The sequence below is a fragment of the Anomalospiza imberbis genome, chromosome 3 (genome assembly GCF_031753505.1).
Source record: "Anomalospiza imberbis isolate Cuckoo-Finch-1a 21T00152 chromosome 3, ASM3175350v1, whole genome shotgun sequence".
NCBI lineage: Eukaryota > Metazoa > Chordata > Aves > Passeriformes > Viduidae > Anomalospiza > Anomalospiza imberbis.
The window spans coordinates 44,292,926-44,415,330 of record NC_089683.1 but is presented as its reverse complement, the minus strand read 5'-3'; the positions used below and the strand labels follow the sequence as shown (position 1 = coordinate 44,415,330).

General features: G+C 41.9%; 1 protein-coding gene and 1 long non-coding RNA gene across 9 annotated transcripts; one reads left to right on the top strand and one right to left on the bottom strand.

Annotated features, from left to right (window-relative positions):
- The first annotated feature begins 7,454 nt into the window (after nt 1-7,454).
- LOC137470618 (uncharacterized) lies at nt 7,455-30,418 on the top strand. Its single transcript, XR_010997161.1, has 3 exons — nt 7,455-7,601; nt 10,897-11,022; nt 25,229-30,418. It is a non-coding gene; the product is annotated as an uncharacterized lncRNA (long non-coding RNA).
- PRDM1 (PR/SET domain 1) lies at nt 22,568-85,087 on the bottom strand. 8 transcript variants are annotated; one of them, XM_068184174.1, is made up of 7 exons: nt 85,009-85,087; nt 45,502-45,750; nt 38,830-38,949; nt 35,503-35,755; nt 26,603-27,711; nt 26,172-26,300; nt 22,568-25,760 (listed from the first exon to the last, which is right to left on the bottom strand). In XM_068184174.1, the coding sequence occupies exons 2-7, from the start codon at nt 45,682-45,684 to the stop codon at nt 25,185-25,187; spliced, it is 2,370 nt and encodes a 789-aa protein (XP_068040275.1). In that variant the 5' UTR covers nt 45,685-45,750; nt 85,009-85,087; the 3' UTR covers nt 22,568-25,184. The 8 variants fall into 8 exon arrangements, with proteins under 8 accessions (XP_068040275.1, XP_068040273.1, XP_068040276.1 ...); XM_068184172.1 differs by lacking the exon at nt 85,009-85,087 and adding an exon at nt 55,705-55,921; XM_068184175.1 differs by lacking the exon at nt 85,009-85,087 and adding an exon at nt 48,418-48,574.
- Nucleotides 85,088-122,405: the final 37,318 nt, after the last annotated feature.

Genomic DNA, 122,405 nt, shown 5'->3' with positions numbered 1-122,405 from the left:
AAATTCCATTATATGGGGTTTAGTTGTAGAACAAGATGTCAATATTTGTAATGAGTCTGTGTAGGCAGTAGAAAGAGTATGTGTCCATTGTAATCATCAGCATTTCTGCACTGCACATCTCAACACCTTTTAATATGAAGATACATGAGGACTTCTGTTGAGGCATGGTTTTGCTGAGCCACCCAGACAGTTTCTCTGCCAGTTTGGGAGGTCTGCTCCCCCTGTGGAAACTCTCCAGTTTTGGTTTATTGTATATAAATTTATACTTGATGGCTGTTGAGAAAATGACTGGAAGAATAGTAATAATGGCAATGGAAAAAAAAAAAAAAAAAAAAAAAGCAAAGCTTAATTTATTGCTCAAATGGAATGTCTTTCAGTTAGAAATCATGATGTCAGTTCATTTTCAATACCATTAGTGATGTCCTACTTCTGGTTGTGTATTCAGTTATTTCAGTGGTGAGAAGGAGCAATCCTAATGGGTCAGCTTACAATTGGCCTGAAATATATATAGTGTGTTTTTAATTAATATGCCAGTAACAGGAATTACTTGTATTTTATTATTTCTCTTACTGAAACTTGAATGCATTCAAGGGTTCTGCTGCACTTGGCTTCCTCAGGGAAGTGCAGCAGAAATTGTGTCCCTTCTGGCCTCCATAGATCACACTGGGATCAGTGTCTTTTGGAGGTACAGGGGAAAACAGTTCTCTGCAGCTTACCTACTTGCACTCTTCCCTCCCTCCTTCCCCAAACTAGATGCCGCAGTTTTCCATTTTGCAACCCTTTTTTTTTGTTGTTATTGTTGTTGTTGTTGCATGCATTGGACAACAAACCAGATGAACTGTAGCTACTGAGCATAATGGTAATGGTCTTCAGCTGTCATTTTGGGGTCTCTGAAGTTTAGGTCTTTCAAGTTTCTAAGTCACACCTCTAAGAGACTTGTTCTGGGGTAGCCACACAAGGTTCCAACAAGATAATACAAGGTGTAAATTAAATTTTCTTTAAAAATTTGCACTCATGAGGAAGTATCCCCAGCCTTCATTCAGGCTGGTTTTGTTGTTTCTGTGTAATCAGCTTTCTGGATACTTCCAGAAAGGAAACCTCACTGCGGTGGTGTGGAGGGAACGGACGATACCTGTTGCACGACTCCCTTGCCCGCGCCCAGCTCAGCCCTTGCTTGTGTCACTGCAGGCAATTAACAGTGCTCAGAACCACAGCAGCTCCTCTTCCAAAATGCCGTTTGATGGTATTGGGACACTTGAGCATTCAGGAAAAAAATTTGCTTATATTTTAAAGGGAGTTTATTCTTCAGCATTAGAAAATGTAAGTAATAAAAGGCATTGAGTGTGTAGCATCATCAAGAAGGATCTTTGCTGCAAGTTATGGTCTGGATGGGATAAAAATGCTTCTTCGGTATAACATATGCTTGAAATGAACTGTAATATATTTATGTGTTCTGCTTTGATCCTAATGTGTTGTGGGGTGCTATGCTGGAATGAATGTGGATACCATCAATAAAGGAGAAGATCCTTAACACCTTAATATGTGGGCATGTGCTGCACTTGCCACATCATAAACAAGGGCGTAAGCTTTGCAGAGCTGCCCCAAGATAGGGAACTTCTTACCTCCTCTTGTCCCAGGGTAAACAGGTCGCTACTGTCTCTGAGAACCGTGGAGTGCTTTCCCTGGCACTGGCCAGGGAGGGATGAATAATTGCTGTGGATTTCTCAGATGTGCTGTAGGCACAAGTGTGCATCTTGAGCTGATAGGAATGAAACTTAGTGCTCATCTTTACCTGCAGGATTTATGTTCAGTGATTTTGTTATTTATGTCAAAGAGGGCTTCAGGGATTTGAAGTAACCTTAGGCATGAAATAATTTTGTTGACTAGCCTTGGTGCTAGTTATTTGAAGCAAATCAGACACTAACAGTTTTATGAAGTTTCACTGTGGAGTGAGATAAGATTAAGTGTAAATGGTGTGGCTGGAAACTTTTTGAGAAATACTTAGGTTTATTTTACAGTGTCACAGAGGATCACAGGAAGAAGAGAACACTCCTGCCTGTGCTGTCTCTGCTGAGGGTTTTGGTGGGTGTCACTGTTTGCCTGTAGTGGTGAAGTATCCCTCTGCCATTCAGATCATGTAGTAAGGGTGTTGTTCTGGTGGAAAAATCTTGCCCAAGATAAGGGCTGAACTAAACCTGAGTCTGGTTCTTCTAATTCTGACAATAATAATTTCACTCAACACAAACCATGTTGTTGCTGCTCAGCAAGTCTGTAGGTTTTTTTCTGGATTTATTGCCTTGCAGAGATAAAGCCTGCTGTTTGTTCTGAAAAACTCCTACCTTAAAAACTGAAGAACACCTTAAAATTTTTCAAAATAGAGGGAGAAGCTAGAGCTAGGAGGAGCTAGCAGCAACCTCCCATGATGTACCAGAAAGAGAGAAAACTCAAATTCTGTACTTTTCATCACTTTGTAAGCTTCTTGATACAGCTTAAGTGAAAGGTTTCTCAATAAGTTGTCTGGGTTTCATGTAGAGAAGAGAACTGGGGGTCTCACTGCTGCTTATGTTGATGTCAGTACTTTTGACTTTGCAAGCAGAGCTTATCAGTCTCTGCCGTGAATCTGCTGTCCTTCCTCTCCATGGATGTGGAAATTCAGCTTCCAGGAGAACTGCCATTTCAGTTTTACTGGGGGGATTGATTGGTAGAAGCTTGGGAATAAAAGACAGTGTCTAGAAGGTTCCTTTTGGCAGAGGATCCTTCTCAGAGCTGTGTTTAATCCTGCTGTGGATCAGGTGCTGGTCAGAACTGGGGTTGTGTTGAACCACCCACTGATGGTGTGGAACAAGTCTGTCAGTAACACCTGTGTGATGGCTTGCGCCTCAGAAGGGTCAGATGCTATCACGGTTTGCAGTGCAAACTTTCAAGCGTGTGTGATCCTGAATTTGCAAGATGGCAGGGTTTGGTAGACGATGCACAGCCTGTATGGTTTTGTTACAGAATGATTCTTTCATGGCATGGTACACCATTAACATGAGGAGCATTGTTTTGTTTATCTCAGCTGATGTTCCTATGAAACTGCTTGGTGGTAATTTTAATGGATGCATGTCACAGTTTAGGAATGGTATTCCACAATCTAGTGTTCCCACTGAAACCATTCCAAACCATGCTCTGCTTGCTCACTTCCCCTGCCCCCTGATGGAGGGGAGAATGGGAGGCACAAAAGGTAAAGATCACGGATTGAGGTGGGAACAGTTCACTGGAAACAGCAGTGAGATGAGAAAATGAACAATAAGAGCAGCAATATTAATGGCAGAGGGTACAAGAAAGAGGCAAATGATTCACACCCTGACAACAGCCAGCTCCTCCCTCCACCACACTACAGCTGATCCAGACAACTGTGAGGGGGTACAGAATAGCCTCCAGGTCCTGCCATCCCCCATCCCGGGCAAAAATTAACCCTGTCCTGGCCAGAACCAGGCCGATGTGGAATGGAAGTCACTGCACTTGCAGGTACAATAGTCGCTCACCTTATTTGCTTACAAATGCCCCAGGCAATAACGTGTGACACCTTCCTGCAAATGAGGCAAATCCCGCTTGGAGCTCAAGCCGCTGAGGAAGAAAACTTTTATATTGTAACATTAAAGGCAGACACTTTGTTTTAATCACTTGCCAAAACAGCTGAAAACAATTATTAATTAATAGGAAACATTAACTTTTAACTTTGCAAGCTCTCCAAAGAAGTGTCTGTGACAACTTGCATCTGGATTTATGGATAATTTGGATACAGTGAAAATGGGCATCGTATTGCAAAGGTCGACTGCTTTAAATTCATTTTAAGTGTACACATAGTGCTCTTAAAATTAATATGTTTATAAACCTAAATTGGTTCAGTTGAATGCCTTTTGTTCTCTTCGTGGCTTCATTTGAAGCAACAACAAAAAGCTGTGCTTGTTTGTGTGTTTAACCAAAATGTTAAATGCAATTAATCCACCAAAAGCATGCAAATATTTTTTGAATAATGGAGGCGCCCCTTTCACAGTGTCTTAGGTATTTAGCACTATGGTTTGGCAAGTAGAAAGCAACTTCTTCACATCTCATAAATAAAATTTTAAATATCTTTTGCTTGGCTTGTTTAATTTGAACCAACAGAGTGCAGCACCCTTAGTTTTTCTTGTCTGCTTTGATAAGGCTGAGGTTAGTATGTATGGTTGGCAGGAGGTAGCATTCCTAGTATTTTAGATTCTGGATCCTACTTTCTCTTCTGGAAAATACTGTGTCTGACAAATACAGCTCCCAGGAAATAAGAAAGGGGGGGATGAATATTGCAGTCTGAGACAGAGGTCCTGTTCAATCTGACTGGGGTGTGACTGTTTGGGGATTCATCATGCAGATCTATTGCTTTTGCCTCTTTTGTCAACAAAAAATTCCTTGGACTGGCAGAAATGCAATATCCAAAACATTTCAGCAAGATCAGACCACAAGAGTTAGTTTGTTATCTTAACTGAGGATCTTTAGACATCCCAATTATTTTAACAATGAGAGAGTGGCTCCTTAGCCTGTTTGCTTCTAGCCAGTCCACTTCCCAGTTACTAAGCAATTCATGGGGGATCATAGGATGGCTTTAGGAACTGCAGATTCTTCATCAATTAAAATATCATTTCTAGCAAATGTGAGAACTTTGCTTTTTGCATTTGCTCCTAAGACTTTTCTCTTTAAAAAGGTGTGTTTTCATCCTTTATTTAAAATTCTGCCAGTCCTGCTAAACCAGCAACTCTCTCTTTGGCAGGTAACTCAATCTGAGCTCATCTTCTGTGCATGGGACTGAGTCTTAATGCCAAGAGTTGTCTGGTCTCAGTCATGTATAATGACTGGGAATCATCTTAGTTGTCCTTGTTTTGATCAAGGCACAACACGTGTGGCCACTCACCAACCTGTGGAAGGTGGATGAGCCTATGTAGTCCTATATTTATGGTTAAGAAGAAAATTGTTACGCAGTTCAAAGGTTAAGTTGTGCCTTCAGATAATAATGCTTTGCTTTTCCTGGAATATTTTGCACAAGTCTCATAAAGAAATAGGACTTGTCCTCATTTTATCAAATAGTTCAGACTTTAATGGCTACTGAAATTATGCCTGCAGCTCATTTCCCTTTTCCTTCTCCTCCCCACCCAGCACAGTGCTCTTGTTAGAAAGGAGGGGTTGCAATGGTGCAGACATATGGATGCAGCAGCTTGAGTCAGAGGTATAGGAATGAAAGGCAGTGCTGCTGCATCAACAGAGTGACATCTCTGCTCTAGTTGATAGTGGTCAATAATCTCAAAAATAGCGATAGTGTAAATACCTGAAGATTTTATGGGCTGACCTGTGGCAACTGCTCTGCTTCAATTTATGTTTGTACCTGCTGAAATCTTGCACATTTACCCTGAAATTACTTTTTATTACAAACAGTTGGCTGTTTGCTCAAAGAACTTCATAATCTCAAAGCAATTATCTTTCTTAAAATAGATAATTGGGTCATTACCAGCTTTTTCTCAAAAGAAGGGGGAAATTGACTAGTCTAATACTTCTCAAAGGAAAAAAAGTGTTTTCTGCAGTGGGTTGGGTATTTTCTATACTTCTCTCCCGGCTGTTGCTGGACACACTGCTCTGTCTGGAGACTTGCACTGAACATTCACCCTATCAAGCATAGGCTAACAGTCAACTGCACTTGTGGCATCTCCACAGCATCGTGACCAATCACAAATGAAAGCAGTAGGTTGCTTCTGGTTACTCACTGGTGTATTAGATTTCTAGTAGCAGTACCATTTTCAGGTTTGTAGGTTGTGTGTGGCAGATGGAAATAATTACTTTCAGTGTGCTCTGGGGTATTGCTAACTGAGCAAGAAAGACAGCATGGCTTCCTTCTCCCACCACCCAGCATTTAGGATATGCCTAGTTGGAGTGCTATAAAGATCTGGATTGATTCCTGAGTTTCATTTTGGTGGTTTTCATTATTTCACGGAAGCAGTTGAGGGATAAATGTAAATTCCAAGTGTCAGCTTCCAGGGAAGGTAGGAATCTGATCTGTGATGGCTTTTATTGAGAATTAATTTAGAGCAGTTTTGCTTTTAATGCTTGATTTTTGCATGGGCTGTGGTGATTCAGGATTTGTTGAGGCCTGTGAGGTTCCTTTATGCCAGTATTGGTTTGTGCCTTTTAAGCAACATCCTTTCCAAAGCCCTCAGTGCCGAATCTCAGGTACAACTCCTGTGCAGCAGAAACTTCCCCCAGCTCTTGAGTTTCCTAAACACAGTCTGGGACTGCAGCATCCTCTGATGCTTCTGCATGTAAGATGTTGTTTTGATTTGGTCTGTTCCTCTCCAGCTCTTTGGATCTGCCAGCTCTGTGAAAATAATGGGATGTTAAAGTTCTAAAATTAAAAAATAAAACGTGATTTGATATGTCAGCTTCAGAGGACAACTGCTGATTCCAGTACACCTCTCTGTGCTGTCCTGGTTTTGACTGCTCTTTCCTGTTACTGTGGTAGAATGAAATTTGTGTTATCCTCAGTGTTATCCTATGCTTACAGGACGTGGGAACCAGCAGGTTTCCATGCATAGAAATCCAGCATTAAACAAGTGATGTGGTAATCTTTTGCAATTGTCCAGAAGATAAAATGCATTGTGCTGCCACAGAGCAGTCCTCAGAGTGCCCTTTATATAGACAAGCTGTTTCTTTTTGCTTGGCCATCTTGCTTAAGATACAAAAATACCCCCCAAGTCTCTTTCATGGCTTTCATCTGTATCTGTAGAGCATTTTGCAAATGAAAGTTGGGAGGTTTGCCATCCTTGTAAACAATCTTGCAAAGCCCAATTCCAAAACAGGAGAATGCCTCCCTGTCCACACAGATGAAATTCAACAGATGCTGAATTTTGCAGGTTTTTGATGTCTCACGGCATAAAAGCTGTTATATGAACATTGAGGAGAGGCCTTTTTCCCACCACAACTCTCAAGCAATCTTACAAGTGAAGCAAAGCTGCTTCCTCTGTCCTGAAGAGAACATCAGGGAGAGGCAGGGACATGCAGAAATGAATGAGAAGGTTTGGTCTAACTGGTCTTTTTTCTCACATAAGACTAGCAGAATGCTATTTGTTGCAGTCTGTTGTTGAAGTACCAATATTTGTTCTATTTTTAAAACAAAGAAATGTTGATTTAATGAAAATCAACAGAAAAGAGTGCAGGAAGCTACTGATGTGAAAAATTTTCCCATCATGCCATGACAACATTTTTTATCAAGTTTTTTCCTTTAAGGTGTCACTTTGCAAGCTTGCATGCTGATGGTAATGTTTTGCTGGTACAACAGGATGAAATGAGACTGATGAAAATTTTCTGTGTGAAAACCTGTAGAAAAGAGAGAGATGTCCATGAAACATGAATGCAGCGGAGATGGGATATTTCAGGGATCAGGAATATCCACAGGGATATTTCAGCTATCAGGAATATGAACTGTTGTGAGCTTCTCCCTTCTCGGATTTGCATGGATGGAGATGCATTGACTCAAAACAAAAAGATTTTGATAAGCAGATACTAGATTCAGTCAGAGCTGAGTAAAGAGGGAAAAAAAGGTAGGTCATATTCAAAACAGTGAACACTCACCAGCTTAATTATACACTACGAATGGTCCTACTCTTCAGTCAGTGAAGATGGAAAAGTCCTTTATTAAAATTGTATTGGTACCCATGAATCTGCAGTCTTCAAGCCTACGCCAGCTGCTTCTGAAATCACAACAGAGGATGCTGCAAGCTGCATGGCCATGTCTTTTCCTGAATTCATGTGGTTTAGCCTACAAGTAAACTTAATTGGCTCAAATGAAAAGGTTTGGATTTGATCAATGAGTTGGTATATGGTTTGTCAGCTTCTGTTGCTGTTCTGTCTTGTCAGTTGAGAAATGTTAAAAACTTTGGGCAAGATGAATTAGTGAAAGTAATGCAACAGCTTTGATAATGTGACTTTCATGATGGCTAAAGGATAGCTCAATACCAATTATACATGATAAGTAATAAGAGTAAGCTAAAATTATAGCCTGACAGTGCTTAGGAGGGGACTTGGAGGATGTGTGTAATACATTTGCTTCCTTTCAAAACTTGTTGGACTAGCAGCTTGACTACAGGAAAATCACTGTAATTTAGCTTTTGCTGGCAGTATCAGCAGTGGAATCTAGGGCATAAATACATTGCTTTATGTATATCTTAGCCCAGATCTAACATGGGAGCAAGTGAATATGACAAAGCTTGCACTGTTGTTGCTTCTCCTTTTTTTAAAACAGGAACAGGGACAGCTCGGGCTTGGTTGTGCTGCAAAATAGACATGCACTTAAAAACATTACCTTTATTTCATCCCAAACATCTTATTGAAGGGAGATATGAGCTCAGGTTTTACCCAGTCCAAAACAGAGACCCTTAGCCAGACAGCAGAGCTGCTCTCATGCAGCCACAAAGGAGGCAGATGAGGAAACTCATTGTTCAGGTCTTCAGGCTTGGCACAAGAAGGCAGCTCCCATTGCACCCAGCCCCTGTCCGGGATGAAAGCAGTGATCACAGCAAACCTGAACTGTCCACATGCCTCACATGTGACAGGAACATTTGTATTTCCTTCAGCGTGGTCCCTGGGAAGCATCTGGCACACCTCATGAGCTTTGATTTGTGTGTCTGGGGCACAGTTTGTTTCTTATGGAAGTCAGACACTACAGACAAGAAGAACTGTGGGTCTTGGTTTTAAATTTTGGAAGAGTAGGGTAGCCATGCTTTATACTTGCATTGGATGCATTCAGTTCCAGCTCCTGTGAGCTAAGAAAGCACTTGTGGTGACATGTTTTGCCAAATGAATTAGCAGAAGCAGACTCAGCCAGCCCCAAGTACGTCACTGGCCACTTTGGTGGCCCTTTTTGCCACACTTGTAAGAAACCCGGGAACTGCTGCAATCTAGAGAGATTTGAGATTTGAACTTTTGAGCTTGTGCCAGCGTGCACCTGTTAGCAGGGCTTTGCTGAGGTCTCTGACCTCCAAACAGAGATAAGCTGCTCTTGAGGGTTAGGAGATTTGAAGCTGCTGGGCTGAAATCCAGCACGTTCCAACCCAAGCTCTTTACCTTTTCCTTGGTTAAGAGGTGCTTGAACTATTTGGCAGGGAGCCAGTGAGGTCTGCTGGGTCTGCTGTGGGGCAAGGAGTTACGTTAAAAGCCCCAGTTTCCAATTAATCCAGGCCTTTGTAACTCTCTAAGTAGCTTGGCCAAAGTCACGTTGGTGCAGGGTCACCCTTGTCTTCCGAGTGTGAGACGGGGCAGATGAGGCCTCTGGTTCTGCTGACCACTGAACTTCAGTGCAGATCATTAACATTTCGACTTTATCAGGAGAAATGTTCTGGAAATTATGCATGTGATTGCATCTTGAGGAGCAGAAGGCAGAGCAGAGCTGACTGATGTTTCTCTTTTGGGCTGGAGTTCAGCATTGCCCCATAATCTCTGCTGAGGCTGTTTTTGAATAAAATAGAATTCTGCATGGGGCTGTTCTTGGTGTGGCTTCTGTGTTCTGAATTCTGAGGCAGAATTCATAACCAAAATTAACCTAATTTTTTCCTTCCTTCTGCACTTATGATGGTAGGTACAGGATTTGGGGAAATTGCTTTGCTGCACCAGTGTGAAAGTGTTACTATAGCTGTGACCAAGGTTGCAGGATATGGTCCTTGCTGCCTGATGTGCCCTGGCTTTACTCACCTGTGTGATTATTTTTGATATGCTTTTGGTTCATGGCAAGTATCTCTCAGAGGTAATCTGTGCTCTCCTGCACTGAAGTACGTCATATGTAGAAAAGTGATGATATGGTAGGTCTGTGACAGAGATTTTTGGTGTAGCAGGGCCATGGTGAACACCCTTTTCAGTAACTGGGATGGGTTTGCTAGGAAAAGGCCTGATTGACATGTTACTTCTATGGTCAACTGATGAAAGCTGTGAGGAGCAGCACAGCACTGGCAGTGCCAACTCCTCTGCTGCTGGTTTTGACTGAAATGCTGATTATCTGCAATAAATGGTGAAGCAGTGCAAACCCTGGATATGCCTGCCCATTGCTTTAACAATTCACCCTCACAAGGGCTTTCAGATCCCTCAGACTTTACTTGCTCAAAGAAAATTCATTTTAAAAAACAGGCTTATAACAGGAAGTTTATTCTTTTAATTAATACAGTCTCTCTAAATACAATGTGTTTGTTAATATGGTATAAATTGAACTGAGATAAAAGATCTGAGAAACAGAACTCCTGCCTGAGTCCTGTGTGGTGTATATTTAATGAATTTTCACTTAATTATCCATTAATATGTATTAATGTGTATTAATAAAATAAACATTGAACATGGCAATTGAACAGTACAGAACTAAAATACTGTTCTGAAAGAAAACCACATTGAGTAAACGAAAACAACTGCATTTCTTACTAATCTACACAATGCATTTAATTTAAAAGGAGAATTTATAGTATTTGAAATATCCTACCACATACTGAAACTTTTAGTGTAAACTGCCACTTTCTGACTATCACATATTGAAATACTTGTGGTGCGTAGTGAAATTTATGTTACATTGTGTAAAATATATAGTGAAACCGAACTGATGTATAATGAGACACACATGTGCCTGCAATGACTTATCAATTCCATTATTTTCTAACTAACATTATTTTCATGATCAAGTTTTTCTGGGTCAGAGGAAGAAAATGGTGAAGACTGGGACTGATACTACAATGGAGAGTATAGACCCAAACTTGTACAAAAAACCTAATCAAGCTGAGTTATCCTTTGTCCTTTTCTCTGATAAATTCTAAATGTAAAGTCTCCTAATGGTTACAACATGTCTCTCTTTCTCTGCCAAAGCTTCATTACGAACATCAACATCACCCCAGCAAGGGAAATACCACCAGCCACAAGCAGAGGGGCTGGGTGCAGAATTCTCAGCAGTTTTTACCAGAACGGGGCTGCTGCACAAGAGACCCTGGTGAGGTATGTGGGGTCTTGCAGGACCACCATAGCACAGGTTGGGTCACTCAGGTTTTGTGGGAGGGGGTAAGAAGATATCCCAGACCTGATCTCCTTCGTCCACCAGTGCTCCAGACCTCCTGTGAAGGCTCAGGGCGGATGGGCAGCATTGCTGTGACCTGCAAAACATCTCTCCATGCTGCTTAGATTTGTTTATTCTTTCTTAAGTTAGGTCCGGACGACACAGCCAAGCATCCCTGCCGGGCGGGGCAGGCAGGCAGGCAGGCTGGCCGCTGGGTGTGCCCTGCTGCCGGCAGAGGAGGGCTGTGGCAGCCGGTCCAGCAGCTGCTGGCCTCTTGCTGACCTGGGGTGCTCCTCTGCAGCGCTGTTGTTTGCAATCCGCAGTTGCTCTCCAGCTTCAGCAGTGGCTTGGACTGAGGATGGCGGCTGCTGGGCTGGCTGGCTGGCTTGGGAGGTGCTTTTAACCTGGTTGACTGCGATCTTTGCAGGTCCCAGCCGGGGCAAGGCGGCAAGATCTCTCCAGCTCTGCTCACTCTTGCCCAGAACGTGCTGCTTGGACCACAAACAGACTGCTGTTTCTGAGAACTTGCAAAAAAACCCCTAAGGTCCTAATGCTGCTCAACCAAAGGAGTAGGAAATAAACCACAAGTCTCACACCTCCTTGACAGTCCTATTCCAAGCTCCATCAGAGAGTTTGCTTTTATGGGTTATCTTTTACCTGGTTTTGCAACTGTGCCAGGATTACCAAAGCATTTAACACCCAGAAAGCGATAACCGCCGTGAAGTTCCCTCTTTCTGATCTGCCTCCTTAACACTCAAGTCAAGGTGTGTTTATCCCATCCTTGCATTGGCCTTTTGCTAAACCAAAACAAGCTGGGCCATACTGAAAGACCTTCCTACTTCATGGCTGTTGTGCAATCGAGGCTCATCAAGGATGGTTAAAGGCACAAGACAAAACACACCCTGCATTTGAGGGTAAGGTGTACTAACCTTTCCACTTGGAATGCCTAATTGCTCAAATATTGCCAACATTGTTCAAACTGCCAGATATGTTAGGGAACAGGCCAAACTGGAGGGACAACTCTATATGAGGGGTATGACAAATTTATTGGGTAAATTGTATGGGAGTGCTTAACCCTTCTCTCTGTTCTGTTTTTTGTAAGGACAGTTGCCAAGTAGAGTTGGTCATGACTAATTCATGTGAGGAAACAGCACAGAGAAGTTAAACAGCAACAACCAGTTTAATTTCACTTGTTACCATTAAGGCCTAACTTAAGTTTCAAAAGGAGATGAAAGGTAAATTTGCCATTTGCTCTCTATGTTTTAAAAGCTGCATGAGAGCTTGAAGAGTGACATGCTCTGTATTACTAATGCTACCACTGTCCTTAGAGCAGAGGGAGGAGACAAACACAATTTAATTTCTGTGTATACTAGGACAAAAATTCTCCAGAGCATAGATTTTGTGTTTTGTTCTACCCCATTCCTAGCTTTTAAAAATCATTCTAGAGGTACATTAGTTATTCCTGAAGCAGGGCAGAGTACACATATGTGTCCATGCCAAAACTGACCAAGATGATACAGGGACATTTTCATGAGTGAGAAGAAGGAAACATATCCTAAGTATCTGAGCATCAACTCTAGCAAACAATGCATCAGGTATGAATATTTCACAGGCAGTACAACCACCCAGCAGCTACCTCTCTTTTGGTTTATCTTCTTATCTCCCCTGAATCACAGGGTACAACAATGGCGACAGTAAGTGGATGAGGTACTATGTATTTAGACAACATTGTAGAAGATGATTTGTCAATAGGGAGACAGAAACCTTTCATAATGCTTGGAGGGAAATTCATAGGATAATCCCAGGATAATAGATTTTTAATCCTTGGTTTTTTTCCTTGTATGATACAAGCTAATGAGTGCCACCCACTCCTTTGAACCTTTCTGTAATTTCCTTGAGAAGTTCCATTTCCTTCCTTCCATTTCCTTTTGAAAGATGTTCAGTCCAAACTGAACAATTTGGACTGAATTCCTTCAATTCCTTCATCCCTGTGGCTAGATTGTTACTTTGCTAAAACAGAATACAGCAAAACAAGAATCTTTTCAAAGGCAGTATATGGAATTGTTATCCCTTTAAGCTAACTATGGGAAGGCAAGCACATGGCTGGGCTTTGGTAAAATCATGTTGAAACACAATTCTCTTCATTTAAAGTGCTTCTGAAGAAGACAGTCTTGATTTAAATGTCCATTACATGGGTTGTAGTTGAAGACTATCCAAAATGAGGCTTCAAATGGGCAGATTTGCCCCCTGCTGAGCCAGGTGAATCTCTGTGAAGAGGCTGAAGGCAAATGGCTCTTGCATACATTAGCAGCTTAGCAATTTTCTCAGCATCCACAAAAAAGCTGGGGGTGATCACTTGCCAGTAAAAGGGACATTTTGCTAGCATGGGCCCAGTTATTTTCTTCCCTGGCTGCCTGTATCCAGTCGTGGAGATGTCAGCGTCCTGACAAGAGCACCAGCTCCATATCATTGGATTTTCAGCTGCAGGGAAAAATATTAGCAAAGGAAGATGTGTCAAAACAAGGGAAACCCTAAAAAAAGAGTTATTTGGTAATATCAACCCAGCAAAATACTGAAGGGGAGCTTTTGCAGGGTGGCAACAGGCTTCCAAGGAGACAAGAAAGCATTGTGGATGTTACAGTTTGTCAAGCCATTGAAATTTCATGCCTGAGAGTAAAGTCGGAGATGAGAAACTCTGGACCTTTCAATGTGGGAGAGCTGAATCTATCAAAATAGTTTCACTTTGCATCTGCAGACTGTGAAAAGATGTTCTTCCTTTTTTTTTTTTTTTCTTTCTCTTAGTATTTTATCTCACCCTTGTCCCTAGTTGTGTGGGTCCCCTCACTTACTAGGCACCATGTTTTCCAAAGAAAGGTAGTGTTTCACTGCTTCACTTCACCAGAAATTCTCCTTCTGGGAATACTGAAGAAGCTGGTGGCCACTAACTTGCAGCACTGGCAGGGATCCAGAAGCCCCAGGGATGCTCACCTAGAAGGCAAGAGGACAGGGATGGGCACAGGGAAGGGGAGAATGAGAAAGGTAACAGAGATGGAGAGGAAGAGTGGAAGGTTCACCACCCTCTTGTGCCAGTCTGCATCATGGGTGACACACTTCTCCTGGCAGCAGTGCCATGGCTAGCAGAGCTGGTGGATTGATACATGGAAAGTGCCAATCCTGCTGTGTTGTGCAGCCGTACCATGGGACAGTCACAGAATGGACAAATCTTACCAGTGCATATGCTTTCCAAAGCCTCAGAGTTTGCCCAGGCAGCTGGTGAGAACAGCACTGAGGCAGCAATCTCAGGCAATCAGAGGATGAGAAAAACTGGAATTAAGGTTCAATTGGTCCTTCATGGATGTGCATAATGATGTGGTCTTTACAAGATTTGTGTTACCTTTGCCCTTGTCCTTTGGAATTGGGAACCAAATGAGGCTCTAATGTGTAAACCCCACACCTTGGAGGTGGCCTCTTGAAAGAGGAGGGATAGATGGAGGGGCTGTCATGGTCAGAGACTGGAATGCTGCCTAGGGAGAATGTTTTCCACTGACTGTTACCCAAGGAGTTGTGCATTGCATGGAGCAAGTCACTCAACCTGAATTTTCACAGGTCATGTAGAATATAGTTATCCCTGGTTTGTGCTTGGTTTGCAGGCGTTCAGGATTCCCAGTTGACCCCTGAGGTCAAGATAAGCTGAAGTCAAATAATATGTGGGATAAACTGCCCTGAAATTCTGGGCACCCAAAGAGATTTTTTTACTTTAAACTCCTGTATTTTATTTCTTTTTCAGTCCTGCCTAGGGATACCACCTCCCTCTCCCATATGGATGCTGACTGACACAGGTGAAGCCTTCAGCCATCTTTCCAATGGGTCCACTGAAAGCACTCTGGAGCAAATGGCCCTAGCTGGAGAGTGGCAGGAGCACAAAGGCAGGAGCACAAAGGCCAGAGCCCTGTAGCCAGAAAGGAAGATGGGGTGAGAGGGGTGGCATCCCTCCCCTGTCCCCTGCAGGATGAGCATTTCCTGCCTTGTGCACTGAGCAAGGTACAGGTCCTGTGGGAAAACCAGTGTGTGATCCTGCAAGCAAGGGCAGCTCCTGAAGCTATGTGTGGACAAGCTTAATTAATTCTGTCTCTTCAGAACTCTTTTTGGTGCTTGACATTTGAACCTTGCTTGCAGTGCGGTAATGCAGGGAGAGAGGTGAGTGTGTGTGAGCGAGTGAAAGTGGTGTCAGCATTTTGATTAGAACAAGGTTTCCATTTGATGCAGACACATGTCCAACCTGGTACCTGTTTGTTTCCAAGCGATGCAAAGGCCCACTCAGTTCAGCACACTTCTGGGGGCCCAGGTTTTTAATAGCATGTAATATTAATTTCTGGCAACAGATGAGAGTTAATACATTATGTTTAAATCTGGGATGAGTTGTTGACCAGCTGTGCAGAGATACCAAATGCTTTTCTTTGGGTAATGTCTGTTCCAGCCTGCAAAGCACATGTGGGTCAGAGGCAGGAATGAAGACCAGCAAAAATAGCCCATTTAATCTTGTGGAGCCATGTGTCTCCTGCAGAGCATTTGGTGCAGTTGTCCTCTAATGATTTAAGAAATTCAGAAAGTTCTGGGTGAGATGGCTCTTTTTTCAGTGCAGCATGTCAGTCAGTGCTGGTGGGAGGTTTCTGCCCTTCTGTCTGCACCAGAGAGGTAAATTAGGTAAGCAGAGGCATGAATTATTTGCATGAAGCTGAGGTGGAGAATGTGTTATCTCAACAGCAGAAAAGGAAATGGTTCTCTATAGATTATTAATTACTGAAAAAGCAAAGGCATGTCTTTTGTTGCCACCACACCACTGGTCTGACTGTTGAGTAGATATGGATCAATATATCCCCTTCCTCCTCAACCCCCTTGCTCTTTACATTTTCACTTAGGCTGAGGTGAAGAGGTTTCACTTTAATTTATGTCATTCTTGTATTGCCAAATGGCATGCCAGCGCAACCGATTCGGGTGTGATCTGACTCTCTGTTGTGTGCTCTCACATGCAATCCCCTCGTGGGAAAATGCTGAGAGAAAATGGAAATTTAAGCTGTGCACCTAGCCACTGTGGTTTTTTGGGTTTTTAATAGTGCTTCATTTGTAAGGTCCTTCAGGCAGAGAGAGTTTGTGTTGAGTTCAGGGTAGTCATAGCCCATAAGTGAGGATTTCTAAATATTATGATATTGCAGATAGTAATGTAAGCAACTTGTTCCCTCTATGAACAACAAACTACTTGCAGTTACACATCAGAGGATCTCAGAACAAGGTACAAATATTAGTCCTACACCACAGCCTGAACAAGTCTTGTACCTATTCTACAAATGAGTTGGGCGCTCTATGGGAAGGTCAACTGACTTATTCCAGACCTCACTACTAGTTAGTGGAGGTAACAAAACCAGAACACAGCCATCTTATCTCCAGGGTCCTTGTTTTTATTGTTTAGCTCTAGCCTTGAAGCACTGAAATTTTTAGATTAACAATAAAAAGTTTGTCTTTAAACCTCCATTGTTAGGTAAGCTTGATCTTGGATATATTCCCCTGTGTAGATACTCATCGCTGTCTTAGTGTTTAGATTGATCTAAATAATTACACTGAAAATTATTTTTTAAAAAATGTAGTAAGAATGGCATCAACTGGTATTCCCACATTTAAACACCCTGAATCTGGGGTAAATGAGACCTGTAACTAAACTCTGTGTTGGGGTCCATCTCTTGATATATTTTTGAAGTCAGACTCACATGGGGTGAGGCATTTCCTTGAGGCTAATGGATGCAGAGGGAGATAATGGGCAAGAGACCAGTGGCAAAGAACTGAGATTTAGCTTGTTCGAGTCTAACAAGGCACTTAGAGTGTTTTGCAGGGGTGTGTGCTACTTCAGGAAATGGGTTTAATGGTCAGGGAGGGCCCTTGTTTTCCAGCCTTCTCATTTTGGATGAGTAGCTAAGATTTTGAAGGAAACTGGAGAGCACTCTGCCTCCACTAAAGTTTGTCCCCTCCACTCCTCAGTCTGCCTCTCTGTTGGGTGCTCCCTAGCAGGATAAGGATAATCCTGCCCTACACAGCAGAAGGGCCGGGGCCATGTTGCCTGTGCTCAGCAGCTCTTGAAACACTTGCACCTGCAGCCACTGTTCCACCTCATCTCCTGGGCTGCTTTTTGAGGTCAAGCAAGACCAACGACAGTGCAGCAAACAACACAGTCATTCCTAAATATTGTATCTGGAGGGGATTACAAACTCAAGCAGATGTGAGGGAGGAAGGAAATCTACATATAGCTGCTATGTAGGTCGTAACTTCATCTTAGAAATACTCAGGTGTTTTGTGAACAAGTCTCCCAGTGATTTGTGGCATGTGGCTCCCAAGGAAGGCAATAAGAACTAGGGTATCCCCCTGGATATGCTGAATTCCTGAATGGCTCCTCTCAGTCACAGCCCACGTAAGGACAGAGGGACAGCCAGTATGGACATTGGTGTGTAGTGTAAAAGCTGGGTGTTTATAGCAAACACATGTAAAGATAGCAATGCTCATTTGGAAATCGACTGCACAGCTGGGCACAGGGGTTACTGTTGAGACCACAAGCCTTTGGAGCAAAACTAGAGCTGCTTCCCAAGGGCCATGGATGTACCTGCCCTGCCCTTCCCTTGCTGCCATCTCTAATCATTGGCACAAATTTGGTCAGTGGCTTGTGGCCAGTGTTGCTCAGGGCCAGCTCAGGGAAGAATGGGGATGGGCAAGCACCTCCTGCACCTGCCCAGTTTGTAGCTGCCAGGCTGGGCTCCCAGTACTGGGACATCAGTGCAAGGGAACAGGGCTGAAGCAGGATTTTAGGGCAAAGGGGATGTAGGAAAAGAGCCCCAGCCCTGAGATCCTGGCTCTGTTAGCTGGGGTCCTGTCTAGGGCCCCTCAGGGTGGCACCGAGCTTGCGGTTCTCGAGGTAGCTTATTGCTCCACTGATTGGGTTGTGAGGGTTTTGGCAGACTGGGATGCTCTGCTGAGAAAAAGCCTTCTGGTTGTCACCTCTCTTGTTTCTCTGTGCTTAAAGTGTATTTTTTCAATTTGCAATGTCAGGGGCTGGGTGTACTGTGAAGCAATTTGGATTCTGCATTGATAAGGCAAGTGCAAACTGTCCCCGCAGCTCTCGAGAGCAGAATCAAACTGAAACTTACCACTCAGAGTAGAAAGCACATAACACCCACAGCTACAGACATGCACAAATTGCTCTAATATAGGTTAGAAAAGGAGCCCTGTTCTGCACCCTCTGGTCTCATTAAAAACATGCACACAACACCAAATCTTCACTGAATGACTACAAGCACCAGCACATGTTCCCTCCTAAACACCCAACTTACTTGTAACGGCTTATTAAAAAGGCAAATTTTCACTTTTCATGTATTCTTGCTCCCCTTAACACCTGGTTGCAGTTTCTACAACATTTTTAACTTCTGTTTTTTTCATGACTGGTTGTGAGTAAAGTGAGACCTCTCTGGGACACCACCCAGCCTGGTTAACTGGGTCCCTACCTAGGGACATGGCTCCAGCGTGGCTGGAAGAAACCAAACTTCCCCCTCTTAGTAAAGCATTTCTGCAAGGGGCTTCAAGGCCGACAAGAAGAGCAGATCTGGTCTGTAAAGATGTACAGAATCTGTCCTGTAAAAACAAAAGGTCATCAGAATACACAAGGTAGACTAAGAAGGTAAAGGTGGGAAAAAAATTTTCCTGGGGTTCACAGAGGGACAGTTCTCATGCAGAAAATTTTGCCATAGGAAAGTTGTTGGGAGACTGGGAATGATAATAGCCAAGAAGTCACATTCAAAATGCTGCCTGCCACACTATTCTTCCTGCCCAAAAGCTGACCACTGCTTTTAAGTTAGGATTTAGTGTGTAAGACTTAATGGTAAAGGCAGGAGCATTGGGTCTCCCTAACCTCAAGACTGGTGACAGCTGTCCTCAGCACAAGTGAACTAGGAAAGAAGTTTTTAGCCTCTGATTTTGCTGTGTGTGGTTTCAATATTGCAGGAATTGTTTCTCTTCCCAGTGCAGTATGGCCACTTTGGGGCAGGAATGCTGTAAGGAATCTCACTCGGTCCTTGGATAAGGAAATGATCAAGGACTTGCTTATTCACAATTAATGGAGAAAAAGAGCTGAAAGCCTTTATTAAACATTGCACAATAAGGAAGTCATACTGGTTTTGCTCCCTTCAATATGGCTATTTGGTCACACCTACCTAAGTGGTTTGGCATCCCAACCATCTCTCTGCGTGCAGCTGAGGAGGAGGAGGAGGAGGAAGGAAGGGCCTGGCTTCAGCACCACCAAGGTGCCTGGCTGACAGCTCACAGGGAAGAGAGAGCTCTGAGTGTCGTCTCCCTTTCCTGAAGGGCCAGGCATCTCTTTTTGGAGATCTCTGCTCAGAGCACACACCAGTGCTGCCTGACCCCATGCTTTAGGCACAGGTTTCTGCCTCAAGCCCTGGTGTCAAAAAGGAGCAGAAATGAATGCATGCCCTGTGCCAGAGTTCCCCCCGCTGCCAGCTGCAAGGGTCCCTGCCAGGGAGAGTCAGTTCTTGGGGGTGTTTGCCACCCACCCAGTCACTGCAGATCCTTGCCCCACTACTGGGCTTCTGCTCCCTTGTTTACCTATTGTGGCAGCCAGTCTGTGTAACCCCCAGCTCCAGAAAGTAGTTTGTGGCTAGATGTGGTGGCTGGCAGGTGCCTCTGAAGTGCCAGGAGACAGATGCTCAGGCTCCAGGCTTTGGCTGGCACAGGGAGCTGTATTGCCCTAGAAAAGGGTGCTGAGGTGATGTCTCAGGGGCCTTTCCTAGGTGAGCTTGTGCAGGCTGAAGTTTGTAGAGCTGAACAGCCTGAGCCAGCAGAGCCTGTGCTGCGTGGAGGTGGAAAGCATCATCCCAGGAAAACCTGGGCTGGGTTTTCCTGTGTAGAGCACCACTGAAGCAGTGCCAAGCTGCAAGCTCTCATGGTGGAACTAAGGATACTTTGGTTTTGAAGCAGAAGGCAATGTCTGCTTGTACACACCCCCAAGCAGACACCTGACCCCTCTGTCATGGGATGAGAATACAACTTTGCATCAGAAGTCAGCACTCGGGCAGCAGGGTCTTGGTGAGGCTTAGTGGCCCCTCTCCCATTTGGCTGCCACAGTGAATTGTTGGGAAATGTTCCCCAATCTCTTAAAAATGAGTGAAAGCAGAGTCATGCAGCATGTTGGAAACTCTATCATTGATGGCAGTTGGTACAAAGGTGGCCTCGACTGGTGTGCAGATGTGCTCTTTGCCAGCTCTTCCATGTGCTTCTTGGGAGAATGGGAAGGGCAGCAGACATGCTGTTTTCAGGATGGGTCTGTTTCAGCATCTCATGAAAAATTAAACACCTGTGATTTTGGGAAGTGCCACATCTTTGACAAAAGCTCTTGTTTTTCTGCTGTTCAGGTGAGATTGTGCTGAAGTTACCAAAATGTCAACCTGTGCTCCCCACATCCCGGGCCAGGCAGCTGCCTTTTCCCTGCCAGCCTACCCCAAACTTGCGCAGAGGAGGGAAACCTCCCTCCCTCTCAATGCCAGGGCGGCTGCTTTGATGCTGTCAGTGAGTTTTTCTTTAGCCACTGTGACAGCCTGTGTTTTGCAGATACCTGCCCCATGATGGGCACATTCCTCAGCCGCACCGCATCCACTCAGCTCTGGCTCATGCAGTAATTAGGCAAGTGTTTCCTGGGTGCCTTTAATTACAGCCACAACTATTTCCCTCACTCTAATGTAACACCTCTGAATGACAGCAAAGGTTTTGGGCCGCATCCCACACGGTCCCAGCACGTGTTGAAATGCGGCCATGCACTGGCAGACACTGATTTGAACCCAAAGGGCTCATACCCCCTCAGTGAGTCACATTTTTCATTTTCGACCTCAAGGCCATAATTGCCCACACTGGGAATTAGCGGTGTCTCCTCAGTACCCAGCCAAGAAGCACTGGGCTTTATAAACCAGCCAGAAGGGCAGCATCCTCCCTAAATCTGTGCTTGAGTCTATCTCAGCTGTAATTCACCCTGTCCTGTGGCAAAGAAGCTCAGCTGGCAAGGCCGCATTGCCCAACGCTTTCAGCCCCTCAACATTTTCACGCTGACGGCAGCAAGATGGGCATCGGGCACGCCTGCCCACAGGCAGCCGGCAGCTCTGTGCCGGGCACGCGGTCTCACGGGGCTGCGTTTTGTGGCAGCTCCCAAATTGATGAGCTTTCCCCCTCCAGCCCCTTGCTAAGGCTGTTATGGTTATCTGACCTGGTGGTGGTGGTGTTGCCATGGCTGAATCCCGCTGTATTGCTGCTCGGAGCCCCCAAGCCGTCAGCGGCTCCCAACCGGCTTGGGGGCTGCCAGAACCCAAGGCAGCAGCTGCCGCGCTCGGCCTCGCGAGGCTGTGATCTATAACGTGCATTGTCTTTTTATGTAATGTGTTTTATTAAACATCTTCTAAAGCTTACAAGTGTCCCCAGGACATAACTCTCCAGCACAACGTAACGCTTTGCCAAGTAATGAAGTATGATTTATGGCGGTAATGGTTATCCTATGTTTTTTTAAAAAATTATTACAGCAATAGCTCTGTCGAATATAGGAATATAACATGCTGCATTTGGCACGTTTATGACAACAGTGCTCTGGTTTTCTTAACTCCACAGTTCAGTGTTGGCAGTATTTCAAATTCTTGAGACAGATGTTTAAATGAATTTTTTTAAGAGGACAGTGAAATACTTTTAAAACATCATACGGCACTGAGTGTCTCAATATGTGCAGGAACGTTATTTCTTTAACATTCAGGTAGGGCAGGGCAGCACATGGCCTCTCTGGTTTAGATCTCACGGTAAATGATGGAAGTAGCAAATGTTGAATTAGCTTTTCTGGGGCATCCTGGCCCGCTGTTAACTCTTGGGCTGAGGTGGAGAGGGAGGGGTGGACACTTGACCTTCCCCTGGATTTAGTGCAGTGTTCACATCTCCTTTGTGAGCACTTACAACAGATGGACGTTTGTTTTGAATGCAGTTCCCACCATGATGAGACAGGACTAAGTGGTCTCACACTGACATTTTGAGTGTGTCATTGTGGTCCCGGTGGTTAGGGTTTCAGGCCAGAAATGACAATAATTTGGAAAAATGTAAATGAGAACCCTGGTAACGTATCTCTGAGGCAGACAGCATTCAAGTATTTCCATTGAAACACTGAAAATTCTTGGCTTTTTTTTCTAAAAATAGGTATTGGCTGAAACTGAGGAAACCTCTGTACAAAATTAAGCCAGGGTATTCAGCTCTGGCATTGCTGTTTGCACCTTTCAATGAGGGAAAATCAGAACCCACAAAGGCAGGAGTCAGCATTGCTGAAGACACCATCGCCCTCAGTGTACCAGCGTTGGGGCCACAACCAGGCTGTGCATCCAGCTGGTGCAGAGAGATTGAAGACAAGGGAAGCGTCAGTAAAGCAATGAACACTTATATTTAATTTACATTTGACAATTTGCACATAAATAATGATGTAAACCAATACGTAAACATATAATAGTTTGTTGTTCTAGCAAAGTAAAAAGCCTGTTAACTTTGGTCAGAGTCTTTCTTAAGAGAGACAAAAAAACCCCAAAAACACTGTTGATTGTTGCTACATTCACATGTAAAACGCCTAAGGGGAGGGGGAAACAGTAAAGAGAAGTAACAATTCTTAAAGCTGATGCATATAAATTCTTGTAAATTTTGTATCAAATACAAGAAAGCACTACAGGCAATAATAAGAAAAGTGTGTGTCCAGTGACAGAGTAGTGATACTTTGGTTTATCCTACAATTAAGTACTATATTTATGAACTATTGCTACATTTAAAAGATGTCAGCCTCACAATTTGCAGGAGTGGAAATGTAATGAACTGGAGTCCTTCAAAAGCTGTGTTTAGAGACTTGTATTTCAGGATTGTCTGTTTTTTTAAGAGAAGGCATTAAAATGAAGTTTGCTGAAAAAAAGACCACTGAATCCTGAATTGTTGAGGTGGACTTCCAAAATTTTTTTTAAGAACATAACAAGACAAAAAGGGACACATGGAGGGGAGGTGTGTAATAATGCTACTTATGTTCATGTGAGTTGATTGTGCAACTCCTTAGTGGCAGGGCACAATGAGACAAGGGCCTTGTCCCACCTGACTTCCATCCTGCCCTTACTGTGATTTGTGACCACGTCACACATGGGTCATATTTGGCTTCTTTTCAAGTTCTTTCAGTTATATTTTCTGGTTGTCTGTTGACTGACCACCAGCCTCCTTCCTCCCCCGTGCAGACTGCCAGGAGAGCGGGGGACTGACTGAAGGAGCCCTGGCCTGCAAACAGGGTCATTCCCACCAAATTCACTGAGATGCCACACGTGGATGCAGGACGATGTCATTCACGTGTTTGCAAGTTCCAGCTTCGCCTTCAGCTGCGCCTGTGTATTTGCAAGTGATAAATGCCTTGGTACAACCTTCTGGTTTTGAGGTCATTGGTTATTTGCAAAACTGGGATAACATTGGATTTTCACACTTAGATGAAAAATAGGTTTTATTACATGGTTTGGCTCACAACTTAAGTGGTATAAATATATATACATATACATATATCGTATAGTGGTATAAATATATCTATAAATATACATGTATTCTTTGCTACACCTCAAACATCACCATATCATCTTTGGGCTTAGCAAAACAAAAAGATAAAAGGATGTGCATTCTATCTTTCCCTGTGCACATTTTGGTTTCTTCTCTAAAGTAGCAAAGCATTTAGGTAAAACAGCATTGTCTGCACCACTGGACACAAGCACTGAGGTAATTGTTGTTCAACAACTTTGCAATGCCCTTTTCTTCTTTAATTAAATTAACCACAAAATGTACAAACACAAATACTGAGAAAAATCTGAGTCGTACAGGAAGGAAGAAAAAATATTTATGTGCCAGGAAAGGACTTTGTTCCCCACTTCTACCCAGGCGAAGTGGGAGAGAAAAATACAAGTAAAACTGAACCCCTTCTTACTCAGGGAATCTGACCATCTTTTTTTTTTTTTTTTTTTTATCCCTGGAAGGCTCTGGCCAAAAAAAAAAAAAACCCAAAACAAAACAAAAATACGAAGAAAGAAATCTGCCCAAACCCCCCTTTTAGGCAGAATAATATTTGTGTCTTTGCTTTTAAACTGCTTTTGGAAACAAAAAAATGTAAGTTAGATTTTATTTTGGAAAAGCCACTTTAAGTTCATGTGTTCCTTTGGTCTTAAAGTTACATGACAATGTGTGGGGCTGGAGCTGTGCTCTAAAAACCTGTGGTATTGTCCATGGCAGGTCAGTGTTTGCTGTGCCTCATCTGTTCCAGGGAGAGCTGCAGGTAGAAGAATCTTTCTCCTCTCCTCAGAGAGGCAGGAGAAAAAGTTTCTTCCCTGCTTGCTGCTACTCTGGGTTGTTGGTTTGCTATTTTTTTTTCTCCTTTTCAATTCCCAGTGGGGTGATTTGCTCATGAAAGTACACAGCATTTTTTTTCAAACCAACAGCATCTAGGATTCCGTATGTCACATGTCTAACTTTGGCAATATGAAAAACCATATTTGTTTAAAAGACATTGGTACATAAAACACATTTACTGAAACCCTAATCTTAGGTTCTTAAAACAGATGTGCAGAAAAAAAAATATCTACAAAGAATGGCCGTAAAACAAAACAAAACAAAAAAAACCCAAAAAACATTTAAAGTAAAAATTACAATGAATTTTTCCAGTCATTGTAAACATTTTCCTAATTATTGCTTTTAGAATGATTAATTGCATAATAAATTATGAAGTACTATAATTGAAAAAATAATTATGAATAGATGATTGTCTCTTAGTAACTGGCGAGGCAATGCAGAGTCCTTTGCCCCTTTTTATGCCCTGAGAAAACAGTAACTTTGGAGTTCCTTCTTTAAGCTGAAGAGCGTAGGGAAACTACTGTAAGCCAAGATTGCTTTGCAGCATTGAAACTATGTACAAGCAACTGCTACAGGCACCCTGACTTGCCAAGTCATAAATAAAAAAAAATCACTTTGCCAAAAAGTCTTAAGGGTCCATTGGTTCAATTGTTTCTTGCTTGACCTTTACAGGTAACAGAGGTAGTGGGTGACCGTGAGGCAACTTCATAACTGACATATCTGACGACTCGTAAAGGTTGCATCCAGAGGAGATAAGCCCATTTCCCAGGTTCCTCTGTAGAGAGACTTTCAGGTTAGCTCCTTCCATTTCCCTCCTGAGCATGGTCAGTATATCCTTCTCCACGATCGATGTTAAGTCGATACTGTCCTCCACTTCTTCCAGCTTGTCAGCATTGTCACTGATGTCGAACTTCTCGATCTCCTCATTGATTCGGTTCAGGTCCTCCATGGAGAGGCCAGAGGCCGGGGCGACGGGGCAGTTGCCCTTCAGGTGGACCTGGAGGCTGCAGAGGTGAATGTAGCTCTTGTGGCAGTGGATGCATTTATGGGGGCGTTCCCGGGTGTGGAGACGCTTGTGCAGCTTCAGGTGCACAAACTGGGTGAATTTGGCTGGGCAGAGCTTGCACTGGTAAGGCTTCTCTCCAGAGTGGAGCCGCAGGTGGGTTTTGAGATTGCTGGTGCTGCTGAACCGCTTGTGACAAACCTAATGTGGGGGGTGGCAGAGAAACAGCAAATGAGTGGGAGGCGATTTTATAGTTTAAATCAGACACCTAGGAGGAGACAGCAGGATGAAGCAGCAGCTTTCTGTATCTTCACACTTTCTCACAATGGGAAAAAAATCCCCACCTTTTTTATTTAAATATTGCTGAATGTCATTTTGAATGTGGCTGATGGCAAAACTGTATCAGGCAGGTGTTGCTCTAGCAGGCTGCAGGCAATCGTGCTGTCTCACAGATACTGCTGCACCAGGGCTGGGCCTGGCTGTGGTGCAGATTCTGGCTCTGAGCAGCCAAGGGTTTGTCCCTCAGCCCTCCCTGCACACTGTAGGGGGTGTGCAAAACCGTGCTGTCCCTTCGGCCTCCGAAGGAATCACCTCTCTCTCTGCGTTACATACCTGACACTCGTGGGGTTTTTCTCCCGTGTGTACCAGATAGTGCTTCTGGAGGTGAGCCAGCTGCGTGAAGCCCTTATTGCAAGTCTGGCATTTAAATGGTCTCTCTCCACTGTGTACTCGGAGGTGCACCTAGGGAGAGACAAAGCAATTAACAATTTGCAGTTTCCAGTACTACAACAAAAGTGCTTTCAGATGTTTCCTAAAGTCAGCGGAAGAGTCCCATTGCCAAAATACAATGTTATCTAGTTAATTAGGTGGCGTCAGTATTAAAGCACACAACCACGCTTTCTTGCAGGGGGATGCTGTATTAAAGCCCAGACGCATAAACAGCCTAACAAGCAAGGGAGGCCTGACCCTGCTTTTCCTTGAAAACCTACAGGGAGAAATCTGAGCCTTCAAAGAAGGCTCCTGTCTTATTCTCCACTGCCTACCTTCAGATTGGAGAGCTGGCCAAAGGTCTTGGAGCAAACATTGCATTCGTACTTGATCTTCCCATTCTGCTTTTTCAGTGGGTATGGGAGGGTTTTGTAACCGGTCACATTCCTCTTACTTTTAATGAGATTCATGGCTTCTTCACCACCGGTGGCAGCCAACACCACTGAGGTAGGTTTAGGTTGCATTATGTGTTCCGAACTGGCTGCTGTACCAGCGGTGGGGGACCCACTGGTTGGGCTGCATGGCTTGTCCTTCATGCTGGCAGCAGCGCCCGTGACAGAGAAGGCACTGTTGGGTGCTGGTATGAGGAAATCTCTTGGATGATCAGGCTGCAGCAGTCGACGGCCTCCTTCACTGGGCAATGAGCTAGGGAGCGTGGTGGGGTTGAGCATGTGGTGAGAAAGGCTACCTCCGCTGAGCAGGTTGCCATAAAGAGGGTACATCCTTGGGAAGAGATTGAAATTGTTGATGCCATTGATATTGTTCAAAGCGCTCAGGTTATTACAGCTCATATTGAACGGAGGTAACAGGAATTTGGGGTAATGGGGATTATAGGATGGTAGAAAGGCAGGTGAGAGGTGGCCAGGGGGTGCATATCCAGGATAAGACCCCAATCCTTCTGAGCCATATGATCCGTTCAAGTAAGAGTATGGCTCTCTGTGCTCTTGGGAAGTAGGTGCCAGAGGTGAAACTGTGACCCCCGGACTACTGTGAGGGCTTGAACTTTTTAAACTTTGGTCTGGGCTGCTCCTCCCGGAAGGACTTGGCGTAGTAGATGCCTGGATGGGTGAGTGAGTAATGTAGCTGGGTCTGTCCATGCCATATGCTAAGGAAGCTTTCAGATAGTCTTCTGGAATGTGAGGTCGGATCGGGTAGACAACTCGAGGGAAGAAACACCTCTCCGGGCTATAGTTCTTATGTAAATCATCCAAGTCTTTTTCTGGAGTAACTGGTGAAATGTTGGTCTGAAAGAAGTCTTTTCCTTTAGGAGGATTGGATTCCATTTTCAGGATTTCTTTCACACTGTGCTCCTTCTTTGGGACGCTTTTCTGATAAAGCTCATCTTTATCAGCACTGTGCTGCTTTGGATTAATGTGGGTTTGTGCTGAAATACAAAAACAAGATAATGATTATTTAGATATGTCACTGGTGTTATCTCTTTTCAAAACAGAATCTAACCCCTACAAGTTTAGTGGGAAGGAAGGGCTACTCTCAGAGATGAGCAATCATTCAACTTGCCACAAAACTAATGGCTGTGTGAAGAAATGCCTGCTGGTATTAAGTGTTAATAAAAAGCATTGTTAATTTAAGGGATACTGACCAGTACATAAGATCTGTATGATGATACGTTTGCAGAGTGCCAGCCTCCACTCCGCAAACTGATTTCACCTTCCTTCCCCCTTAAATTTGCCTAGCTTTACTGTTGAATGCCTCTTTAAGCAGTATTTCTAATAAATGTGGTAATGAGCATTTGTTCACAAAACAGGTTTAACTGAAGGACTTTGCAGAACACAAGCTCCCAGAAATGTTCCTCAGTAAAATAACAAGGCATGACAAATCGGGTTTTGCCAAACCACAGCAGTCACTTCACCAGCCAGTTCAATTACTTACAGTACCAAAAAAACCATGGCTGGCTAGGATGAAAGCCTTCTTCAAAGAGAAGGTATTCTCCATCAGTAAACAGATCATTACTCATTAAATATACTGCTTAGGAACATCTACAACAAAGCAGACTATTTACTGCAGATTTCTGTGGCATTCAGTCTATGCAAAACTCCTCTGCTTACAGCTGTATTTTATAAAAAAAATGCTGAAGCAAAGCAAAAGAAAGCAAGACTGGTTGGCTCCAGCTTAAGTTGAAATGTGCTTTAAAAAAAAAGGGAAAAGAAATATGTATTTAGAAGGAAATAGAAGCTAGCATACATTAATCTTAGTTCAGCACATACTCTATTTATCTGTATTCAAAGACCTTGCTGTCTGGACATTATACAATCTTAACAGCACACTGAAAGATGACTTCAGTAGAAAAACAAATCTGCCTTTATCTTTCTTACATAATCTTGATTACACGTAAGATATTTTATTATAGGGGGAAAACTACAAGAAGGTTTCATAATCATAGTTAGTGCAAGGCTTTCCATCAGGAGATAGAAGCCAACACCAGTAGGTAAGTGACTCAACAACACTGCAGTCCTTTAGACACGTTTCTGCTTCCATGACTGACTGTTCTTAATTCACTATCTGAGGTGAGAAACAGTTATTTCTGATTTTTGGAGGATCATCTGAACCAAGTGAGGAACGTGACAACACGCAATGACCACGCCACTTTCAACACAGATTCTTTGCTTCACTATTCACTACCCTGATGGAATCTATCGTTTGGCAACATTACCCTATAAGGCAAAGAAACAGCCATTTATTGAACATATCCAAGAAAACAGCTGCTTGCAAAGCATACTCCTACTTACAGCAACTCACTTTACAGTAGCATTCTTTTTGAAATGGCATTAGACTAGCAACAAGAAAATTTAGTTTGAGATTTTTGAGTAGTTTGTATATTTTTAAGCTCCAGTGAAATGCAATTAAACACAGTTAAGTTGAATTAAAATATTTATGACAGAACTTAAAAGTGTTGTACAGCAAGCGTATGCATACATAAGCTCACAGATAGCTTTCCAATTACTTCTTTTGGTGTCCAAAGTTTAATGCAGTGCTGTATCAAACATAAAGTAATAACATGTTGTGTTTTCTGGCTTTAAAAAACATCTACTTTCTTTGGTAATTTTGTCTGTACTCCTGGACTGGTAACTCATTTCCTAAATGTCAGCCAGATTTTTGGGCATAGCACAGAGGTCCTACTAGGTTCAAGAAACTCTACAATGGCACTGTGAATAATATTATCTGTATCTTCTTATCAGCTGCCTTTCACCACAGCAGTGTCTCAGAGCAAACATTCTTGGTGACACTATCAGCATCAGGAAGTATCAAGACCAGGCAGTATTGAAAACTGGACACGGAGGTAGGAGGCAGGACTTGTGAAGCCTTGCAGCAGGAAAAATAAATAAATACCACCTTATCAGGCCCGTATCAGTTTCTCAGTGGGGTCTGTCAAGCAGGAAGTTCAAATTAACACTTTTCTCTTCTAAAGAAAAAAACCCAGGGGGAGGGGAAGAGGAAGGAGAAATGCTGGTGGTGCTGGAAAAGTGATAGAGAAACTGGGGCCTCTTCAGCTGGAGAAAGAGCTCCCACTGTCACAAGGCTAAACACGAGGATGAGGATGTACGTGCCTTATGTGCAGGAGCAAGGCCAGGAGTGACAGAAAGGGAAGCTCGTGCAGAGATCGTAACTTTCTTTGTGCAACAATCCCATGCTCACTCTTGACTGACTAAAGATAATTGCTCTTTTCTTCCCTTCTGAATTTTCCCAGTAAAGCTGTCCTTCTTACTAATTTCCATGTGTAGACAGAAGTTGTGATATTTAAAGATAATTTTCCAAGTCTAACTGTGACAGCTCTCTTTAGTTTGCAAGCTATCTTTAGTCCATAAATCCCCTCCTGGCCTTTTCCCTTATTACTTGATCACAAAGGACACTTGGGAACACCAGAGAGATCAAAACATAAACAAGTGTGTCAGCACTGTGTAAAATAAGAGAAGGTAATGTCCAGGGCCAAGGAGAGGTTCTTGAGTTTTATACTGAAGGTGAATTTAAACCAGGGCTGAAATTGATTGAGAGGTTTACAACCTTTCTTGTTGCTCTTAAAGGAGCCATACTTCAGAGTTAAAGAGATATATTTCTTATAAATGGATTTTTTTTGAACTTGTGATCTTAGATTTAAGGTTTTTCCAATCAGAATGTCTCCCATTCACTCTTGAAATGCATTTTTCCCCTCGACCCCCATACACACACACATACATACATACATGTATACATATATATATACACATATATGTGTATATATATATATACACAATAAATAGAGGCACATACTCTTCCAAGATCTGTTTAGTTTCTGTGGTCAGAGGGACACACAGAAAAGAGAATAATGACAAAACAAGAATAGTGCAGCTGCATTTTTAAGTCACTGATCTGGGGGGAGGGGGGGGTAGAAAGGAAAAAAACCCCAAACGTGCCTATTGAGGAGCCTGATCCACTTCTAACTGAGGTCAACAGATTATTTGCTCAGATCTGAGATTAGTAAATGCATGCAAGAGGAAAAGGGACAAAACTTCTGTTACTTTTAAGTATTAATAAAACTTGGGTGAAGGAGCTGCCTGAAGTCACTCCCGCGTGGGTGTTCCAGCTACAGACTACTGCAGAGCTATAGACTTTGCTCTCGGTTCTTGTGCTCTGAACTGTAGCCTGAGAAACATTTCATAAAAACAATGATCTGCTCTTTTCTAAAAACTTGAAAAACGGTTGTAGGCAGACAGTAATTGCAATAGTAATTTCAGGAGTGAGATGGTACTGAACACTTCGAGTGGTAGAGCTTAATTATGCCGATTCACATTTTCGATCTAAATTAAGCACCTCTTTTCCTAGTAGAAAGAGAACCTCGAAGTTGTGAAGCGGGCAAAACAAAGACTGTTTCCATTCAAAATGAGAACAGAGACCAACATTTAGAAGTACAAAATTTGATCATCTGTTTTCTAAATGTGTCTGTGGCAGTGTGACATGCCTTTGAAAACTTTTTGCTCAGAGAAGGTCTTTCTGGGAGCCTTCAAATAATTCTCAATATTAAGACAACTTCAGCCCCCAAATTCTGATTTTGTGAAGACAACTTCTCATATCATTTAAAAATCATTTTCCTGAGCCCTTTTGAACATTCCAGGAGGCATTTTTTTAAGCAAGTGCAGATGTTTCCTCTCAACCCAAACAGAAAAGCTTCAAAACCAGAAAGTGAAACTGCCCATAAACAAAAGGGAAAGCGAGTGACAGGGCTGAGCTAACGGCCAGCATGTCAGGGCCAGCAGGAAGAAGAGAAAAATAAATTGTATTTAAGAAAAAAGCATGAAAGAGTTAATCTTCATAGAACTGGAAACATTTTAAATAATGTCTCGCTAAACCTGTTAATGAAACAAAAAGATTGCCAAATATTTTGTAAATATGCAAATTATCTTCCCCCAGCTTGAACTTTTTTTCTGAAGCTTGACCAAAAGATGTCACCTGCCTGTACTTGACTGAGGAGACAAACATGACATGAGCAGCAGGAAGTTGCATCATATGATTGCAATATATGAACATTATTATCAAATAGTCATGTCCTGAGTCAATGCAATTGTTTGGATTTTGTTGGGTTTTTGTTGTTTGGGTTTTTTTTGGTTTTTTTTTTGTTTTTTTAACCGTTACCCTCTCCAACCCTCCATCCTAAAATAATCCTCCCATGTTGAGGTAAGAATGAAATTCTAAACCATTTGGAACTGCCAAAGCAAATTTCCTCAGTGTTTGCTAAATAAAATATCACAGACAAAAAAAAACAATCTGAAGGAGCAGTTGAATGAGGTTAAGCACATTTAACTAATTACTGGAAATTTATTTTTAGCAGAATACAGAAATCTTGTGCCACCATACTTAAAACTATTTACTGAACAACGGCACCATCTGAAGGTGACATCTCAAATCTTGACAGAAAACATTAGAGGCCTCAAAACAGGCAGGAAGGGAATGACACTTGAGTTTCCAGCACTGGGATAATGTGGAGTCTTGCCTCTACCACTATTGTGCAACTCCTTGCAGGCACTTCAACATCCATTTGAAGTTACGTAGCTCCACTTGGAGCTAATCATGGCCACGAAGGTAGGTGTGTGCTCCAGCGTCTGAAGGACTGGGTCAAAGGCCCCAGTTCAGGAAAACACAGAGGACAGGGTTAAACCCACAACTAAGTATATGCCTAATTGCTGTCTTGCATCTGGATGCTTTCCTTCTGCGGCACAAATGAGCTAATGCTGGGGAAGTTACCTTTAATTTGAAAGTTTGCTGTTACAGAGGCAAGTAGATGTTACATGTGGGTGTGTAAATACATTTATGCTCTAAAGTGGTAGTTCTCTCATTTTTGAGGCCACTAATTACAGGAAATAAAGCCAGAGAAATTCTCTGATACATTTTTCCCCAGAGGCCCATCCTGCTCTGGTGCTTAAAGAGGAACTAAGGTGCTGAACTCTAAGGCTGTGATCCCCAAACCCTTGAGGCACTTAAAGCAGCTGCCTATATTTTAAGTTGGCAAGACTGGAAGGTCTCTGTAGGTGTGTGTCCCAGGTGGCCTCTCCTGTGCTGGGCAGCCAGCCAAGGTACGACTCTTCCAAAGCCTCCCACGGGCACCAGTGCGCACTGCACACCCAAGACACAGCGAAGGGAGCGATCTGGGTGCAACACACCACAGCCACTGGCTGCCTCCCACCCACACCAGCATGTATCCCACAGGAGGAGGCCCTGACTTCAACTTGCCTCTTGGGACCTGGACCCCAACTTTCCCTCCCTTCTCCTCAGCAGGTGCCAAACCCAGCAGCCACAGGCTGGGAGAGCTGGTGATGCACCCCTGCTCTTCTGAGGAAAGCCATACCACTTTAAACACCAAATTATTAGCAATCCATTTGGCTGGAGAGGACTTTCATGACTTCCTAACAGGCTGTGGGGGGAGGAGGGGGTCCCCTCCAGCAAGGCTGTGTTCAGATGTCTTGCTGGGCCAAAGCCCCATATCTCTAGCAGGTACAGGGTGCCAGTGAACTGGGGACAAACTCCTGCACTTTACTCATGGATGAATGCAGTGCCAGGGTACCTTGGCCAGCCTTTGTGACAGAGAGGCTGGAGAGACAGTATGATGCTCTCTAATTCTAGATTTAAATAGTGGCCTGGGAGAAAGAGCAGAAGAAAGCTAAACAGTGCTGGCATTCACAGTAAACTCATCTGATTCCAGTACTAATGCTGGAAAAACCACCCCTGCTTGCACCATTGCTACAGGGAATTTGGCAAATAAGGGTCTTTGGGAGAGTTTTGGATTTTTCTTCCACACTTTTCAAAAAGCTAACTTCAGAAAACCTCAACCCTTATGGTACCTGTAGGGTTTTGGCCCATCTGCAGGCTTTAGACCTGAATGTGCTGCTCACAAGAATGAGGGGGAAAGAAAAAAAAAGTGAAAAGTTTTTCTCATTTTCTGAACTGTTATTTTCTTTAGGTGGAAGGAGCTAACATAAAATTTCTAAATGGCTTAAATGCAATTATCTTAAAGAAAATAATGTCTACTTCAAACTCAGCATCTGGAAATACTGCAAATATTAAGGCTGAACTACAAAATTGTGGCTCAGTTTCCCATTTCATTAAATCCTTATACTGAGCCTACTACTTTTACTAAAATCAGTTCTTCTGCCATGTCCAGACACCCCTAGTTTTGACCTGATTAAGAGTAACCGGACAGAGTAAGAAACACTTTACAAATACATTAATTGCTATTTCTGCAAGGAAGCCTAAGGTGCCAGCAGATGCAGCAAACTGATCCTGTGTTTGTGTATCCTCCTAGCTAGTGACCAAATGTGCCTGACTAGATTTTAGCAAACTCCTCATCCACCAGAGCCCTACATGCTGTTGTCTCATCTCACCTCCAGGTCCTACTGAAAAGCCAACAGTTCATTACATCAGGAAATAAAACTGCACAGAGAGTGGTGAAATGACATATGTGCAAAGATGACAGAATCAGTGACATAGTTTTTGAATAGAAAATATAGCTGCATGAGACATTCCCTCCCTCTCTTCCCTCTGTCAATAGGAGACAACAAATTTTCTTCTATTAGTTTGTAGGGAAAGACAAGAAGCTACTGAAAGGATGACACCAACAGAGTATAGATGTACTTTTGATTAATCTGAATATGTGATCTAAGTTTTATAATATGGGATTCCAATGATTCCCAAAGTAAAACTGATATTTTATAATCCATCCCTTGTTGCCAAATAACTGTAAAGAGTTCTTTTTATTAAAAAAAAAACCAAAAAAACAAAACAACAACAACAAAAAAAAACCCCACCAAAAACCTGCTTGCAGTTTTTCCTTCAAGTTTCAGTATAGTCGCTGGCAGAAGGACAAAAGAATACTCTGCTCTATCTTAGAGCAGCAGCAGGGGAAGTAGGCTAAGAGTCCACTGAGAAGTCAGCAAGAATCTTTTCTTCTCTAGAAGGGGCTTTGGGTAAGGCATCAGGCAGTGATGTGATTAAGCAAAAAGTAAAGCACCAAGGCTGGAAATAATCAGAAACCACAGAGGAACACAAACTCCTGGAAACACCTCTTCCCTCTGCTACCAGTGCTATTATTTTTGAACAGAAAATGAAAGCTGCAATAAAAAGTCAAGAAATGGGGACAAAGTGCACTGAGCTTAAGACACAAGTAACCAGAATGAGAAGACCACAGGAGGTTTGCTCCCATAAGATAAGTAAGGGTAAGATGCAAGGCTCAAAGTGCATTATGCAGTAAACACGTATTTTGTCAGACACCAAGACAGAGTCATGGCATATTGCCACTTCCTGGTACAGTGAGGGCAGCCCTTTGGGAGCATGAGTGGACAGCTTTTAGTATATGCTACCAAAGCAGACTTTTGCTCAACACACTGTGAGATCTGAAATTGCAAAGTCTGAGAGTGAACCAACAGCTATGGTTAGGAAGACAGAGGTCAGGTTGTCTGTCCAGAATTTCACCATATAAGACTCAGATTCAGATTTTATAATCTCTTTCCATTTGAACAGGCACAGGGAACTCATTCTCTTGTGTTGGGTTTTTTAATTCCCGTTTTCCACTCCAAGCTACCCCCTGTGACACAACAGATGATGCAGCTGTGTAATTATACAACTTATTATTAGATTGTATAGGCAGAAGAGACATTACTAGCATTCCTTGTTTATACTGTAATCCACTTACTGAGGTTCATCATTGTCAGCTCTCTGGAGGGGGGATAGTGCAGCCTCTCTGCAAAATCTCGGCAATACCACACAAGCAGCTCTTGGTTGGCAGGGATGGGCTTGATGGTATAGAAGTAGATGTTCATTCCATTCTGACAAGCAGCCAAGTTCTGCTCCTGAACAGAGTAGCCAGGGTTTACATAACGCATCCAGTTGCTCTTGTCCTCGTTAAATCCATCAATGAAGTGGTGAAGTTCACCACTTGAATAGATCTGGAATAGAGAGGAAGTGCTTATGAATATATATACATATACATAGGCACAATATGCAACATGTACGCACAGAGTCCAGAGGGGAAAAGTGATAAGAAGCTCCCTTTCTTTCTTTTTTTTTTTTTTTTAAGATGAGCATAAGATGAGCTTGAAGTAAGAGTTCAAGCTGTGTTCCTGCCTTTCCAACAATGACAGCCTCTGAATTAAGAAGGTATTTAAAGGCAAGTCCACAGTCACCTTTTCCATTTAATCTTAGCCTGTGTCTCTGCTAGCTTTGGAAAACAAGACCCAAAATCTGAAATGCAGAGTACTCTCTCTGTGTGAACCGTCTACCTTAGAGTCCTTTTCCTGGTACTCTGATCAACAAGTGGGTGATGCTGATGACTGCAGGTCTGAGTGCATGCTTGCATTAATGCTTTGAGTCACCTGTGTATAAGACTGGCTGTGCTATGTCAGAGTTCTTCTCGCCTCTTTCTATGGCCTCTGTACTTGCAGTTTCCTACCACCTCCACCCAAAGGTTTAAACTATGCAAACATTCTCCACCCCCCAGAGTCCTAAAGCAATACTTGCTCATAGTTGAACTGTAACCCTTTTGTAGGTAGGCTGGGCGAGGCAAAGATGAAATTCACCTGCCATAACTGAAGGAAGACCTGGTGAGGGGTTAGCCCATGAGATGTCACTTTTCCTACTAAGGGACATGTTCTGACTTGTCCACAGAGGGGCAAGAAAACATGAATCTGAAAACTGCTTAGCGGTTTCGGAGGAAGGAAGTTCCCATCACTGACAGAAGCTACTGCTTCTTGAAATTGTAAGAATAAGAGAATTATTAAAAAAAAAAAAAAAAATCAAGAGAAATCCAGGAAACCCACTTGTAAAAACACCCTGCTAACTCTCAAGGGGAATTAGCTCCATGCTGGATGAAATGGGGTTCCTGGCTTTCGGAAAACAGATGACCAGGCAAAAGCCAGACCTTGAAGTGGGAGCAGCTTGCACCAGCAACGCACCTCGCTGAGCAGGAAATGCCTTTCCAAAGGTGAGACAGGGCTTATCTCGGGGAAAAAACACTCCACAGGGTGTTCCTGCCCGTGTGCCCTCAGCACGGCCTCCCGCACCTCCCTGGCCGGGCAGCGCCCTCCGGCCGGCCGGGAGCCTCCTGTGCTCCCCGAAGTCCGGCGGGCAGAGAGGGGAGGCGGCCTGGCCCTTTAACGCGGGCCGTAAACACCAGAATCACTTTCTTTAAGAGTAACTTCCTGTAAACTGAGAAGGGGGAAATACATGTGGCCTCATCAAAGCAGCTTGCGAGAGATTTTGCGGTGTGTTTGTTATGAGAAAATGGAAGGGAGCCGGGCGAGTTGTGTTGCATCAAGAGGAGCCATCGGGTTTCTCTGCTCACCCCGGCTCGCAAACTTCCAGGAACGCGGGGCTCTGGCGCTTGACGCCTGCCACCACTTCCCAAACCAGCCCTCCACCGCTCCCACGTCAGGGCCACAGCTCCGACTCCCCGGCAGAGGCAGCCCCCAGCTCCCACCTATTCTGGGGAAGGCGCGCCCAGATGTGCTGAGTCACGGCGCGGTTCCCAGAAATGACGCGGGCCCGGCGGCCCCGCTCCCCTGGCGCGGGCAGCGTCCCCGGGCGCCCAGCAGATGTTCCCGCTCCTGCCAGCGAGCCCAGGATGCCTTTAATAACATGTGGGAAGTTATCTCCCACAATTTCCTTTGCATATGCAAGCCCGTGTCAGACCCCTAGGAAGGAATTAATTTTCAGTGCAGCAGTCTGTCTTGAACAAATCAAGAGATTATAACAGGGAATTTAATGATGCTTAGATGGCTCCTAGGATATTATTTCTGAGGATCCCTCTGCATTGAGGCTTAAAATCACATCATAAGAATTATGTCATCTTTCTCACTGCAATGTAGGAATGAAGTCCTGCAAGACGGTTATCAGCCCTTCTTCCCTGTGTCAGCCTCCGGGTCTCTTTCTAGACTGGACACAAGGTCCCAAAAAGTTCAGCAAAAAGAAACATTTTGTGGCCTTATTAATGCGAAAACAGTTGCCTGCTCTGTAAAAACACTCATGCAAATAACTGCCTGTGCAATGCTGTATAACATTGTACAAAGATGATCTGAGAAAACCAAAATGATTCAATTATGTAGGAAGAAAGGGTGTGGGGAATGCTGGTGCATGCCCTGGGTTTCACCTGGATATGAGGTTGGGATATTACTAAGGCAGGCAGGCACCTGAGCGCAGAGGCTTGGACACAGTCCCAAATCCACGGATTTAGACACAACCTACATGGCTAGAAGGCAGCAAAACAAATCCATGGAATGAGATGGGGCTGAAGTAATGTTCTCTAACAATTAATAACGTGTCTGTAAGGAAAATGAGGATTATGTCAACTGATAAACTGGAAGCGTATTCCACAGCACAGACTGCCCACACCAAAAGGTATTGGCTGCTGCTTTCTTCCAGCTTATACTATGGAGTGCAAATTAGGCACCACCTCTGGTGTTTGTCTCTTTGCTAAGGTCCATGAGCTGCTCTTTTAACAATTCTGAGGAGAAAAATCTATAAATTGAATGATACATGCTGAAGATTACCACCACTGTGTTATAGCAGCTCTATACAAGAAGCAGGAAAAATGTCAGAAAATGTATCATAATTCTAGAGTGAAAGTTTATGCAGTACTTTAACAGCTTCTTCATGGTGGAAAAAATCAAGGACATGATACTTGCATAAATCAAAATTACATAAAGCAGAATGACTTTCCGTTGTGAAGAAATGCAAAATAACCTGTCCTTACAGCAAGAAGCAGAACTGTTTCTTTACAGAATCAGCACCAATACATTTTGGAAGAGCAAGCCATGAAGGGCTGTGCATCTCCACCCACACAGTCCCTACATCCAAGACAGCCAGGCTTTTACTCGGCTTAATTCACCCACTGGCCCTGTTTGTGTCTGGCCACATACAGAGGCTGTCCCCTGCCTCACACAGCAGGAAGTGACCCAGCTTCTCAGCCATAATCATTTAGTGATCTGCTCACTGCAACAATGTGGTGCTGTTTTTTCCTACTTACCCGCCAAAAGTATTTTCTGTTTGCATTCTTGGGAACCGTATCACTGGTATAGATCTCTCCTACCAGGGGTCCAAAGCGTGTTCCTTTTGGGATGTACTCTTTGCTTATCACTCCAGTGACCTACAAGAAGAGCAGCACAGCATCAGTCCACTGCCAGTAGAAAATGAGAAGTCTCCCTCTTCTCCCTGTCCCCCAAACATAACAAGGTAAAGCAAACAATGCGAGACATTTTTTGTGACAGGTCAGCAAAAGAGAAATGAATAAATGAACAATCGTGTTGGTTACTATATGAACAGTTTTGTTAGGTACTAGCATTTTCCTAAGACGTGGAAGCTAATGATGAATACCACCTTAAAAATGTGCTTTTTGGAAATACATTTACAAGAAGAAACAGTAAGCAAAATGTACAGAGACTGTCAAGTATCTTCAGAAGTTATTTTTCCTATCAAAGGCAACCCTTAAAAGTCTAGCTCCAGCAAACAAAAATATGCAATATCTATCAATCACTTCACTGCTACAGAGCTTGCTTTTCTAATAAGTTAGGAACTGGAATGACTGCTCTTCCAGATCAAAATGAAACCACCCTCCACCCCCCTCCATTCTTTGGTCTATACCCGCCCTGATAGCTGAAAGGAGAACACCAAAAAAGACAACCTTCTGTTCTCCTACCAGCATACAGTGGCATGTAAAACAGAATATGAAATGGCTCTAGGACATATACTCACAGGTCACTTTCTTGTACAAAAAGGAATCATCAGTTCCGGTAACATATATTAAAAGTGGGTTTGGTCGAAAAAGGTGTAAGGATTTTGAAGAAAATGCTCCACTACGCTAAGTCTAAGAAATGTACTCTGGTTGTTCAGCTTCCTTCTTGACAGTAATTATACCAAAAAAAGTCACTGACCACAAATCAGGAAGCAATTCATCATTATTCAGAAGAACGTGCCTTGGAGTAACCCTTTGCAAAACACTGCTGAGTTATTGGTTTTGTCTCTCTGTTTCTTACCAATCTTCTTAAATTTAATGTATCTAAACAATGTTAGAAAACCAACAATTTTGTAAATCAAAAACCCCAGGCCTTTGCAAGATTGATCTTGCTGCTCAGATAGTAGGAAAAAAAAAGGTAAAAAGCCCATTAATTTGGTATTAAAACCAAATATATTATAAACTCTCATAGCAAAATGTATTAAACATCTTGCCACTTGTCTTGCCACACATCTTGGCACTTGTCTTTTTGGTCTCCAGGATCATCAGAAGTAGTTGAGGAAGACTGAGAACTGGGATTACTACTGTCTGTATCCCACAAGGAATCAGTGTCCTTACCAAAGCAGATTAGCACTCGCCAGACCCTACAGATAGCTCACTTCAGTGAGCTTTTCTATTTATTTTAACAGTCCTTCTCAGCAAAGGGTGTTAAAAACTCTGGACTGTATGTAGACAGGGCTTCACAAATTAGCTAAGCCTTCTGATTTTCTCATGCTACATTTTCTTATATTGTGTGATCCTTAATGTATAAGTGAGCGGCAGACAGAAATCCTTGCCTGTGTACTGGTCAAGATTAATAATCTGAGTAAAAAAATGAACACCTAGCATAATTTCGTGTTAAATGTCAAAACAAATGGGCCAAATAACAGCCATGGATACAAGGAATCACCTGGAAACAGATTGCTGGGTGTATGTGGCGGCTGTTTGTACTCGTTTGCATTTTAACATGTGTTTTCAGCACACTACAAAGAAAAAAAAAATTAAAACATCAACAGCAGAAGTAGTTAAATGCTCCATTGATCTGCTCATCTGGACTGAAGAGAGAGAAGAGGGACTTCCAGAAATTTTCTTACACCTACCATATGGTGAAACATGCTCAGTAGCTCAGTTTTATTTTTATCTTGCTTGTACATGTCTCATAGAGAGCTGAAAAAGGCAGATGTTCTTCTCATTTTCCCTATATATCTTAATTTACATCCATTTGTCCTCTCAAGAAAAGTTCACAACCAACTACAAGCACACCCTACCAGTTTTACTGCATGATAGCTTGAGATTTTTCATGGTTTTAAAAATATCTTGGCCTTAATTAAAATGACTTTAATGAAATTCTCAGAATCTCTAGAAATCATTCCTTGAACTAGTCAACTTGAAACACTCTCTGACACAGCAGATACTTTTTGATATCCACCTTATAGACAGCGTTTATGTTCAGCTGTGCCAGGGGAGAAGCAAAGATGATTTCTCAGCCTGTACCCATCAGAACTTAGCAGAAGAGGTTCTGCACATCTGTGTGTGCCAACACTGAAGTTTTGCTAAACCAGACTACAAAGCTGTCCAGATGACTTTAGCTGGCAGTGGCTCTCAGGTCAGCAATTCTCGGCCTCCATGGTTCCCTCACAAGCTCAGCTGTTAGGATCGATGAGGGGCACCCTCCAGGAGGCGGCCGCCAGCAGTGCCAAGGCAGCCTGGCTCCAGCCTGCCAGCAGCCCCCCTGCAGCAGCCAAGAGGGGCTCTTGCCCCGTCGCAGCTCAGCTGGTGCGGCTTAAGAAGAGGCCAGGAAGCAGGGAGCTGCCGAGAGCTGGCAGGCAGGACAGCGGCGCAGCTCCGGGTCCGGAGCCGGGGGTGAGCCCCCCCCCGGGCTGCCGGAGGGCTGTGCCAGAGCGGCACTTCGGAGCTGCGTCCGCCAGGTGTCCTCCAGCGCGCCGCTCCGCCCGGCGGGGAGCCCTTCCCGGGAGCCGCGGGGAGCCCTTCCCGGGAGCCGCGGGGAGCCGGGCGCGGGCGCTCCCCAGAAGCGGAGCCCTTCTGCTGCCGCCGCCGCCCGGGCGCTCCCTGCGGGGCCCGCACCTCGCCGCTCGGCAGCCACGGGCTGCTTCCCCCCCATAGTTCCTCTCCACAGGCGCTTACCCCTTCTCCCTTCAAAGCTCCCAGCACTCCGCCGCGTCCCTCCTCTCAGTACAACAGCATTTCCAGCAGGGAGGCGCAGCCCGGCGTCAGCCGGAGCCCGCTGCCCGAGCGGTCCGGCTGCGAGCGGCGCCCGGGCGCGCCGGCGGGGACAGCGCGGCTGCCGGCGGGGCTGCCCGGCGGGGGGAGCCCGGGGCCGGCGGCAGCCCGGGACCGCGGCCCTGGAACTGACCAGGGTCCTAATGCGGCGCCGGGGGCCGGGCACGCCGGGGGCCCGCCTGGCCCGCTCAGCACATCCCGGCCTGCCCGCGGCCCCCGGGCATGAGGCGGCTGGGCTCCGGTCCCAAATCTCATCCGAGATGGCGCTTTGGAAGATCAGCGCTCCTACATCTTTGTCTGGGGAGAGGGCACTGAAATAAAACGACTCCTGCTAATTCTGCAAGGGAACGGTATTTTTCAATGGGACCACTAACCTGCTTTTAAAAAAACCACAACACCAAACAAACTCTTATTGGCTTCATTAAAACGGCAGTGTTCTCCACACGCAAACAGGGCAGGCTGTCATGTGTCCTGAATTAACACTGATTTCAATTTCTTTTTAGCTACTAGTTCTATAGTTATGTATTTTTTTACCCCTTTGTTCAGTGACCAGTTTTCTAAGTTATGCTACAAAATAGAATGCTTTCAGATGGCTTCCTTGGCAACCAAATAAAAAATAAATAAAAGCAATAGAGGAGAGCAAGTGTCTGAGGTCAGTGAGGCACAGTTCGTAACAGCTCAAAATCACTGCTTTCACCAAAATCACTGATTCAGGGTCTGTCTCTAAGAAATGGCCTTATCAGAGATATGCAACAGTAATGGGTGGTTTGCCCAGATGTTTTCCTCAGTCAAAGCTCACACACCAGGATGAGATACTAGTAATATTCAAGACAGCAGAGTAACTGTCATTTATATCAAGAAGGGCTGTTTGGGCTTTAAGCACCGAGACCAACGAGAAGATTATTGAAAAAAAAATATTTTTAAATGTCTGCATGAAAAGATCATTCACATATGGCCTTCCATAAGCTCAACACCACATTTCATCATTTTTTGACAATTGCCAAAATTGGGGGAAAGGATAAATAATTCACGCATAGAAATAAATAAATGACTTCATGTAAATCTAACAGCCTAAAATGTTATGAGCAGTAGTAATTCGTTTTTTAAAATGCTGACACATTCTGTGAACTCACAGCAAAAAATGTGTTCTTCAGAAAAGTCCCTGATCAAGATCCAAGAATAAACAAGAGTATGATGACGTGTCATGGGCTCCCTTGCAAATTGCATAAACCTTTAAAGAGGAGCTCCACAAAGCATGCAAGGAGAAGACATAGAAAAAGCAGCCCTCCCCAAACAGCAGCGGCCGTACTTCCTCCCTCCTAAGCAGGCACGCAGTACTTTTCCTGCTCCAGCCAGAGATACGATACTAATCGTGACAGAGCTAGAATTTAATGATCTAATCATGACAGTATCAGCATTTCACAAGCGATATATAATATATGTTTTTTTGACAATAAACTGACTCAGCATTTTAAACTCTCAACCAGATGAAGCCATAGCTCTCTCCAAAGTTAACAATGAAGACAGCTCACATCTGAAACCCACTGGCAAACACGCACGTATGCATCCTTCAAAGTCTTACCTCATCCTTTTGCAAGTGAAAAAAACCCACTCTCCTGAGCTGTCAGGACTCCAGTGGTTTTCCATGAGGTCAAAACCAGAATCAGGCTCCCTCACTGACCCAGAAACACCAACATGCAAAAGCAACACATGTACCCAGTCCTGACCCCACTAAACAAAATCGAACTTGGAAGGCAGACAGAAAAAAAATACAGTGTTTCACATCAGAAGTTCCGAGCACACAAGTGGATTATGCCATTTACAACTACTTCATCCTGTGGATGAGTAGCAAATGAGACCTGTCTGTACATTCACCAGAATGTAGCCTTCACAGAAGGTGGGCAAAAGAGCACATCATATCAGCCTTTCCTTTCAGAGCTACCTTAAAGACAGGGTTTAAAACCTCCTATTGCTCCTTAGGGTAGGTGCAATTCAACACAAATGAAAGAGCAGGGGGAGCTTTGGAGAACAAAAGGAGGATGTCCTATATTCAGACTCCCACTAGCAGGGAGCTGCACGGGTCACATTTTACAAGAACGAACCAGCAATCTTTCAACAACTTCTCTCTCCCCCCACCTCTTATACAGAGATGGCAGCAATCCTCCTGATTCACTGACCTGAGCCAGGGGATAAGGAAATTACACCTTGGTGTTTCCAAACACAGTGTTGGGAATTTTGAAAGCTCTCTGGATGTCTCCAGCCACAGCAGCAGTACTCTACAGGGGCAGAGAGAGCAAGCAGCCTCAGCAGCCAATCAGTCATCAGCCAGCAGCCAAGGACCGACCTGAGCTGTCACACTGCAAGCTCATCCTTCAATCAAGAAATCCTCCTGTATCCCACGGCAGAGTCTCAGTTTTATTTCCCTCTTCACACCAAACTAAGATTTACCTAGCAATGCAATAACACAAAACCAGGTTTCACACTTTTCTTCTGGAGCATGACCTTTCTCTGCCAAAGTTCTGCAGGACAGGGCAGGGCAGATGGGAAGAGAAGAGTGATTTTAAGGAGAATTTAGCTTTAACCTCTTACCAAATGTACTTGGCACTCTATTAGGCGCTGCCAAGCTAAATTCCATGGTGTCAACACCCTTCAGCTGGGGGTCTGGCCCTATTTCTGTACAGAGGATTAAACAAGTACCTGCTCTGGAAGGAAATATTTGATAGGCATGGACGAGTGTACCTCTTCTTTTCAGCTCTGTGGTCAGTATGTTTAGCCCAAGCAGAAGCACAGGTAATAGTTGCTATACCACAAGTCTCAGCACAGGGAGAAATGAAGGGTTGTCCCCTGGGTTGTTACGCTACTGAACATCACACCTAGCTATAATAGCTACTCTATACGAAGGAGTAAACACAAAACCAAATTGCTCATCCAGGCTTGTTTCTTTCCAGCCCTTCTGAAACAACAACAAAGAATGTACCCACTCCGGGGACAAGGATGGAACAGACTCGCACGGCTAGCTACCGGTGAAGATACTGTCCCAGATAAACAAAAGTTAATTTAAGCTACGACCACACTTGTCAAACTTGCTACAGTTCTGCCATTTACTTCCTTAACTGACATGCCAGAGTTTTTAAGAATTTAGGAAGTTGGGAATACAACAAGCTCACGAAAAGAATAAAGCAATTTCATAATCAAAGGGAAAACAAAAAGAAATAATTAAACACATTTCCAGGAATTTGTTTTTTTTTTTTTTTCCCTTTACTTTTTTAAAAGTATTTATTGGACAACTGAGGCACTTTAATCTCTGAGCCAGAGGCAATGAATGGTCCTGGCAAACAGCAGCCTAGAAATTGGCACAAAGAACTACCCCACAGTTTAAATATGCTTATTCAGATGCTGTTCAAATTGTGTGAAAATTTAACTGTTTGCGAATTGGTACAGAATCAGTTTCAGGGATAGGTTGGCTACAACTTTCAGTGAAAATATTACACAACAGATGACCAGCACACAGTTTCTTAAAAGAGTTATTAGGGTCGCATATTAAAGGCCAGCGGGGCAGCATTTGTTGTTGTTGGTAGGGTGTGTGTGTGTATGCTAAAGAATCAAAGACAGGGCGAGCACATGCTTTCCAAAGCGCTGTGATTTGGCTTGTCTGACTCCAACCTCCCCCAGAGCACTGCCGCTTACCTCTTTGCAGTTAGATGCGTATTTGAAAGTCAAGTTCCTTGGCAAGGAAGCCTCTGCCTGAGTTAGGGTGCCTCCATCGGCACTGGGATCCAGCGGATGATCATTTACAATATATGTGCACTTCTCTTCAAAATCAGCCTCTGTCCACAGAGTCATGTCAGCATCCTCCATGTCCATTTTCATTGTCCACTCTCTCCCTTTCACCAGATTCTTGAAACTCACAGCGTCCAAGCTACACTGTGTAGCAGCCTGGAAAAAAAGAAAACAGCCTTTAATCCTCATTGTCCTTCAGTGTTGTGGTTTCCGTTGATACAGTGTGACTAATACAGTAGTCTGTGACACTTTAAAAGCGTATGCAGGGTAGTTGGTACAGTTGAGTAATAGCCAAAAAGCAGTGTAAACGAAGCTGCTCTGACTGAAGCAGCACTTTAAAATGCCTGCCTCGGTAGTAATGAGGGAACAAAAACAAAGAGGAGAAAATCCCTAGGCTGTGACAACCACTTTACCTTTTTCAGACCCTTTCCTTAATGCTTCAGAGAGAAAATAATATTCTGTGCTGAAGAAAATGTGGGGTCATGGCCGTGAGACCACTTAGTCGCCTGTGGAAAAGCTGCCTCAGAAAAGTGTCACACAAACAAGGAGAGGAAGAGGAAAGGAACTGCTGTCTGCGTCTGAATGAAGCTAAAAATGGAAAGCGCATGTTGGAAGAGCGGAACCCAGCCTTGCCTCTTCCAAATGGGGAAGCCTGAACTTTCCCACCGGCGTTCAACACACAAACAACTTTCAAAACAACCTGGCCCCCCCGCCTCCTCCTGACGTCCCCTTATCCTTTGGCATGGAAGGCTGAGAAAGCCGACATCCTGCCAGCATCACTGTAGCAGGAGCAGCCCTGCACAAAGCACTGCAACATGTTCCTGGGGGGGTCAGACCAGAAAAGGAGCACGGGAAATAAATAAAATCAATAATTGTTTAAAAAGTTATTCTATCCCTTTTGATTTTGATGGTACCTCCTAGAATTAGTAAGCCAAAGCAGTGGATATGAGCCTAGCAGAATAGTTTCAGCAAGTCCTTCAGCCCCTCTGTCTGTTCAGGACAGAAGCACTGTTATCCAACCTATCCCCGAACATGTATTAGGGCCGGGCTCTTTCCGTAAGGTTCACGAGGAACCAAAATCTGTGCCTACGCCGGTAGCTGAGAATAACGTTCAATCCGGCGTAAATTCCCTTCATTTTTCCTTTTTGGATGCGCAGCTACTATGAAATTCACACCCCTCCTCCGGGAAAAACGAAACACGAAGACTGAAAGCTCACGATCTTCCGAGAAAGAGGTTAAGGGGCTGACTGACTGTGGGTTCGGGGGGCCCCGGCGCCCCCCGGGACCGGCCCTCCCGGGAGGCACAGCCGAGCCGCCCGAAGAGGCTGAGGCAGGGGTCGCGGGAATATACAGCCCTCCCGCGGCCGCGGCCGTCTCCGGACCAGCCCCGTGCCCCGTCCTGACCGCGGTCGAGGCGAGCAGTGCGACAGTACCGGACCCTCGGCGTTGAAGGGGAAGAGGGGATGAACAGCGAAAGTCAGGCCGGGGGCGTGACAGCTGCGCGGCGGAGCGAAAGGGTTAATGCCGATCAGAGAAGCGCTCCCGATCCGGGAGAGGCGACGAGGAAACTTTTGCTCCGTCCCGCGGGCGCCGGGACGGGCAAGAAGCGAGAGCCGTGGAGGTGGAGACGGGGGTGAAAGAGGGGACGGCATCGCGCTCCTTACCGGGGCAGAGTCCGCGCGCGTTTCCACACCGAAGCCCACCGGCGGCGGCAAACCTGGCTCATTTCTACAGAGTAAACATTTCTCCTTCCTTCCAGCGGCCGGGTCCCCGGGAGACTGACTCACACCTCCAGCCGCCGCTCCCCTCCCGCTCCTCCCTCCCCCGGCTGTCACAGGTGCTGCTGCTCTTGCCGTTGGGGAACGCTGGGGGGCCGCCTGCCACAGCCGCGCGCTCCGCTCGCCCCGGCCCGCCCGCCGCTCGCCCGCCCGCCCGCGCTCACGTACCGGCCCCTCCCTCCCTCCGCCGGCCCCTCTCACAGCGCGGGAGGTGGGGCCCTACCTGCGGACCCTGCCCCGCCCAGCCCACCCGCGTTGGTTTTTTTACATCACTGTTATTATTTTCTTTTTTTCCCCTTCCTTTCAGCCCCGTGCGTCAGCTGGGAGAGCCGCGGCGCTGCCCCGCCGCCTGGATCTGCCGGGTGGGCGGGCACCTCGGCGTTTCGCGGAGAGCGCACCTGAGGCAGCTTTTACTAGAAATCTGTTTTCCGTGCTATTTTTAAGCTCCGGAGTTTAATACGTGCCCGCTTTCGTTCTTGCGCAGTTTGACTTGATAGAACTTTATAAAAAATACCAACTAAAATTAATTTACTAGTTTACTGATTAAAACTCGATTCAAAGTACTTGCTCCCAAACCTCAACAATTATAATACTTTACTTGAGATGACAAATTAGGGAGTTTCAGAGTTTTGATTTTATCCCTTTCCAGTGTCTCTAATCAGTGTCTGTAAGAAGAACTGGGGAAAACATTTCTGTTTCTGCCCTTAAACAAAACCTCCCGCCTTTCCCTTGGTAACAGCAGGGAAGCTCACAGCAGCAGGACATGGCACACAGCGTTTCGGAACCCATGCCCCTTTCTCAGCGCGGTAAGAAAACGAGCACGGGTCTTGTACGGGGCAATATGCGAGCGGCCATCCAGAGCCTGCTGAGGGAAGGAGGGTTGGTAGAGCAATCAGCAGATCCCGGCACCCAATTTTTTTTCCTCTGAACCAAGTCAGCATGCTGGCTGAAGGAAGGACATCCTGTGATGATGGCATACAATGTCCTGTTTGTTTATTATTAAGAGCATTCCTGCTTCTCATTACAAAACAACCAGATGCCTTACTTCCTTCAGTGGTCCTGTCTCTTCAGCAAGGCGTCCTCGGGCTCAGAGGAACAGTGATGCACAATTCCATTTATAGCCATCCACAGCCCAGTGCAAATGCTAGCTGCTTCATTGTGAGGCAACTCTACTACTTTTCCTCAAGCATATTTCTTGTCACTTGCCTGGCACTTTACGTGGCAGCTAGTTTCACATTCTTCTTCTAAACATACATTCTTCTAAACATACACGGATCATATTCTAGGATGATCTTGGTGTATTTCTTCACAGGAGAAAGGGAGAAGCGGGGAGGAGGGAAGTAGGTTTATGCAGTCGGGTGCCTGTCTGTCTCTCAAGGCGTACACAAACCCCTTTCCCTTAACCTGCTCCTCCTCCCACTGATAAAAAGACGTGTGGAAAGGATTACTTGCCATTTTGGGCCTGCGATGCTGAGAATAGCATATCTGTGTAAAGACCTTCCGTGTGTGCGCGCTAAGGTGGCAGGGCTCGTGGCAGCAGACCTAAGTAGGGCAACTGCTCGCAAGTGAGTGTCCTGGCTGAACTGCCACCACAGCGTAATTCCACAGCAGAGATGGCCCGAGCACTGGGGCTGAAGGATATAAATGTAATTGGATATACCCTGTAAAACCGAGGCACATCCAAAATGAGGTCTAGGAAGGCTCTGAAGTAGGAAGAACCATTCATTAAAGGAGAGAAATCCGGCCTACTTGATTGGGTTAATTAACTGATGCTGAGTCACACTGCATAGAACAGAAAAACAATGTAGTCATACTGAAGGTGATTATTTTACCGAAAAATAGTCTCACTCCGAGAAGCAGCTGTTTCAGAGCTTTTCACTTCCCTGTTAGCTTGCAAGAAAAACAAAAAAAGGCGGGGGGGGGGGGGGGGCAGGGGGGAAACAAGAATAAAGGGTTGATGTGTTTCCTTCAGGGACTGATCTTCTTAATGTGAAGGAGAGCAGGGGAAAAAAGCAAATCTGCTTTTCAAGGAACTGAGAATGCTTTTGGGCTGGAAAACGAGGAAGAAGAGATTAGATTAGATTAGATCACATCAGATGACGTGAAATATTCATCAGGAGGATGCCAATATCCCAGGTCAATGCTGCTCTATCCCTGGAGCCTGGGGAGGTAAGTACGGCCTGTGAAGCCTATGGACATCAAATAACTCTGTGGCACACTCTGAGGCTATCCCGAAATTAGCTCCAGGTGTCTCAGTGAAGCTCAGCCCAGAGCTACCCTAGTGCAGGAGAAGAGGTTTTGCTGATGTGCAGATCCAACCTAGCAGTGTCTGATCTGGAATAAAACTAAGTTTATCAAGAAAAAGACAGAAACAAATTGTTAAGAATATGTACTAAAGTAAGAATCGCAGAGGAAACTCTGCCATTAAAGAAATATATAGACTGACCTTCTGACCTTCCTCCTTAAGAGAGAAACATAAAAAGACGCCGTGTTCAACCAGAAGTTTTCTGCTCTTTTACAGAAATCATTTGCACCAGTAGCTGCTATTGTCTGGAATGTGCAATCTCAAAATGTTGCTCATTTCAAAAAGAACATTTTTTGTAATATTTTAATTTTTTCCTTCTCACTCATAGAAAACCTCAATTACTGTATTAATCAGCATTTCTCAGGCAGCTCTCTCTGCAGCAGCTTTCAGCCTGGCAACAAATCATGAATGGCCCTAACAGCTCTGATCTCAGAAATCCCCATCCATTTCCTTTGATGCTATCACCACTTCAGCTCAACAACAAGCCTGTGCAACTCAGCCTCAGCTGCCACTGCTGCTGTTCTCCCTGTGCCTGCTGTAATTGTAAGGGGAAGAAGGAGGGAAGGGAGCTGACTCTAATAGATGAAATTTCTTTAAAATTTGGAGGGGAGATAAAATGCACACAAGAGATTAAAGGAGAGTCTCATTTTCACATCCTCCCCTTCCTCAAACAAGGTCAGTGGCAGATTGACCACATCAAGAGTAACTACCAGACCCACCCCCATTTCCCACTTCCTGCATGTAGGCATCCTTGTGCTGGTAAACATTTGGGGACCAGTTGTGGTCATTATTGTAGAAGGTACACGATGTAGTTGCATGACTGCACATCTTTTAAAAGCCAACTGAGAAATCAAACTCTAAGAAGAACTTGCTTTCAAGTTCTGATATGCACTCATGTTTTGGGGCCACATTTTTGAAAACATGGTTGCTGTCAGATTGAAGGCAAAGAGAGAGACCCAGCACACTTTATTGACTGTGCAACAAGAAAAGCTGTACTTTATTGTAAAAGAGAAACTGTCTTCTCTTCAGAGTGGCCTGACCTTTGGAAAACCTGCCTATGGGCTTCAGATATGATCTCAGAGGCTTTGTATGCCCTAGACAACTTCAGCTGGTATTGTCTACAAGGAGAGAAATTAAAATTGCACTTGAATCTACAAGAAGCTTTTTGCAAGGGCATTTGGGGTGGTGTGTGCTATAGCCAGGAGGCTTTTGAATTAACACATGCAGCTTTCAGGGACTGCCTTTAATTACAGAGCACCCTGGTCATTGCCTCGTAGCACTTCCAAATGCCAAACGTTTATTTTTATTTTTGTCTGGGCTGTGCAATACCAAGAGCAGATCTTTTGGCTGCACTCTCAGCTACTGCCTAGTGCAAGCCTTAACATCACTTTTGGTTTCTGTTGTTTTATCCTCTCAAGAAATTTTCCTTAAAAAGAGAAAAAAGGAGTCAAACTAAAATACCATATTCCTTTTTGTTTCCCACCAGGCCTTATTAAAATACTGCTCAGATGACGTATGAATAAGCCAATGGAATAAAAAAGTTCTCACAGCACACAGAGGCAAGAATTAAGCTTCAGCCTTTTCCTGTTGTTGAGGCTTGAGTTTGAGAAGAAGGAGCTGAAGCTGTCTGGGCCTGCTATTACGAAGGCAAGAAGGCTTGTGAGAGGGTGGACCACAGATGTTCCCTTCTTGGTTACCATCAGCCTTCCCATCACACTTCTAAGCAATGGTGATCTTGGGAAAGGTAGGGATGATAGTCAAGAGCCCATATAAGAAGACTTTTACTGTCTTTGCATGTTTCTACCAACACAAGTTTATGCTGGACAAGAAAATCTGAGTACAAGTTCTACCTTTCATGTCCCAACCTTGGAGTTTTGAATATTTTGTCTATTGTAACTGAATCTGAGGAAAAATGAGTAACAACTGGCCAAACTGTTCCAACTGCTTTAACTACTTTCCAACCTTACTGGTGACAAGAGGACTGATAAAAGAGTGTGCTTTGGAAAATTTTCATTTAAAATAGGCTGACTTCCAGATTGTCATGGAGGAGGGATGAGATGATATGCATATATTAGAAGGCTCACTCTTGTGAATACTTCAGACATCAGCCCCATAACAAGCTCACAACAAGCTGAAATAATGAAGTCACCTCAGAATTAACTGTATTGTTTCAACTTTCATGTCTCTTCCCAACTTGTCAGTCATGACACTTTTTGGGGTATTCTTTCTTCAACCTGCCTGGTAAGACACAGTGATATGAACAATGGTGAAACTTCAGAATGTGCTCCTGCACAGTTCAGTTTTCATGTCAGACACTCGCCGGGCTGCCCAATCTGCTGGAGCTGATGAACACAGCAGAAGGAGGGCAAGATCCATGGGTGGAACTACGCCACTTTTCTGACAAAGAGCTGGCCACAGAGCGCATTTCAAAACAGATTAACAAAAACAACAGCTACACACCATGACAAAGTGCATGTGGTGGAAATGAAAATATTTACCCACAGATTATCACACATCCAGCAGTGTGACTACCATGCACTGAGCACTAAAAGATTCAAAATAGTGACTGTATGTTTAGAGATGATTAGGGAATCTGGAAGGGTTGGTCTGTAATACCAACTTTTTAAGCTTCTGAGAGTACAGTTGTCATTTCTCCACCTCTCCTACCCCAGGGTGGTGAAATAACAGTCTTTTCATACCTGTGAGTTGGCTGGGGGAGGGAAGAATTCCTCTGCTATTAAACACAACTTCTCATTAAATAGTTGACACCTTATCCTTCTTTAAATGTTGTAATGTTTACTTTGCAAAACCCAGGAAAGCTTTTAAAATAAAGATAGCAGAGAGATTCTTAAGCCGGGTGTCCTTGCTTATCTGCTCTTTATCAACCAGCTATTGTTTCTGGAGGAGCTCGTTGGGGAAGGTGGAGCAAACGGGGTTAATGTTCAATAGGTATCTATCAGTTCCCCTGAAGGAATAGTGCTGCTGACAGAAGAGCAACACTGGGCTCTCAGCTACTTCCTGCAAATGTGACAAACCAGAGAGGGGAAAAAAACCCAAAACAACTGAGGGCTGCAGCCACTTCTTTTCTTTTTTTCTTCTTTTTTTTTTTTTCCTCCCTCTCCCAAAACAACTAGTTTAAGAAATACATTGTCCTTAGGAGAGATAATCCCACAATAGAGAGTCCATTAGAGGTATTAAAGCATTGGCAGTGCCTGATCTACAAGAAGGGCTCTGTCCTGACAATAGACAATTAAAGCTGATAAATCTGCACTACTTGTTGCCGTTCTAATTCCTCGTAATTGTATGCTACTCGTCCCTGCCTCCTGCGTCCAGGGATGAAGCATGCTTCTTTAATCTCCAGAGTACCTGACCTAGTTCCTATGTGGTCTTTTCAGGACCTGTTTTCTTCCCATCTGGACTTCTTCCCTCCTACTCTCCTTTCCTGCTTCTCTGCCCTAAGCATTAAGAAGAGGTTATGATAGAGGGCATAGAAAACACCAGAGCACAGCACCCGGATCAATAATTCTGGAGCCCCAGACAATGCACTAATCTGCAATAACAGCTAATCATGGTCAATTTGGCACACCAGTGATTAAACTGTACTTTTCATTAGGCTCAACAAGTAGAGCAGACGCACACTGACAATTCAAATTGCCCTATCAGTAAGAGCTGCCAAACTCATGTGCACTTCTGCATTTGTAGCTGCTGCATCACTAGACTTGCCAGACTGGGTGCTTTGTGGGGGCTTACCTGTTTTCTTTTGATATTTTATGAACTGGAACTCTTAGCTGTGTTTTCCATAAAAAGCAAGCCCCTGCCTTAATCCACTGCCACAAGTTCTCTTACTTAAAGGGCTCAGTGGGTGAAATTGTGATATGCAGGATGCTGAAAAATGATCATCGCAATTACATATTTCCTCCTGATCCTAATGAAATTCTTGGGCTTATTTTATGTCTCAAAGATATTTGGTGGTTTTGTGAAACTTTTGTTTTTCATTGAATAAATCTTGGAAGCCTGCTGGCAACAGAGCAGAAGCATGAAAATGCATCACAAGACTTAGAAGATTGAAAGCAAGTAAAAATTACTTTGGATCTATTTATTTTTCACACCAAATTGTTCAGCCAACCTCACAGAATATTTGGAGACTCAAGATTTTTTTTTCACCCCTGAACTTACGAACTAGCCACTACTGTGCCCACCTTGGAAATCTACACAGTTATCCTTTACATGTCATATTGAAAGTGACCTTCCTGTCACCTTCATAGAACAATTTCTTGTGACAACAGTTTATTCTGGTTGCAATCACACCTAACGGACCCATTTTCAAACTGCCCTCACTCGAGAGTTTACCACAATCTTTCTCTAAAGCACAGCACCAAATTCCAGAACTCCTAGAGACCAACCCCACACACTCAGAGGTCTCCTTCTGTTTAACTTTAGCTTATCATCCTTGTAGTAACTTGAATAAGTGTTAAAACTGCACTTCAAGTTGCTCTTAAAAAAAAAAAAAACTAGCTTGGAAGTTGTCAAATGAAAGCAGGAAATGTCTATTCTACTATTAATATTAATGAATCCCTAATGCATTTGCAACCCACTTGAGGTTAAGTCAGTAGAGTTCTTCTTCTGACAGCTATTCCTCATCAAACTACCACTGCTGAAGACGTTGATGCTTTCCCTTTTGCTCTGTAATCTCCAAAACAAGTTTAAATCACACCAGAGCCTACCACAAAATAATGTATTTTATCCTAAGTGAACACAAAGCCCTGGAGACAGCGGTTTAAAACAGCACACATGTCCACTCAATTTATCATTTTAAGATAGGAAGCTGCCGCAACAAACAAAACACCTCCTTGAAAGTGGGACAGCAGCAGATTGCGGTGCAGAAAGCTCCAGATCTTTTGTTTTCCTGGAGAGCAACAACACGGCTTTGCAAAGAAAGACAACAGCCTCCCCTTGCTGAAATCTAAATCAGTTCATATAGAAAAGCCTGCCAACTGCTAGTTAGATGGTAGCAAAATATTGCAGATAATTCACTTTTCACGATAAAGCAGGAACAAGCAGGCATGCAGCACCCAGCAGGGGCTCAACTGATAAAACGGTGTCAAACTCAAACCATTTGTCAATTGGGAGGGAAGAGAGCAAGCTGAAAGATGGATTCAGGAAGTAGATTTATCTAGTGCGACACATTAACTAGTATAAATACTAAGGAAAAAGTAAACACATTTACCCAGCAGTATCTCTAGCCAGCAAAGAAAAGGCTTCTGAGCCTCAGACTCATGCTGGCCATCTAACCACTCAGCTGTCAGCTACAACAGCAGTAGCATTTTTCTTCTTGTGCAGGATTGCAGTGACATTTAATTCACGGCACTAAAAGGTTTTAATATAAGTGTACATTATAATTAAGCAAAACAAAAGCGTGACTCGTGTGCTGTTCTAGTCTCCTCCCTCCACCCAGTAGCCAAACCAATAAAACCACCTTGGCAGCAAACAAGTCAGGTAACATACCCCGGAGAAGAGCACAGATTTGTTATAGAATCATTCACTTGGTGTCTGGCTTGTTCAAAACTGCCTTATCAGAAACTTCTGTGCCGGAGGCTCCTGAGGCAATGGAGGGGGCTGGCAATGCAGGTCAGGCATAGTAATTCACCAACTGCGTAATGTGGGGCACATAAACAAACTGGAATAATGCAGGGCAGAAGGGCTCTTTGGATGTATGCTTTCCATTGGAAAGTATAAACAAATAACAGTGTGCACGGCACATCTTGCTACAATCACTGGGATGAAGGAAAACATTTCAAAGGGCTTTAGGATACCAACCTACACCTACTTGGCAACCTGTAATATCAAAGAATAGTGCAGCATATCAGCACACCATTTTTACACTCAATCTAATGCAAACCTCAAAGATTAAAGATTAAGAGCAAAGTAAGTAATCTGCATCTCCCCCCCACCATTCCCCTCCAAAAAAAAAAAAAAAAAAGTTAATTCATAAAGAAAACTACAGCACAGTTCTTTGTTCAGCTGTACCTTTATGTGTCCACACAGCACAGGTTCCCCACCTCCAGCTTATGCATCTCAGGATTTTAGTCCATATGGAAAGTCTGTCACTCACTCTCACACTCTTACACACACACGCATGCTCAAGCACTCCACACCACACCCGCACTCTTGCTCCCCAACACACACTGCCTGGAACTGCTCCGAGGATTTTAGAATTTCCTCTTGCTAGCAGATTCCTCCCTCCCCTCGCATCCACTCCACCCCGTTCTGTAATTAGGCTTAACAAGAACAATTAACAAAACAAACTCCTCTCCGCCTGGTGGCCTGATAATTCTGATTGTCATAATGTATTAAGATGTGTAAGCCAGTTTAAAATAAAGGTAAATTACAGCATTGCACAAGGGTCATTTTGCACCTATTTCTACTGCTTTTATCATAGGGATAATGAACATTCAGACACGCCTTTAATTTAAAACATAAAACACCAAAACTCACATCTGAACAGCAGAACTCAAAATGATGCTTTTGAACCAACAAGACTATTTTGATTTTTTTCCTAGTTTGCTAGAGGGCAGCTCCCTTCTCCTTTGCACAGCAAACTCCTTAGAAAGATTTTTCTTCAGGGAGCTACTTTGTGATCCTAAACATTCGAGGTGTAAAATCAAGTTTTAAAGCATCTTTTGGCTTTACAGCTGTCTGTGAATAAACAGATTGCAATTGTTCCTTTCGCCCTGCCTGGTGTCTAATGGCATGGGACAGGAGACCAAAACCTCAACATTTTTCTCATGGTTTCTCTGTCCACTTTAAAGTCACTTTCCTTCAGCAAGCAAATCACATAACTTTATTGTCAGAATCATAAAAAGACCCAACTGAATTAAGTTGGAAAACATATCTAGTTCTTGTTCTGCTTATACACTTTGTGAGTTTGTAATTAAAACTACCAACATGAAATGAGTAAACATATTAAAATCATAAGCACACAGAAGACATGAAAATAAAACCAGTTTGATATGTGACAGGGATTTGGGTTCATGCGAACTGAAAAAATCATTCTGTTCCCTCAGTTATGTACAGTCTGATTCACAATACCATCTGCCAACTAACCACAAACATTTTTTAAAAAAAGACAAAGAAGGAAAAAAGAAGGCTGGTGTTGCTAGTATATTGTTGGGATCGTGCAGTTTCTGATAAGCTAGTTGTGTTTTCCCAAGTCAATGATTTCATCTCTGCTGGGTGTCAACATTTACACAAGAATAATTTGGGGGGTCAGAAAGACATCAGCAAATGAGATTTCAAAAGGTTTCATAACAGCACAGATTGCTCAAACCCAAGGAAAGGAGGGTTTCAGAAGTTCACTCTTCTGCTTCTTCATTCCTCCTTCCCTGAAGCTGAGTCAAAGTTCTGTAAAAACCTACAGCCAACCATCAGATTTGCAAGACAACAGACTCACATAAAAAACCCCAAGCTTTGCAGTGAGACAAACACTCCAAAATGTCAGTAAATGGGAGACCTATTATGGTGCAAACTCAAGCATTCTTTCAATTGGTAGGAGATGCCAGGAGATCTAAGATTGTGTACAGAAACTCAGTTCTGCAGTCTTGGCATAGGAAGCACCATCTTTTTCTCCACCTTATTCAGTGTTTAGAAAGAAGAGTGCTGACTAGAAGAGCCATTTTTCCAGATTTTTTTCTCTCTCCTTTCTCCTATAAAGGCCCAGTGCATTACTTTAACCACAGCCTGTTCAAATGAAGACAACCAATTTTGTCTTGTATTTTTCCACTTTGCTCATCAGAACAGCAGCACTTGAACGCTTCACAAACATCAAATAATGACTAATCTGATTTTCACAATACCTCCCCCATATGTTGATGAAGGTATTATTGCTATTCTTGCTCTGCAGAAGGGGTATGGTGATACAATGACATTAACATCAAAAACATACATTACTTTTGGGATGCAGAGCAGCCGATTTACTCAGCACAGTGCATTATTTTTTATGTTCAAAGCATTTCTCTTCCTGGCATCTGTGATGGCTCTGTGCTTTGCAGGGCTTCACATCAGGCACCCAGGAAAGATGTCAAAATTATTGCCCACCTGCAAAAGGCTTTGCTGAGGTGAATTGGCCCAAATCTTATTCCGAATCACAGGTAGGAATAATACATAGTACCAGAGCAGATCTTACCTGCTCTGAGGAGAGCAGTACTTCTTGCCATGGCCATCTTACTTCCTTATGCAGCAGCAAATGAGATGGCGGGAAGAGGTGTCTTAAAGATAACATTTTATTACACCACCCCAATTCATCTCCCCTAGCAAGCTTGTCTTATGCCTGAATGAGGCATGTAGCCAGCTAACAGTAATTAAATGAGTAATTAAAGACTGTATCATAATGCATAAGAGGATCAAATTGGAGTTAGGCAAACCTTAAATTCTGGAGAACTTGAATTTGCAATTTTAGTAAGGTTTTTCTGCAGTTTTTATGCTGATTTTTGAAACTGCGAATAGAAAAAGCAGAGATCTCATGACCTGGCACTACTCTGATGCCTACACAGATCAAGAACAAAGCTGAGGTATTGTGATCTGCCACAGGCAGACCTCTGCAGGGACACTAGCAGACCTGGCTCAGAGAAACCATATGGTTGTTTTTGGCAAGGTCGGCACAAGCATTGTAAGGGATAGGACACTTCTTGTTGATGTGTTTCATCAGGTGATAGGCTGGCAGCGAAGGAATGACTGCTTTCAGACATCTTGATTTCATGCCAGGTGTGGTGTGGAGTTTGTTCTTCCTCTGCTAGTGCTCGACTCAGACTTCTGATTGGTTCCTTGCCCAGCAAGTCCTCAGCTTGTTCCTCCTGACCCCTCTTGTAGTTTCCCTTTCCAGTCACTTACATCTACCACTCCCACACCCAGGCTTGTGCGCCAAGTCTTCTCATCACGCCAGTTTCAGTCCCTCCTGGTTCCTCATCTGCACTGCGCTACTTTCCTGTCCCACTTTAGGCAAACATGACATGCTCTCCATCCCCATGTGCCTCTACTGCCCTGCTGACCAGCAGGCCTGGCCTCCACAGCCTCCTCATCAGTGTGGTAAAGTCAAGTCTGCAGCATCTCCTGGTGCTTCTGTGCAGGCACGTAGCCCTGAGCTCAGTTCACACGTTGAGCAGACATGGTGTCAGGCCAACTGGAACTCCTGTGACTATGTTAGTATGGCACTGAGCCCGAGCTAATAAGCCCTGGTGAGAAGCCGGATATATTAGCTTGGGTTTAGCACTGTGCTAATGCAGCCAGGCAGCTTTTGGATCAGAGCTGGCTTACATCCCACCCGCTTTTAACACCGAGCTTGCTCGTCTTCGTCTACAATAACCCATAAAGATAAATCCTCTAGTCTTGTACTAACCTTACTCTCAGTTTCCCTCTTCCCTGACACTACTGATCTCCAAGCATAGTCTCTCCTCCATAATCCCCTCCAGGTTCAGCTCTTGTCCATAGGCTTTTAGAAACAGTTCCTTCTGATCACTCTCTGGCCTCAGGATGGTTTGCAATGAGCATGTTCTGAACACGCACTCCTCTGCTCTCAGCTCCAGTGTTCCGTTCTAGACCCAAGAGTGTTTGCCCATTGAAGGGAGCCGTGATGCCCTTCTGCAGCTCCTGGGAGGGCTGCTCTGCCAATCCTCTAGGCTGGCTTCTAGCTCAAAAGCAATTCTCCTGCGTGTGGGAGTCAAAAATAGAGATGGGGACATTACCAGAGTGTGTTCTGGTCTTGCTCTGACAGAGACCCAATGCAAATTAAGCACATGTGGAGATCCAAGAACTGGGAAGTGCTCCTGACAGAGGGGATGGCATTTGAGCATCACAGACAATGACAGTCACCACCATCCCCTGCCACATATGCTGCCCTTCCCCAAGCCACTGAACCTGTCACTCAAACTTTGCTCCAAAAAATGGAGGCTGTCATGGTGGAGAATACTTTTCAACAGAAAAATCATCACACTCCTAATGTTAGCAATACAATTTTTATCATAGCCAAATTCTTGGAAATGACAGAACAGATTTTGGAGGGGAAATGCATCCATAGGAAAATAAAATGCAAGAAACTCCTGGGGCACACGTTAAGAGTTTGGTAGATTTATGTGAACCTTATAGTGAGATCTCCTAATGCATATTGTCTGTCTGTCTTGGCAATAGGTGATGCTAGCAGGGTACTAGATGGAGTTCCCTGAGATTTATTTTAAGGGCATGTTATTGAAAACTCCTTTGTATGAGAATAAGAATATTTCCATCAGACACCAGCCACATACAAAGCACGTGCATAGATTTAAATCCATTTTCCTTGGTCTGCTGTTCCTCTTTCATTGATCCAGGCCAATGCACTAGAATTTTATTACTTATACAACATGGCAAGGTTTGATAGAGACAGAAAGGATGCTCCTATTCCAGTAAGTTTATACAATTTTCTCCTTTTCTTATACTAAATCTTAATGGGAAATGCAAACAATGGAATGCTGAAACTCCTAATTTTCATCACTGTTAAGATTAGAAAAGTAAACAAGTGACTATGTAATCACAGTAGCTAGCTGTAATAAAACCAGATCCTTAAATGACTAATCTCATCACTGAATAATAACAATAACAGAAAATCTTTTTGAAAGAATAAATTTGCGCCAGTCTGTCTCAGCATATCCCTCTCATTTAAACCTATTAGCACTACGTGCATACAAATCAGGCAATGGGGAGTAAGGGAAGCTTGCAATCAGACCTAATGTCTTCCCTTCCTCTCAGCCCCCAGTACAGGACAGCCACTTCCTTTCTACAAACGCTTTGCTCAGATCTGTACGCAAGACAGGCCACATCTTCCGGGGAGGCTCAAAGTCTTTGCAGACACACAGTTGCCTTCAAAGCATCACTGGAAATCTGTGTGGGAAGACTCTAAAATATTAAAACCATCCTATTCTCTTTTCTTCTAAGCCAACAACAAACCGCCTCTAAACTTATCTATCATTTCTCTGCTCAGTTTATTCTGGACTGCAGAATAAACTTTCTGACTACTGAAAAAGATACACAAATGCATAAGCTGCACCACATGTGCAAAGGAAAACAAATAGAGAAAATGTGTATGTCCCTTCCAGGAAGACAGTTTTTTTCCAGAACATTAAAATTATGCACAAGCATTTCCCCTATTACAAGAAGCAGGCAAAAAGAAAGCTGGTGTGAAAAAAATGCATTTCCAAATGTAGTTTATCTATCCTAAATCCAAACTGACTTACCTCTTAGATCAATACTTCATTGTCATCTTGCCTGATTTTCTTCTTCCACAAGTGAACACTTGCCCTCTAGCAGATTTATAAGTCATTTAAGCCATTGTCTTCAGTTTTAAGAAATCCCCATCTGAAACTTTGCTACGGCACTTGTAACCACAGCCCGACAGCAACAGGACGCGATGCTGCTCCTCCTCGCGCAGTGCTCAGGCAGCCAGCCCGTGCTTACTGACTACAGACCAGAGATTGTCATGTTTTCTGTTTCCCCATTTCTACCCTGAGAGCCAGCCTGTGCAGCAGGATGACTTTCAGAGACGCATCCTTCATACCCTCTCCTTGCTGCCAGATGTCCTCTGCAGCCAGCTCATTGCTTTCATTTTGTATTTCACAATAGCTTAGAAATTTTAATAAAAATTCCCACCTACTACTCCTGAAAAAAGTTATTATTCTTAAAGAAGGTGGAGAGGCCAAAAGAGCTGATGTCAGTTAAATTTTCTGAACTTCTCTAAGCTGACATTTCTTTCTGACTGTCAAATCCAGGCTGCTGACAGTCCTTTATATATTTATCCTTTTGAAATATGTCAAGCTGACAAGGTGTGAGGCAGTACAATGGTGATGCTGTTCCCTGAAATACCTGGCACATTTTGCACTGTGCTATCACAACTCGGTGTGCAGAGAGAAGAGGGCACTAACAGACCTTCAGAGGCTCCTGATCAGTTTCTGTGGGTGGATGCTCTGACCCCACAGATAACAATGAGGATGAATCAATTGGTTTAAGTCTGGCAAGGAAATAAAGACAAACAGGTACCAGAAATTAAGTGTACATACTGGTTACTGAAAACAGGCAAGGCACAGGGAAATATTTTTTTGGATTAATTTACATAAAAATAAATTTGACTTTTGTAGAGTTGATGTGATTTTGCAAATCACCACATCGAAGACATCTAAACAAAGTCCATCTGCATGTTTATAAACACGTACAAGTGTTTAAGGGATGCAATATGTTTTTAAAAGTCAACAATAATGGTTAGTCTATGCTTCCAATTATATTCTTTCTTCAATTAGTCTTGAAGAAACTAACACCTCTATTAATCATTTCAATTAACTCCACGCACCACATGACATCCGCACCAGCAGCCCATATGTTGCGTTCCAATCACCCAAATATTAAAGCCTTTTTAATTGATTGATCTAAAGAACATTCAACAGGCTCAAGGTGGCAGCCAGCCAGGAAATCCCAAAAGAAGATGACAAAAAGGTGGGGGTGCTAAACCAGCTTCCCAATTTGTTTTTCCTCTTCCTCCAGGGTTCACTAAGTTAATCCAATCACAGCCCATAAAGCCCCTTTTTAATAAAATAAATAAATAGATAAGAGAACACACATGTTGGCTTTCCCCCAGAGAAGCCCCCTCTGCTAAAGCTGGAGAGCCATCCTGTTAAGAAAGTGCCGCATAGGAGGGTGAATTTTTTATCCAGCAGAAATATTTAGCTTGGCTGCCCGCCAGGGAATGCTGAAAGAATAGACTGAATTAGGGGATTTACCTTCCACGTGTTTGGCACGCGTCATTAGAGGCTCTGAAGAGCTTGACTCTTTCGCTCTCTCACTCTCTGTTTTTACTCCCCCCCACCAGAGCTTTGATGCAGAGAATAAAGTATGAGCTATAAGAGTGGTTGATGTGTTGCAGTTCCAAATGTTGGCATGGTGGCTTTTGTGCTGTCGAAGAAAACTGATGCCCAGTTTCTGAAGGGTTTTTTTTTTTTTTTTAATTCCAGTCAGGTATGGGGTGATACATTTAAAAAGCATTTACTTTAACACAGAAAAAAAGAGCTTGCTGTTTTTCTTTCTCTCTTTTCCTAAAAACAACAACAACAAAAATTTCTGAAGTTTTCTGTAGACAGATTTAAACTTGGAGAAAGTGGCTTAAAAGTAAATTCCATAAGTGAAACTCCAACCACAGAGCATTTTAGGAACTCATTTGAAAGGTTAGTTTTCTAACAATAATCCATTAATTGCTCTGTCATTTGACTTTTATATGCTGTCACGTGGACTTAGGTTATTTTAAAAAACACTTCTTTACCTAAGTACTTTGGTCTTGCAAAAACCTATTAAAATCTATAAACAGAACATGTTAGTAGAGGTGGTTGGTCTATACCTCAAGTAACTTGAGCACCTTCTCAGAATTTCTGATTTGTGAAAGGAAAGGCTATGTTTTAAGTTAGCCTCTGCCACCTTAACTTAGGGCAAGGAAAAAAAAAAAAAAGAAAAGGAAAAAACCCACAGTTTCCAGATTAATAAAAGCATAGAGGTCCTTAAACCAACAGTAAATGCAAATGTTTGTGTCTGGTACATGTGCCAACCCTGTTTACAGGGCAGAGTCTTGCAGATCGACTCCTAGTGCCACTAACACTCATTCACTGAGCTGGTGTGAGCACTGGAAGGGCGCTGCTGCAGCTGCCTCTGCTGTACTGTCTCACCACAGTATCAGATGAATACAGACCCTATTCACTCACAGTTTTTATTGCTATCGATTAAAGCAAATCAGTTTAGAAGCTACTTGATGACATGCTTACTCAAAGCAAGACTCAAGCAGAGTTTCTGAACTACAGTACTGGCTGTATCTTTATCCCATCTTCACTTGCAAAAAATCTGAGTCTGACTTCAACTAATTCATGCCACCAGATGACAGATTACATGTGAATTTTCACCTCTCTTTCAGTAAAACTAGTTCATTGTGCTTTGCGTATCAGGAGATCCTGTGGGCTGCGGAAAAGACACTTGAGGGATGGATACTAGCCCTCGGATGAAATGAAAATACAAGATATTAACTCCAACATCAGAAGGGTACTGAGGGCCATCTCCTTGCTGAACCTAAAACACCTCAGCTGTAGGGACCTCCTCTTAGCTTAAGGGCAGACTTATCACTTCTTAAGTAAATCATTCATAATTCATAGCTAGGTTGAAAACCACACAAATAATGAGCTCTCAGTATTACTCAGCGGAAAGTAAGAACTGGAGTTTTCCACCTAAACCCGTAAAGGCTGACAAGTTCAGACATGGTTTTGTGAGCTCCTTCCTGGACCCCACATTTTTAATTCAATTTAAAGAAAGCTAGGCAGCCACTTCCCCCCTGTCTTTGAAGTAAAGATGTTAACATCCGTGCTAATAATACAAACTACCCCTTCTTTTATCAAAGGCTCCAGCAATTGCAAAGGCTTTCTTTTCATCACAAAGAAAAACTGCAAAGTAAAGCTGCCTGGTTCTGCTACTAACAGGGCAGATTTGGCTCTGTACATTGCACAGATGCCAGCCAGTGCCCAAAACACTACTTTATAAATTCATAGAATTGTTTCAGTTACAAAAGACCCTTAAGATGATATAGACCTTAAAGATCATTCCAACCATGAGTCCACCACTGCCAAGTCCACTGCTAAGCCATGTTTCTAAGCCCACAGCTATATGGCTTTTAAATACCTCCTCCTAGGATGGCCGCTCCACCACTTCTCTGAGCAGCCTGTTTCATTGCTTGAGGCTGTTTCCTTTTGTCATAGAGAACAACAAAGTCCTCACTGAGCCTCCTTTTCTCCTGGCTAAACCATTCTTACTCCCTCAGCTGCTCCTCATAAGACTTTTTCTGCAGATACTTCACTAGGTTTGCTGCCTTTCTCTAGACTTACTCTGGCACCTCAATGTCTTTCTTGTAGTGAGGGGCCCAGAGCTGGACACAGTGTTTGAGGTACAACCTCACCAGTGCTTAGTACAGGGTCCTGGTCACTGGCTAGGTCCTGCTGACCACACTGTTGCTGATCCAAGCCAGGATGCCACTGGGTTTCTTGGCCACCTGGGCACAGGCTGGCTCATGTTCAGCCACTGTCAACTGGCAGCCTCAGGTCCTTTTCTACTGGGCAGCTTCCCAGACATTCTTCCCCCAGCCTGTAGTGCTACATGAGGTTCTTGTGAACCAACTGCAGGAGCCAGCACTTCACCTTGTTGGACCTCAAACAGTTTGCCTTGGCCCATTGATCCAGCCTATCCTGTCCAGATCTCCCTGTAGAGCCTTCCTACCCTCCCGCAGATCAGCACTCCTGCCCAACTTCGTGTTATCTGTGAACTGACTGAGGTAGTTGATAAAGATATTAAACAAATCTGGCCCCAGTACTGAGCCCCGTACTGGGCTCACCAGTACCACTGGTGACCAACTGGATGTCACCCATCATTTTTACCCAGTGAGGAGTGCCCCTGTCCAAGCCATATCAGCCAGGAGATTGCTGTGGGAGACAGTATCAAAGGCTTTACTGAAGTTCAGGTAGACAACATCCACAGCCTTTCCCTCATGCCCTAAGCGGGTCATCTGGTATAAGGAGACCAAGTTAGTCAAACAGCACCTGCCATTCATAGATCCACACTGGCTGAGCCTGATCCCCTGGTTCTCTTTTATGTGTCAAGATGATCTATTCCAAAACCTTTATGTTTCCAGTGGTGTGTCTTTGCTGCTAACTGAATCTCCAGATGACTGGCCATGAAGAATTTGAGTACTGTATATTAGTACCATTAGGAGCGGCAACAGATAATTCCCCACCAATTGTTTCCATCTTATCAGAAAACAGAGCATGGACTCTGGACTGACAGTCCCAAATGGGAAAATTCCTTTCTGTAAAGACTGCAAGTTTAATAAAAGGTGAATGAGTGAATGAACCATTGAGAGTAGCTCCGTTTGTTAGAGCAGGGCGCTAACAATGCCAAGTATATGGGTTTGATCCCTATATAGGCCATTCACTGAAGAGATGATCCTTGTGGGTCCCTTCCAATTCAGATTATTCTGTGAATTGAGAAGCGTATGCTTCAGACTTGCATTCCATGACAAAGTGCCACAGGGCAGCATGTGCTTCTCAGTAAGGGAAGGCTTCCCTGTAAGGGAAGGCAGGCAGTATTCCCCACACTGCTAGCACAGAGCTGTTTTCCTGTAAAACACCCACTGACACAAAAGGTGCATTTCTGCAGCTCTGGCTCCCATCATGTATGATCCCAGGGACATGTGCATTTCTGTGACTATGACTGGAAAATGTCTGCCTGCTTTACTTCTTTAGTTGATACAGTGAGGCCAAGTGCATTTCAGTATTGTGATTGATAATTTGAAACCTGGGTCAAATAACAGAGAACATTGGCCTGACAATGTCACTTCCGTGGCAAATTGCTTGATGTATGTGTCACCCTTAAAACAAACTTGTATTTAAAAACAGTCTGCTTATCATATTTACAGAATAAAAATATGACCTTTAAAGTGAAATAAAAGAGCTCCTTTTTCCTCCCTACATCTCCTCCCTCTGTGTTTTTAATTAAAACCATGAACCAACACATGTATCCATCCTTCCTTCTGTAATAGCTTGGGATTCCACTCTCAAATACTCTACAGATAAAACGAACATATATGTGTTAGTGATTCGCAGTGCAGTAAATTCTCCTTTCCAAACCTGCCGTCTTCATTAAAATCTTATTTGCTTTGTAATCTCCTTTGATCGCTAAAGTTATAAGAAGCCCCCTCCTCTTCTTTTGATACTATCAGTGTAGCTTTTGACCAGAGAGCGTGATGAATTAAATGTATGACAGATATGACAGGTGAGGAGTGCTTGGAGAGGGCTTAAACAGCAGGGATAAGACAAAGCCTCCATTTAAGAACAAAACCCCTACCCGATGGCTGGCCCGTTAATGACCAACCACTCTATTTGTCCTGGTGGATGAGGAGCAAGCTGATACTACAGACAAAGCTTTGTTAGTCATGGGGCTGTTCTTCAATCAGGCCACACAACCAACTAATTGAAATGCCCAGTTTTCCCCCCCCCTCAGGATTTGATATACAAGCCAGGGAGTTTGTAGGTATACTCTTTTTCTTTTTTTTTTCCCCTTGTAATGTATTAATTCAGCCATCACAAGTTTACAGCTGGACTAAGTGGAATTACACCATATAAACCTAAAAATCTATCTGCAGGGATCCAGCTAAGCCCTGGAGAGAGACTAGTCCAGCAATACAAATCCAAGGAAATTTGGAAGTCAATCCATTAGGATTACCAAGCCTTTGATTTTGGAAGTCACAGGCTCAAAATATGGAAGTGATGAACTCTATCTTCCTTCATTTTAGCCTCTTTTCAGAGGACTTATTGACCCAATTTTTTTTCTGTTAAAACACATTGATAAATGTGAATGGAATTATATTGGGTTTCCACTATATTTTAAATGAAGAAAGACATGAAAATATCTGCCTTCCTGAACTTGTGGGTAACATATCCTTTAAAATTTCATACGTATTTTCTACATATTTAAAACTGCCACAAGCAAAGTCCTAGCTCTTCTCATCAGCTAAAGGCCCCTGTTCCCCTCTTTAAAGTTCATGTTAATTTCCAGTGTGGAGTGCTGCACCTAAACACGAAGCTTCAGGCACTGGAAACTGTAAACCACTGGCTGCTTCCCAGAGGTGAAGAAATCTCTGTGCCCCCTGCAGACCAGGATTATATTCTCAATGGGTAGTCTCTCATTTTAGCCCACCAATCTGAGGTTAGCAGAAGGCCAGGAGTTTCCAGGGGTAGGTGTCAATGCAATATTTACTGTTAAACACAAATGGTAAAGAAAATTTAGATTACAGGGACGTAGAAATGATCTGGGTATAATGGGAAACACTACCTGAAACAAGAATTTTCACTTTCAGAAGAAATTAATTTTTTATCTCTTTGCTCCTTCCTGTCCTGCTCTCACAGTGTACTGTGACTGAATCATTTGTACTGGTATCAGGAAACCTGGGTTCTGTTCTTAGCTCTTCCACAGGCCTAGTATGTGGCTTCTGGCAAACCTCAGACCCTTACTGTGCCTCAGTTTCCCTATACAAAAAAGCAAATATTCCTACCTATTTCAGAAAAAAGTGTGGTCCAGTGGTTTAAACCATAGAATCAAGATGTCTGAATTCTCAAACTGAATATGGTATCAATTTCTGCAGTCTTTGAAGCAACTACTCTTACTGACCCAAGGGGTCAGCTTCCCCTGGGAAATGCTGAATGGCCAGAACCCAGGCTTCCCAGTAGAACACATGTGCTACTTTCTGGGTAAGTGGTGTTTCTGTCTGGATAAGAGCTCAGCCTCACCTCACAGTGAGACCACTTACGTGAAATGCAAAAGAAAAGACAGTCCAAGCTACAGCCAGCAAAGTTTTTGGGAGCTGCTCTCACTAGAAGGCCACAGTGACCTTCTCTCTGAGTGCTTGTCTGCAGACCACCCAGCAGAGCTGGCCTGACTCTGGCTCAGCCATTACACTCCTAATTCAGCATGTGGAGGCGTAAGGCCAAAGTTCCAAAGCTTAACCATGCAGGACAAAGGGCTGAAATGACAGCTTTCCCCTTCCCCAGGGAGCACTCTGGAACTTTTGGTCATTTTGCAGCAAACAAATGTGGCTCTCACGCCCTCTCGTCCTCCACTTCTCTTCCATGAAAACTCCTCCAAAGTTTTGAGTCCATTCAACTCAGAATAAGTAGCAATTTGAAAACTTTTGGAGGGCAGAAAAAGCCTTCCTGTCTGGTTCTATCTCATTGTTCTCTGACTCACTGGACAATTTCAAAGGTTAGTTAAATAATGTTTAGATGTTCATGATACATAAAGCCCCAAACAAATGGTGTTAACATTATGATGCATAAAACTGTTATTCAAAGAGAACAGCCTTATAGAAATAAAGAGGAGAATATTGTTAACCTCGCAGAAATACACACTTTTTTTAATATGGACTCCAATAAAGATAGGCAAAGTTGTTACCACGGTTGTCACTAACCTTGTACTGAAAAAAACTGGACTGATTTTTAGGAAAAGGGCCAGGGATTCAGATCAGTAAATCTAGGGGAAGGGGGGGGGTGCAGGAAACAAAAAAACCTCATTAATCTGGTGTATTTTGTTTTTGAATGTGCAGATCTGAACGGAAGCTGCATTTTTTTTCAGACAGCTTTCCAATCTCCCTATTAGATATAATGTTGTAGTCTTATTACACATGTTGCCTACTAGATGTGCTCTGACTTTTATAGATGTCAACTCCATTTCTTAATTCAAGACATTTGTCTCTTGTGATCTCTGTGCCTCTGGGTTAGAGTTCCAGCCAAAGAGGTGAGCCAGCTTTGTATTTGCAAAGCAGCCATAAAATCCTCTGGTGCTACATCCCTGAAAACTGCTGCTGCCCTGCAAAAAGGCCTGGATTTTGTCTGTCTGCAGCTCAGCACCCAGAAAGGACATTTTGCAGAAGGGCTCAGTGGACATTCAGGAAAACTGCTTTCAGGACCTTATCTGAAGGACAATACTTAACTTTCACCACCTGGGCCTGGCCCCTGAAAGGAAACAGTCACACTCAATAATTGTCTTTTTCTAGACAATTACTATTTAATAAAACCTCCAGCTGATATTAACTGGTGGAAAAAAGGCTATTTTTAGTCAGGACAGTGATTCTCCCTCACTCCTTTCATCTATGAGTAATGTATTTCCTTTTGCTCTCAGTACCACAAACCAGTCCACACCAGATGCTCAGTATTAGGTAAAATTAAAAATGTGGGCATCATACCCTTTGAAAGATGCTTTGAACTCAAATTAATATACCTAAACCCACTATTTAAATTAAAGATATCCTGTCTCTTTGCTGTGTAGTTTTCCCTTTTATCAGAAGGGGAATTTTAGTCCATTTAAAGGTTTTTTGGTTCAGCTCCACAGACCACGCTTTGACTTAACAACACATTGTAATTTCCTTTTAGCCACAAGAATAAAGGAAATGTATAGAAGCAACACCATAATCTTGTCAAGCACTCTCTTTCGTTTCCCTGAACAAGCCTGTTTGAGAAAATGTGAAGCCTAAGATTTTTAAGATGTTATCTGGAAGATGTTTAGATCATGGAACACTTTTATTGAAAACAGACGTATGTATTTTTATGCATCTACTGATGTACCCATACACATAAAATATATGCCTACTAAATTCTTTTATGGACAAGAACAGAACAATCTGAAACCTGAAGAGGTTTTTCAGACTTCAATCCTCTTGCCTCAGCATTTTACCTTTTCCAGACTTTTGCCCTGAATCTGCACGGATACTTGAGAAAGCCCCACCAGGGAAGTAACAACCAGGGAGCGCCTGCACCCAGATTCACCTGCGAGCAGGGCTCTGTAACTGCTGTCACAAGGAAAAAACGTGGGAGCAATGTAAAATGCATTGATTTCTCAAGTATCTCTATGCATATATGTAAAACGGGCTCCTGCATGACTTGTGCCATTTATTTGCATCTTTGATCTTTTTCAGAACACAATTATTTAAATGTGACGGCTCTGCTTCTGGAGCTACAGGACTTGAGCAGTTTGCTGAACGTAATCAGACTTTACATTTCATAAGCAAACACCACCCACCTTCACATTTAGTCCATCCCCTCCTGATGCTGCCCTTGATGTCATCGCTGACAACGTTCAAACTACAGGCAGAGGTGTAAGAGCTGCGTCTTCCCTTTGGCACTGAACCATGGAGCTGTGAGTGCCCTGCTTTGGGTTCTGTGGGACCAGGAGCCACATCCTGTCACACACAGCAAGCCTGGAAGGCACCCCCACGTGCTCTGGGGCATCCAAGTGTGCATGGGATGCTGCTCCCTCTGCAGACCCCAAGGTCTCTCTTGGTCCTTGGTAGCTTCGCCAAGGTGCTGGTGAGGCACTGGAGGGCAGCTGAGCCCTGGCCACAGCACAGCATAGGGAGGTGGACCTGCGAGGAGAAAACCCAACCACCAGGCTGTAGAAACTGGTGCTGCTGAACCTGCTGTACTGGACAAGTGGAGAGGTAATAGTTGGCAGTGCTAATGATGCCATGAAAACTACTTCAGGACAAGGCAAAAGAGCAAGTTAAGCATCTGCAAGTTCTCTCAGTGCTGGTTAGACAGTGATAGTAAGAAAGTTTATCCCCAAGAGCTTTCTCCTCACTGAGGGTGTTGAGTTAACTGGAGGTGACCTCTCACTGACCCACAGGCAGCATCTGCAAGTGGTGTGTGGCGGTGGCGGCCAGGAAGCACTTCGGCCAGGAAGCACTTCTCCCAAACAGCGCCTTTCAAAATACCACTCTGAAAAGCAACAGCTGAGGTGAGCCAGGAGTCAGCCACTCAGCCCTGTCCAGCATGGAGGACTCCCTGCAATCTCCCTTCACCCTCCTGGGATTTCATCCATCTTTATTCACTTTTTCTTGCTACCATTTCCTCTGGTTTTTCAAATTTGGGACACTGGTAGCTATTATTCATTCTCTTGTTTCTTACCAACCATGCAGCTAAGAGCTGCAACTTTTCATCAATAAATACCACATCAGTTGTTATTTAGGCATTCTTTTAATCACTGCATTTTTTTTTCTCAGGTACTTCTTGAGCAAAAGCAGGCTTTACTGCATTATTACAGTTAAGAAATCTAAGAAAGAAATATCTCAATGCAGTTACCAAGTGCCACTCTGGGTAACCACAAAATAACTTGCTAATGAAAACTCTGAATAGGAATGAAAATATAACTGAGGTGTAAAGAAAGTAACTGTCCAAACCATTTGATTTTAAGCAAGTATGAACAAACCTCTTCATTGTGTACCCTTTTTGTCTATGAAAAGGGTGAAGACATGAACCAGCAGGACTTAATGCTTCCACAACAAACAATGGTGCAGACACCAAGAGATTTACCAATTTCCAGCTATAACAAACCATTTAGCTGTGGGTAATTCCAATAATTTTAGTCATCAACTTGCAAAACTGCATAACTCATATTCAGTTGACATGAATTTGAGTAATCTTGTCGCCATGTCTGGTTAAGAGAAGACAGATAATAATATATTTTGGTTTCACTGTAGGGAGGGGGAAAGCTATCTCTTCTCTTCCTTTCCACTTCTCAGTGGTTCAGGAAGAACAGGGGAGAAATGGTGCTGTTGTGAGAGGAGAGATGGAGCTGTTGTGAGGGGAGAGAATTAGCATGGGAGATGAAAAGGAAAGCAGGAGTCCTGGTAGCAGATTTGGGCATAGGATCATGTTCACCATTCTAAGAACAGCCCCCAAAACACTAATACCTCAACTTTCCTCCCCAAATATGAGAAGGCAGGCTCTCTAGCTTGCATTAGTGGATAACGATGGTGAGGAATGCATGCAAATATGCAGCTGGTGACAAAAACCTCTCAGCTCAATGGAAAAGACAGAAGGAGTCTGGGATTTTGTGTAAGAGGAAGAGATCTAATGACTTCCCCAAGGTTTAACTGAAAGCAGACAGCAGAGATAGGAGCTGTACCCACGAGTCCTGAATCACAGCCCTTTGTCTCAATCACAAGACCATCCTTCCCCTTGGATGTTTTGCACTATTTAGGGTAATCAAGAAAAAGATTGCCTTGCCCTCCTAAACCAGGAAGAAGGGCAATGGGTTCCAAAGGAATGACAGACCTTGCTATTGCTCCAGAAGCAGAGTATTATTTCCTATGCTGGTCATCTGTGTTGAATCAAGATCAATTTTGATTGCATTAGGTTAGAAAATGCAGAGCCTTCCTTAGATGCAAGAGAGCACATCTAACCATGCAGCGTGTTCTATTGCAAAGCCTGCAGAGCCAGCTCCAAGACCCACTGGCTGTGGAAAATCTGTAGTATCCTGAGGGGTATCAGGGCATGAAGAGAGCAACGCAGATACAGTAACAACTAAGTTAATAAGCTTTACATCTCAGAAAGGCTCACAAATTCGGGTCCAGGGACATACACAGTTTCTAAGGCTACCTCAATCACTACTCATACTCCTGAAGTCTGCTGAACCTTGTTTTGTTATGCAAGCATGATCTTTCTTGCTTTCTGTTTTTGCCGAGGTTGGGAAAGGATGTGGTTGTGCTCAGAGTGTCATGAAATAAACAGTAAGGATCTATTTTTTGAGATTTTTCATCTAAGAATTTTCCTGAAGAACAAAACTCTCCCAAGCAAATTCAGACAAGAAGTTATTTAGTCTAAGAGGGGTTTTTTCATCACAGCAGTGAGGCAAAAAAAAAATGCCAGCCTTGGTAAGATGGGCCTCATATGTTAGTAGAACAAATTTTTTTATGAAGTTGCCTTTTCTATCATAAGACTGTGCTGAGTGGCTGAGAAAGACCTAGACTCATCTTTTCTAACAAGTTTTCTAAGGTACTTCTAAGAAATATCACAGTAGTCTAGACATTCAGATACTTTCAGAAGAGTGAATTAGTAAAGCATTATGCAGATTTTTTTTTTCAGGGCAGACCATACATAATAAATTTTCCATCTTTGGAAAAAATTCTAGCTGACTGAGCAGTATACATGCATGTGCATGCCCATGAACTCACACTATTTTCAGTATCAAGACCATCTTCAAGCAATTTCTCACTCTTATAACACATTTATCTTATGTAAAACAGATGCATGTCTTTGGGATAGGCTTTTGTCATTTAGTCTTAAATTGTGAATCCCCTTTTAATTAAAACGGGAAATACAAATTTCCTCATTTAGTTCCAAGCCTGAAGCCCACTAGCATAAGCAGCCATCTGCAGATTCAGCTGGAACCCTTTCAGCATCCCACAATAAGTCTGCTGGTTAAAATAAGGATCTTTGGACATGTATAGACCATTGCAGCTCCACTGAGCTGTGCCCTTGTATACTAGCTGTAGCAAAGCTGAACTAGTAGTGCTGTATCCATCCCTGAGTTGGAGTCCTGAAACTCCATCTCCAATTGGAGTTAAACAGTTACATTATCACTACTTAAAAGCTGCAGATCTGATGATAATGCCACCCTTGTTGGCAATGCCTTTTAATGTCTCTGCTCTATGCTGTGCCTATTGGGATGAAGAACAAAAATGAGAAAAGCAGCAAGCATTGCAAGTGGAGATTATCCAACTGCACAAGAGGCAAACTGAGGGAGGACACCTAATTATCCCTAATGAAAAATAATTCAGACCTAAGTTTCTCATTAAAATACGTATTTTTAAAAAGTCTTCCCTTTTCTTCACATACCCAAATGAAGAGGAAAGTAGTCATTTCCTTTCCCGATGATGGAAGTCTTACCAACTATTATGTCAGTAGTACGTGAACTTCCTCCCATCCATTTCTGTCGAGTTAATGTCATCTGACTCAAATGAGATTATTAAAAGTCGGCTGTTCGGTTCCAACAAACTAAAAGCTTGCAAGTTTATAGGTACAATTGCTTCAGACCCCTCCTACGGGTCATCAGAGAGGGTGTCTATTGAATGGACTCAAAGAAACACATTTTCACACCTGTCAGGCCTAGATTAATATCCCTGCTAATTGCACTTTAAGAACGGCCAATTAGTTCTAGTTATAGAAGCTTTCATGGGTAAGGGGGCGAAGCAGCCTGTTATCACCATCAGGACCCATTGTTCCGCTGAATAGATTTGTGTCCCAAACTGCGCGTGCCTCAGCGGTTTGACTGGAAGCCCTGCTGCACGCCACTGTAATGACGCCTTTATCCCAGCCCCAAACCCTCTTTAATGATGATAGAGACGGCAGAGGTGACCATAAACATAAAGGGAAAATAAACTAGTGCTATGCTGAGATTACAAAGCCAGAAACTGTTTTCAAGCCAGAAGTGGTTTGCTGAAATTTCTTAATAATCCAGACTTATTTTTCATCTAAGATAAAATCTTGGTTTTGGTCTAAAGCGACAGTACTTTGTAATAAAACACTTGCTCCAGCAAGAAAAAAAAATCCAGTAATGTGGCTGAATTTGCAAAAGGCCGATAAGTTAAGTTGTGGCCTTGAAGTGGCAGCCTGAAGAGTGACACTGCAGCGCCAACACCACCGGTGGGACACTCGAAAACAAATCAGGGACCAAGGGTTAGTCCAGCCATTGGAACGTGACAGGAAGGCTAGTTAATAAACACCAGCTAACCCCTTCAATTACAGCAATAAATTGTTCAATTGGTTAAATGTCCACAGGTTCTGCCCCAAACACCTCTGTGAACTGTTTAATTAGCAAACTCTTGCATCACTGGACAATCAGATCCCGGTGAGCATGGGGGACGCTGGGCTCCTGGGGAGTGAAGGGCGCTGGTGCCCCACGCAGCTCAGCTCTGCAGGGTTTGCCTTTGAACCACGCAACCTGCTACGTTTTAACAGCCCTGGAAATTATTCATTCAGTTACACCTATTTTTAAAAAAAACAAAATTAATACTGTGAGGGCAAAATACAGCTTGGTTGCCATTCTTTCCACATCAGTTTTCTGCATTTCGATAAGAAGCCCCACAAATTACAGCTTCTCACCCGCCGCAAGATTAGATAGCCATGCACGCGAGACGGGTTACGTAGCACAAGAGATACAGAGTACCTGGAAACTGCATGTCGTACAAAACAGACCTGCAGATTAAAAGTCAGCAAGCCTATTGCTTGAAAATATTTAGCACACTGAATTTGGAATTATCTCAACAAGAGTTAAGAACATTTGAAACATTGCAAAATGATTTATCATTAAGATTATTGCTGACTGTGAGGAGTATTTAGAGAATATTCATTAGGCATATACCACAAAAGCATTTAAAAAATCATGATACAAACCCAAGTTTTTGGTAAAAGCTATTTTACATAAAACAAACAAACAAAGAAAAACCCAATAATTTTTTTCCTGCAAAAACACCCAAATTTAATTTGATCACTGAAGATCCATTCATAGTTAAAGACTCATGTGAATTGCCTTCACTGGGCTTTTAATCACCCTGTTGAACCATTGATAGTATATATTGTGTTACCAACTAAAAACCACACACTGATGCAGTGGAAAAGAATGTGTGGCTTTTAAAAATGTTTGTATTAATAAGATCCATTTAACAGGAATTTCATGTCTGAAAAACAACTAGACAAAGGACATAAGTACTATTTGTTATGTTTAGACAGTGAGGAGAAATTGCATTTCCCTGATGAAGTTTTCTTAATGAACTAAGCCCAAGGTAAATTTATCACAGTTGGGAGTAAAAATACGTGCAGTGTTTGCCTGTGGAAAGCTCTAAGTGATTGCTCTCCGTCTCTCTAGCAAAAGTATTTCTTTGGAAAATGGCTCTAGGCAGAAATGTTCATTTAGAACAAGTTTTTTAATAACATTGAAGAAATCTACTATTTTACACTTTTGCCTGAGAGGTTGAGCCTGTATCCTCAGAGGATATCCAAAGAGCAGACAGGGCAATTCTGTTTACGGGGGAAGGATGTGGTTGGACTATGTCCTGTCCTCCACTTGGCAAAAATGCACAAGTCATTGAACTAAAATCAGGATGCTCCTGGCTGAACTTGTTGGCTCCTGGGATTTTTCTCCTGAATACTGTGTTCTCCCACTGAGCCATCCAGAGAGCCTCAGCAGTAACTCAAGCTCTTCGATTCTCCTCCAGGTACGTACCTGACGGGTCCACATCCACTCTGGGAAAGCTGTAGGTTCAGCGTTGTTACTGTCTCAGGTTTAAGGACATAAATGGTCTTATTTGGATGAACATGCACAACTTGCACAGCTAAGCAAAACAAACTCTTTAAATTTGAGTTCACAGGAAGATTTCTGTTGACGTTTAGCAACTGGGTAAATCTTGTACAGAGCAATTTGAATGCTTAATATTAAAGAAATAGTTCTGTTAAACTGGTGTGTATTAAAAACTGTCCTATTAAATGTTGTGTACTGACTAATGGAGAATCCAAGGGTTTAATGTCTGTGCCGCTAGAGCAGACAATGAAGAGCTACTCTGGTGGTTTTTTGTTTTCTTCTTTTTCTCTTTTTCGACCCCCCCCCCCGCCCCTTTTTAGTTTTGTAATACTAAGCGAATTAACATCTCTGAAGTCTCGGGGTCTCAGGACAGGCTTTCAGGCGACACCGATTAGCACAGCCTCGCTGAATTAAACAGACTGAAACAATTCAGGCCATTGACAATCCACGGGGGCAGGGTGGGGAGAAACTGCAAATTAGGAAAAGAATAGAGGACACAATACCAGCACTGATGTCCTGGCACACAGGCTTTTATTCTGGAGATAGTTTACAAGCAGTTCGTAACCTTTGGACTCCAGACAGTCTGTAGAACCAACAAGAGGAGGTTCAAGATTTGGTCTGAACTTTCCATCCAGCCCCAGCAGTGTCAATATTTGGAGGATGGACAGGAACTCATAAAGTCTCCATAAAATGGATGTTAGTGAAACAAAACAACAACAGCAACAAAACCCTAAACTTGTATTCATAAAGTCTTTTTAGACTTTGTCATTTTAAGCCAAGAAGGTATTAAGGAGATAAAAATTTAGAACTTCGCGTGCTTAAAAGAGGAGTTTCCCAGCAAAAAATCAAATGCATTTTTGTTTAACAAACCTGGAGTTCAAAAGCTGCCTCTTGTTCCAGGTTCCTAATTTCTGATTTGTTTAAAAAAATTTGAATTATAAGTTTAAACTTTTTACCATTAACAGAATAACTCCTAGAAATGGTGCAAGTGTGACTTTTCTGCCAAAGAAGAGTGACTGGAGAATTCACAAATCAAAATCATTTATGTTCCAAGCCTGTCAACATTTCATTGATCTGTCCAAAATATGTTAATCTCTCTTTCATTCTGTATTATAAATCAATTCAGTTATCACATCAAACTATACTCTGTCAACAGAAGATTACTTAAACAAGATAACAAATTAATATTTTGTACTTCGATAGTAATTTTAAAAGACTAATTAAAAAAAATTACAGGTACATATTTTATTCTGTGAATGCAAGATGCTTAAAATAATCATTAAGTATGCTAAAAACTTTCATGTCAACTAGGAAGTGGCATTTACTATTAACTTAGTTGACAGAGCTTTTGTGCAACCAAAGTCAAATGAAGTATACTGTTAATAAATAACACAAAACTAGAAAAAAAAGAGTTGTCTTTTAAGTCCCTCATAATTTTGTTTCGTGTCACTTGTTTAATGCTCTAATTCACAGGGAGCTCAATTGAATTAAATGTACTTACACCAATGCAAGCGTAACCTAATGAAGAGGGAACTGAGTGACCAACAATATCTTAATAAAGAATTTTTATATGGTCAAAAAATACTTTAAATGCATCAAATCATAAACTTCTGTTCTGAACAGAGGTTTCTACTGTTTTCACTGTACAGATGCTATACAGTTAAAAATCCATACTTTATACAAAGCTAGCTGGTTTTTAGATGTGGGTTACTTCATTCCTCAAGGAAGGAAAAGTTCGTCTCAAAAAATAACCACAAAGAGACAATTTCTGATGTAATTAATGTATCTCCTACTAGTCAGGATCAAAAAATGAAAAACCACTTACTCTGCCCATAACTGAAAAAGTGAAACCCACTAGTTTTCGCTCTAGATATGCTTTTAAAGCCGTCAATGCTGAGTTCTGGATTTCTACCTGTAGGAATAAGTAGGATGTTTATTCTCAAAAAAGCCCCTAGTTTTCATATTTCAAATGCATAGAGGGGAATTTGTATTTGCCATTAAAAAAACAAAAATTAAACCCCAAACAAACCCACACTACTGCAAGTCATCCAGAACTAGTGTTTTTTCAACAGTTCAGATTTAAGATAATAACCCATTTTATAAGCCAAGATGATTAATCGAGGTGATCATACGATGCTATCATTGCAAGAACTGTACTCGGTTAAGAGGTCTCTCATGTACACAAAATGTTCATTTATGCCCCTATGGAATTTCAGAAAACAAGATCGTTATCCCTAATAACAAGCAGATTCCACAAAGTTCAAAGCCCCCAGCATAAAAGATCCACAGTTTTGACTCACCTTTTCTATTAATTTTCTGCCTTGTACAGAAAGCTCAAAGTTTCAGCACTATCTTGCCCCTTCATTCTCCATATGGAGTATCTCCACACAGTAACCTCCTGTGTAAAGCATCATCTTGCATGTTTCTCTGCCCTTTCTCAAAGCCTTGGCACAAAGTTACGCCAGCTATCCTGAGAAGCTTCACACTGTGTCAAGCACCTGTTCGGCCCACAGTCAGTTAAAAAATCAAAATAACAGCTGAGTTGAGGTCAGCCACCCTACACACTTCAGAACGTACTCAGTAACCCTACTAGCCTCATCCCTCCTGTTTCGAGTGGAAAACAGCAGCTCTAGTAAAGCGATGCCTTCCTTCCCTTCCCTGTTTGACCAGGCAGTGAAAGCCCTCCTGCTGTCTTCTACTCCTAAGAGTAAAGCTTTAGTTTCCAACCTGAAGTAGGTTGTCTGCAGAAATAAGACAACCCATAGCTGATAGCGTTTGTTTAAGGAACACAGATTCAGCAGAGCCAGTTAACCATTAGCTAGCACCCATGCAGATCATATTACACTCACTGCGCCTAGTCGCTGAGCTACCCTTACATGAAGTTTAGTTGAAGAGGAGCACTTGGGTCAATCAATCTTCTCTGAGCATCTCTACAGGGTAACAGCAACACAGAACATCATGATGAACACTGACCCAGCTCCAGGCACCAATTCCATGTTTGTAGAAACGATGGTTTTAAAATACCTCACTTAAACCACTCAAATGTTTATTGCCAATACCAAAAACTTCTCAGAAGGAATTCACAGGCACTGAAAACTCTAGATGTTTGCAGATTTAACAGATGTCCCTAAAACCGGTCCATGAAAACATTCCCCTACATTCATCCATAACCTGCTCAACTCTACAGGCTGAAAGCAGCAGCTATCTTCCCAAAAAATAGTGTAAAGTTACTGCAGTTCTTCAAATATTTTTCCTAGAATTGCACAAGTTAATTATGCTAGTCAGAAAACTACTTAATGCTGCCATTAGTTTGTATCAACCTAAATCTTGACAAAAACTTCAGCTGCAACAATACTCTATCATGTCACACGAATAATTTTGTCATGCCCAAAGCACAGGATTTTTTATTATGGGCTTGTACTACAAAACCTTCTAGAAGGCACAGGCAAGAGTACTGTGCCAGGCATCATGGCAACGTACAGAAAGAAACCTCACCAGCTCAAAGAGTTTGAAAGAAGGGAAGTGGCATCACCTTCCCTTCACAGGACAAATAGAGTGTGTATTGAGGCCTAGAAAGATTAAGCCCCTTCTCCTGCAACTTCAGACTTAGCATGGCAGCTATTAACATTATGGAACTTTTTATGCATGCCAGGGTTCACCAGCAGCAGGACTGAAACACAAAGGAATGTCAGTCTCCAGTAATTTATCCTGAAACAGACAAAGGAACAGAATGCATATCTCTCCTATGTCCTACCCACGATTTTAACAACCCCAGCTTCACCCCCTTTTTACACCTATACACCCCTCTCCTTGTGACAGTTGGTGCTACCGTTCCTGGTTTATATTAATTCAAGATCCAAATCTAGCACTAGCACGTAGCTTTCCAATCTTCGTAGCACAAATAAGATTAATTTTTAATTTTAAGGCCCTGATTCAGCAAAACATTCAACTACATGCTTAATTCTATCCCTATTCAGTAAAGTACTTAAGTATTTGCTTAATTCTCATTTACTCTGCTGAGACTTGGACATGTGCTTAAAGATAAGCCTCTTCTTAAGTACTTTGCTGAACTAGGGCCTAAACTGTGACCTAGGAGCCAGGAAGAAAAAAAAAAAATAGATCAATAATGTCCAGTGTTATTTCCTCAAATTATTAGGTTATTTGAGTGCAAAAGACAAAGAAAAAATAAAAATCACTTTGATACAAGTAGTAGTTATATCTAATACAGCTGCTGCATTGGAAGAGACTAATTTTATAAAATCTTACTAAAAATATATTGTCAAAAATTCCTTCTTGTTTCCCATTTATATCTACAAATATGCCTTATGGTAATGTGTTGAACCTATCACTCAGTCTCAGTTCCATGACCAGAACCTTGAAGGTTTTTCAATTTAGTAACCTGACATTTAGGAAAAAAAAATAAAATTTAGAGCAGAATCCGATTTAATAAGTATGGTTGAATAGAATTGAGTTTTGCATTATCTTAAGAGAAAATTAATGGAGAAGTTGAGAAGATGCTAGGGAAGGACTCCACATTAAAAACAAAAGGAGAAAAAACAATAGACTCTGGTAGAAGAGTGGCCTGAGTTTAGTCACCTTCAACAGAGACCACATTTATTACATGTACACTATGTAATACATTTTCTTATTAAAAGGTCTCATCATGAGTGGATCCTTGGGCCAGTGTGGAGATAATACAAGATCAGGATCAAAGAAGCCCTTGGCAGGTAGGAAAAATATGTCTAAATATCTAAGCTGAGGCTTAGATAGCAGAGAAGGCAAAATATGATTACAATTTTATTTTTTTTAAAAAAGGACAAATATATTGGCTAGTGTGGCCAGTGGCTTATTTCTACCTATTTGTCCACCCTACCCTTATCACCATGAACCATTCCATTAAGCATCTTCCTCCAGCTGTAAGATCCTAAACTGACCAAGCATACCCTTTTTATTGCAGGCTCACTGTTCAAATGAGCCTGCCTGTTCACTATCTTGCCTGTTTCAAGGATATTCAATTCAACTGACATGACCAGAAAGTACTGGGAAGGTGTAAGTCAGGAAAAGCATCTGCAGATGAAACTTATGTCATATTTCTTCCAGCAATCTATCATTTCTTGGCAAAAAGTCTGTTGAAGCCCAAGTACTGAAATCAGATACATGCTTCTAAACTGTAGAAAGATGCTTTCACTGGGTGTGTGCCCACGCAAATGGAACTCAATGCTCCAGATGAGATCCACCCTTGGAGAAACTGACCCATTGGCATTTTGCCAGGAGAAGAGTCCCTTTCACAAATAAAGGCCAAACACATGTCACTGACAGGTCTTTTGTTAGCAAGTCTTTCATGTCAGCTGCTGCTGCTGCTCTTCCTTCAGGAACTGCATTTCCTCTCTAGCTGGAGTCCCAGTTTTCATCTACCTTTTGATTTCCAGCTAACAGGAATGCTATTTAATCTTTACAATTCCTAACTTACACATATGCTTAGCTTCACGTACTGTGAATGGTTCCACTGAAGCCTGAATTATGGCACATAAAGCTAAAACATATGCCTAAGCGCTTGCAGGATTGGGGCCTGAAAATTTGAGTATTTACCAGCTATTACCCTTTTGATGGATCCCTCCCACTGTAACGATGGATAAAAGTGTTTGTTAAAATCTTTGAAGATGAGAGGTACTCTGTAAGTACGTGTGTGGGGTAGGGGAAGTGGAAGGACCTAGAGATACAGATTGGCACTGGCTGTCCTGGTGTTTGCCATAGAAACCACACATCATTATTAGCAGCTGCAGAATTAAGAAGCTTACATGGTTGAGGTAGTTCCTCATATTTTGGACAAGCACAGCCAGATAGCAGAGAATGCAGTTTCTCAGCTCCCACTTCAGTTCAGTGGGAGATGGCAGCAAAAGGAAGATGCCTCATGTGGGCACACCACTCCTTGGAAGTCTCTGTGACACCCACACTCAGCATCAAAATGCAGTCATCCCTGCCACTAGGGCCTCTCTCTCCTGCCCATGGCCAACACCTGAGAGGATGGCAAGGAGATGAGAAATATCTAATCTGTATTGCTGTTTTCAGAAGGGTAGGAAAGGTCACCTGGTGCAGAACCAGGTACCTGTGGTCCCCTCCTGAGCTGCCAGGGCTGTGGAGGTAAAAAATATTTTCTGACAAAAAGAAACTGGATCACTTGCCCAGGGGAGCCATAATGTTTATTCTGACGACAATGAAAGATGGCTTTGATCTCTACAGCAGCCACACATCTCTGATTGCAAGCGGCAAGCCCACCTCAACACACTTACAATGCTTGTACCAGCCTCCTTCCTCCTGCCAGGCTGGATGTCAGGCTAATCAGTTTGATCTGACAGATTTTAATTAAATTAATTAAGATCTTTCTGAATGGACTTCATTAGTCTTCCACAGAGGAATCCCTCATGAAAAGGAACACTGTCAGGAAAAGCACTAATGTTTTCTCCTCTCATTATGAGAAGTTTCTTGGGTTGTTATTGGATTTTTTACATCATTAATAAAAGCACTTTATAAACAATATATTATGAGTTTTGACAACCTGTTATATTAGGTTAACAATAGTCTTCTACAAACAAAGAGAAGATTTTCATGACCTCCTTCAACCAATTTTGTTTCTGCCAAATCCAGCATTTCAAATACAGTGATTTAATCTGATTTAAACAGAAATATGAAAAATTGAGTCACGAAATCCCAATCACTTCCAATCAACCTTCACAGAGCAGCTTCTTGTACAAATATTGGAAACTCAGCATGTGTAGAAATGAGATGTTGCTAAAACTGTAAGAGGCCACCTTGTTCCCTGCTTTGGCTTGTGCAAGAACCAAGACCATTTTTGTTCCACTAGACTTGACTAAGATTGTATTGGCATAATTTTCAAAGGGTTATGTATGCACAAACCCCCCCTTTTATCTGTACAGATGAGGGCATCACTTTGCTTTCCACACCACATCTGTGATCTGCTTGTCTGGGATCTGCAAAAGCTTTGGGGCTGGAAATCCCCTGGTGCTGGTAAGTGACAAATGGCCACAGTCACAGTCACAAGTGGCCACAGTCCACAAGAGACATCTCACCAGCCAAGACAGGCACAGCCAAGCAGCAGGTCCTGCAGCTAGCAATGGCCTCTGCTCTATCACAGGCAGTCAAAAGGACATGTGCTCCAGAAGCCTATTAAAAAGTGACATGGAATCCCAGGTTCACAAATAGAAAAGCTCATTGTACTCTGCTTATAGTAAGGGCATCCTTGACTACATGATAACCATTAAAATGCAGTTAATTCTTACCACTAGTTTAAATTCAATATACTTTGAAAAATAAACTTACCTCTAAATTTTTTTTTAACTTTCCCTTGTATGGCAGGCAGAAAGTGGACTTCTCTATCCACTTTTTTATTTTTTAATCTCCCATTTTACCCTACTTTGTAGGTTTAGTTTAATAGCAAATGAAGCTTACAATGAATTGCAAAGGATTTTTAATTCAACATGAGAGGAAGTAGTAGTGATCTTGTTGTGACTGAAAGGAGTTCAGATAGTGAAAAAAACACTACTTCATCCACCAACACTTCCTTTTTCCCTGAAGCCAGAGTGGTCATTCAAAATACTTTATCTGGAAGGGTCAAATGATAGTGAGCCCTATGAAATTTTTTCTGACAAAGGTGGAACAGGGGAAGGGAACTCTGAGGTGGGAAGATAATATATTTGTAATGAAAGTCAAAATAAAGGAGAGATAAAAACAACATTATGGAAAGGACAGGAAAAGGACAGAAAAAGTAGGCAAAAAGATTGAAGGCATAAGCTAGAGAGAGAAGATTAAGACACAAGGTATTCTGAGAGATAGACTGAATGAGATAAAACAAGAAAGAAGACTGATGTCCCCCAAAGAAAGAAAATACTCTGAAAAAGAGAAAACAGTGATGACAGGAAATTATCTTATAAAATAAGAATAAGGGAAGAAGAAAAAGAAAAGGCCATTTTAATTTTTAATCCATGACTCCACTTTGGTTTTATTTTTAAAATTTTTTTTCAACATGTCTGTTCTGCTATACATGTCACAAAAAAGTCTTGTGTTCTGATAAGTCAGCCCCCATTTACTACATTGTTTCAACAAACAAATGCTATTACAGCTTATCTGTTGGTTACTCTGACTCCAGCAGACACAAATGCATTTTCTGGTGTTAGTTTAATTAGTCTCATGGATTTCTGAAGTTCAAATTAATTTATGCTGAGCGTGAGCCAGTAACTAAAGTCTTCTCATTGTACTTAGATTAGATTCACATGTCGATGTACAAATTCCATTCTCAAAATCATACCTGGTTGCAGCATCTGTTGCTGTTTTATTCTCATGACCACACTCAGACAAGAAATAGAAATTGGCTAAAATGTAATTCTGTCACTTGATTTCAACAGAAATATTGATTTTGAGGCATTTTAGGCTGTTTTATAAATGCTTCAGGCAAAAAAGGCAGATAAACAAATAGGCATAGATTTGCCTTTGCCAGAAACATACAAAAAAGGTTTTCCTTAATAAATTATATAAAGAAAGATAGGATGCAATAAAAAAGACATAGCCAGAAAGAAAAAAGAATTCAGTGTGACTGACCTTCAAGTTGCCTCTGCTCTTTCATTAACTGTCCACCGAGGTGATCCCTGGCCAAATACGGGCAATTCAGAGCCTGTCATAGAATTACAAGATGAATTAGGGACTGCTGCCACAAATTTACAGCTACCAAGGCCCCTGCTGATTGCTTTTTCCCAGACTTGAAAGTGATTTCACTGGAAACACTCTTACCGTGGCCCCAAGATCAGCATCACGACAAATGAGGAACGGGAATAACACTTTTCCCTTCCAATTATCAGGTGATTTTTTTTCTCCTCTGTGATTTGTACACAAATAGACATAATTTAAACTAGTGTGACATGAAAATGCCAGATTTAACATGGACTGTTTGCTTCCTGAAAAACTTCCCGATAAAACCTGAGTTTTCAATTTCCTTGCAGAAAGGTGACTCCTGTATTTTTTCTTTAATTTCTGACTGGCAGAGCTTGTTAAATAACTACAATTATCAGCCTGAATAATTACTGACTCACTGCACAATCAATTGAAAAGCTAATGCAGTTGAAACTGTACACAGATAGCTCACTACAGGTGAGTAACTTCACATGCATGAGTAGTGTCACTGCACCCGGTGGCATAACTCATGTGCATAAGTATTTGCAAAACCGGGGCCTCAGATTGTAAACTCACTGAAGCAGAAACCAGATCTTATCTGCCTGTAAAGCACCTGGCAGTGCACCTATCTTTGCCACTACATAAATTAATTATCATTAGCATCTGAATTTTGTCAGCTCCAGCATTCTCCTCCAAGCTCAAACACTGAATTTCTCACCAGAGAAGTGTAGGTACACATTAGATGATAGTAATACATGCGTGAATATTTAACTATTGTGGCATTTAATGCAGAATTATTTCAAAAATTTCAACACAAGATGAGCATGTGTAAGGCGTGTGAAAATCTTCTAAGGTCCGAGGTCTGGGTGGGGTGAGGGAAAACTTTAAAGGTAAAAAATATACGGAATTGAAATCTTGAAATGCTTTGACCTTTAAACGGAACCTTCCTCCCCTCCTGAGGTTTAAGATAAGTTCAGCAAACAAAATTTCACCCTAGGCTTGACACATAATCTCCTAAATTACTAAAGAAATAAATAAACACTTTTTCCTTTAAAAAAATTCAACATAATTTCAAAAGAAAGACAGACACCAATTTTTGTAACTGTTGGTGATAGCTTGTACATACAAGCTTACCTACAATGATTTTAACAGGAAATACATACTTAGAAAGAAACTGTTGTGAAATAGCACCTTGAAGATAAGGAGCTCTGGACAAGATGACTATTGGTCATCTGAAGAAAAGAGTAGTCATCTTCCTTAATCATTTCAGACTGATTGCTTCAGTTTGGTAATCTCACATTTCAATAGGTTTTTACTGATGAACCTACAGAAACAGGGAGTGGGACAGGAGGGGATGTGAGAGGACAGGACTGGAAGTACCAGTCAGTTCACTCAACCCTTCCCAAAAAAACCCAAACAAACAAAAAACACCCTACACAAACCAATCTCAGTCATGAACTAATAAGTCAAAAAAAAAAAAAAAAAAAAAAAAAAAAAAAAAAAAAAAAACCAAAAAAACCCAAAGTCAATTTAGTGCTATACAGTTCTTCTTCTCCTTGGAAAAAAAAGTGAAGGGAGCATTTTGGTGTTTGATGGCTTCCTGTTAAGTAAATCTTATTCAAGACAGCAGCTGGCTTTGATGCATTTATGGGTATTCAGTGCCACTCTTTCTTCTCTGCTTTCTCTTTCGACTTTCTAGTCTTTGCTAGTGGACTATTTAGATAGCTCCTTCAACAGGCACAAAGTATTGCAGTGAACAGTGAAAACTGCTGCATGTTCATCAAACCAAAACTAAACAGAAATTGAGAAAAACAAATAAAACTGATCAAAAATTTGAAAGGATTAAGCTCTTCTCTCATTTGTCTAGGTAAGACAGAAATCCTATCTTATGAACCCCATGCCAGCAAAGACATTATAACTGTAATCACAAAGACACTGATTAACTTACATATTGCACAAAAAATATTGCCTCACTTAAATAAAAAAATAAACTGCATTATTTCTTATTCTAGTCTGAGACCTGCTTGGATATGTATGGACACAGGAGCTCTTTACTTGCTACCTTATGACATCGCTATTTAAAAGCTGCTTTGCTTTTATTGTCCCCAAAATCACAAAAGCTCCACAAGTCAGTTTCTGATAGCACATCTTTCCTTGAATTCTTAGGTGGGTCCTTAAAAAAAAAACCTTGAAGAAATTTTAGCATTTTTGCAGGAGTGTGATGCCAAAGTCCTACCGTGTAGAGCAGTACTTTAAGTCAAAGAAAGAATAGTGTTTTTCAAGTCGATGACAAAAAGGGAAGGAATACCAAATTAAATCTGTCACAAAAAGATTTACAGAAATAAATGTATGATTAAAATACAAACAATGACAATGAAATAGAATCTATTCTAAATCTTTACTCTTTCCCTGTTTGTGTTGTGTAATAGAAAACTGAATACACTCAAGATACCTCACCCCCAGAGAGAAGAGTCTCTCCTCACACAACATGCACCACTTTGCGTCTAATAACTATGTACATTTGAAAAAAAGAGAAAAGGATTTAACTCCTAAGAGTGACAAAAAGTACAGCCGATAACTTGACTACGAAAGCACTTCCTGAAATTGTGCATCATCTTGAGGGCTTCCTCCAGCTCCAGAAGCTATCCTTGGTGGCAGCTACTTACACAGCTCTTTCTTCCCGTGGAAAAAACTAAGTGGAAACCTCACCTTGGATATAGGTCAGGGCATCAAGTGTGGTCTGCTGGTCAGTGCCTAGGGCAGGTGTGAACAAGGGCCAGCTGGTCGCTTTCACGCTGAGACCTGCGCCAACACTTCAGAGTCTTTATGAAGTGAGAAAGTAGAGCAGAAGCTCAGAGAGTACATCTTTTAAGCAGGATGTTTAGGAGCCTCTGCAATCCTTTTACCAGACACACAAATGCAACCCCGGCTGCTTGCTGGATTTTTTTTTTCCCCTCCACTCTAAAAATACTAACCCTTCTTCTGAACTAGTTGGAAGGGACTTGTGAAGGGGTGGAGTAAGGGAAATCAGTGCACAAGTCACCTTTCAGCCACCTATGACATCAGCCTGCTGCCCTGATTCCTTCATTAATACCTTTGAGCTGAAAACAATGGGGCTACCATTAAGCACCACACAGTTCGAGATAAGAAAGCCCTAAGCAGATAATAATCGGTGCATTTAGCTGGATTTCAAACATTCAGCTGCTTAATCATTTCTTCCTCACTGCATGCTACCCAAACACACAGGGAATGCTTTGGATGCCTTGGGCTAAGGAAGAAGGAGCTGGGGTGTGGGGAAGAGGAGGGAGAGAACGGAGTCACAGGATGGGGGTTGGGGGGGAGAGGGGGATTTCATTGGCAATCCTCTCCCTGGGAAATGAAAACATTTCTTAATTGCCATTAGGGAAATAGGTTAAATACAGGCTAAGCTGCTAAGGGCTGGCTAACAGATTAGAGAGGATGGCTGTTGAAGTATTCTCATTTCCATTATATGACAGAGCAGGGAATTTTTATTTTCTTAATAGTCTTCAGAGACTGTTTGTCAGGCACTGGGTGTGAGACTGCTAGTTAGATTTTAACTAGTCACCTTCCAGCTGACGACGAAATGAGGCCCAGTTCTCTGGCCCTGAAGTGACTGCTTTCCTGTCTCATCCAAGGAACAGAAACTGCAGGACATGCTGACGGGGAAGGTATTGTAACACCTCCTGGCTTTGCTCACACAAAATAACAATGAGTAATCACAGAATCAGAGAAACTAAAGGCATGATACAGCATACCTGTCATACAGGAGGAGGGAAAAAAAAACACCTCAGGATCCCCAAACACTGAACAGACTCACAAGGTGAGCTTGGGCTTAACAGCAGTCCTGACCAACTCCTCACCTTGGAAACCTTGGGGCCCACGGTGGGAAGAGTGTGGGCAAATTAAAAATCTCAGATGCCACTGCCTGCCTGCTAAGATCCTCAAAGCCTTGTCCTTCTCCACATTCTCCCAAGGCACCTCCTTCAGGTGGGTGCCCTTCCTCCTCACTTGTAAATTCCTCAAAAACCCCATCTCTAGCTTATAAAGAGGATGATAAAGTTTTTAGCAAACTGATTGGGAGCAAACAGAAATCAAGTTTTCTTGTAAATGGGCACAGCCTTTATTAATCCATAGAACTAAAAAGCAGCTACAGGCAGTACACACAACAAAGCTGAGACACCATCCTGTAATCCTGCGTCATGCAAAACTCCCTGGGGCGTGAGTGGGAGTTTTATCTGAGTAAGGTCTGAGTTTTTAAAGGAAAGTCTTTGTTCTGGGGCTCCCTGAAGCCAATATACTGAACTATTCAAACGACCATGGATTGTCAGGTAAGTCGACAGGGGGTCATTTGAAGAACAAGTTTCTGGCAGCAATGCTGGTTTAAAGCAGTTGCTGCCACCTCTCTCTTTCTACCTGCTGACATATTTACCTTCCCCCACCCCAGTCTTCTCCAATGATAAAGACACAAGGATTTGCTCAGCTGTGAGCAAAATGGACTAAGAAACTACTCTGGCTGTGAACTACCCTGTCTGGGAACTCTTCCACAAGTTTTAACTTAGGCTTATAAACTGTTCTGAGCCAGGGAACACTGGCTGTCATTTAACAAACAAGGAGCAGGGACACACAGGCTACAGACTCAGCTGCGACCATTCTATGGCACTTCAGACTACTCACCCAAGAGGGCCTATGTCACATGTACCAGCACCACTCACACTCCTTCACAGGGCTGCATGCAAGCCACCTACAGCAATGGCAACTACACCTGGTCTAGCTTTAACACCCCAACTGTGTCCAGCTATCGTCCAAACAAATGATGGATGAGTCAGGCCACAGCTGCTAGCAACTGTACCCACCAGTGCAGTGTAGATATCCAGCACCTAAGACTCCTGTGCCCAATAGGTCAGCATCACTAGCCCAGCAGCTCAGAGACTGATTGTTAAAGGTGTTTTGTCTCCTCAGGGAAAAAAGAACAGCCTGGAGTGATCTCCATCATCTTTTGACATACTCACTGTGTATCCTTCTGCATCATCAGACATCTATCTCAACACACTTTAAAAGTCTGGTGCTAAATGTCAGTTCCATTTGACCAAATGTAAACTTCTCTGTTGCTGATGGAGATTGATAAATGTGTTGTAAATGTTGGCTGGTTTTCTCCATGGACAGTAAAGGAAGCTCTGAGAAAACTGACTCAAACTCTGTCATGTGAAGGTGGGTGAAAAATATGCCACCCCCACTTCCTGCCCATGCTGGAGGCAAATGCCAGCCATCAAATTTAGTTTGGATGTTCTCTCTTCCAAGTAAATGTGCTTGCCAGAAGATGAGACCCAAAGCACACTTACCTGGGTGTCCAAACTGTGCAACAGCAACCAATTTGCTAACAAATGGTGTTGAAGGGCATTTGCTCAGCTATGCTGCTATCACAGATTCAGCGCGCACGGGCAGAAAGCCCATTCATTTACACAGCACTAGCCTGTGTTTCACTTGGCTGGTAACTCTATGGACCTCATTTGCATGGAGTGTATTTCCCAGGAACACGCTGGATCTTGATCTGATGTCAATAAGAAATGGAAAAGCATTTCACTTGGTTCTGCTTCCCTTTGTCAGCTCTCACTCAAAAATGTTTGACTATTTCCCATACATAGAAATTATCTGTGAATGAAAATTAAACCCTAAGCTGGGTAGTCTTCCCAGATGATCCAAGAATTGATTACATACACCAGGGCAACCAGGGAACCAAGATTATAGTGTGCTTGCTCTAAAGAGCCTGGGACAGATCCTTCACATCTGCCAATCATTTCAGGCCAGAAGTTTTTAATGCATGGTTTTCCTGTGACCACCTATTTAGTCACAGCAGTGCCTGACAGACAACGGAGTAAGGAAAGTACATCTTTGTGTGGTGGCTGCACACAGTATCCTTAGCACCTGAATGCAGCTGCTCTGGCTGTGTGTAAGAAACACTGGTTTAGGTCCATGGAAATCAGTGGCAAGTTGAGAATATGCCTTTTGTATGAAATTCTATAATAACACTGAACAATCTTAGAAAATAATTATTTACACAGGGTTCATTTATGCTGTGGTGTTGGTTTTTTTTTTTTGTTTGGTTTTTTTTTTTTTTTTTTTTTTTTGGTTGATAGAGAACAGGAGAACAGCAGGGAAGTAAAAGAAGAGTCTACTGTTATCCCAGAGTGTCTGACAAGACTTTTTTTCCAGCATAGGTACAGTTCAAGACTATGCACCCTTTATTTACATTTGGACATGCAAGTGTTAGCCTTTCCAAACAAAACCATGCTATGGTGCAACCCTTCTTGGCAAACAGCACACATTTATTCATGTCCAAGACCATCTGAGTGCCTCTGAAAGGCACTGCAGGCTAAGCCAGCACAATCCTGCTTCCCAATGAAGAAAAAAGAGGCTGTCATAGTTAATGTGGTTTTTTTCTCTTGTTAGGGAAAGGAGAGGTACTGTTTTGAAGTACCAGTACAGTGGCAAATAGTGGATACACTGTGCTTAACATTAAGTACTTTCCTTTACAACCCAAGTAGCATACAGGTAATTTGTCTCTTTCTGCAAGTTATGACAAGTCCAGTGACTCAGAACGCTACCTTTGGTTTAAGGCACTCAAATTCTCATTCCATAAACCCTCTAGCATGCACATTCCTGTAATATAACAAATTCCTTTTCCCTGCTTATTGCATAGGCGTTTATACTACATGTAAGTATAGAAATAATGTGTCTATATTAATGAAGAGTCTTCAAAATAGTATCATAACATCAGAGGGTTATCCTTCATAAAATTAATAGGGTCAGTGGAAGAAGTGGCTCTGTGGTAAGCATGGAAGCTATTGCTGCAAATAGGGCTCCTGATTCCTAAATATAAATAACTCCAGATAATTATTTTTCCCTAAGTTATTATTTACAATTTTTTTCCATCTCATGCACCTATAGAGAACATCTCTATTACAGTATCATATTCTACAAAAAGGAAAATTAACCTCATTAGCAATTCTGGAATCCACCACATTATTAATTGCATCTCAAACCACATTAGGCAAACCCAAAACTTTGAGTAATCCTGGGCAAGTATTTGGACAGAGGTCTACTTATAATTACATAAAAATGTTGTGCTGGGAAATAAGTTGCTTGTGAATTAACTATTAAGAAAAGACCATTTTTCATCAAAATGTTACTTGCATCCAGTCCTTTACACCAAAGGAAAATGAGGAACAAATGGACTATATGCTACAATAGATGAAAATCATCTCAGCTAGAGTAGAGCCACTCCACTGCTGCCCAGTACAGGCACAACAGCAAGAAAGTGTAACTATATGAAATAAAAGGGAAATTAATTTTAAATACTAAATTTTATTTTAAACAAATAATAAAGTGAACAGTCTGACACAGGGGATTGTCTGCATTACTTAATACAAAATTAAATGGCTTCCTAAATACAAGCACATTCATTTAGGATATGACAACTGTGCAGGAATTACTGGGTGAATTTCTATTACTGATGCTCTGCTGAAGATAAAACTATGTGATTGTAACAAATGTAGGCTTTAAATTCTCTAAGTATGAGGAATGTGACCCACCACTACTTATGATGTGACAAAAAACTCCCTCAACTATTAATTAGAAAAGGAAAATTAGCTTTAAAGGATATTAACAGAGTTTTTCATTATTCGAGTACATTTTTTGTCCTGTCACCCTCCTATCCCTCCTTTTATTCAAAACACTAATATACAAGCTTATTTTACCAAATTAATGTGGGACTGACTTTGTGCATGAAAGGAAAACAAGCCTGAGTTCCTATAAACCTTTCAAACTATCATTCCACCTCCTTCCCAGTTTGCACGGAGGAGTCTATTTTACAACTTTATCCATGTAATGATCCTTGCAGCCTGCTTCTTCATGCCAGAATTTCTCTTTGAAGTTTGCTCTCCCATTAGTGTTTCAGTGTAGGTATTCAAACTGATGGCGCAAGCACAGCAGAGCTCCAGAACTGTCCATGTTCCATCAAATACAGTTGTTTCATGTTGCTCGTGATTTACAGTCTTAATTAATGCTCTCAAAGAAGAAGAGCACATCTTGGTGGAGCATCCCCCTTCCACACACACACACACACACACACAAACACACACACACGCACACACACGCACACCCCTCCTCCTCCCCCCCCCCCCCTTTTTTTTTTTTCGGTACAAACCAGTGCTCTCAGGGTTTTGTTGGACATTGTGCAGGATGGCTTTGCCAAGTAGAATGGAACACACTTAATACTTTTCCTTTATAACCTTTGCAATAAATCAGCTACCACTCCACTTACACAAGAACGGCCATTAGTGTCCTGTCCCCTCCCCCAGCACTTCCCGAATTTTAAACAAAGTAGGAATAAACTGAAGCTGAGCAGAGCCAGCGAGCCCAGTAAATCAGTTTAATGAGAACTGAATCAATCGTATGAAGTCCACTACTGAGCAAATAAGGTGGACAGGAGAGGCTGAGCTTTCTGTGGAGGTACTGGGGATGGGGAAGCAGGAAAGCAGGGCTCACATACTTCATCTTCAGCAGTGACGCATGTCTGTTGTGAACACTCTGTTCTTTCAAATCTCATTTGCCACAGCTTGCTGTTGAATTCCTTGTTTAGATTTGTCTGTTTCGTCTCCTGTTTGTGGTTTAGCTCCTCCATGTTTTCCCACAGAAGTAGAGTTTTCTGTTTACCCATTTTCACCACTTATCTCCTCTGAGATTCACTTTGACTCTCTGTTTATCCTTCTCAGGTCTTCCCTATTTCCACATTTACTGTAAGTGAAGACATCTACACACACACACACACACACACACACACACACACACATATATGTATACACACACACACGCAATGCTATTCCATTACAAAGTCAGAAAGTGAGTAATTATGTATTTTCAGGAATGCACGGTATTAAAGAAACCACAAACTTTAGCGTATGACAGCATGTAGACTTGGACCTTCAGCATTAAAAGGGCCTTGCCAAAAGTGTAAACACCCACCCAACAAAAAAAAAATTTAAAAAACCAAAAAACAAGTCAAAACCAACCAAACCAAAGCACAGTGCTTCAAATGTGGGTTTTTTCCCAAACCAGAGGCAGTAACTTACACAAGTGGGGCCACGTATGGATTTCCTTAGTCAAAGAGTACTAAGAGGCTTTTTACTTCACATACATCAGTCCCCATCTTAGGGACTTTTTGATCATTCTGTCTCATGTACTCAGAAAAAGGAGCTGTTAAAGTGCATTAATGAGCAAAATCAGGAATTAGTATGTCCCCTTTGCACAGGGTTGTGCTACTATCCTGCTCCAGCTACAAAAACTGATGGATGAAGGAGTCCATGGCCCCGTCATTCAGGTCACCTCTGTGTGTCTTCCACAGGACTGCCAAACCTCCTTCACCTGGGACTCAGTAAGACAACCTCATCCAATCTCAGATATCCCAACCCCAGCTATAACTCTTGTCTCCTAGAAACAGTCATCCCTTTTCAAAATTAAGGGCAGAAATATGGATCACATTTTCTCTTCTGTCTTTTTAAATCCTCCAGAATGAGCAAGCAGAGCCCATTTGTGAGATCCTGTTATCACCCTGTTATCACAAGTCCCAAAGTTTGGACTAAGATAGAAGCCTTTAGAGCTTATTTGTGAATGTGGTCCTGTTTCCAGAACATTACTGTCTTCACCGTGAGTCTAAAAGAGGAGTGCACTTTGATTCATCACTCTGAAACACTTCATACAGCCATACTTTTAATCTCAGCAGGTCAGTCAGTGAAGAATATGAGCATCCAGTGCTTCTTCTCTGCCAGTGCATCAATTTCTCAGATGTACTATTGCCCATGAAAAAGTTGAGTACCTATTAAATTTCCACATTTGGCAATAGGAAAACCTATTACCACTGTCACCTCTCTACCGTCTGCATGGTTTCTGGGAAAAGGCAACTAATTAACATCGCTAATTAGGGAGACAGACAGGGCCACTTTGCGCCCTCTTTCCCCCTGCTTTCTCCTTCCCAGTACAAAGGAGAGCAGAGTACAGACCCGGAGCTGCCAATCTGATCTCAGAAATGGAGACCTTCTGCCACTGCAGACACAGCAGAGACCATTCTGCACAGTTAAGGGTGGCAGGTGCTCCTTAGGTGTTTATGAGCACAATATTTAAGGATGCTAAGATGATATGTATCCGTACCAGGTGAGGAACAGACAGCATTTATTAGAGTAAGTTTGGAAAACCTGGTTATCTATCATCAGCTTGTACTTCATGCAATACCAGTGCTGTCAGCTCTTTGGAATTCAACTGTGAATCTTACAAGATAGGCTTTTCTTAAAGCCTTGTATTTAAAATAAAAAGTGATTTTGTGGGAATCTTAGTTGTCGTGAAAGAAAGAAGTTAGGTGTCTAGCCTTGGTGACAAAGAAAAGCCTGATACTGAAATCTATTAGCACCAAACCCAGAACTCAAAATAATTATTTTTTATTAAAATAAAATAGTTATTTTCATGACCTGTGATTTTAAGGCAACTTCATGATGTGACTTACAGTTCTTGAAAGCTAGGGTTTGATAATATTACAGGTGATAATATAAAGCCCTCATATTCTCTGAACTGACTTAAATTTTTTGTTGGCTTTTTTGGAAGGTAAAATATTTTGTCATCATACCCTAAGACATAATAAACTCCTTTCTCTAACCCCTAGACCAATGCTTTGCTCTCCACTGCATTTAGCAGTGAAGGCTGTGGTTTTCTGACAAAGCAAGTGCAGTGTCTGCTGTTAACGGTAAAAAAACCCAAACCCAAATGATAAAAAAAAATTAATGCAAAGCAAGTGACACTAGCAAATATGCAGTTTCAAGCTTCTGATATGCAAAATCACATTGAAGAACTCAAGATAGAGAATATTAGGACTATATTTGAATTTTTTTGAGTCCCTGCTGTTCGCCTGTCTTTTCTTCTATATGATAGGTATTTAAACTATGTAGGATGACCTATGGATTCAGATAATCAAAAGAACTGAGCAGTTAAGAACAACAAACAGAAAAGGAAATTCAAAGCAAGTCCTTGGCATGGCTAATTCATTCTTCATTCTAAATGGTTACATATATCTCTAATTTTTGTGAAAAGAGAGAAGAAGAGGTACTGCATTCAAAACAGAACAATTAAGAGTCATAAACTCTAGTTTCAAAGAGCTTGGAAGAGAGAAGGAGATTTCACTGGAAGGTTGTTCTTTTCTTTCTACTCTTACCAAAACCTTGCAGGCATTGGGAAAATATGATTCCAAAAATTATTTATTGTAACAGACCATTGTTCTGGTCATAGCCACCAGTGTGTCAGTCAGATACAAAGCCCTCTGTAATGAGAGTCTTCTCTGTTGATTTCATGGCTTTGGAGGCAGACCAATGTTTGTGCATTTCTTTCAAGGAACAGTTTTTCCAAATAAGCTGGGATTCTTTTGGAATTATTCCAAGGGCTACGTGACACTTTCGAGAGTTTATATTAATCCAAGTGACTTTGAGGAGCCAGTTCTCTTATTTTACATGGAAAAAACTTGGCAGAGGATGGGAGGGAATGAAAAGCACTGTATGAATCCATCTAGGTATTTCTAGACTCTTCTTTGGAAAGTGTCCCTCAGATTTGATGTCACAGGCAAGGCAGACAACATCACACTCCCTTCCCTTCCCTTCCCTTCCCTTCCCTTCCCTTCCCTTCCCTTCCCTTCCCTTCCCTTCCCTTCCCTTCCCTTCCCTTCCCTTCCCTTCCCTTCCCTTCCCTTCCCTTCCCTTCCCTTCCCTTCCCTTCCCTTCCCTTCCCTTCCCTTCCCTTCCCTTCCCTTCCCTTCCCTTCCCTTCCCTTCCCTTCCCTTCCCTTCCCTTCCCTTCCCTTCCCTTCCCTTCCCTTCCCTTCCCTTCCCTTCCCTTGTCATGAATTTTGTTTCCCCACAAACCAATCTGGTAACGCTCTAAAGCATGAAGAAGCAAAAATTAAACACACATTCTCCCAGTCATGGGGTGTAATTAGAGATATGGCTGAAGAACAGAAGTCCCACTCACTAGCTGCAAACACAATTTTTTTAGTGCTCAGAAACCCTTGTGATATGTTTAAAATAAATACCCAGCTACAAAAATACTGGTAATATTAAAATTATATGAAAAAAATCTTGGTAGATCTCTGGGATCTACCCAACTAACACTAGTGTCAAAGTGCTTACCGATAAATAATTAACACAGCTTGAAACATTCAGTACAAATGTTGAACAGCCTGAAAATTTTACTTTTACAGCAACACTCCTGCACAGATGGAGTAATACCATGATTTGTTACAACAGCAGCCTGATAGAACAGCAGTGAAGACATGACAACATCTTTATTAATTAAAGCACTAACTTCTGCACTCGGTTTTTTCCTTCATTGGACACAGAAAGGTATTCAGGCCCTTCAGTGCTGGAAGAGTATTCAGGCTGTCCTTATGCCCAATATCCTCAGGCAGTTATGGGTTTAACATCCATTGAAATCAAACTGTTTTGCTAATATGTGAGGGACTATACTTTGACTCTTTAGCAGCTTTTTATAGTGTTCAATTAACAAGCTTTCTGCCAAAAAGCCAGGCCAAAGTGTCCCACTAGCTAGCATATGCAGCTAGCTAGATTTATCACATTTACATTAGCTAGTCTGAGCAGAAAATAGTGAGTTCATAAAAAACCTAAAAGTGCCTCGATTCAGCAAAAGCTGTTGCATAGACCTGCTCTTATTCACTTTGCGATTTTGACTGCCCCTTGCAAGCACTACTGTGAATACTCAAAAGCACTTTTTCAAATGAAAGAAAATCAGAGCATCTACTGTCGGCAAGCCTTGTAAAGTCCATACATGTTTACACTTGGCATCAGATTACACACATTTGACTTCTTGATTTACTGAGCACACTTGTGTTTTCCCTTCTTTTGTCAGAAATAAAATACAGCTATTCTTAAGAGAAGTCTTTGTTTTTAGAAAGACCTAATTTGTACTGTATGTTAGGAGAGTTCACTTTTCGCCCCACCCAGAGAGAAGCCTGATCCAAATACCAGGGGAAAAAAGAGAAACTCAGAAGAGGTTAATTTGGGTAACAGCAATGTCTGTTTGCAAGATGTAAAAAAAGAGAAAGACAGAGAAAGAACACAGACAGTGAAGTCCTTGGACAGGTTCGGGGGGGTTTTTTTGCTGCATCACAAAAGCAATTCTGCTGAAATCTTACTCGGAACATTGCCTGAGTAAAAAAGAGAAACACAGTTCTTAAATTATTTTGTACTTTCCACGTAGAGGAACAGTCAGAACTGTATGGGGTTTTACGCCTTCTTAGTAGCCAGCTTATAAACAGTGCTGCTACCAGTCTTTCCATAGGAAAAACAGTGTTCTGTGGATGATGAAAACATGACTAACTGCCTGAGCTTCAGAGGCATAGAAGGACTTCTACCTAAATAAGGTGTGGTGTCAGGCCATCTATTAACTAACAGACGACTGGCAATCAATAAACATTGGATGAGAGTCAGGAATCAGAGGACAGTCTTACACAAGTGAAAAATTTGCACAAGTTTACTTTTCTATCTCTTATTTCCGTCATTCTCCAAGAAGATTATTACATTAAATCAGATGAAAGGGAAGGGGTTTTATTTGAACAATGTGTGTTAACAAGCCATCAAGTGGAACATTGGTATGTAAGAGTTTGAGAATCAAACTCATAAAGATAGCAGTAGCCACAACAAAGTGAATAACTAGGTGAGACCTGAAATTTTCAACATATTTTTATGGATATTTACATGCAGGAAAAGGAAACTTATCCAAATATAGAAATCAGGTCAAATAAAAACAGTTGTGTGATTTCCAAGCTAATTCAGGAACTGCCCTATTATTTATCATTATGCAAAAGAAAAGCAAGATAAATCAAACACCATTTCTTCCTGCTGATAATTTGAGGGAAAACCATAATCCAAACCATTTTTTTCCAAATGCAACAAAGCAGAACATCCTGAGAACATGGCTTGATGCCCTCTGCACACAGGCAACCTAAAATCTGCCCAAAAGAAACAATTTATGAGCAAGTAAACAAACAAAACATTCGGTTATGAATCCTACTATCTCTCTAAATTGCCTGACAAATGAGCACACTTTGCTTTGCTGCCATGGGGAATCCTACTGAAGATTTGCAGTTCTGGAGCCTTACTTAAAGCTCCCATCACCTAAACACAATATATGCATCTAGATGGGAAAAAAAAAAAAGAAGAAAATTATGCTTTATATGTGCAATTGAACCTATAGGTTTTCCTTTTGCTCTAAGTGTGCTAACCCCACAGCATTTCTCAGATATTTCCTGCAGTACTTTTTCTAGAAAAAATTATTTTCACACGTAGCTTCTGTCATAAATCTATCACAGTTCAGTATCAAATTAACAGTGACAGAGAAATGTGTATCTTCTTATTTTTATGACCTTAATGTTGAAGGCTGTGGTTCAGAGCTACTGTGAGTGCACCAAACAAATTCAGGTCCATATAACATCTTCCTGATAATGTTGCAATTGATAAAGCTATAAATTAAATTTGTGTGATTTTTGTATGTGCTGTGAAATTGCTGATGGCTTAAAAATTTACATTAATTCATTATCTTGCCTCAAAATCTCATGAGTGAAAATAAAATCCATGATCTCAATAAATGGCCAAGTTTTACTTTTCCCAATTTCAATTTTGCCATTTTTTCAGAGTCAGAACATAAGACCAAATTTGTAAGAGAGGACGCAGACACAACCTGAATACATTACTCACACATATGAAAATTTTGATATTTTATTTTCAGCTGAGATATAAAATATCCTCCTGGGAATTGCTATTAAGCTGTGATTTGGGACCTCTGCATTCGATTAGAAGAGTTATTATTTAGATTTAAAGGCTACCACAATAAATAGTTGTTTTATCCTTTCTCAGGGATTCTCTTTGGGCTGTTAGAAATCTCAGCTTGGGTAGTCACCCCTACACTGGGGAAAACTGCAGCTTTGTTATTCATCACTTTTTCTTCATCTAGGAGATGCTAGACCAGTACTAAAGCATGGCATGCAAACAGCTTGTAGAAACACGGAGACCACATTTAAAATTATATATATTAGCGTTCATTTAATGAGTTTCAAAGAATTTTTCCCATCTGTTTTATTAGATTTTGGAAAATAAACGGTGTGACGTACTGATGAAATCCAAAATAGGAAGGTAACTGTAGTTGCTTGTTTATATGAAGAACAAGTGTGTTTCTCTTTAGGTTAGAAAAGACAAATAAATTTATGTATAAAATTTTTTTAAATTACTGATGTGCAATCATTTTAGCAACTGAGCTGTGTACTTGAATTTTGAGATGCTGCTTGTCTGCTTTAATAATCACATTAATTATAGTTTTATTCTGAATTCTCTGGAACACAGAGATGTTACAACAGTAGAAGAGCACACATGCTAAAGGAGCCTTCATCATTAGGAATTTTGATGGGACACATGGAGGAGTGCTCACAGAGCCCGTGAGCAAAAATCCCAAACTACTTTAAAGTTTTATTTAAACATTCTCAAACAGAGATGCACTAACTGCAATTCTGAAGGGTTGTCCTGAAAATGTGGATTCAACTGCTTAGAAGCCAGAGCTGCCATAGTACATGTTCCTGTGGTAGCTGCTGCTTGGCCAACACCAGGCATCATTCCTAAGTCACTAATCTAGCACTGTCTGGGAAGATTTGCGGTTTGATCACAGCTTCTGCAAGGAAGCACCTTGGAAAGAGGAAGCTGTGTAAGTCCATGCACACCAGCTGAGCTAAGGCTCAGTCACTCTCTCTACCCTGCAGAAAAAAACTAATGAGAAGTTCACTGATATCTATTTTGCACTTCCACCACTTGTGACACTGGAGTGCTCTATGAGCTGAGGTCCTGTAAAGCTTTTTTTTTTTTTTTCCCACTCATATTTTGTCCCATTTATTAATAATAATTTCCCAATGCCTGTTGGCATATTTTAAAACCAAACAGAAGGGGTATTTACAGTTTCTTCATCGTCAGGATGCAAAGATGAAAATGTCTATGTGTGGGAGCCTCCCCAAAAGCTTGTATGAGACAGGTGCAGGAAGAAACAGTCTGTGTCTAAGAACTACAAGGATCTACAGGAGACATCTTTATAAAGCGTGTTATGTGTCTTGAGATCATTCACCTATGGTTTCTGGTTAAAACCTATAACCTTTAAAGTATTATTTCTAAGCTAGGCAGGATGGAAATAGAATAACTACTATGTAAGACCCAAAACCAGAGAGCTTTGCACAGAGTTTGTGGTTCAGATACTAAATTACAATTTGATTAACCTACTTAGCAATATTCAGATGACAAAAGTAACTTTGGTGAAATTATTTTCTGAAAACAAAAACTTCTGCAGACTACTTAAGGATATTAAATACTGTTACAGTGATTTAATGAGTGTTTGGTTTCACTGCGACATTGGAAAATCAAGTAAGAGTTTCAGTTCAAGCTTGAGTAAATTCTGATCAAAGGCTCTCAGTATTTTCAGTTTTATTTTAAGGAAGTTTATAATTTTTGTATTGCTGATTTTTGCTTAAATTAGTAATGTAAAGTGCCTCCATTGTATAAAGTCTGCACAATTTCCTTTGCCTAACACAGTGACGTGCTTCACACATAAGCCTTTCAGACTGCACCTCTAGAGACAAAAATATTTCAGTCTTTGTATCTCCCTCCAATCCATCTGCTAAGCACTGGCCAAAGGGCCAGTTTGTTTTGCCCTCACATTTGACTCTTTTTGATGAGCTGGTGCCTGCAAGGCCTCCACCTTCCAAAGACTTCCCTGCTGATGTACAGTGCACACCTGTGACTGCAGTTTTTGGAGGGCACCTGCTTCTAGCCCATCACAGCCAAGGCCCTTTGTGACCTATTTCACATTGCTGTGTGACAAGGTCTGCGTAGCTTCACTGATATTTTTGTCAGGCATCGTCTCACCTGGAACCTTCAAGCTCCAATACAAAGTAAAGTAACTGAGACAAGAGGAATATACTAATTAGTAAAATTAATTTCAGGAAAATTTTGTGGCAGTTGAGAAAGCCTCAGAGAAAAAAACAATAAAAGAAAGAAGAAATAACTTCTAGATAAAATTAACAATTGTACCAAATACCTCTATCATGGCAGTCAGGTGACAATGAGAAACAGGAAATCTCACACTTGCATAAGTGAGAAAGGCTGGAGACCTTTAATAGCCTAACTACAATTTCCAGTATTTTGTATTGCTCACTCTGTGGAGCCAAAAAAAAAGAGACAAGACACTCTGTATAAACATGAAGCAGTGTTACAGGAAACATGCATTTTTCCTAATTTCAGGGAGTTGCTTGCCACATTTGTTTACAGAATCACTCATTCTGTTTACAGGGACATTAACTGCATGAGTATAATTTTTCCTCTCTGTGATTTTTATACACTGTGCACTCATTCTGAAAGTAAGTCAGTGGACCCTCTTTTATGCAGTTCAAGCCTAACATTGCAACATAGTCATTATGGTGCTTCCTACATGCATTAGTTTTTGAAAGGGCTGACCCCAAAATAAAATGATGCAAATCACATTAGCGCTCAAGCCGAATGCCACTGTGCCAGGAGAAGCGGAAAGGCACAAGTCTGTCTCCGGCACTGCAACAGCAGCAGGGGCTGCTCAGCCAAGCTGCAAAGTCCTCTGCTGGGGCTGGGCAGGAGGAAGCAAGCAGCTTGGAAAAGAGGAGAGGGGGGACCAAGGGATCTGGCATAATCACAGAGGAGAAACGAAAAGCAAATAGCAGAACAAGAGAAAATGCATGCTGAAACTTGAAGGAAACCAAAGTGAAAGAAACAGGTGTGGACAAGTAGATAAATGATGAGAGGAAAAACAATCAGTCATGATTCTTATTTTCAAAAATAAAAGAGCAGATGAGACGGGAGGAGCGAGCCCACCCTTTAGAGAGAACACAGGAAAAGGAAAGGTGAGAAGGAAGGTCAGCATGAAAAATGGAAAAGTAAAGTGGGAAAAGAGAGAAAAATCTCAAGAAAAATGAGAAAATTGTGATGCTTATGCCTCCACCCTCCCCCCCACAAAAAAGCTTCTCCCTTGTCTTGTTTTTCTCTTGACAGAAAAAAAAATGGAGACTGAAAGAAAGCAAAAGGATGATTACATTCTCACAGTAAGGAGATAAAGGACAGCAAATTGGATATGAACCGTATTCATCAGAGGATTTGTAAGGAAGTAGTAGAATTCAAGAACACTGCAATGGAAAATGAATATTTCTTCAAGAAGGAAAAGTGTCTGTCCAGCTGAATTCCTAAAATATTACTGCAATCCCACAGCTTTGTCCAAAAACCCAGTAAATAAAACTTTTGTCTGAAACTTTTCCCACCATTCCAAGACAGTTGGTATTTAATCTAAATAACCTCCTGCTGAGTGTTGATCACAGGCTGTAGGTCTGCAATTCAGCCTCATCACAGCTCAGTCTAAATAGATTTTAATAAATAGTCAGCTCAAATTCACTCAAATTCCAACTTGCTTAGATATGATCTCTATTTCTGAACTCATAATGGCTGAACCAAAATCTGGAACTTTGCGATGTTTGTGGAATGCAGGATTTTCTGTTGGGTCTCCAGCTGTTGTGAAGTCACTGCTGTTTAGTGTATCAGCAATTTTGACTGGAAAAAATAGAATGTGTTTTCAAATACATGGTGAAGTCTGCAGCTATGGCCAGACTAGAGTATAAGAAATGCCTTGATGATAAATAGGCCACCAGCACTGCATCTCAGGTAGAGGCGGAAAAGGGAGACCAAAACTCTATTTGGTTCAGCCCAGGTTCTTCCTACCTCACTCCAAATGCTGCTTTTGCAACTGGTTTGCTTCTGCTCATTATTCATTTTAATGGCATAAGCACCTCACTGCCTGTCCTGTGCTCACCTTGAATCCTACTGAGCCATACCTCATCACAGCAAATCCTCCCTGAACAATGATGGATTTATTGACATGCACAGGGGTCCAAACACGAGAAAATCAGATTTGTTGAAATCCAAATTTCACAGGAACCATGAGCCCAAAAAGCTGCAGGCACGACTTCTAATGACATGAACATTTTTAAGCTCCATAAAGACCCACTGCCCCCCTGAATTTTTTTTTTTAAGAAAAAAAACCCAGAAAGCTCCTGTTTGCAAGCAGATGAGGACTCCCCAGTCCTCACTTAAATGCAATGCACTTGCTGCTGCAAGAGAGCTGCAACTGCAGTTGCTCATTCAGCCAGATACCTCTTCCAAAATAGCCCCTTCCCACCTGCCAGGTCCAATCAGTAGCCCAGAGGAGGGCTTTTATAGTGGCCAGCTATCATTTCCTCCTGCTTTAGATCCAGTGACCCAATGCTAACACTATTCCCCACTCCCAGCATTACTGCACTGACTGACAGGGTCAGTCTTTGCTAGATGCCACTAAATCAACATCCCTGCAGGGTCTCTTTCCACAGGGAGAATACGGTGTCCCGGGTGACCTTCGGAGTTCACAAGTGACGGACGCAGAAGCCCCACACCATCCATCACTCCGGCAGGAAGGGACATTTGCAGAGGATCAGAATGGCACGGGACTGCCATGAACTTCCTGCACCCTGCTTCCCCTGCATACCGAGCCCCACTGTTTCCAGTGGTTAATTTATCAGGAGAAGGGAATAGAAGGTGAAGTCAATGAAGCTGCACTGAGTGCGGCAGAGGTCAGGCCCAGGAGGGAACCCAAAGTGCGCATACACACATACACAAGAGACACAGAGAAAGGGCAAGTATGTTTTCTATTAGCTGCCTGCTATAAATATTACAGGTCAAATATTTTGTTTTGAAAATAGCCAAATCCCAAGGACTGCTTCCACCCATCAATCTAAAAGGAGGGGAAAGAAATGTCAGTGCTTTCTTCATCCAAAAATTAACTCAAAACAAACAAGGTCATGGCTGTTTCATGGCTAACAGTGATGAGCGACTTCTATCAGCTCCTCTTCTGTTCCTGACGTAGGTAAGAGAAAAGCCAGATTTCTGATGCACAGAGGAGCAATTCCCAGGACAATACCTAGACAGGCAGTCTTTAATGTGAACAGTGATCTGGAGTGCCTATACAGCAGGTCTTAAACTGACCAAACTGATTTTCAGCATGAACATGTGATGCAGTTAATGTCTTACCACACAAAGATATTAAACCATAAAACTAGAAGTAATGGATTACATGGTAGATTAATTTTCCAGGAGATATGTCCCTGCTTTAATACATCCTTTGCAATTAATAATGGCCTTAATGGCCTTATTTAAGTACAAACAATAAACGCTCCTTCACTGTACACTACCTGTTGCTGAGGAATATTTGTGGAAACCTAGCTGCTTGGCTGGCAAGTAACACCTGAGACCTGATAAACAGCCCTGTTTTCCATAACACAGACCTTATCAGGGATAGGTGGAGTCTGGGGGACACAAATGAAGAGGCTGCTTTCTGAAACCTCTCTGCCCATGCTGTTTCAGTATCTGTAACAGCTCACAGCCCCAGCTGCAGGCAGGCAGTCACTGGGAGCACACCTGCTGCCCAGATGCCAGAGCAAGAACCACACTGGTTGCTTTTCCCACTGGCATCTTTTCCCTCCATTTGCTGAGCAAATGACGGGGGGGAGGGCTGTGTTCCTCTGCTCACAGCCACGCAGAGGGATGGAGTCTGGGCAACATTGCGAGTCAGCAGCTCTGACTCACACACCCCTGTTTGAGGGCTCTTCCAAGAGAATGGAATTTTGCTGGGAGCTCAAGCATTGCACTGAGTTTTGTAAGGTAGTGTGTAAACATCACATCAAAACCCAAAGCAACTCATTCCCTTCTAAATACACTATCACCAGCTTCACAAAGACAGGTTTTTTCATTCTGGCAGCTGCACTTACATATGGCAAGTCCTCATAATGTATTTTTTATGGCCTGGTAAATATTCTGCATATGTTTTGAAAAATAAGGAGGTTAGTAGAAGGTGAGAACATTCCAGCCCAGGAGCAGAGTGCCCTACCTGGCACTCTAGCTGTGTCCCATGAGTCCATGGGATGGAAGGACGGGACTCTAGACACACCTCACCCATGGCTCCTCACTCTTGTACTCTCCACACCATAAGTGTAACAGGCATCTTTGTGCTCTGGCTCCTTCCTAAAGTCCAAATATATTCATTTTCACTAACCACAGCCATGCTAGTAGTTACACTACATAGCCAGTCACTAACAATTTTTATACACCAGTAAAGGCAGAGTTGGGAATATCAGCATTTTCTGGGATGGAAAGGTAGGAAGTGGGACAGCAGAAGTAGCTATCACCACCAAATCACCTGTGCCATTCATTAGTAACTTGGCAGCTGAAATGCCATTACAACCTATCTGGAAGCCCAGGCTTTGAAAGTGCTTTTACAGTGCAAACTTTATGCCTTATTTTGCTCTGCTCCGGCTTCTGGTGCAGCAAGGGCCGGGGAAGGCAAAGTTGTCAAGGCAACCCTTCTGTCCCTGCACCTCAAGTCTCTGCACTGAGAAAACATGCCAGTCACCACACGAGTGACTATTCTGCTGTGATAATGTGTGGGACCCCTTTAACTTTCAAAAATCAAGTGGAGCATGTCCTTAACCAACTGCAAAATCCCCCCTTCTGCCATCTTCATGGACAGCCTGAATTCTGGAGGAAGTGAACACCCTGATTATATGCATCCCTGACACCCTAACACGCGCAGTACCTATGCCGGAGCTGAGAACTTCTCATCAAACCAGCCAACACAATTTCATGGCTGAAGAATGAGGATCCATGCAACAGATTAATTACAGTAATGTGATGGGAAGGATGTTTCTTACCTAGCAGAATACCTAACCCATTTTTTACAAAACTTAAAGGCATTTCAAAGACAGTGGTAGTGTGAGAAAAGTATAGCAGAAAGGCTATAACATAAGGCTAACATGCTCCACTTACTTATGTAATCCTTTACCACTTTCCTACCACATCCATTGCCTACAGTAAATACACCATTGGAAGATTTACCATGCTCACATATCCAGGGATAGAAGTCTAATTTGTCAATAATTATGACTCAAAGAGGGGCACTGTCTTGTCTTATGCTGTCAGATCAGGTGTATCAAAATAAATTCCTTCGCAGTGAGAAAATGCCAGGGCAAATGAGGACTGTGAAGGAGGAAGGCATGAAAGAGGGCTCCTTATGTTCTATGTAGGTCTTGTCCCAGGCACAGAAACAGGTATGAGCAGCAGTGGGGTGAAGGGAAATGCTAATATTAAGAAGGGGTATACATTCAGCAAAGTATTAAACTCTGTAGGTATGGAAACTGCTATGTGTGCTGGGAACCAGAGGGAGACACCAAGGCCACCTTGCCACCTGAGGTGCTGCTCTCTGGGCAGCAGCATTTGATGTCCATTGGCCTCTCCAGTGGGGGTATGTCTGCAATAAGCAGCTGCTATGCAATTGTTTACTGCTGTTATGGCTGCTCTGGTTTTTGCATTGGAATGGGATTATCTGGGGGGTTTAGGTGATTGGACTGGGATGAGGACTAGCTGGCTGAGACACAAGCCAGGCAAAACAGAGATCACCCGAGAGGTGCAGAAGGCAGGTGGGGGGTGGAGAGGACAGGAAGGATAAGCCTGTACCAGCCCTTCCACCCAACAGTACAGCCTTTTATACACAAATCGAGTTTGAGGCAAAGGTCTTGTTACAGACAAAGCTGATACTACACTAGAGCCACATCAAAGAGCCTTTTTTCTTCATCTGCGCTTGGTAAAGAGCATGTGACCTCTTATTTCAGATGTGGATTTCTGACATTTACCATATTTTGGTCACCTCAAGAGCGGGCTACTGTCATGGTTTTACTTGCTCGGGTCCTTAAGATTAAGAAGCTGAAGTGAAATCAAACACACAAGGCAGCCTAAGTGTGGCTCTATGATTACTTATGCACAACAGTTGGCAGGTTGAACTTAATGCAGTGATAAGGGTTTAGCTGTAAGTGCTTTCAGTTTCCCCAAGACATGGCTGCCTACCCTGCCACAGCTTAACTCCATGGTCCCCTAGGTCTGCATAAGTTCATTGATATGCAAGAAGCAACATTGTCTAAATGCTAATCTTAGACTTGTAATCAGTCCACTGGGAAGGCTTCTCTTCCTGAGATGACTTTTGCTATCAATTGATGATTTTTGCACTAACAATTCTTCCTGGTTTTGCTTGGATTTTGACACTGTTGGCTTTATATTTCTTTGGAGAGATAAATTTTATTCTAAGTATAATCAGGCAGGAGGAGGACTGCTAGTCTGTGAATCTCTGAAGTAATAATAGAGCTGTCTTATAAACTGTTAGGCACTGAATACTGCAATTCAATACTCCAAATTTGGCGGTTATGCTGTACATACCTATTATATGCACAAGTTACACTGCATGATCATAAAACTTTCACACTTCCCTCCTGAGTGAGATGAGGTTCAATAAGATAACTGCTTCCCATAAAAAATTCATCCCCAGGAATTATGTGTATATAAATACACAAAGCTATATCACAATGCAAGACACATCACTCTAAAACAAACTCAAAATATTTGCCAATAAAAAATAATGCAGAAGTTATTACCTCTACCACCATAAAATATTTTTATTTTTTTCTAATCCTGTCATCATTAATCTAAAATTGAATGCAGTGAAAAAATCTAGTTTTTCTGAGAGGAGTCTTCCAAAATACACCAGCTTACCAATTTCTAAAGAATTTAGCAAGCATGCCCATGGAAACAAAGACCTATGCACTGTTTCCAACTTTAATGGTTCAGCAGGGCACTGAGGTATGAGAATCAGAAAGTGAGCTAAGAAGAGTAACTTTAGTGGGATGTTTTCAGATGAGAAATGCATGGGAAATAAGCCAAAACCTGGGGTAACTAAAGAAATAATAAACTTGTTTTGATTCTAAGAAATACAGTTTTGCAAAACAGGAAGGTTGTTTATTACTAATTTTAATTTGCTACCAGCTCTGAATGCACAGTAAGTATCTGCTCTTACCAAGTACAGCACTAATAATAAGTTTACTTTTTCAAGTGACATTCTGCTACATTGGTCCCCTTTATTTTTTTCCAAAACTCTGGAAAGTTTGCTTCAGTAAATTCAAGACACACTGATATACCACACACTCTACTTAGATCCAAGAGACTGACATAGAAAAGGAAGTGGAAGGAAGAAGAATTGTCTTAAAACCAGTTAAGAAGGCAGGAGGTGGGGGTTTTTCTGCACGTTGTAAAAGTTTTGTTTTGGAATGAATGAATAATGTTAAGCAGTGTGAAAAAGAAATCTCTCAAGTGTTCCCAAAGAAAGACTGAGAATTTTTAAAAATACATGTTTTATTTCAAAAGTGACGCTCTGAGATGCTACGCTTTGAGAATGATTAATGAAATTAAAAGCTTTAAAAAGTTTCAGCTGAAAACTCTCCAACTCTTAACCAGAACAACAAACTGAATTCATAACCAAACAAGTTAATTGCTTTGCTTTCCACAGCAGCACGTATTGGCAAAGTTATTTGTCATGAAAACCTCTTTTACACAGCTCTAGCTGAAGAGCACAGGGCTGTTTCCCCAAATCTGAGGCATGAAAGAGCTGCTGTGACTTTGGCCAGACCACAGTTTGCATCTCTGGTTGCCAAAGGCAGCTAGTACTCTGCAGAGCTCCAAACACCCCTTGTTTTTCCCCAGCACACTCTGGAGATGGGATAGGCAAGAGATAAGGAAGAGGCATGGAAATTCCCCTCCAAGCAGAGGAAGGCTGGGGGGGGGGAAACATTCGGGGAATTTCCTTCACATGAAGTGAATTTCCTGGGAGCAGCACTGGCTGGGATCTTTTCACAAAAACCATATGGACCATCTACAGAACATGGTATTGGCCTCACCTCCATGAAAGGGAATTGGCAATGCCATGAAAGGGAATTGGCAATGCCACTGCACTGGTCAAATCTGGCTTGTGATGGACTTCAGACACATTGTGTGTTATTAGGTTACCTCATTTTCTTGCACATTTTTCCAGTCATCTTCCTCCAGCAGTCTTAAAATATGTAACTTCAAACTAGTGGCTAGGTACCCTCAATGATCCGGGCTGCTTCTTTATCTATCTCTGCTTGGAATATTATTTAAGCCCCATTTAAATAACATTCAAGGGCTGAGGACTGTTATCCTTCACCACCTAACTTTTTCACCTGTAATTCCTGACCAGACTAAACCACTAAACCATTAACTTTTGTACCTTTGTAAAAGAGCATATCAAAAACATATCCAATTTTTGTTTTCACACTTTCTTTCCCTCTTCAGGAGAAACCAGAATGCCAAGCAAAATCCTCAGTGTCTACTTCACTTCCTCCTTTTACCTACTAGGGGAATTGAAGGTGACTATTCTTACACCTACCACAACCATTTAAGTCATTCTTTGCTTTCTTCAGAAGTCTCCACACACACACACACACACAAGTTCCTCCCTTGCATATGTTTCAATGTACATTGTAAAGTTCTTTTATTTAATTCTTTGGAGGAAGAAATAAGGGGAAATTTGTTGCATTTTTCCAATTCCTCATCTTCATAACTGGCAGTGAGCAACTCTTAATTCCTGTATGGCTATTTTTCTCCATCATCCACTGGGGTGAAGTTGACACAGTAATTCCTAGCATACAGTTGCTTGAAAAAAAAAATCCAAATGTGTTTATTTTCATTATATGGTGCTAAAAGGATGTGCAACTGCAGCTAAGGAGCTATTGTGTGAAGCATTGACCAGTTATTTTCTATTTCATCCAAGCAGTAAGTAAAAGCTTAACATTAAGGATATAAATCATCCTACCCATTCAACTAGTATCCCTCATGGAAGTAAAGCTGAGGATGCCAGAGGAGCATGTGCCAGTACTGAGAAGCCTGTGAGCTGAACACATGCGTTTCCTACATCAGCAGAAGTGTAACACGTCTATAAAAAATACCCTTTACCTTCTGACTCTCAGTCACAAACGTACCTGCACTTTTAAACTCAGTTGAACAAACCATGGCAATCACTTTAAAAGTTGTACATTTCCCATTTGAGGACCGGCAGAGTTATCAGAGCTGGCTGAGGAATCGCGAGTTCACATCAGCACTCAGTGATGCAGAGAAAAATTGAAGGAAAAAACCCCAAAACAGCCACCCGTCAGGGATTTCCCGTATATAAAGTTGTTGCAAGAGGTGCCAAAAGAAATAATTTCGAGCCAAAGAGTTTGGCTTGATGGCTCCGCTAATTACAGGCCAGGGCTGCTCCCGCTGGGCTGAAGAAGGCCAAGGCTCGCTGTCAGGCAGACGGATTAGCCCCTGCTGCCCATTAAGGGCACCGCTTGAGTGTAGGCAGGGACACGGAAGGAAACATAAGAAGGCGGCATGTGCATAACCAAACAGGCTACCTTGCTGAAAGGAAAACCCCTAAAGCCACATTCTGCTTCATTAGCACATGAAAATAAGGTAATTGAATACTTCATTCTCCCATCTAGAGCCAAGATCCATCACTCAGGGAAATGGAGTTTTGATAAGGTGGGGTGTTTAAATGAGGCAGAAAGAATCTTTGAGTGTGCATTACTTTGTTTATCTGAGAGAAATCCCACTAAACTATAAGCAAAAAAGACATAAAAATCACTTTATCCTATGAATCACTCTAATATGACAAAGCCCCTCCAAGAATGAAATTTATAATAATTTCAATGTTATTCGAAGACAGAAGGTATTACACTTGTTGCTGCCTTTTTTTTTTGTATCAAAACCCACTTGTCTCTCTTGTTTAGCTTTTTTTCTTTCTTCCTCTAGTTGAACTTTTTGTCTCACTAGGTATTTTTGCTGAGTTTTAACATTTCATACATCAAGAGATGAAAACTTCAGCAACGGTCAGGGCAAGGTATTTTAATCAAATTTCTCTTGTTCTTTTTTTAAGTAATACATGTAGCACATTCGGGTTTTGGTGTTTTGATTTATTCAACATTCCAGCAGATTACCAAAATATGAAAATAAATTTTATAAAATATTTCTTATTACCAATTTCAAACTCAGACAACTCCTATATTAGTTTTTTAGTCTTGTTTTAGGGGGAAAAAAGAAGATGAAAAAATCTGATATTTGAAAGGCAAAAACATAAGCAGAATTTGTTTCATTGTCTTTAGCAAGCTAAACAGCAATAAACTTCCAGTGGGAAGCAAATAAAATAATTTTCTCCCACTGGCTAATCACCTAAAGTATGAAGTGCAGTGACTGGCATTTCCTCCAGAAAAAAATATTTATGTAAATACTGTAAATAGACCCCTTTCCTCAGCCAAAAATGCCTGCTATGGTATTAAGCTTTTTTATAAGAAAGCAGGAACTAGAGATGCATAGAGCTAGACAGACTGCACCCTTGTTCCTTGGGTTTCAGTGGTATAGTTTCCCAGTCTGCTATGCTGATATATTATCTTGAACTATAAAGAAAAATAACATGACATTACAGACCAGCTCTCATCACTGGCAACAACAAGGATTTTGATAACATTTAAGAGACGCCCCCCCAGCCACTCTAACAGTGATGCCTAACCACGTCTCAGGCTTTTGTCTTGCTCTCCCATGTGTCCAGACATGTGATGAAGCAATTAAAAGGCTTTCTTGCTTAGAAATATGGGCAATAACTGCAGTGCTAGGAAAGAGCTGCATTTTCACATTACTTAAAACGTAACAACTAAATTGTGTTGGTGCTAGGGCTTTGCTTTCATTCCCCCTTGTCCAGGCTCTCTGCTCCCACCACCACATCTTTGCTGCTGGTGGCAGAACAGGTCCACAGCTGTGAAAAGCCAGTCTGGGGAGATAACTCTGCAGAAATATTCTTGATTTTCTGTGGTTTAGTCTGCAGGTTGGGGTCTGTATGGTGGCTTGTATGGGATCAGCTGTGAGCCAGTTCTAGAGCAAAGGAGAAGGCAGGAACTGCAAGGAAAGAGGGAGTTCAAGCTGCTGTGGACCTACACTTTCTGGAACAATGCCACTTTGGCCAAATGACTGAAGATGGACCAAAGATGCAACTGAAGGCCTGGGGCAGGGTCCAGGAGGTAAACATCTCACCACCTCTGCTCATAGTCAATATAATGGTGAGAAAATTAAAGGGCTTACATCTGAAGGCAAACATTCTCCAGGCTGAAGCTTCAGGAAGCAATCTTTAAGGTAAGTAGGTCCTACCACGTAGCTTAGAAATGCATACAGCAGAATCACCACCTTAAAGTTCAGTCACCACTTCACATAGCTTGGCAACCCAAAAACCAGAGGAGTGACACAGAGAGCACACAATACCATCAGCTGACAAGGAGACACACTGCTCTCTCCAAAGATGCAGTGGAGCAAAGGAGGAGCTGGGCTGAAGGCTTTACTGCAAGTAAACTTCAACAGTCCAGCCTTGAGATCGATCTGAGCAGCACTTGCCGGTCTTGCGCCATGGCTACCATAGGCAAAAGCAAGGCTGGCAACCCTTTTTGTGTGCTGCTGGCTAAATAGACCTCCAAGCAAAATTAGCAGGCCACGAATTAACACCCCCTTTAGTGCCTGCCAACGGAAAACAAAAATAAAACAAAACCATGTGGCCAAGGGTTGTGTAAAATGCTGTCACAGGCCTTCTTGCATATTTTCCCCACCCTTCAACTGGGAGAACACACTGTGAAAACTTTGCAACTAAAGAAAACATTTGCAAATTATACCCAGCTTGTGATTTTCTCTGGAATAAATCTGGGTAAAGCAAAATCTCAGCAAAATCTCTATCTCAGAAATAATATCTTAAATCAAACTGTCTAAACAACCCTCTTTATCACCTAGTAAGGTACAGATTTCCCAGGCCTGAGTCCAGAAAGCAAACCATGTGCCCCAGGAATTCATCCAGAGCAAACTAGAGCTGCAGAGCCCACCAGGAAAGAGAAATATGTGTATCATCAAAGCACTGGTAACTTTCCACAACATGCTAAAAAATGATTGCAAGAGGTCTTATGCACATTGAGAACAGACACCAAACTAAGCTCTCGATGACCACAGTTACCCAACACCCCTGGCTTACTTCTTCTTACCAAACATGCACCCAAAATCATAAGAAGTTTCCTTCATGACACATCTACATTCAGATTTCCATGCAAAAGTCTAACTGTGTCTGCTGGCTTCCTGGAGCCAATGGAAAATTCTGCCTGAAATTCCCCATGGCTAACAAGGTGCCAGCACTGAAGCAACATAAAAAATAATACCAGGACTCTCACGTAAAACACTTTTGTTATACATCTAAGTCAGATGTGTCACAGAAGCGAGGGAAAAATTGATGGTAAAAATTTCTCTCCCTTACTAATTTTTTTAAAAAGCTAGTTTTTCAGCAAGTTCAGTTAAAGAAGATGAGAGTTACTGCCAGGAGCAATAGCATACATTATTATGACACAAATATGTACCAGCACACATCCACATAACCCGCATAAAAAGAAACCAAGCATAAACTACTTATTCTGCATATCTAAAATTAAATCTAATTTTTTCTAACCATGCTCAGCAACAGAGGAAAATTTAACAGGTGTCATTGTTTCTCCCAGGTGTAATCATCTTTTTAATTTGCCCATGTGAGAAAAGAAAAGCCATTTAATGAGAAGGATGAAACTGATGATTAATTAAACATCTTCAAGGGCCTAGAGGATTCTCCTCCATTTGGGATAGATTTCTTTTAGCTTTAAGCAAGCTGAAGGGCAAGAGACAGATGCTTCCTTTGCTTTTTGTTTTAGCTGGTATGTGTTTGTAAAGGCTTGAAGATGTTTCTCAGTTTACTTTTCAGCCTTTTTGGCATCGGTCATCCAGAGGTCTCTGCCCCAAAACACAATGGTTTTTTTTTAAGGGCTTGTGACAATATCCCAGTGCAGTTCAATGCAAGACTGGACATTAGTTTTGGTATTTAAGTGGCAGCATTTGCTAACAGTATTTTTTCTTCTGTTCACTGTCAGTTTTTTGAACTGCATATTTGTATGTAGTAACTGAAAGTAAGTCACCACATCGAAGCAAGCTCATGACTGATTTTCTAGTGAAAACTTGCAAACAACAAACAGGACGACAGGTCAGAGCTGCCAAGACATGTGGCCCCTTTCCCTTTTCCTTACACCACCACCACCTAGGGGACCTTTGATCTGAATGTCAGCGGTGAAAATACACAAACAGATACTCTCTTATTATATACTCACAGGTGTACATTCCTAAAACTGTTACATTCCATTACTTTCAGCTGTGCTTGAAAACAATACCTTCAGAAGTTGACCCCTTCTCTCCTCTGATATCCGAGTACAAAGCATCACAGCGAGCACGGTATTCCAAACAGCAGCAATGATCACGCCACAAATTCAAGCAGCTCTTGTAAGGACAGGGCCTGAGCACTGACTGAAGTTTCTCTGTGTTATTTACTCTTTGCACCACTTTACAGCTTGCACAGAAAGGGTGCTTCTCTCACTCAGTGGGAACACTCCTGGGCCAGGCAGCTGGAGTTTTGATGCAGAGAAGGCTGCATTTAAGGCAAACTCGGCTCTGTTTTACCAGTGCAGCAAGAATTAAAAATCTTATTGAAATACATTCAGTCCCAGTGGATGTTCAGATCACTTCCCATAACAGCATGCAACAAATAATCTGTTTGGGCTGGGGTTATTGAATGCAAAAGCACATCCCATCCTCATGATGTCCCTACTTTTTTAAAAAAAAATCAGTCTCCAACTTTGGCAGCTTAACGTAAGAAGAAGTGCTCTTCTTCTGTTAAAAATACGACAGTATACTTCAGTAACTGGATTGGAGGAAAAAAACATGAGGGAATTTCTCCATTCTTTTCTCTGATTGTTCTGTACAGTGTTTATCAGCAGGCTGGTACCACATCTCCTTTTGTTAGAAAATTAAAAGTTGAACTGCAAACATAAAAGCCACCATGAACCATGCAATAACCTTCAGGCATTTTAAGAGCAGCAGAGGTTAGAAGGGCAGCTCCTGACTCTAAACAGCACCTATTGTTTCTCTTTCTTCTTGAATAACAAAAGTAGAGCTGAAAGCTATTTACCTGGTTTTACCTCTGTCAGATCTCATTTCCCCCTTTATTTTCAGCAGATGATCTTATCAAATGGTGTAATTTCTAACAATTGCTTTGATCAGATTTTGGTTTTTAATTTTGCTGTGATAGATTATTTCATTCTCAAATAGATAACTCAGTATACAAAGTCACAGCAGAAAAGCACTTAGGAGATCTCAGGAGTCTGTCAATGTGTATTTAAATTAAGTCCTTTTAAACTCATAAGTTAAAATGCTTTCATTTTGAAATCATAAGAGCCAACTTACAGTACAAGGCTCTGATCCTGCAAACACTCCCTCATAAACAACTTTCTGTCTGAACCCTCCCATGTGCTCCCCTCCCGCTGCAGATTCATATAACTGGACACTTAACTTGCCCAAAACCAGCTGCAGAGCAAGGCTGGAAGGATTAAACTCCCGACCCACAAACTTTTTGGTGTTCTGCTATCTAACGTAGCGTGGCCATTGTATTACTCAAATGACTTATAAACAAAAACCTTCTTTGAGTCAACACCACTCAGATTTTTGTGAGTGGCTGGGAGGGGTCTGTAGTTAATACAGAATTATAGAATCATTTAGGTTGGTATATAAAATCCTCAGAGATCTAGCCTTAAAAAAACCTCTTGCTAAAAGATAAAAGCAATACACAATATATAAAGTTCTTCCACTGTTTAAAAATATTTACAAAACTTTAGAAGGAAAAAACTCCACTTTTTGGGGGTGTTTTGCTCTTTAGGAAAAAAACTCATACAAAGCAAATAATTTCTAGCATTACTGATTTTCACTTACAAAATTATTTTCTTTTTTTACTTTCTCCCTTTCTCTAAATCACTTCACAACACGCACCTCTTGTATTTTATATACTTCCGTAATTTTATTAAAAATGTGGGGGGGAAAAAAACCCTTGAAAATATGTAACAGAAATTTGAACTGAGAAATTATTTTATTGCTATAGACTAAATGCCAGTGAAGTATTTGCAACCCTAAAAACATCTTTAGACATAACAATCTATGATGCAAGTTTACAGCATTTGATTCTTTGTCACTAGCTGCAGTTTGTAAATCCATACAGAAGTTTAAGAAAACCACTAAAACCTGTGAAATAACAGGAATTCCTGCTCATATGAAATCATCTTATAAATTTATACTTTAATGAATTCTAGTATAAGTGTTTAGAAGTTCATTTTCCTTACTGTAACATGCTACCTATGAAATCTAACAATGTTACATTAGCAGGATCAGGTTCTTAAGTTAGAATGCTATCAGATACTCGGCTGCTATGAACTGTCATATCTCAGCTGGAGCTGATGTCCCACTAGGACTAATTTCAGACCAGCAAAGTGTTTCTGACAATAAAATAGGTACAAAACCAAGACTGAAAATGTCTTCTTATACAAGATGGAAATATATTGAAGAGGCACATTTTTGAAAGTGGCTCATTCTTACAGTTTTTTAGTCCAGTTCAGAGTTTCATTGGAATATTTTCACTTTCTACAAAGACAGCATCACCAATAGAAAATAAAATCAAGCCAAGTTCTGAAATGCGCTTTACATTTTTGGCATCAACTCTTGCCCTTTTCCAGCCCCATTTCTATCCAAAGTTTTTCCTAATTATGAACAAAAAGAAAACAGACATCCAAGTGCCTGTAAAAAACTAAAATTATTGCATACATTATTGGTTTTCTATATATCGCTATTGAGTCACTTGAAAAGTTGTAATTACATGTATTTCCTGCTTTCATAAAATATTGGTGAAAGGTTGGTTACTGTGGTCCTTTACAGCTCTGGAAGAACTGACAAGTGGAAAGAGGAAAGTAACTTTTCAGTCAATTCAAAGGAAATGGAGTATGGTCATTTCCACTTGCAGAATCCACTCTCTATCAGGCTCTACAGACATTTCTGTGTCACCTTCTCCAGTACAGCATCTGGGCACAACACTTCCCTCTTACAACTTTTATTTTCAGTGAAGGTATTATTAGTTTATAAAGATCAGGAAAAACTTGACATGAAGTGAGAAGTTTGAGAAAAAATGTATGGTTAGGCAGTTCATATCAGTCTCCTCAGAACATGCCTGTGTCCCTGTGTTTTAGGATTAATGATTTCTCTGTTGTTTCAAATCTCACACACACAAGTATCTCAAATCCTTCTTCAAAACCATACATTTTGGGCAGGCATCTAAAAAATTTGACTACTTTTCTACATTACTTAACAAAGCAAATTTTGTTAAAAATATTTATGCTGAAATCCTAAAAGTGGCATTATACTTCAATGAGAAATAAGATTTAGCTTGAACATTTGAAAATCAATCAGATTTCCTATCTCTAATCAAACAGATTTCTCATGTCTAACAAGAATTAGTTTAGTAACATTGCTTTCAAGAATATTTAATTAGCAGCTTGTAAGAAAGAGAAAAGAAGTTTATTTCTCCTCTTTACTGCGCAAGTATCATGGGGGTCATCCCACCACACAAGACAAACTCAGCATTTTCAATTATTTTGTACGAATGATGCAGTTTAGTAACTAAAGCTATTACAACCCTTAGCAGACAAAATAAAATTATTCTGGGAAATAGATGTGAGGGGCAAGGTTTTAAAACTTCTTCACGTGACACAAATTGTTAATAAGAGGGTTACTAACAGCAGTATTAGAAACCTTTAATTACAAATACACCATGATCTGGATGCTACTTGCAATACGCTTGCATCTGGCAAGCTAGACAGGACTGGAGCTTTTCAGAATATAATTACACGTGTGATTTTGAGAAGGGCAGCTATCTTCACTGGCTTGAAGAGGACATAGAGCATATATAACTAATGAAGCATACACCATCACGCAAAAGAAAAGCCTCCAAAAGCTTGAAAGGAGAAGGAAAGTAAGGAAACATTATCCCATCATCCGTCCATGCTTCTGGAATGTGGGCAGATCATAGTAAAAGTTTAAGCAGCAGGAAGATTAAAGGAAAACTGTTAAAGCCAAAAAGGACACTCACATCATCTGGCGTAAGTCAGTCGTGCCTCTGCAGACTTCAGTGGAGATTCACTGATTTACGCCAGTTGATGTTTTGACCCGATGGCTTCACAGAAGATACTATCGATTAATTGTGCGTTCTATTCCGATTAAAAGCTTCTCTTGCCATCACAGCACATCCTGCTCCAGCTGGAAGCCACTTTGGCATTTTTCTTTTTGTTAGAAAGTACCCCATAGGCAAATTCCAAAATCATAATAATAATTTAAAAAAAAATAGTCTGCATAAATTGTCAACTACTGTTTGTTATTATTTACCATTTTTTGGCACATACAGACATGTCAGGCACTTTATAGAAAATACTTTGAAAACAATTCCCTTCCCTGCAGGGCTTAAAAGACAAGGTCCATTCTGCAAATATAGGGCACTGCTTTACCAAAAATTATTACAATTACTTCAGTGGCATTCCTCACAGCAGTAAGACTGTGCTTATTATGCATGCTGGTAATTTTGGGTCTTGTGATGAACATGGCAAACAAGAGAGGGTAAAGGACAAAGATATTTTATAGAGAAATGCTTCAGATGCACTACATTTGCAAAGTTTTCTGAACCTGAACATTTTTGTGTGCATTTAATGAATGTGCCTAGTTTTCACAGAAATACCAAAGTAACCCAAACTGACCAACAAAAAAAAACAACAAAAAAAAAAAAAACCCAAACAAACAAACAAAAAAACCCCAAAAAAACCCCAAAACAACAAAAAAAACAAAACAAAACCCAAAACAACAAAAAACCAAAACAAAACCCAAAACAACCAAAAGAAAAAAATACCCAACAAAAACCCCACCCAGAAAACCCAACACTTCGAGGCTTGTAATTTTTCAAGTACATGATGCTTAGTGTGTAGTTTCTACTGTGATACATTATTAATGAAGAAATCCTTAGCATTGGGTTTAATAAAAAAGTGGAATTGGGAAAGGCGGCAACACTTCTGGAAGAGTAACACCCATATGGTTTCAAGCATGGACACCCAGCCCTGCACAGAGCAGTACAACTGCAGACCCTGAAGTTCACTTTCAACTTCACATCCTGAGTATCAGAAAGCCACTATCATAATTTCAGAGCATCCAAAAAGAGGAGTGACCTATCAACTCAATTAAAAAGTATCTCTAGGAATACTTGATGGTGTGAAGGCACAGAATCTTTCCAAATATTACTTGGAACTAACAATTACTTAGTTTTAATGAACAGGGCAGATCCATAGTGCTGAGGGGTGGCAAATATTAACATATTTGTTATACAATGAATTTATGCATAAAGGCACATTTCCTTCTTTGCCCCTTTCTCTGGGCCACAGGCTTTTCATGGTAACATTTCATTGCTACCTCAGGTTGGGTCATTCACTTTGACAAAAGTCAACACTTCAATAAATTTTGGTGTGACTGTGATATGATCTGAGATGCAAAGTTAAAAAAATCTGTTAGACTTTTTCATTTGTACAAGGCTTTTAGGAAAGTACTATTATTTATCTATTGTTACTTTTAAGACATAGGTAGTATCTTGTCAATTTTCACTAGTCTCAAAGGAATGAATTTTGCAAACAAAGCCACAAGAACCAAAATCTGTGATGACAATTTGCATTCATGTATTTTTCAAAAACACAATCTTGACCATTAAGAAGAACATTTCCAAACTTATGAGTTAAACACACAGCACTGTATTTCCATCACAGTCACAAGATCTAAAACACATTATTATTAGGTGCTTTAGCAAACTCTTAACAGGTGCTGAGAACAGGAGCATTTCTACAGCTATTGGCAAGATCTAGCAGGTTTGAAAATCAGGAAAATGAGATCTGGCAATGATATTTTTAGGATCAAAACTTTTCAAGAAAAAAAAGGCCATAAACTAAGCAATCATACATGCAATTTGCAGTTAAACTGTCAATTGCACTACTCTGCCTCTTCTTATGTAGTTACATATAATGCTGTAGTCTTTTAATTTGACAAGGGGAAAAGTTGTTATGAGTAGCAGAGCTGCGCAAAAAACTTTACAATTCCCATTGTGAAACAGCTGTGTATCAGTGTGAGTATTTCTGAAATTGTATTTGCTGCTCTTTAAAGGTTACTTTTTTCAAACTGAAAGTGATGGAATGATCTCTTTCACTTCCATCCTTAATGCTTTATAAGAGTTACAGAGTGTTTTAATTTGTTATATTTGCTATACTGGCTTACCTAATTTATGTAAAATTGTTTCCTCATTTGAAGTGTTTGATAAAGATTATTTTGAAGGATGCAGTGTCCCACAGAAATTTATTACTACAGAAAAACTTTCAAAAAATTACACTGGTAGCAATAGAATCCATGAGAACACTTCAGGTTTAGAAATATTTTTGAATAATCTATTTGGCTCTTATTTGTCTTCGAGAAATCACATGTTGAGAGGAGAGAAGTATATTTTGCAAATTCTTGTACTCCGTCTGGAACTATCATTTCATATTTACCAACTGGTGCAAAAGAGAGTTCATCTGAACACGAGAGCTAGGACAGGACTCCACTTAATTTGTCATCTGTGATTATCACTTGGAAGCCTCTGAGTTTATTAAACACAACTACTGTGTGATAAGGACAGTAGAGACACTATTAACCATGTCATTTAAATTGCTTGAGCTGGCATCGTGCCCAAGTCCTTCAGCTCTGTATATCAACACACTTGTTGCGGACAAGGACTCATTTTAGGGGGGAGATGAGGAACTCCCTTCAAACTGAGTATGCTGTACAGATTTCTACAATAATTCATGAGAATAAACACTATTACTTGGTCTTTGTATTTTTGATTCCTACACAACAGAACGATGAAACAATGACAAATATGTGAAAGACTGTTCTTACTAGGGAAAAAAAAAGGGAGAAAGCATTTTGTCAATTTTCATTTAAAATTACTTGAATTTGCATTTTACAAGCATATTTTACTTGTAACTGCGATGCTGACAAACTAACAAAGACACCACACTCAATCACTTGCTCTGCCAAATTTTATGATCCCATATCTCTCCCACCCTTGCCTCCTCCACAGGATCTCTTGCTTTCACTTCATTAAGCCAGTAAGAAGGAGAAAACCTCTGGTGGCTGGACATAGTGTATCTTCAAAACTAGTAGGAGTAACTTTATTTCACTTCTGGCAAGAACCATGCCACAAAATAACAACAACACA

What these genes read in the sequence shown, in the direction of transcription:
- PRDM1 (XM_068184170.1), bottom strand. Translation starts at nt 45,783, where the DNA reads ATGAGGATTAAAGGCTGTTTTCTTTTTTTCCAGGCTGCTACACAGTGT. An exon ending in ACGCATCTAACTGCAAAGAG is followed by an intron (nt 38,950 to 45,501) that starts GTAAGCGGCAGT and finishes CTCTTCTTGTAG; the next exon opens with GTCACTGGAGTGATAAGCAA. An exon ending in ACAGAAAATACTTTTGGCGG is followed by an intron (nt 35,756 to 38,829) that starts GTAAGTAGGAAA and finishes TCTCTATTCCAG; the next exon opens with ATCTATTCAAGTGGTGAACT.